This window comes from Muntiacus reevesi, chromosome 11 (genome assembly GCF_963930625.1).
Source record: "Muntiacus reevesi chromosome 11, mMunRee1.1, whole genome shotgun sequence".
Taxonomy (NCBI): Eukaryota; Metazoa; Chordata; class Mammalia; order Artiodactyla; family Cervidae; genus Muntiacus; species Muntiacus reevesi.
The window spans coordinates 12,839,346-12,983,524 of NC_089259.1; the positions used below are offsets into that span (position 1 = coordinate 12,839,346).

The following is a 144,179-nucleotide window of genomic DNA, read 5'->3' on the forward strand; positions in this document are numbered from 1 at the left end:
GAGGTTCTGCTTCTGGCATCTGAGGATGGGGCACCTGCAACTGGGTGATGTGTGCAAGCTCGGGGACATCGTGATCGAAGATGACTCGAAGGCTTTCTCCTTGCTCCAATTCCCAGCTCTCTGTGCTCAACTGGGGACCCCCTGGAGAAGGGACAGAGCTGCCCCTGTGGCCAACGATGGGCCCCAGGGAAGCCACCACCGAGACGCGCCCTCCAGCGGGGGAGGGGCCTGGGCACAGTCCTTACCGCAGAGCGCGAGGCGGCCGTGCCAGCTGGCTGCCAGCGGGGCTTCCTCTGCTGCGGCTTCTAAATTAGCTTTATACTGGAAGATGCCACTTGAGTCCTACCTCCTTCTTCCCAAAGCATCCTTAATAACGTTCTTACCAATGGTCTGTTACAAACCACATACGCTTCCATAGATGAGGGGGTCAGACATTTTGAAAGCATGTCAGTGCGGGAAAGCGAAGTGCCCGCAAACCCAGGATTGCTGTTGGTTAGTCTGTAGGGCGTGTCCGACTCTTTTGTGATGCCATAGACTGTAGCCCGCCAGGCTCCTCTGTCCATGGGATTTCCCGGGCAAGAATACTGGAGTGGGCTGCCATTTCCTTCTCCAGGGGATCTTCCTGACCCAGGCATGGAACCTGGGTCTCCTGCATTGGCAGGCAGATTGTTTACCACTGAGCCCCCAGGGAAGTCCAGTAGAGGTACAACTGTAAACCAAAGTACATTCAGGAGTGAGTCACGAGACCAACACACTAATACAGGCTATAAGGATATAACACACAAGAGATGAAGCCAGCAAGAAAAACCACTTGCAGAAAATAAGGCAGGGATGGTTAGACAAAGAGGAGCTCAAGGACAGATTACAAGGACACCAGGGGAGGTTGCCAAAATGCAGAATATATTTGACAAAGAGAAATTAGCGCTTCGGAAACCAGAGCCTAGAAGATGAATAGTCACTAAAAGGAAGGAAACGCCTGGTGGGAGGTGGTGACATTAAAAATGCAGGTACTTTCTGCCAGGACTGGAGCTGGCCAGATTCTTGCAGTGCAAGAAGCCAGAAAGAGGAAAATCTCATCAGATGTTTATCATTCCCATGCTTTGAGGACTTGGGGACTGTCTAACTAAGAAAACAGGAATCTCTACAAGTATATTTCACAGAGGAAATTTATGAGCTTGAATCGGTTACTCAGGTGATGGGAGGAGCAGAGAGCCTACACCAGGATAGTTAGGTAATCCAGAGATTAGCTCAAAGCAGGAAGCTGCCGCCTCCCCTGGGCTGACAGGAGACAACAGACAGTGGGAGGAGGTAGGGCTGCAGGCGTCCAAGGTCACTTGTGAGCAGCTGGAATCACAGAAGGTCCGTCAGGCATGAGTGGTGCTACCAGGGAGGGACTCCCACTGCCAGGGATGCCCCAGGAAGCTGGAGGAAAGAGAAAAAATACCCTCCCTGGCTGGGCCCTTCTGCCTGCTGCCTCCTACGTGCCTCCCAGGGCTGAGGACAGCTAAAGCCCGCAGACTCAGAAACCTGGGCGAGGGGCCTGCAGGGGTGAGCCCCCAGGACCCAGAGGGTAACGGGAGACCAGGGGTGCGGGACGCGGACCAGGAGGGCGGGCAGCGCGCTGGACAGACAAGCTTCCCTCCCAACAGGCGCACTTTTAAAAAAGAGCCCCTTACTGGGGCCTCCCCGGTGGCGCGGTGGTAGAGAATCCGCCTGCCAGTGCAGGAGACACTGGTTCAAACTCTGCAACCACTGGAGACATGGGTTCAAGCTCTGCAACCACTGAAACCCGCGCCCTAGAGCCCGCGGTCCGCAACCAGAGGAGCCCCGCAACGAGAGAGCAGACCCCGCTCGCCGTGACTAGAGAAAGGCCGGCGCAGCGACAAAGACCGAGCGCAAGCCAGAAATAAATAAAAACTAAACTTGTTTTTTAAAAAAGCTTTGCTTCCTGCCACAGAATGGTCACACAGGAATGAAATAAGTGGAAGTTACGCCTGCAGAATGGCCTACTGACCTTCCTGCCACGTACAGCGGGCCCTGACCTGGTCTGCACAGCCCCTGAGTAGCAAGGGGTGGGGAATTTATTCTAACTTTATAATTTATTCTATAATTTATATAATACCCTTTCTTCAGCTACAATTAATCCAGGACTAGTCTTAACAAGCGCATTCCCCCCCCCAAATCCTAGGGGAAAAAAAGCTTTTTGAAAAAATATAGGTATTGAATAGGAGAAAATATACCTGAGCATGGCTGAGCACAAACACGCCCAAATAAGTCCAAGTGAAACTGGGGAAATCTGACGAAGACTGGCCTGCAGCCGACCAGGTTGGTCACCATGCCTCCCTACAGGTCTGTAAGATGTTACCAGGGGCAGGGGGTGGGGTGGGGTGGGAAATGCTACCAGACACAGGCTCTGCCACTTCCCTGGCAGTCTTTGGAAGTCTATTGGAAGTCCACACATCCAACAGAGTTTGAGTTCGATTTCTGGTCAGGAACTAAGATCCTGCATGCCGCGCAGCCAAAAAAATTAAGTGTACAACAAAAGTTGTCAAACTTTCAAAAGTTTCAAACATATTTACACATTTTTAAAAAACTACACAGGTCCTGCATTCTTACAACAGCACAAAAATCTATAATGATCTCCAAATTAAAATTTTAAATAAAAAATATCATAAATGTGTGCATGCATGCTAATTCATTTCGGTCGTGTCCGACTTTTTTGAGATCCCATGGACTGTAGCCCGCCAGCCTCCTCTGTCCATGGAATTCTCCAGGCAAGAATACCAGAGTGGGCGCGTTCCTTTCTCCAGGGGATCTTCCCCAACCCAGGGATTGAACCTCATCTCTTATGTCTCCTGCATTGCAGGCAGGTACGTTACCACTAGTGCCACCTGGGAAGCCGAGACTTAAGTGTAGACTCTTCTCAATTATTAGGCCCTCTTCCTTTCCAGGATGTTTCCTCCGTAAGTGTCTCCAGTGTGTATACTCACAGGCACCGCATCGCTGCTCTCAGGACTCTGACCTCCCTATGCAGCGAGGCCCAGGAAGCTCTGCGCTGGCCCCATCTGCAGCTCCTCCAAAATATGTCTACTCTGCATCATTGGCTCAGGGCTACTTTTGCAGAAATAGGATGGTGTCGCTTACTCGTGTTTGATTCTTCAGCCTTGGCCTTTCTGACTGCAGACAGAGCCAGGACATTAGTATTCACACACAGGACAATTAGGAAGCCGCCTGATCTTAGTACAGATCAGCTAACAAGCCTTAACCTACTCATTTCACGATGAAGGATTCATTTCAAAACCGCTCTCTTTCTGGAATGCATGCTTTCCTTCCCACACCCTCTGGTCTCCTATGAGAGCTGGTGGCCTAAGAACCAGTGGGAGAAGCTGCATGGGGAGAGCCTGGCACTTTGACAGATCAAGAGGCAAGAGCCAGCCCACCCCAGCCACCACTCATCCACTTAGCTAAAATATAGGCTCCAGGAGAAGCAGGGAAAACAATAGATAGAAGTGCATGCTAGGTCTTCCGGAAACTGATGCTGGATGAAAATCCCTTCTTAGCCAAGAGTATTAGGGTGAGGGGGGAAATCACTATTCATCACAAAACGGACACGCACCTCGGACATCTTTCCAACTCTCCTTCTCTACCACTCCACAAATCCTGCCTGTGAAATATAACTTTCTTCCTTTAATGATCTGGTGGTGAATTATTTATATGCTTCAATTTATCTTTCTGTCTTCTTTTATTTATGCCCAGAATTGTACTACTTAACTCTAAGACAGCCTGACCAGGCCTGCAGGCAAGGCAGAGGCGACCCGGCCTTTTAGGGGGTCACTGAGCTGGAGGGACAGAGCAGGCGGAGCCGTGGGGAGAGGCCGAGGTCTCCGTCTAGGGACGCTGCATCAGACTGACTTTTCCAGCCAGCTTTCCATCCAAATCCATCTTGCATCCCCTCCCCACCTCCAGCCCCCCAGCCACTATCTTCACTATTTGTCTGGGCAGCGCCACCTCGGAGCTGCCCCCAACTCTTCCTCTATCAACCCCTCCCCCAACAGCTGTTATCAAGAGGAACAATAATTTTCATCATAATTTTTAAGCAGCTCTCTATCACCTGAAGCCAGAGCTCCCAAATCTTCCTAATCGGTGAAACCAGTGTGGTAGTGATTCAGTCACTAAATCATGTCTGACTCTTGTGACCCCACGGACTGTAGCCCGCCAGGCTCCTCTGTCCATGGGATTTCCCAGGCAATAATACTGGAGTGGGTTGCCATTTCCTTCTCCAAGGGATCTTCCCTCCCAGATCAGGAATCAAACCCAAGTCTCCTGCACTGCAGGCAGCTTCTTCACTGCTGAGCCAAAGGGGGCATTATTTTTAAAATAAATAAATCAAGCAGATTCTTCAGTGTCTTACGTTGGGGTTCTCCTGAAACAGCCCTTGAGACAGAGGTCTCTTAAATGCAAGTTATTCATCTGAGAGAGGACCCTGGGAAGGACTAGTTACTGGGGAGGAAGGCAGCCAAATAAGCCCAGATCCTGCAGGAGATGGCCACAGTGGGCAGCACCGTCAGTCTCACTAGGGGATCCTGCGACATCGCACAGGACAGTCAGTCTCTGCACGGGACGGGTCAGGAGGCCAGGGCACTGCCTCCCCGCTCTCCTCGGCCATCAGCTGAGGCCCACTCCTGGGGTCACTGAGCTTCGCTGCCCCACAAGTCAGAGAGAAAGCCCTCAGGTGGAGAAAATAGATGCTTGCAGAAGGATTTTGCAGAAGTGTACAGGAGTGGTGAGCATCTGGGCGTATGAGTGCGTCTACCTGAGCCGGCCGTGTCCCTGAAGATTCTGATTTTGTGGGACTTAGGAATCAGCAGTGTGGCCAAGCACTTAGTGGGACTCTTGCACAGGCAGACTGTGAAACACTGACCCATATCAGAAAGTGCAAAACCTTCAGTGGCAGCTCCCAGCAGTCACCTGTAAACCACACTTCAGTGGTTTACAGTGCCCTTTCCCCAAGTCTTCCCTTTAGGCAGCACACTCTTCTACAAGCAGGAAACACGCCTTAAAAATGTCCATGATCCCCAGAGCCAAATACCAGTCATATCAGTCAATATGCTCATATTGAGCATAAATGCTCAATAAATGTGTGTTAAAGAAATCACCCTGAAAAGAAACAGTATGGTACTAGATACATCGGTTCCCTAGACAAAACTATCTGCCAAATCCCTCAAAATAATAGTAAAACAAACAAACAAACAAAAAATACCTATTGAGCACCTATCTATGCAAGACAGTCAGGAGTTCCTCCTGAGATGCTCCATAACTGCTGATCTTCGTGCACCTTAACAGAGACTTGCTGCTATAACACAAAACAGTGAATTAATCCCTACCAGGGAGACAAAAGACTGAGGTCATGGTGGGAAGGTGAAGCATGCTTTCTTTCTGAGGAACTGGAAGCCTTCTGGGCTTGACCCTACCTGGTGATTCTGTCGGGACTGTCCCCACAAACCTACCAGTTGCCCTCCACCTACTTCACAGAGATGGAGCAGGATGAAGAGGAAAGTCGTATTTCAGCGGCAGGCGCTGATGTCTCAGGATGAAGGCTTCTTCCAATGACCAGAAATTTGGTACCTGGGGCCTCGATGGGAACTCTGGGCACAACAGTTTCTGTGGTTTTCAAGGAGCTCTCTTGCAAATGATACCAAAGCAGAGGCCTGGGCACTGGGAGGCACTACAGACCTCATCGGTGGCTTTTCTCCCCCTGTCTGAGATGTTAAACCACAGCGTGCTGGCCATGCTCCAGTCTGGATAATCAGGCTGGGGCTAGCAGACTTCCCCCTCCCACTCCAGCTAAATAAAGTATTTCTTCAGACCAGATGCCCTAACCTTTGTTATGTGGCTGTGGGCTATTAAAGAGCTCTTCTGTACTTAGGATGGCTGTATTTGTGAAAAATCAACAACCCAACACTTCTACACCGACAAGAAGTACCTTCCAAAATATCACTGACTACGCTAGTCCTTTTGATATGCTTTTATACAGGGCTGGAAACAATTAGAAAAGTATAGTCATTTCTTCTCCATTTCCCCAGCTTTTGCTATTCATGAAGATACAGACCAAAATATTTGCAACATCACAAAAAGGAGGTGGCAGGTACATATTTCACAAAACATGCTGAGAGTCTACTGCAAGCCAAGCGCTGCTGCAGGTACCGGGTGCTGACGGAAGGGTCATAGGTCATGCGGTCAGCACAAATTTGACATTGTTCCAAGGGGAATAATTCAATTTAATTCTTCCTCTTCTGCTGCATTTCTGAAAATTTGAATCCATCGGCTTTGCTTAAAATCTATCATACACAGGTGGCCCCGTCAAATACTATTTCTGTCCACCCTTAAAATTAAAACCACCAAAAGAATACGTAAGACCTTAAACTCAGTGTGTATGTGGGTGTGTGTAGAAGTGTGTATGTGTCGAAGAATGAGAAAATATGCTTTCTTGCCCAGGCTGTAGGGCAGCAAATGGGATGCAGCTTAGGTAAATATTTATTTGTTTGCTTGTTTTCAGCAATCATCCTATTTGTGTGGGCGAGAGTTTACAGCTTATAATAGCAGAAGCTGACATAAGGAAGTGGAAAACATAAATATCTCTTGCTTAAAGATTCTCTTTACTGTATGAAAAAAAAATACAAATCAGGCCCTTTGGCATTCTATTGTTAGCATGAAAACAACGAAAAGGAAAACAAATGCCAACACATATGTATGCATACACACACATTATCTTGAACATGAAGATAGAAGAAGGAAGTTAATTAAATTTCAAGATTCCAGTGGAATAAATTAAATGTATGAACTACAGAATATTTAACATCATGCCACAAAAAGAGAGACAGTTCTGATTTTTCTAAGTAATAATAACTTTAAAATTTAGATTACTCCTAGAAGACCCAAAGCAAGTGCTTGTCCTGAACTACAGATTGTGAAAAATAATTTTGAAAATCAGTGAAGTTCGCTTGAAATCTGCCAAATTATTATCCTGCTTGGAAATCCTTCTAGCTAGAACAAGTTAATAGCAGGCTTCTAACACTAGGTGAAACATGCTGTAAATCAATTTATTCCCCCCGACAAATCTGCTAAAGTGCATGCTTTTCTGGTGAAAATGGTTCTTCAATGATACTTAATACTGTCACTACATTGTTTCTCCAGCCAGTCCAATCCAAGTTTTTCTTCCAGTTAAATGCCTACCTTTGTAATAAATAATAAACGACAGAACACAGATTCTTCAAAGTATTTATGGCAGAATGAAACTCAAAATGTATCGCCATGCAGTACATTTCCTAAGCTTAAAAAGAAGGCTTAATAAAGCACATGTGATTCAAGTTCACCATCCAATACTCCATTCATTAGCATCTCAGGGTTCAGAAACAATCTATGCCATTGTCATCTCTCACAGATAGATGACTGTCCTCCACAAGCAGGCTTCAGGTGACACCTTTGGCAAAACAGTTTTGAAAAGGACCAAAAGTAGGATTATACAGCAACACAGGCTGTCCTGTGTACTTTTGTTTTTAATTTTTATTCTGTACTAGAGCAGAGCTGATTAACAACGTTGCATTAGAGTCAGGTGTCCAGCAAAGGGACTCAGTTATACATATACCTGCATCTATTCTTTTCCAAATCATCTTCCCATTTAGCTTATTAGAGAATATCGAGCAGCGTTCCCTGTGCTACACAGTAGGTCCTTGCTGGCTAGCTGTTTTAAATACAGCAGGTATACATGCCAATCCCAATCCCCAATCTTGCCTCTCACCAACTCATCCCCCGGGGAACCATACATTCAGTTCTCGAAGTCTGTGTGTCTGTTTTCTAAATAAGTTCAATTTTTGTTTGTTTGTTTTTGAGCTCCGATCATTAGACGAACAACGTGTCTATCCCTTGCAGACAGAAGCCCACAACAAGTGATTAATCAGCAGTAATGGTTAAACTCTCACAGGTAGACCCGCGGACCAACACAATCCTCAATCTCATCCCCAGTTTAAATTCTTATAGAGAAAAGGGGAACATTAAAGACTGTCCAAAGATGTAAACAATTACCAAAACAAGGGAAAGGGCATCCCCCGTTTGAGGAAAGAGGTGGGAGGCCCAGGACTGTCTCAGACTGAAGGCTGAACAAGGTACACAAGCTATCTAAAACCAAAACGGAGCCTGGTGTCAACACTGAATTTTGACTCCCAAATACTACTGTGTTTTTCTAATGATCTTCATCAGGGTAAAAATCGTGATTACAAATTATGTGTAAATAAAGAACAAAGAAAGAATGATTTGGGGGAGGAAATGGGGTGGGGGTGATTCTCGTGTGACCCAAGGCAAGACCTCCTGGAGAGCCCTTGGCCAGCAGGTCTGAGTCACAACAGCGGACCACAGCGCCCCTTAAAACTAAAGGCTTAGGTCAGAGCATCCGTTTCTAACTCCCTCCTGGCAGTAAAACCCAGTCACCTATTTAGGTATCAGAGAGAACTCAAGTTTTTGTAAAACCCTAAGAGCATCTGAGAGCGGCAGAAAACGTGCTTATGGTGTTTAACGACTACAAAGGGGAGAATGAGGAGGGTCTAAACAATCCTCCCAGCCTTACATTTTCCGGTTTCTACCGGGCTTAAGAGGGCAATTGAAATTAGATGCTTCATTTCATCCCACAATAACAATGCAATTCTGATTATAATAAAATGTTGGAATGTTCTCTTTAAAAACATCCCCTTCCAAAGGAAACAACTTCACCTTCCTCAGATGTAGCCTGGTAGATCTGCCTCCGGAGGTTGTAATGCCCGAGCTACGGTGTGAGTATCAGGGTAGATCTGCCTCCGGAGGTTGCAATGCCGGAGCTACAGTGTGAGTATCAGGATGTGGAAGCAGCTGTCACCGCTTTGTTGTTCTGTCACAGTAGGTGGTTGCCAAGCAACAAAATACTATTGTCTGTTTCCATGATCTATTGGCCAATTCTACTGGTGATAATGCTTTCCACAGTTTAAAATAGGGCCACCTTTTGGACAAGGAGAAATGCGAAAAAATTCTAAGAACAATAAACATACATATAAACAAACACACTGAACATATCCCTAAATTATGTTTATAAATATCCAGCTGTGTGCTGATACACATACATACATTTTGCATGTGTATGTATGTGTGTGGGTGACTATTTATTACCCATTCTCCTCCTACCTACCTCCAAACTCATCTAAATTGAATAGGCCAAAAACTAGATCTAAATCCCAGAGGGCAAATTAAAGCATGACCTGGAGATAGGAAAACAAGTCAGAATTATTTTCTCAACAACAACAATAATTTCCAACTTGCCAGATGTATCAAATTCTGTCCCTTGAATACAAAGTTCTCCAGTCAGGAAAGCAATTCTACTGATATAAAAATAATAAATGGAATGCCTTTACTATCTACTTTGCAATCACTGATCATTTGTTGTTTTACTTCATGTCATCATCTGCTACCCCTGTGTACAAAGATAATAATTCAAATGGGAAAATTCTGTTTTTCTTTACACCCAAGAATATTAACATATATTCACTTTGAAAATAATTGAATTGTTCTCTATGGAATAGCCTCATGTGATTCCCCACTTTGTTCTGATACTGGTCCCTCAGGAATAGCAGTCATGCTATGTTACTCTTGCATATTTCACTAGCTTACAAATAAAATAACGCAGTGTACTCAATATAAAGTTGTCAACATTCGCTTGCATCAGCTGCTGTTTGTTTTCCATTGACAAGGCTTCTAAAGATAAGAATTACAATATTCTTAGATGTACAGACACAACATCAAAACAGCCTAAAGGAATTAAAGTTGGAAACTGCTAGAGGCAATCATGCTTTGAAATGAAGAGAAATCAGTATCACTTATGCACACATATATTTCTGCAAAGACCCTAAATAATGCCAGAACAGTCTTTGCATTTTATGCAACGTTCATCCATCTTCCCTCACAATATTTCCAAAGCACTTTAACTATTTAGTTCATTCCTCTAAACAAGCCTTTGAAATTCACCTTTTGAAATTCACCACCACTTGTAAATCTACACGTTGTAAGAAACTGGTAATAAGAAAAACTCATTACGTGGATTGACGTTACTACTATAAAATCTGCTATCAAAAGGGCAACTTTAGCAAAACAGAAACAGAGTATGTTAAATAATGAACTGAATACTAGTCAAATGATCACTTTTCCGGACAGAGCCATCCTCAGCAGACTGCTCCTGGGAAGAAGCGCCCAATCCAGGTTTCTCCTTCAGGTCTCACCCCACACACGACCCACTTCCTTCTCCCACAGCTTCTCAAGCTTGTCCACCCGTATCCCGACCTCACTAAGAAACATTTTCTCCCCACTTTCTCCACCCTTGTCTATTCCTTAGACACTCATTACTTTCTGAAAACCACCGGACTCAAACCTGCAGTTTGCCACGAACCTCCCCATAAACACTTGTCTTCCCGATTCTTCAAGATCTGATTTAAAAATCTCCGACACCGAACAAATACAATATTAATAAAAGAAAGGCTACAAGCCAGTTGATTTTTTAATGTCATAGCAGCAAAACGTTGGGGGAAAAAAGAAAAGGAGACATGCAGGAGGAAGGCGGGTGGAAGTGTAGCTCCGCACAGTGGGTCGCGGGGACCCAAGGGGCCTCGCTTCCCCCACTTGTCAACCCCACTTCCCCCATGTGCGCACCGCAGCTGACAACCACAACACTCCCGGACCACCCCCTCCGGAAAGGGGGCGGGGTTACGCCTTCGGCCAATCAGAACCCGCAAGCCCCGGGTGTCCAACCTATGGGGTGGCCCTGGCCGTGCAGGGGGAGGACGCGGGGTGGTCGGGGAGGGGCCGCGTCCGTGGGAGGCGCGCACGTGTCGGGTCCGGGAAGGCGGCGGGCGTCCGGGTCCCGAGGCGTGGGCTCTGCACCCCGGCAGCCCCTGAGTCCCGCTGCCCAGTCCCTCCTTTGCCTCGGCCCGATTCGGGCAGGACATGCTCCCGCCGAAAAAAAATAAAGACCGGTCCACGACGTCTGACTTCCCCCCGAGTAAGGGGACAGTCACAGATACGACAGTAGTACCCGACTCAGACAAGACCGGGAGGAAAGTTTCAGGCCCGCACCCGACGGAGTCCTCCAGGGCTGGGAGGAGGAGCAGGAGGCGGACGGAGGCTGGGCGGGAGGGTGACGACCTGGAAAGCAGAGGGCGGCGGGAGGGCTGCGCGAGCCGGGCGCGGACCGGGGCGCGGTGCTGGGGGACGCTAGCGGCGGGGTGCGCTGTCCAAGGTGCACGGGAGGTGGTGGGCGCGCGGCGGGCGCGGAGCCCGGAGCCCGGAGCCAACACTGGCCGGCGGTGGCGGCGGCGGCGGGGGAGAGAGCTCGGAACGGCTGTCCGGGGAAGCCAGGCACCACCCCCCCACCACCATCCAGGCTTGTAAAAGTGAGCCTAGTGGAGCTGAGACAGGAAGGGGAAGGGCGCGGGAGGCTGCGCCGAAGCCCCTCACGCTCCCCTGCACCCCTCCCTCCCGGCCGCACCTCGAGCTCCTTTCCTTTTTCCCCTTCCCCCGCCCCGAGCCCACTCCCCTCCGGGCCTCGATCCCGGTACCGCGGCGGGGGCGGGACCGCGGAACCCCCGCTCCGAGCCCGGACGCCCCAGGGATGCTGCGGGCCCCCCGGAGCTGCTTACCTGTGGCCGCGGCACAGGAGCGGGCGCGGCGCGGCTCCTTCTCGCCTCCGCGCTCTCCTTCCCCGCTTCTCCCCCGGACTCTGTCCTGTGCGCCGAGCTCTGAGACCGGGCCGGGCTGCAGCCGCCTTCCCCGCCGCCGCCTCGGCCGCCGCTGCCGCAGACAGAGGACGCCCAGTGGCGGCTGGAAGCCCGTGTGAGTAGCGGCGCCGGAGATTCCGCGGCTCCGGGCGCGCGGCCGTGCGCACGCGCGCCGGCGAGTGTGAGTGTGTGTGTGAGTGTGCGCGCGCGCGCCCACGGGGAGGGGGGGAGAGGCCGAGAGATGCTCGTAGGGACCGAGGCAAAATTCTCCTGCCTCGGGAATCCGTAAGCCGGGGAAGGAGGCTCGAACGCGCGTCTCGCCGCGGGGAGGAGCTGCCCACCGGTCCACGCCGAGGAGGAGGGGGCGGCCGCGCGGGACGCGCGGGTTCCGGATCCGAGCGGGGCCGAACCGAGCGGGACGCGCAGCCACAGACGCAGCGGAGGCGGCGTCCGCAGCCCACGGTCTCGCTGCCCGCTCTAGGGAGGGGCCGGGCCGCTCGCTCCCGCCGCCGCCGCCGCCGCCGCCGTCCGGACTTCTCTGCTGGGCGCCGAGGACAGGGATCGAGACCCTCACCGCTGCCACCTCGACCGTGAAGGCGCCTGGGGCCGAGCCGGGGAAGCCGGGCGCACGTGGCCGATTACCGGCGGCAGCCGGCGTGCGCGAAGGCTGCAGGCGTGCGGTGGGCGGTGGACCCGGGGCGGCGCGGCCCGCCGCCTCCGCTGGGTGGAGGAAGCCGGGCGGGGGAGCGGGGGTGAGGTCGGTCCAGGGTGCGGTCGGCAGGCAGAGTCGAGGGTTGTGGGGGGCTTCCGCTCTGGGCGGAACGTTGCCTGCTTTCCCCTTCGGAGGGCACTTTTCCTCAAAGTTAGACACTGCCCAGGTAAAAGTGCTGGCTTCCTCTTTGTTCGGAGCCAGCTCACTGTGCAAGGCATCTGAACACTGTGCTGCTTTGAAGTCCGGCTTCTCCGAGAACCAGCCAGCCTGGCGCCTCTTAAACCTTTTAAACCGCTACTCTCACTCATCCAGGCTACACTTTTATCACAGAAATAAAATGTTCAAGCACATTTACATGCCTTTTCTCCTAAAAGATTTGTCGTCCTAGCGGTATTCTTTTCCCTGCTTATTTTAAATTCGGAATGCACTTTTATTCACTCAAGAATTTCTTAAAAGGTCATTAAGGTCTGTTTGATACTTGAAATAACCCGTCCGAGTCCGCGGGCAGGGGTTGTGTTCTGCGTACTTTTGCATGCCCTCCAGTCCTGAGCCCAGCACCTTGGACTCTGTGTGTTCTCTATAAATGTTAAATGAATGACATTGTTTTCGAGCTTCACATATCCTGAAGGCAAAGGTTTGGATGCTGGGAAAGTCATTACCACCCCACCAGGCTTGCTTGATTTTAACTTAGGCCATTACCCTGTGTGTGTGTGACTATTTTCCCCTCTGGCGGCCAGAGCCCCAGTGCAAAGAAAGACAGCAGAGAATACTGGCCCTTAGTGCGGTGTCGCCAAGGTGCAGGCAGAGAGCACTCTGCAGGGAGCCCCAGAGGACACGGGTGTGAGAAGGCTAAAGAGTGCTTCATTTCAGTCCTGGTGGAATCCAGTCTCTCAACACGAAAGTCACATTTCATTAGCAGTTTATAATGTCTTTTTTTTTTGTGCAGGACAGGAAGAGAGTTTTAAGAGAAATGCATACTTCTAATAGCTTGTCAGGTACAGGCTTTTCTCTTGTAAAAAGCATTACTTCATGGCTACTTGCCAATCTATGCGGGGTCATCTCAGATTACTAATTCTCCTGTGCACTGAGCCCACAGGATTCCACGCTGGTATTTCCACAATCATCCTCTGAGAAGCAGAAGTCCTGGATTTTACATTGCATACTAAATTTCAGTGCGTTTGAACTCGGGCTGTTCTATGAGCTGCTTCTCTCTCCACTCATGATATCACAGCTTTGAAGCAGAACGGAAATGAAGTGAAAATTAAAATGGATTTATTTGGGCGCTGCCTTGTGTTCTGTAGTGGGAGTCCCTTTAAATGACTTCTCTTCTGTCACTCAATTTACAATCATTGTAGAAGCCATTTGTTGTGCTATGGAATTCATGTGCTTTTTTGTTGTTAAAAGCGTGGATATTTAAATTTTTTTACTTGAAGCTCTAGAACTTGCAGGAGCAGAAAAGAAATCTCTGACACTCCAAATGGACTATTGACAGCCAACCTTTAAAATGGGTATGAGTCAAAGTCTTCCAATGTAATTGTAAAGCTTTGTTTTGCTTAGAAAGATGCCTTTAGGGTTTCATTCAACAGCTTCCCAAGAGCTTGCTCACTTGGTAGGATGGAAGAATGGAACAAAGCCATAACTTCTCTGATGAGCACCAGAGGGAGCAGACTTGGCCTTGTAAAAACAAAAACATTTACAAGAAGCCAAAATTTAAAAACAAGAATGTAGACTTGCAGCAGTCCTAATAAATGTTAATTTAAAAGATAAACAATAGAAAGAAAAAAATCACAACATAAGAGTTAAAAGTGCTTCTGACCCACTTAAAGTTTGGAGGAGGAGCTAGGATTAAAATGCTATAAACCATGGCTCTTCATGCTAGCTAAACACTAAATAATAAAATGTTCTACTGAGAGATTCATTTTCATATGTTGTTATCAGTTAAACTGAGAATTAATAGCATAATTATAAAGGTTTGATTTTTCTTCCTTAAAAGGGAATGCTCCTTAACATAAAATTCGCAGCAGTGCAATAAACCGAGTTAAACGTTAACTTCCTTAGAAATACAGGACTGGGAAAGGGTAGGATGTGTAGAGAAACACTTTAAACTGATTTGACCACAACTAAGTAATCTGTTCTGTCCATCTACAGAAACGACAAAAGCTTTCTAATTCTGAAGACTGGTAAATTTAGGCTGTGAGATGTACCATGAATTTGAAAATCAACTCCTCATGCTGGGAGCCGATTGCCCCAAATTCTTTCAAGTGAGAAGACAAGGACCGTTAGCTGAAATGTCGCTGTTGAGTTTAGTGGTGTGAGCACGCATAAGGATACAGTTAATTTCCCCCATAATTAGGTCACAGATCACTTCGTGCATTAGAGTTTTAAATGATAAAAAATACCTTGACCTACACATGGACCCAAATGCCAGCTCAGTAAAGAGTGCAGCCTGGGAACAAGAAGTTTCAATTATCCTGTTTGCCTTCATGCTTTATACACTGGTTTATTCCAGATATTATTAAATGCTTAGGGCAACTTAAGTCTAACCGGAGATCAGGCATGTTTAGGAAAGTAAAAAATCAGAAAAAAGGTTATAGTGTATTCCAAGCAAATGTAGATGGGCTTCCAGAGTTATCAGTGCTGATATTTGAGATGCAGGGAAAAATATTAAATACCACTTGTTCTTAATAGTTTATGGAGTGATGGATTTTCTGGAAGTGAAGAACATTCTAGATCCTCTCCCCAGCAAAGTGAACATATGAAGACACACAAAAAAACTGAATAAAATTTCAAAGAGTTAAGGGAACACCTTCTGAAGGTCAGGGTAAGAATCCCCATATAACATAGATCCTTTGCACATTGACATTTATGGCTAACGGGAAATGAATTGGTCAATACACTACTATCCTTACATCTGTTTTTAATCTAATAAGTTATTTAACTCCCAAAGCCAAGAAGGTGCAGAAGCAAATCAGTAAACCCCACAAGTAACTACTGAGTACCTGCTTCATCAGTTCAGTTCAGTTCAGTCGCTCAGTCGTGTCCGACTCTTTGCAACCCCATGGATGGCAGCACGCCAGGTTTCCCTGTCCATCACCATCTCCTGGAGCTTGCCCAAACTCATGCCTATCGAGTCAGTGATGCCATCCAACCATCTCATCCTCTGTGGTCCTCTTCTCCTATCTTCAGTCCTTCCTAGCATCAGGGTCTTAACCTACTTCATAATCAGTACTATTCCTCACGCCATGATTGTTACCAATAAAGTATAAAATGCAATCTATCTCTGCCTCTAAGGAGCCTACATTACAGCTATCCTTATTCTTGGAAACAAAAAAGTGAACATAAGCATACTTTATCACTTGACAAGGTACAACAAACTTAAATGTGAATTACCAGTGTGATTTAGTGAGCCACTGGTTAAGTGAATAAACCAACTGAAAATTGATTAGTGGCCAAGGTATATATGCATATTTCATATTCATATTTCCTGATAATAATCCCTTAGATTACCACATGATGTATAAGCTGAAAAGCTCATCTGATGCTGAATTCTGAATTTTAAATTGGGGACAAGAAGAAAATTATGGACAAGAAAAAATCAACCATATTGGCAACAGCAGCTGTGAATTGCCTATCATTGGGGATTCTTGGGCAGAATGGAATTGATTAGAATATGCTAATCAATTTTATAGACTTTATATTTCAACTGATTCATAAGTTAGTAGGGCTACCCATGTATTTTGAAGTTTATCTATCTACAAAGACCCTTTAGTCTATTCTTGGATAATGTTAGTATAATACTTTATTATTCCTCTCCTTAAAATTTCTTTGTTTGCCCTCTGTTCCTTTCATTTATTAACATGATTTTTTAAATGTATTTAATTTTAATTGGAGGATAACTGCTTTACAATATTGTGTTGGTTTCTGCCATACATCAACATGAATCAGTCATAAGTATACCTAGGTCCCCTCCAACATGACTTAGTTTTGGCTAATAGAGCTTTTGAAACTACAACTCCTTCACTCAATTCATGAAAAACTTATAAACAGGAAAAGCAATAATCCAAGGATACAAGAAGCTTTCAGGTGAAGGCAGTGTTAAGGGGAAGTCCCCTGCCACTTACAGGGTGGCAGAAACATAAAGTCAGACACGTGATTCAGTTCAGGTCAGTCACTCAGTCGTGTCCAGGTCTTTGTGACCCCATGGACCGCAGCACACCAGGCTTCCCTGTCCATCACCAACTCCCAGAGCTTGCTCAAACTCATGTCCATCAAGTAGGTGATGCCATCTAACTATCTCATCCTCTGTCGTCCCCTTCTCTTCCTGCCTTCAATCTTTCCCAGCATCAGGGTCTTTTCCAAGGAGTCAGTTCTTAGCATCAGGTGGCCAAAGTATTGGACAGCTTCAGCATCAGTCCTTCCAATGACTATTCAGGACTGATTTCCTTTAGGATTGACTGGTTGGATCTCCTTGCAGTCCAAGGCATTCTCAAGAGTCTTCTCTAATACCACAGTTCTGGACGTGATTAGAGCTGTGGAAAGCTCACCCGTCCATGTGTTGACTATTTACATAACCTGCCTCGCCAAGTGCCAGGACTACCAGTCACATCTTTTTACTTCTCCAGCAGCAGTCTTGATGTCATATAAAAATGGCACTGAGCACCAAGTTGTATGATCCAAGGTCAATCCCAGCCTGGTTTTAACCTTTTTAAAGGTGCTAGAAGACCTTGGCAACTCACTTTCTGAACTTCAGTTGACCTTGCTGTGTAATCCGGACAATAATAACTACCTTATTGGTTAAGAACATTACAATGTGAGAAAGGGTTTCTCATGTAGGAGCTTAGTAACTCTTGCACAGCCTTGGATCTAAATCAAGTGTGTGGCAGAAAATTGGAACATGTACATGAATGGGCAGCTCCCGTAGAAATGCTGGAGCCTTTGTTAGACTATAACTTAGAGAACGTTGAACTGATTTGATGATTTCTTGGAGTCCCTTCCAAGGATATTTTAAGAAAACCACAGACAACCAGAAGTTGGCAGAAACAGACACATTGCAGGAAATTGTGGGTTCCATAATTCTAGAGGTGCTGTAATTCTATAAATTCTGCTGCTGTTGCAAAACCCAAGCTTTTGTGTTCATTTGTTTTTAATTAGTCTCTGTTTTTCCTGCCACACAGATCCTGCTTCCCCAGTGGTGCTCTGAGTTGCTAACTTAGCTATAGGAACATTTATTTTACAGATTAAGACCAACCATAAAATTTCTTTTGTTTTTAAACAAAAATAATTCACTGTTTATCCCTCCTTAATTGTGAAAGCAGTGTGTGTACTCACTAGGGGAAAAGAGCCAATACAGAAATGTATAAAGAAGAAAAATATTGTTGTTTAACGTGCCTTCTTAGGGAACAACCAACATTGCTACTTTGGTGTGAACCCTTCCAGACATTTTCTTTGCATCATTTTACTCTTTTAAAATGAGTATCAGCCACTTAAATATATGCTACCAGCATTTTAGCAAAAATAATTAGACTCTTTCACAAAAAAATTCAAAAGTGTTTTCATTTTTTTTTCCCTTTCATACTCTTTGTTATCAGGATGGATTCTTTGCTCAGCAAGTCCTTTAAATGGGATTTTACCAAGTCATCCTTGAAAACTTTCCTTGTATTTCACCACTTGCAACACATCTAACAATGAGCACTTTTTAATGACCCTTTAAAAACTTCATCTCACCTTGAGTTGACGTATTCTGGAGTCACAAGCCCTGCTCCTTGGCCTCTAGCCATTCTGTGGATGCTTTGCATTACTTAACCTCCACCCTCAAGACATGGTCCAGCACTAACCTTGGATCTGGTACTGAATTCCCTGATGGAGCAGGAAAGATTCTTGATTTCAATAAGTAACCAGAATGTTCACTGGAGTGACCATCTATTGGTTATACAGAAGGTTGGCCAGGAGGTAAATTATTTGAGTTCATGTTTTGCCTCAACTGCTGCAGGCAAAATCTGGGAAGCATGTTTTGTTTTAGAGTCCATAAACAGTCCTTCAAGACACAAATGCTGCCTGTAATTCCAAAAGAATCTCCTGCTTTTGCAACTGAGCATACTCATTATTTTACCTAGGAAGCTATCATTGTTAATGAAACACATGACAATGCTTCTAATTTTGCTGATTCGCTAATTGTACAGAGCACACGTTCCCAAAGTAAAACAACTCCAACTCAGCCTAGCCCACTCCGTCAATCCAAGAAACCAGGACATCTGGCATCACTCTTAAAATGAAATCTAAAGAACTGACAATAAGAAGGAAGGAAAGAAAACAAGGTGAGATTAATTATCTATAGGAGCTTTCTAAAGAATATACACTCTACACTGTGAATTATGAAAATTTTAAGTAAATAAGTTACCACCCTCTATGTGCAACTCATATAAGAAAATAATGAGATAATAAAATGCAACATATGAGACAAGCTATGATCTTAGAAATTGCATACATGGCATAGCAAAAATGCATTAAAAAGTTTTAGAGAATTGATAACATGTCTCTAGCATTCATCAAAGGAGAGAGCCACCATGTTTGGAAAATCAGAGAATTTCAGCAACTAGAAAGGTATGCTTGTGATGTGCAGGATCATTTACCCTGGCTCTTTCCTGTCCTAGATGCTGCAAGTTTATGTCTGTAGGTCCACCTTGGGTCGAGACATTGTCTGAGGCAGGAAAAGGTACCATATGTACAGCACTGAGTCTGAAAGGTGCGGTGAGAAAAGAAACAGCAAGTCTGGCACGTGGAGACAGGACTAGGCCGCTGCTATGAACCAAGCCCCTGACAGCTGAGCAGCCATGGAATGCGTCTCGTACGTGGGACTTGGCTTGGTTAAAGGGCGAAGGGGTGAATGTGCTCCAGTTTTATTTCTTTTGACCCCAGTTCTCAAAAGTCAGCCTTTATTTCAACTAATATAATAAGGCCATATTTGACCAGAATAATTAAGAAAAGTTAAGCACCAAAATATTTTTACATTTAATTATTAAATACTTTATGGAATTATGCTAAAATATAGTATGTTGTATATGCTCTAATCTTTACAAATTAAAATCAGTAGTATAAATATAATATTTAATAGTACGATAAAGAGCATAGAACAGTAAAAATATTACAGGATTTAAGATCAGATTGGGCTAGATTTAAATCATAGTTCTGTTACTATCTGAGTGAATATGGGTGACTTTTTCAGGTTTTTTTATCAAGATCAATAAAATGAACTTCTTAAAAAATTGGAGTATAATCAACTGATTTACAATGTGTGAGTTTCAAGTGTACAGCAAAGTGATTCAGATATATATATATATATATCTATACATATATACCTACATATGCATATGTGTGTGTATATGTGTGTGTGTGTGAATATCTATATATATAAATGTTCAGTCCCTGAGTCACGAAGATCCCCTGGAGGAGGGCATGGCAGCCCACTCCAGCATTTTGCCTGGAGATCCACATGGACAGAGGAGCCTGGCGGCTACAGTCCATAGAGTCGCAAAGAGTCGGACATGACTGAGGGACTAAGCACACATACACAGCTCTCTGGAGAACTCTGGCTAATACACCCTCTTCTACACCAAACAGACCTTTGAGTTCACATGTCTGCTTTCTCTCTATTCTTTCAAGGTGCCAGCCATTTCTTCTTAAACACTTCTTCAGTGTGACTGACTGTAGATTCTTCTCTGCTCAAAACAGAACTCCATTACACAGACTTGAGGACATCAAGTTTTCACTACAAATAGTCTCTTTATTTATTTCCCATGTCCAAGCTATATTCAGAATACATAATGTATTGATATCTTAAAATACAACAAAAAAAGTCCAACAGAAAAGGCATACATCTGTCCTGCCTCCTCCATGTTCAGCTCCGTACCCCTCATGTCATACCACATATTCACCCTTGTAAACAAGTTTCTTGTGATTTCAGCTAGCATGAATCATTTGCTCAGGCCCAGACCACTCCTCCGGAGAAGGCAATGGCAAATCACTCCGGTACTCTTGCCTGGAAAATCCCATGGACAGAGGAGCCTGGTAGGCTGCAGTCCACGGGGTCGTGAAGAGTCGGACACGACTGAGCGACTTCACTTTCACTTTTCACTTTCATGCATTGGAGAAGAAAATGGCAACCCACTCCAGTGTTCTTGCCTGGAGAATCCTAGGGACGGCGGAGCCTGGTGGGCTGCCATCTATGGGGTCGCACAGAGTCGGACACGACTGAAGCAACTTAGCAGCAGCAGCAGCAGACCACTCCTCAATTTATTGAAACTGTAAAACTGCTGACCAAGGCCCAGACCGTGAAAATTTCATTAAGGGTCACAACATGCATGATACAGTCTGAAACATTCAGTGATTTTCATATCATAAAAATCACAAGTTTTGGGAAGTAAATTAAGTTCTTTTCTATATTTAAAATAGTCCAAGAGTCAAATTTTCAAATGCAGATATTCAGTCTATATTTCTTAATCTGTGGTAAGGGATTTTATCAGTATAAAGAAGAGTTTTGAGACAAAGAAAGTGATTGCATTCTAATTCAATTAAGAAAGATGATGGGATAGTCCTCTCTGAAACTTCATAAATAGGTCTAAATGAAAGTATTTATACACAGTACTTCCTAAAGGCAGACACTGACAATCAACCAAGTACTCTTCTAGTCATGATTCTCTGATACTATAGAAAATTCAGAGTAGGATGATATGTTTTGATAGTTTTCTTACATGACAATTATAGAAGGAAAAATGAAAAGAAAGGGAAATTGGCCTTCAGCATGTGTTTTAGTAAGACAATCTTTATTTCAGATTTCTGAAATGGAGACAACAGTCTAGGAGAGAAGAAACAAAGATTTTGTTTTTATTGTGATAAAAGATCTTTAGTTAAAGATTTTGTTTTTATTGTATGTGTGTTTGTGGGAGAGAGAGAGATCTAAGCTACCTGCTTTGGACTGAATGTTTGTGTCCCCCCCCCCAGAGTTCATATGTGGAAGATTAATCCCCAAAGTGATAGTATTGGTATTAGGAGATGGGGTCTTTGAGAGGTAATTAGGTCATGAGGATGGAGCCCTCATGAATGGGATTAGCACCCTTACAAGAAGAGACAAGAGAACTTGTTCTTTGCCATGTGAGGCTAAGACAAGAAGATAGCCATCTGCAAGCCATGAAGGGTCTTCAAAAGAAGAACCCAGGGTCTTCACAAGACCCTGGATCTACCAACACCTTGATCTTGGACCTCCTAGCCTTCAAAACTGTGAAAATAAATGTTTTTGTTTAAGTCACCAAGTCTGTAGTATTCTGTTATATGAACCTTAACTATAGCACTACCTCCGGAGTTATTGTAGTGGTTGTTGTCTTTTACCCCAACTTTGGCAAAGGGGCGATGCTATAATCTGTTCTTGGACTAGAAGACGATTAGAATTTCCAGGAAATCATTAAAGTTTTGCTACAACCATGCATAATTATGTGATTGTGTATGTGTTTTATTCATACAGCCTCCTCATTAATTAGACATTTAACTAGAATCTTATTTCATTCTTTAGAAAAGAGATGTCAATTATGACTTTGTATTTGGGTTATGTTTCTCTAAAGCTATTTTCACTCTCTTTTTAGACTTCATGTTACATATGACTACCTGTAACTAATGAAAATAAACTAAATCCTTTATGCTTTAAACTTTTTTAGTGAATCTCACATCAGGGTTCTTTTTCTTTTTTTGGAGAATTCTAACCATGTTATAAAAGAAAATGTCATAAAACTATGCAGAACCACAATCCACAATTAAATCTTCACAGTGACATTCCTTAAGAAGGCAGAGTTTGCCCCAAACAACCATTTCATGAAATTCTACTAATAACTGCGTTACTCTGGAAACCAATGGAATGGACTTGTAAATCCTACAGATGGAATAAGATGAGTGTAAAAGGCACAAGGCTTCCAAGTTCAAGCCATGCTTTGAGTTTCCTTTTAAATTTATTTACCAGGTTTCTTTCTTTTTCCAGTACATTTTAACAGCAATTTATTTTAGAATGTTGACTTATTTTTATGTGACATGAAGATGGAAAACACATCTAAGAGTCAGAAAATCTGGATTCAAGCCACGAGTCTCTCACTTACTGTCTTACTTCCAGTAAATTATTTTAACAACTCCTGCCCAGCTTTTTCATCTGTAAATTAGAGATAATGGTGATGCCCATCTCATGAAGTTATTATGAAGATTAAATGTAATTGTTCATGTAAAATATTTGTAAAACCTAAGGCATCATATAGATACTAAAATACCTGGGGGAGTAGTATTACAATTGTTACTACTTAAAAATATTAATATTTTCAAAGTTAACTGTAGGATCACAGTCAACTATGAGTTAAACTACTTAGTATAGTTTCTAGAGCAAAATAAAGAATCTGCTTGATGTTCATCTCATACCAACATCAATGTTTCCCCCATTGAGGGCTCAATGTAGTATAAAGCATACAGCATCTTGTTGGACTCAACTTTCCCATGTTATTTATTCCTTTCTTTTTTTTTTAATTGACATATAATCTCTTTTTAATTGACATATAGTTGATTTACAAAATTTCAGGTGTATAGCAAGGTGATTCACTTATATATGAATATATGTGTCTTTTTCACATTCTTTTCCATTGTAGGTCATTACAAGATATTGAAAATAACTACTTGTACTGTACAGTAGGTCCTTGTTGTTGATCTATTTTATATATAGTAGTGTGTATCTGTTAATCCCAAATTCCTAATTTATCCTTCCTCCTACTCTTTCCACTGTAGTAACTAAGTTGGAATTTTTTTTTCTCTATGAGTCTATTTTTGTTCTATAAATAAGTTCATTTGTTTCATAGTTTTAGACTCCACATATATATGTGATATCATATGATGTTTGTCTTTGTCTGACTTAGTCCCTTCTTTTTACTCAATTTCATTTCTTTTCAGTCCTTCTATAGCTTTCTTTTTATTTTGCATTATGCAGATTATTTTTTCACAAGAAACAAATATCCTAAGGGCTATGAAAAAATGCCCATAGCACTTGCCATCTAAGAAATTCACAGGCCTTTTAAAATACATTAATGATCATCACACAATACTGTCTACCTTGAATGGTTTGTCATCATTTTGGCACGCATGTCTGCCTAGTTTAAAATCACAGGGCAGGAACTCTAATTCTGTCTGTAAATCAGGGAGCGAGCATTGTTGTTCGATAAATGCCACAAAGCAACAGCATGCATGTGAGGTGAATAGGTGGAAATTATTATTTCTGTCTATTGCAAGGTGAAAATAAAATGGGCACTTTACAATTTTTAAAGCATTCTCCTATCGATTATCTGGTTTGTCCATCATACCAACACTGCAAGGAAGCTGGATGGGGCAGTTTGACTGTTGGCCTCCATGTATGAAAGCAGAGGGTGAGACTAAAAGGTAAAGTGCCCTCTCTTAGGCTCCTTGGCAACTCAGCAACACAGCCAGAGCAGAACCTCTGCCCATCTCCTCTTAACTGATACCCCAGGAACTTCACAGCCATCACTGGGGCTGCCTGTGAACACATCAGGAAGCATATCTATCCTCTTTCCTTTGAAACTCAGCACTGAACTCTAACCAGGGCCCACAGCAAGTGCTCAGTAAACAGTTGTTTGATTAATTAATTAATACTATGGATGTCCTGTCGGCAAGATTCAAGAAATAATTATTGAATCCATAGTGAGGCCTGTATCTCTGCCATCTTGCTCAGCCCACGGAAAATCATGATATGTTTCTAATTTTCTGTTTCATTTAGGGAAACTTGTGAGGCCAGTTTTCCATCCCACTTTCCAATCACACCATTCTCTCAACAAGTTGATACCCCTGTTCAGTAGCCCAGTCATATAGCCATCATTCTGATAGACTCAACTATAACCTATAAAACACATTAGAAGAGCCCTTAAAAGTTTAACTTCTCATCTCATTAAGAAAATGTGTGGCTTGTTACTGCCAGAATCTTCTGTGTTGTCCAGAAGTCAGACACTGATACCAGGACACATGTGACTGAGTGTCTGCTATGAAGGTCCTCTGTTTGTGCTAATGGCATACAGGAGTTCTGAGACATTGGTGTGCTTAGACAGAGCTTTGGAAAGTGTTGGGCATGCAAGCTGGGTTGTGCAATAAGGGAGCTGGGGACTGTACAGAGTGAGGAAGGGAAGGCTATGAGAATGGCTGTCCATTTCTCAGCAATGCTTTTCTTAGACATGCCAGAAACAGTGAGGAATCTTCTCACCTAGATGAGATTGAGCTGAAGGAGCTGCCTGCTCACATATGAGTCGCTAGAGTGATCTTCAACCCTTGATGGTACCAGAATCAAATGACAAGGCAAGTGTTTGAATGTGCACTAATGTAGGGACAAAGTCGACATCCTCCACCCACTTTCTATGTATGCTTTCATTTTGCAGATGCACTTTAGTGTTTTAGTAGCATTTTGCCTAATCATCTTTTCAAAATGGTTCAAGGAAGTCAGTGGTTGAACTTAGTCTTATTTCTCTTAATCAATTCTGATTACAATCCAAGAGACTACCAACACTTTCTCACCCACACAGCCTCTGTTAGACAGACATATTGGTGAATCCAACTAACTCTGCATCCTCAGTTCAGTTTTTCAATTTCTAGTAAACTGACAAAACATCCATCAAACTATTTCTCTTGGAAGAAAATCTTATTTAAAATGAAGACCTTATGATAAAATGTTCTAATAACATTTTGAGAAATTGTAGAATACACAACCCTGGATTCATGAGTGCCAATATCAACATATGGTAGTTCAATTTTAATATCCCTTCAATAAAACCATCTGAGATTTTAAGTACTTTTTCAACTTTTAATATCAAATGAGAGATCTGAGAGACACATAGAGAAAGGGACAGAGGAGAGTGGGTTCAAACTCTATCTCTTGATCCTTAAGTCTTCTTTATGTTCATTTTGCTTAACCTTTTCACATCCTGACTAGGCACATATTAACTAATCTCTCTGAATATCACAAAACAACACACACACACACACACACACACACACACACACACACACAGAGAGAAAATATCTAAGTTAACAACCCTAAACACCTAAATATCAACCAGTCCTATTTAAAGTGGGCCATAGACAAGTACTTGTTAGGTGCTTCCCTACTCCTCAAGTAGGGAAGCTAATTTTCATTAATAGGAGGCAACAAGTGAATGACTTAGAAACAACAATGTCTTCTTTTGGTGTCCTGTTGTTCCACAATTTCACTGTACTTGATAACATTTTTTACAGTGTCATTTTTGTTAAAGTTTAAGTAAACTAATAGATGCTTTTTAAGGTAATTCTATTATTATTTCTTTTAAAATTATGTTTAAAAATAATTATTAACAAACTAATTTTTTGTAGTTGCAAATCCAGGTTTTCATATATCCAGTTGTTTAAGGGTCCACCTATGCTCTGAGTTAATTTTTAAGCAAATATTGAGCCACTCCTATATTTCAAGCACAGTGATAAAATACTGCAATCACTTCTTATGGGGCATGTATTATTATCCTCTTTTTTTATAGATGACAAAGTTCTGCTTCAGAAAGGTTAAATAAGTTCTCAAGGTAAGAAAATAAATAAATGCTAATGTCTATCTATGAATCCAGATCTGTCTTTCTCCAAGGCCTGTGCTCTTTTCAGTATATCATATGGTTTCTCAAATTTCAGAACCACCAAGGTTTATATAGATATAACACACAAAAATACACACAAGCAGAGTAGGAGTCTCTCTTTTTTAAAAATAACCTTGGCATCCAAAAAACAACTGCACTGAAAAGACATGAGTATCAGTAGTGAACTTCTGACATCTTGGTATAGACCTGCCTTGGCTTTAACCTGGACAAAATCTTCTTTTTATTTATTTATTTTTTAATTGAAGGATAATTGCTTTACAGAATCTTTTTGTTTTCTGTCAAACTGCAACATGAATCAGCCATAGGTATGGTACATATGTCTCCTCCCTTTTGAACCTCCTTCCCATCTCCCTCCCCACCCCACCCCTCTAGGTTGATAGAGCCCCTGTTTGAGTTCCCGGAGCCATACAGCAGATTCCAGATGGCTATCTAGTTTACATATGGTAATATAAGTTTCCATGTTACTCCCTCCATACATCTCACCTCTCCTCCCCTCTCCCTATGTCCAAAGTCTTAATTAACTTTGGATCAACCTTGATGAATCAACCTTGCTCTTAGGAAATATGGTTTGTGAAGGAGATACCTTGCCATTTTCTGTACTTCTAAACAGTTGTTTCACCAGGCATAAAGACTAATGGCAGATTTAATAAGCTATTTATTTCTATAAAGAGAGAGACTCTTATTATTCACCAAGAATAGACTGCATTTGGGGATACTATAATAGATGGCTGAAATAACAACTGAAATTCTGAATACATTGGAACCCCCAGCATGTTGCCAACCAATTAAAATTGACAACCAAGTAAAGCAAATACACACGGATAAACAGAAAATTTGAAATATTTCAAAGGTGACCCCCTCTTATCTCTTTACTAGTTGGTATTTTTCTTCCCTCTGAACATTCCAGTCTCAATTTGTTAATATTTTTCTGCTTGGCTTCTGAATTTTAATCAAATTGAATGCCGACAGACATCAAATTTTAATTCGCAGGAGAATACCTTGGCACTTTGATGTACTTAGTGCTGTGATGTTGGGAAACTATCACTAACTAGAAATACTAGCTTTTCTAGACAATGTATAATTTTCATAATCTTAAACCAGAATGGGAAAAAATAGATACTGTACTAAACATTTCAGCCATGTGTTCACCTCTCTGTATTAAATTAGTATTGGCAGCTGAGTAGGAGATTACAGGGTACAGCGGCTTTAACCTTCAACAGTAAATGATGCTTGCTGAATTGCCTCTGTGTGCCTGCCTCTAAAGCCCAAGAAGCTTAAAAACATAGGCTTGATGCTAATGATGAGAAAACACAGTAAATTAGCATCCTGTAGGTTGGGAGAGAGTTACAACTAAATATACTACTGATAGAAATTGTGGAATTTATTTTTCCGAAGTTTTTAGGAAGTTTTGTATCAAGCTTGGCTGATTCTGGGAGATTAAGTTTGATATACCAACATAAACAACAGATACTACTACTTGATTATCTGTTGTGGATGATGCACTATACTGGATGTTTATACTATCTGGTTTCATTTTCATCATATCCTTATGGAATAGGCATTGCTATCACAATTATACACACGGTAAAAATGATGCTCAGACAAGTTAAATACTGGACCCAGGGTCCTATGATTAGAGCTGGGGCTCATAGCAGAGCTCCATCTGATCTCAGTGACCTACCCACAAGGATTACACCTTGTTTCTCTCATCAAGAGGCACAATGAGAGGTATGTTCATAAATGTATTATAGCATTTAAAAAAACATGATGTTCGAGAACAGCTAGGTATAATCCCAATACAAACATAATTTCATTTTAGCACAAGTGCAGTTCTGGCCTGAAATTGATTTTGAGCCTACATCTTTTTTGAAGAAGGAGCATCTGTACAGTGGATGGGGGTGGGTGGCGGAGGAGAAATACAGCTGTCTCAGCAGCACTGAAGGAAAAGGGACAAGCTAAATGCATTCTTCACTCAAACAAGATTAATAATCCTTAAGTACTTCTCTATTTAATAAATTGTGACAGAGTTACTCAGCGTAGGTCCAGAGGAGGACATAATGATTGGGCTTCTTGTAAGGAACGCTTTTTTAAAACGGAGGTTGGATTTATATTATTGTAAAAACAAATAGATTTGGGGGCCAGGGGAATGTTTCCTTGCTGAATTAACTTGCAAAAGGTAGCAGACAGTGCCATCTACTGGGCTTTAATTTTCTCTTTGTTAGAAGTTTTTCTAATAGCTGTGTACATGTATATTCAATATACATACACAAGATAAATAAAACAATAAAATAAGAAAAAATGTGTTACCTGTCATGAAGATTTCAAGATATTTTAAAGTGGCTGTTTCTTTATGAATACATTCTAGGTCACTTTCTAATGGTATTAACAGAAATATTCAATAAAAACAGAAATCTATTTTGATAATAGGGATTCCCAGGTGGTACAGTGGTAAAGAATTCACCTGCCAATGTAGGAAATGCAAGAGATATGGGTTTGATCCCTGAGTTGGGAAGACCCCCTGGAGGAGGAAGTGGCAACCTGCTCCAGTATCCTTACCTGGGAAACCCCATGGACAGGGCAGCCTGGTGGGCTACAGTCCGTGGGGTCATGAAGAGTCAGACACGACTGAGCATCTGAGCACACAACACTGTGATATTTAAAAAGACTTTCTAGAAAGAAAGAGTACTCTACATGAAAGCATCGTCAGGGAAAAGTTGAGTGAAACCTCCATAGGTTATGAGATAACCCATCTCCTCTGCTCAGCTGACAACTCTCCAACCTCAGTCTGATCCATCTCAGAGGCTAACATATTACCTTCTCTACAGAGAAGAGGAGGAATAAAATAACTTATCCTAGGAAGGAGACCAGGGCCTATGTGGTGTGTACGATGCTGGTTCTATGCTGCCCATATGGTGGGGAAAAATGGCTGGAAGTGTTGGTCCTAACTCTTCCCAGGAGGACTCAGGGCACTGGGTCACCTGGCGTCCACACCAGTGAGTGTGCAAGGCTGTTCGTGATCCACCTCCTGGCAACATCCTACACAGTGTTTCTCAAACTGAGGTCCTCAAACCACCCACATAGGAATCACCTGGGGAGCTTGCAAAAGACTGAGGTTCCCAGTCTGAACCTAAGATGTGCTCAATCATAAACCTCTGGTTCTGGCACCCAGACATCTTCATTTAACAAGAGGTTCTTATGCATGTGGAGGTTTGCTGACCACAGTCCAGCACCCTGGGATTCTTGACTCTGCAGCCTCTGTGGTGCCTGAGACCACACTGCAGGTGGGCAGGCCTCCAACCGTCCATCTAGGCCTTTCCCGGCAGGGCTGTTCAGGACACTGTGTATCTGCACATTAGCACCATCTGTGGCATTTTAAAAGCTGTGCATCACTCACCCATAAAAAAGAATGAAATTATACCATCTGCAGCAACATGGATGGACCTACGGTTTATGAGACTAAATGAAGTAAGCAGGAGCAAGACAAATATCATATATCACTTATATGTGGAATTAAAAAAATTTTACAAATGAACTTATCCACAAAACAGAAAGACTCACAGACAAAAAACAATCTTATGGTTACGAAAGGAAGCAGGGGGGAGGATGAATTGGGAATTTGGGATTAACAGATGCTCTCCTTAAAAATAATGGATAAACAACAAAGACCTACTGTATAGTACAGGGAACTATATTCAATATCTTGTAATAACTTACAATGAAAAAGGATATACATATATATACATAACTGAAACACTTTGCTGTATGCCTGAAATCTTGTAAATCAAGTATATTTCAATAAAAAAAAAAACTGCTGAAGGCATACAAAAAAAAGTCTTCCACAACATAGATTTACTTGAAATACATTAAAAAAAATTTTCCATTCCTGGGTCCTAGCTCAGTGATCTCGATTAACTGGGTGTCTCCCCAGGTCACACCAATGTACAGCCAGTCTTGGTAAGGTGCAGCTCTGGGGAGACTCCAGGCCTACCCCAACAAAGGAGTCTTCAGGGAAACTATGGAGCAGCCGGGAAGCATCTGCTGGCCATCTCCTGCTGCTTTTTGAATGTCCCCTCCTTCCTCTTGGCACCTGTCTCTCCCTGTGGGCTGCTCCTCTCTTACTCCGAACACTCAGATTCCTTTCATTTATCCCATTCTTGATCAGTCTCATTAATGGTAATTTACCTCTCCCAGAACATTAACTTTTAATGAACTTCAGTGCTCACCAGGTGGCCTATAAACATAAAATATTATTTTGTCATACACTGTAACAGGATACCAATAAATCATTTATTCTTTTTCCAACTATGTCCTCAGATTGGTGCTCCTTCAGATCTGGTGTCAAATACTTTGGCCTGGTAAAGGCTCTCAGATGTGAGGGTGATGCGTGTGTGGGTCACCGAGCGTGTGAAGGGTGTGGCAGTGTGGACAGGGGTTCAGTTACCCGGCCTTTTGTGGAAGTCGGCTCGTGTGTGGTGTCACCTCTCCTGGACAGGCTGGTGCAGTGAGGCCACCTGACTGTCAGTAAATCCGACCTCTCTCACTCTCCCTAAGGACAACAGTTACACCAGGGAAATGCAACCCCAGGACTGACAACACCCTCCTGTCAGTTAACTACAGCCAATTCAGCCATCAGACCCAGCTCGGGTTCGAGCCCCCTGTGAAGTCTTCTCCTAGGTCAGCCCTGTCCGCAGTGATCTCTTCTTGTCTAAAGCCACAGCACTTACAGTTCGACACTCTCCATGACAACTAGTCACTGTTTCAAAATACTTCAGTTGTGTTGAAGAAGGTCTTGAAGAAAAATGATTTGAAAGTGAATATTTGCAATAATGTCGAACATGAGTGTTGGTGTTACATTTCTTGGAAATATTCTGCTAAGAGGCAGGGCCCATATATTTATTATCTCCAATATCACGCTCATAGTATCTCCTATCTCATTAAATAGTGGCTCATTTAATGCAACTTTTTCTTTCCTACCTGTCCTAGGGGCTAAGATGCAAATAGCAATTTTTGAAGTGTTCAAAATCTCCTTTAATGCAGGACTTGCTGACTATTCTGCAGATTGGAGGTTACAGTCAACAGAGTAGGATTATGTCTGAGGTTGAGACCCTCTGAACATCACTGTCATGAAAGTTTGCTTCAGTCTCTTCCATACCAAGTCCTTCTTCACGTGGTGACCTTAGAAGTCTACTTATTTCATTTCATCCAGCTCTAATGGGTTCTACAGCTTGTCTCTTCATGCAGAACTCCTCCCAGGGCAATTCCACTATGCTGTAAGCACAGCTTTTGCCCTGTTTCCCCAGACACTTCCACAGCCATAAAACACTTCCTCTTCTTACTGGTTGTTGGTTATCCTTTTCCAGAGGATCTTAACTTCGGCAACATATCAGAAACATTTGAAAAACTTTGTAGAACGCTGATGCCCAGGTCTCTTAAGCAAGTCTGATTTCATTGGTTTGGAGTGGACTCAAGGGGTCGGTATTTTAAAAAATCTCTCGGGTGATTTTTAGGCAACTTTCCTGGTTGCTCTGACGGTAAAGAATCTGTCTGCAATGTAGGAGACCTGGGTTCAACCCCTGGGTAGGGAAGATCCGCTGCAGAAGGGAATGGCAACCCATTCCAGTATTCTTGCCTGGAGAATTCCATGATAGAGAAGCCTGGCGGGCTATAGTCCATGGGTTGCAGAGTCAGACACTACTGACCGACTAACATTTTCACTTTCAGGTGATTTTAATATGAGAATTGAGAACACTACTTTTCTTATGCTCAGCTAAGAAGCTCCTATTTTGTCTTTCTCACCAAATTTAAGTCAAAATTCCTGACTTAAGATGTAACTATTAAAAATTAATATATGAAAATATTGACATTTACAGAAAGTAGGCAGACAGTGGTATAGACTGTATAAATCTGAATATGATTATATAAACACAATGTATTTGAAGTGTTATACTCTACCTTATTTCCATCAGCTTATGTAGCTAACTAAAATCCTCAGCTATTTTAAAGGTTTTAAGGCTAGGGATTCTCCCTAATGTGTTTAAGAACCACCAAGTTAATATATTAATTATCAATGGGTGTGAAATGGAAAGCTCTGGTAAAACAAGACCTTGGAAATCTTCACCAGTGTTCTCTCCTCCCAAGCATTTCTCTTTAGTGCTGGAGAAATTAAAGGGTTGGGAGGTGTGTTTGCTTTAAGGACTGCCTTGAATGGAATTTAGAAACACGACTCCCACTCAGATGTGCTGCCCAGTAGATGATGTTGCCAGCCACTGTATCTAATCCGGTTTACTGCCCACTCAGTGCACTGTTTCCAGGATTTATTTGTTAATTGCCTTTGAGGACAATAGCACTGGATACTTCTCAACCCATCTCTATGTTTTGCATGGCACATCAGTGTCTAGGGGATATGTGAATGGCTAATAAATATATGTTTTTAATAGGTTTCACTAAAATAGAATGATTCACATTAGGACAAAATGCCCTCTTCCATCCATTTGAAATTGTTTTATTTAACTGCATTCCATATTATTGGATCCCTACTCTTTCTGTCAGTAACCAATTGAGATGACGATGGTATAAAATCTGCATGTCTAACTATCTATTTTATCAGCAAATATTAGCTGATCTGAAATACATAATTAGTTTATAAAGTGTGTTTTTGAACACATTTAAAGAATGAGAGTAGTTTTAATCTGCCCATTTTGCTGAATGGGTATTTATGGGTATATGAGAACTCCAAGGACAATCATGAAAGAACTCACAACAAATTGAGGGATGAGCCTTAGAAGGGTACTGAGATTGTTATGAAACCATGCCATCCTTCCAAAAACATTCTGTGAGCTGAAAACAGCCATTTCTGTTTCTTTTTAAAGAACTTTAACAGATTTTTCTAGGTTTGGATTTTGTTACCTTTCTAAAGATTCAGAGATGTGTAATTGAAAAATCAAAAGACCTGACAAGTCAGAAAGCCAGACTGAGAAGAAGCCGAACACATAGGCGTGCAATTCTTGACAGACCCCAGCCAGGCTGCCTCCCTTTTTTTAACTGCAGACCCATCATGTAGGCTTATTTTCTTTGTTCTGTTTTACTCGTTAATTAAGCATGTCAAAGTTGACCCAGCAGCATCTAAAAACTTTGTAGAAATAAAGTGGAATCTAGTGACACAGTAGCATCACATATTTTTAAGTATGAAATATGCCCTTTTAGAATGGTTATTAACATTGGATAAATGCCCAGGTAATAAGTATTTTTGCTATCTTAGAAATTAACAGAGAAGATCAATAGAATAGCAAATTGCCAGAACATGATGGTCGCCTGCTGCCACAACAAGGACAAGCTAAAATCTAGAAAGGAGAGAGTGAAAAGAAGCCAACTTTGTGACAATTAGCAATTAGCAGTGACTTGTGGCTTTTGGTTACTATTGATCAACTGACAAAAGAAGAAAGAGGGAGGGTGAAGGGGAAGAGAGGAGGGAAAGGCATCTCTTTCTTCACATTGTTCTACTAAAGAAAACTATCCTTGTTTGTAAAATTTTGAATGAGAAACCAGAAGTCACTCCTCAATGGACACCATGATTTACATGGGTACACACTGAATACAGAGGAAATCATTCCTTCAGCCTCCCATAAGACAATGGCAGTTGACTTCACCTCCTCTTCAACCATTCCAAGAAGATTTGTTTCCATGAGCAAAAACCTGGCCTACATTAGTAGATCATTGCTTCCCTGATAGTTCAGCTGGTAAAGAATCCACCTGCAGTGCAGATCACGGTTAGATTCCTGAGTCAGAAGATCCCCTGGAGAAGGGATAGGCTTCCACTCCAGTGTTCTTGGGCTTCCCTGATGGCTCAGCTGGTAAAGAATCCGTCTGCAATGCAGGAGACCTGGATTCGATCCCTGGGTTGGGAAGATCCCCTGGAGGAGGGCATGGCCACCCACTCCTATTTTTCCCTGGAGAACCCCATGGACAGAGGAGCCTGGCGGGCTGCAGTCCATGGGGTCACAGAGTTGGACACAGCTGAGCAACTAATCACAGCACAGGGCCATGTGACACATAAATCCAGGGACCACATTCTAAAGGACATTTACTCATTTAGCAGGTATGACTCTCAAACCACAAACACAACTGTGCGAAAAATATCCATTTACTTTCTAAAATGTACCTTAATTTCTGACTCCAAATTTCCCATCACTCCTGCCTGGAGGAAATCTTAATTTCCTGCTTCTCTTGGAAGCCTCCTCAGCCCCCCAAACATCTCATCGTTCCTAGACTTTGCACATCACAAGCAGTGGACACCAGAGAGGAGCCAGATTTGAGCCAGCTCACGAGGCTGCCCGTTGAAGTGAAAGGACCCCAGCATAAGGAGACTGTGGGTGCACGACAGAGGCTGGGAGCTGCAGGGGATGGTAGGAGGCCATATAGGAGGTATTCTACTAGAGAACGGTGCAGACTAGAGTTCCCTAACTGGGAGGGATTTAACTCATCAGCACACACACCTAGACAGAGAGTCTACATCTGACAGAAGACAAACAGCAAAGCTAAGTACTTAGGCTTTTGCTCTTTCCTCTCAGCCCTCCTCCTTGACTTTTGGGGCATGGAGAGGAGGTCATGGTGTTGCTAGCTGGAGTTTGGAAGAAGACGGCAGTAGAAGTAGCCTGCACCTCTTAATCCTGGCACCCAAACAAATGCAGGAGTCAGACCTCAGCTGAGAGAAGAGAAGTCTTATTTTAAGCAGGGAATTAGAGTTACATTTATGCCTGCCTGAAGACAAGATTGTCTTTTAATTTTAATTTCAAAAGACAGTCTTGTCTCCATGGAAGGAAAGTTATGACCAACCCAGATGGCATATTAAAAAGCAGAGACATTACTTTGCCAACAAAGGTCCATCTAGTCAAGGCTATGGTTTTTCCAGTAGTCATGTATGGATGTGAGAGTTGGACTAAAAAGAAAGCTGAGCACCAAAGATTTGATGCTTTTGAACTGTGGTGTTGGAAAAGATTCTTGAGAGTCCCTTGGACTGCAAGGAGATCAAACCAGTCCATCCTAAAGAAAATCAGTCCTGAATATTCATTGGAAGGACTGATGTTGAAGCTGAAACTCCAATACTTTGGCCACCTGATGCGAAGAACTGACTCATTGGAAAAGACCTGATGCTCGGAGAGATTGAGGCAGGAGGAGAAGGGGATGACAGAGGAAGAGATGGTTGGATGGCATCACCAACTCAATGGACATGAGTTTGAGTAAACTCTGGGAATTGGTGATGGACAGAGAGGTCTGGTGTGCTGCAGTTCATGGGGTTGCAAAGAGTTGGACACGACTGAGCAGTTGAACTGAACTTCCCTGCTAGTTATGAGTTCTGTAGGTAAGTTGACTCCTGAGATACCTTACAATTCATGCAACTGCCTGGGGCTTTCTGATTCAGAGTCAGCCTGGTGTTATATATGATCTGCTATAGGATTGGGGGTTATAGGATATATTACAGCAAGTTTTGTTCAAGCATTTGTTAAAATAAAAATTTACTTTCTTTTAAAAATGGAAGTATAGTCGATTTATAATGTTGTGTTAGTTTCAGGTGTATAGCAAAGTAATTCAGTTACACATATTTTTTTCCAATTCTTTCCATTATAGATTTTTACAATATTTTGAATGTAGTTCCCTGTTCAGTTCAGTTCAGTTCAATCACTTAGTTGTGTCCGACTCTTTGCGACCCCAGGAACTGCAGCACGCCAGGCCTCCCTGTCCATCACCAACTCCCAGAGTCCACCCAAACCCATGTCCATCGAGTCGATGATGCCATCCAACCATCTCTTCCTCTGTCATCCCCTTCTCCTCCTGCCCTCAATCTTTCCCAGCACCAGGGTCTTTTCCAATGAGTCAACTCTGCATGAGGTGGCCAAAGTACTGGAGTTTCAACTTTAACATCAGTCCTTCCAACAAACACCCAGGACTGATCTCCTTTAGGATGGACTGGTTTGATCTCCTTGCAGTCCAAGGGACTCTCAAGAGTATTCTCCAACACCACAGTTCAAAAGCATCAATTTTTTGGCGCTCAGCTTTCTTTATAGTCCAACTCTCACATCCATACGTGACCATTGGAAAAACTATAGACTTGACTAGACGGACCTTTGTTGGCAAAGTAATGTCTCTGCTTTTTAATATGCTGTCTAGGTTAGTCATAACTTTCCTTCCAAGGAGTAAGTGTCTTTTAATTTCATGGCTACAATCACCATCTGCAGTGATTTTGGAGCCCAGAAAAATAAAGTCAGCCACTCTTTCCCTATCTATCTACCATGAAGTGACAGGACTGGATGCCATGGTCTTAGTTTTCTGAATGTTGAACTTTAAGCCAACTTTTTCACTCTCCTCTTTCACTTTCATCAAGAGGCTTTTTAGTTCCTCTTTGCTTTCTGCCGTAAGGGTGGTGTCATCTGCCTATCTGAGGTGATTGATATTTCTCCCAGCAATCTTGATTCCAGCTTGTGCTTCATCCAGCCCAGCGTTTCTCATGATGTACTCTGAATATAAGTTAAAGAAGCAGGGTGACAATCTACAGCCTTGACATACTCCTTTTCCTATTTGGAACCAGTCTGTTGGTCATGAACAGTAGTTTCCTGTGCTATACAAGAAATCCTTGTTGTTTACCTAGATTATATATAGTGTTGTTTACCTGTTAATCCTACACTTCAAGTTCATCCCTCCTCTGTCTTTTACCCTTTTGCTAACCATAAGTTTGTTTTCTAACATCTGTGAGTCTGTTTCTGTTTTGTAAATAAGTTTATTTGTATTATTTTTAGATTCCACATATAAGTGATATCATATAAACAATTTACTTTCCAGACATAGGATAAAATGGCATCAACCTACTAGCTGGTTTTAGAGCTATAACGAAGAAAAACATCTGGGCTTAGTTTTTTACTTTAAAGGAGAAATCAGAAAATTTAAATTGCTACCTCTTTGTACTTATTTGGTATATTTTGAGACCTTAAAAAGAAAAAAGTATAGGTTGCTTAAAGGCCTTGTGGCTTGCTCCACAATTGTTAGTTTCCAATTTAACTTAAGACTACTGAGTTGGTTGGCTGAGGACTGCTTGCAGGAGAGGGACTTACTTAATGATGACAGAGAACACTAACATATATATAAACTTCATGTTTTGAAAATCATTATGCAGGATTTATGATAAGTTATAATATTCATAGAACACTATGTGGATAACATACCATAGTAATGACTCCACAGTCAAAACAACCTAGAGACTTAGATCCAGCAGAGAAGTCAGTGATGTAAACAGATGCTCAGAGATGTGGTTCTCTTCTCTCCCTCCATGAAGCAGCCCTCCCAACCCTACCCAGCCTCAAGGTCAGTATATCTGATTCAAATATGCTCTTTCACTCTCTCCCCCATAGTAACTAGACCTGTGTGCTGTGGGTATCCCAGCACACAATGGCTGTAGTTTGAAATATCCAATTTTTTTTTCCTTTCCTTTTCATCCAAATCCTATCCATCATCCCAAAGATAGTTCATACTGTTCATTCCTCTGAAAATTTGTAAAATATGTTGGTAGTTCATTATAATTACTCTTCCAGTGTTGCTGAACTGATTCATCTGTTTCATATCTTACTGGAAGGCACACCTGGGTATAAGATAAAGGAGAAAAAGGATTATGTATTGAACTTTATATTACATTGCAGAGAGATGCAGTTAGTAGATGTACAAGTCTTGAATAAATGATCCAGAACCTTGGAATGCTTAATTAAATCAAGTTACCTATTTGTGTGGTGCCCTAGCAAATATTGAGCATTTCTTAGGTATCCCATAAATATCAGCACTCCACTTGTAATCTGAGATGTCAAATTTAATTTTAAAATAAACCAACAAGTCACACAAACTACTTTCCAGGTATGAGTTCAACCTTCTTTTTTACAACTTTTATATTTACCACTATACTAGCAAATGGAGAGAACAGACATTTAAGATGACTTCCCTCTGGTAAAAGTCCGTAATTGTTTAAGAAAATTAAAAAGTGTTTGACACACTGAATTTATTTAATCCAATTTCCATCCCATCTTTCACTATGCCTGCCGACCCTGGACAAGAGAACTTTGCTGAATAAACACTGCAAAGTTGAAATTAGTAGGTTCACCACAGATTTACACTAACCATGGATTTACTCTAATCAGCACCATTTAGATCATTAAAGCCCATCCCTTTTTTCCCTAGCTTTATGGCAGCTCACATAATTTCCCTTTTCCTCTAATGTGCTAACACTACACTGTCACCCTTAGCTGTTTTCCTTACCCTCTGTCTAATAAGAACTCCTTTGATTTCCCATTTTCTTTCAATTGTCCTATTTGTTTATTCAGTCTTTGTTTTTCCATCCTGATTCAGGAGTGCTCTTTCTTCTCAAGGCTACTCCCTTCCTTTCTACCCTGGAACCTGTCCCCTCCTGGCTTCCAGGATTAGCATCCATGAATCAGTTTTCACTCTCTTATATCTTCAACGCTGCCCTTTTCAAGAGCCCGGCAAGCCTGGTCACCCTTTCAGTTACCCTGTAAGTCAACTTGCATTTCTATAGAACAGTCAATATATGCTATCTCAATTTATCCACTTCTTGAGTTGGATGTATGGCATCCCTCTGGTCTGCATACCTAGGGCCACAAGTCCCAGTCCTGCAGGGTAGTAAGCTTGTGCTTAGATTCTGTGACAAAACTAGTGACAAGGGAGCAACTACCACCCTTCAGATTTAGTTTTGAATCTCTAGGTCAGGTGCTCCTACTAGAACTCGAGGCTGCCTGCGTGCGTGCATGCTGTCGCCTCACTCAGTCATGTCTGACTCTGCAACCCTATGGACTGTAGCCCTCTAGGCTCCTCTGTGCAAGGGGTGCTCCAGGCAAGAATACTGGAGTGGGCTGCCATGCCTTCCTCCAAAGGATTGTCCTGATCGATCCAGGAATTGAGTCCATGTCTCCTGTGGTTCCTGCTTTGCAGGCGGATTCTTTACCACTGAGCCTCCTGGGAAGCCTAGATGCTGCCTGTGTCACTGCTACTTTAGAACTTACGGAAGCTAGCCACCTACTGGCTTCAATTTCTGCCTACTGCTAACCCCAATGCACTCCTTTCTTCCCCCTTCACATTTGGACAGGCCTCAGAACGTTGACTTTACTATTGATAAAGCTAGTTGGTAAATGTGTCTTTAGATATTTAGGCTAATAGTTTTGTTAAATTGAATTTTCTCCTGTAATGGCAGCCTAGAATGCACCCTCTCTGCACTTGCTTTGCAGTCTGGCTTACAAGAAAAAGGATCAGGGGCTAAGCATGATTCCAAATCAACAAAAGGTAAGTCACTCATCTACTGGGACACATGGAAGATCAGAGATTAGCTGAAAACATTCCTACCATAATTTTCCATTCCTGGAGAGTAGATTGGACATTCTCTTCCCTTTATGGAAATATGAGTCATGGGGAATAAATGTTCTACACTATCCGTCCTCTGCCTCCTTGCTAAGGCTTCTCCTCACTGCTCCTCTGTGCCAGAAAGCCTCTAATCTCAGCCAGCATGGGAGCCCTGCGGCTGCTGGAATACACTCACTCCCTAACCCTATATGCTCTTTTCTGGCTCAAAGACCAACTGTAAGATTGCAACTACTCAATCCAGTGACACCTTCCCAGTCTCAAATTCTCAGCTCTAAAATTCTGATCACTTCCCATCCGACTGTGGAAAAAGTCATGGGGTCATGCAGTGCGGTATTGTATACTGTTTCTTATATGATCACTACTGTTTCCAATCAGAAGAGATTTCTCTTAATAACTACGGTCCTCTAAAATTAACATTCCTACTGATGTAGTGAGGAATGGGAGCTCTGGAGTAAAGTCAGATCACAGGTTACATTTGAGTCCAAAATCTAACACATACTAGTTAAATGACTTCATCTAATTTTCCACTGCTTCAGTAATTTCATTCATAAATTGAGAATTTTATTAAGTAATAGTAATACTAATTATATTAACAGTAGTTAGTATATACTGAATATTTCATTCTAATCACTAAGGACTTTATATGCATTATCTTATGTAATCAACAACAACTTCATGAAGCAAATAGTATTATTATTCCCATTCTACAGATTTTAAAACTGAGACTTAATGAATGTAAGAAACTTGCCCCTAATCACACCACAAAGGGGTAATAGCCTGGACTAGTAAAATCTGGTAAAACAGGTATCAGAACTCAAGTTTATGTAACTGTAAAGTTAAAGCTCTTAACAACTTTATTTTTCCACTTTCCCTGTACTTAACTGTACGTAAAGATCTCCGACAGGGCCCTGAACAGAATATGAAGCCACTAGCTAGTCAGCTGGCATCATCATGATGATGGTGTTGTCATCGTTATTACTGAACAAAGGATTACATTCTAACTTGGACAACAGTCTTTGTGTATAGCCTTTTCTCAACTTGGTTTTTTATCATTTGAGGAAAGGAGTCAATCTTTTTCTCTGAAAATGTTATAGTGTTATTCATGTACTAGAAGAAAACATAGGTATGTTCCTTTATAAGTTAGGTACAGTGAAAACTGTCCTGTGACACAAAATATAGAAGTAATTAAAAAAACTGATAAATTTGACTACATAAAAATAAAATGGTGTTTGCATGGGAAAAAGTACTATAAGCAAAGTAAAAAGACAAGCTCAGGGCTGGTGCACTGGGATGACCCTGAGGGATGGGATGGGGAGGGAGGTGGGAGGGGTTTCTGGATGGGGAACATATATGCACCCGTGGCTGATTCATGTCGATGTTTGGCAAAAACCACTACAGTATTGTAAAGTAATTAGCCTCCAATTAAAATAAATTAATTAATTTTAAAAAAAGGACAAGCAACAAACTGGAATAAATATTTGCTACTTATATCACAGATAAAAGATTCTTCTGTCATCGAGGTAGATGTGTTGACCAATGAAATAGAATACAGAGCCCAGAAATAAACCCTCCTGTGTGTGGTCAAATGATTTTTGACAAGGGTGCCAAGACCATCCAATGGGGAGAGGACACAAATAGAGCTGGAATTCCAGATATCCACACATGGAAGAATGATGTTGGACCCCTACCTTCTGTTACGCACAAAATTAACTCAAAACAGATGAAAGACCTAAATGTAAGAATCCAAGCAATAAAACTCTTAGAAAAAAACAAAAAGAAAAAGCTTCATGACACTGGATTTGGCAAGAATTTTAGGGGTATGATACAAAAGCACAATCAAAAAGAAAAACTAAACAAAAGGCTTTCATCAAAGTTTTCTGCACATCAAAGGATGCACTCAACAGAGCAGAAAGGAAATTCATGGAGTGGGAAAATATTTGTAAATACATATCTGATAAACAATTAGTATCTAGAATATATAAATGACAAAAATAAAAACCCACTTAAAAATGGAGAAAGGGTTTGAGTACACATTTCTTCAAAGAAGATATACAAATGGCCAATAATCAAACTCTACCTCACTAATTATTAGGGAAGCACATCTCAAAACCAAAGTGAGATAACAACTTATATCTATCATTTTATATCCATCACTTTATATCTATTATGAAAACAGAATGTGAGTTGGTAACATGTTGAGAAATTGGAATAAGGGTGCATTGCGGGTATGCCGACATAGTTTCCCAGGTTTGGGAATGAGTTCAACATACATGATCAGTATAATATATGGCTACCACAAAAGCCTCTGTAAACTTAAGTTGCATTAATAGGAAACTGAGCCCCAAGAATGTGATGAAATAGGTCTCTTCTACAAGGACTGATTAGACTACACCTTAAGTGTCATTTTCTGTTTTGTATCTTTCATGGGATAATGTCAGGTCAGAGTACATCCAGAGGGATATGACTAAGATGGTGGAGGAGCATGTAGTAAAGTCACATGAGTTGCTACAAAAGAACTGGGAATATTTAGCTCAGAGAAAACAGTTCTTGGGTTAGACATGAGCTACATGTTCCCAGCTCTTTGAAACCAAGTTCATAGCCACTTTAAAAACTACATAATTAGAATATATATCTCCTAATTTTTACAATCTACTTTTCCTCTTAATTCATTCAACAAATTTATATTCAGTAATATTCATATTAATAAGGTCTTTTTATCATTATTTTAAGTAAGATATATTTGGCTTTTCATTTTTTTTTATTCACTCCATTCCAGGGTCCATCATATTAAATAGTGCTGCAATTTTTATTCAGATTCAAAGAATGCTTACAATTTCAAGGACTTTGGTTTTCTTTGAACTTATTTGCCTAAATTGTGATGTATTAGCAATTACAATAGTTAGTATCACAGAATATACACTGTCCTTTGGTGTATGGGATGTTAAACCATGTTACCATGGTCATTTATTTATCAGCTACTCAGTGCCGTTCTCAAACAGCCCAGGTAAAGCAGCCATAATTATACTAAACTATAGCTGAAATGAAAGTTATCTGGGAAACATCCTAATGAAAGCTCAAAACCCCTTTCTACAAGAAGATTAGCCCTCTTGAAGGCCTAATCAGCATGGTTAAGGGCACTTCTGATGCCCAAACTGAAAGCACTCAAAATTTCCATGCCATCAGCTTGTGGAAGATTGCCATTCAAGGGGCAAAATGCAAAGAGTATTTGAAAATGATTAAAAGAGAGGCTATTTTGATATAAAGAATAACATAACAGACATGGAAAGCTGGTTTTCTGAAAATGACTGTGCTACAGATGTCATTAGGAAAGCTGTAAAGTGTGTCATTGAAAAATACATTAGAAATACAGTTAAACTCCGTAATTATGCATAACCCATACAGAAACAATAAAGCGAAGTGAAATTGCCCCAAATCATCCTGAATAGGCATTATATTTAGGAGTAATGTATGATATTCCATTCAGAGAAATGTTATGGTTTCCATTTTTAAGAGAGATTTTCTTTCTGTTTCCATACAGGTCCCTTGTTTATATTTTCATGAAACTTTTACAGATTTCTTCTTTAAAATATAGAGTATTTTATACAACTTTTCAATACATAAAACTCTTTTTAAAAGCATGGTTCAAACTGTTTATAACTGAAGAACACAAAAGTATATTTCTTGTGACTTGTTAAACATGTTTATTTTCATTAGGGTTACCTAAAAGTTTCATTCCATTTTCTAGAAAACTGTTTAAAGAAAAGTTTTGGTCTTTACAAATATTCACATATTTTGGCTTAAAACCATAAAAGTAAATTTTGGACATAATCTTCATGTTCTTTTATAAATTATAAATGAATTATCTGTTATTTGGAATTGTTTGATGTCAATCAAATGATTCCATGCTGGACTCTCCATAATTAAGCCCAACATTTAAAAGCTTAAAGTTATTTTAACCTATTTTAAACAAGGAACTCTATATAAGTTCTCTAAATTGTAAACCAATATCTATTTTGAGTCAGAAATCATGATGTAGATTTCTTAGTACTTCTAAGCTATTGTAGAGAAATACTTCTAGGTTCATTGCAAAGAAACTGAGGCATTTTATTTTATTTTTATTTTTTAATTTATTGTAATTGGAGGTTAATTACTTTACAATATTGTGGTGGTTTTTGCCATACATTCACATGAATCAGCCATGGGTGTATATGTGTTTTAAATGTAGTTCAAGCTTTATAGTAGCTGAACCTGGTTCTGAGGCTATGTTAGAATTGACTCGTAGGTGACAGAACTTGAGGCAAAGGGAATGTGAAAATATGTGCCTACGGAAGAGTTAGAATTTTGCTTTCGCTGGAATATGGGTTCATTGTTAAACAGAGCAGAAAACAAAAATTGACAAGTGGATTAATAGACAGGTTGGAACAGTAAGACAGTAAGACAGTGCTTATATTTAGTCCTAAAATGGATTTTGTGTTTTGGAAAGTTTTTCTCCTTCTTTTCAGAAGAAGCGTTCCATGCTCAGTTTTTACTCTAAGACGGTAACTCAAGCACTAATATTAACAACAAGATTAGAGGTGGGAGCGACTGAAAGTAGGGGTATTGGGAGACACTGATCACAAGAGAAACGGTCGATCATTTTATTCACTAATTCATTCAGTGTAAAGCTGAGCATCTACTATGCAGGCCAGATATTTGCTCGCTAATGGAAATGCAGAAACGAAATAAAATAGCAACTTTCAAAAAAAAAAAAAAAGAAATAAAATAGCAACTTTCAGAGTGTGATGAGTGAAAACAACCATGAGAACTTAATAGCTGCTTCAGAGTCCATCTCGAACGCCACCTCTTTTTTTAAACTCTCCCACCCTCGTCTGGAAATAATTGCACCTTATTTTGTGTTTCCACAGGGCTTGGTTTATGCTTCCATCACGGATGTTTTATGTTGTATTTGAGTTTTATATATATATACATATATATATGTGTGTATATATATATACGTCTCTCTTGCCAACTAAATTGATCTAGATAGAAAGAACCATGTCATATTTGCTGAACAGAGAAGGTAGAACATGAAATTTGTTTCTTTGTCATCATCAGCTGGTTCTAACTCATACCAGTCTGCTTCTTTCTAATATTATGTTACAAAATGAAAGTCATTTATTCAAATTTTGTTCATACCACTGGGCCCTACTTCCATAAATATCTGACATTTTGCAGAGTTTTAAATTACTTAAAGTTTTAAGGACTTAAGTTTAAGGACTAGCAATATTAATGTTTGTGTTTGGAGGCCCAGAGCAAAAAGTCTAAAATTTACTTTAGCCTAGGTTAAAACCATTTTCATAACAGTAATAATTGTTTTTTTGTAATTGTTACTAATTTTACATTGAAATTTCAGTGTTGCTAAAGTAAAAAAAAAAATCACAAAGATATTATAAAATGCCCTTAGCAATAAATACTTTTACAATGACTGTAAATTTTCTGAAGTCATGATGACAGGTACTATGACTCTGACTATAATGTTCTGTCTTCTAGACCCATATTTCTTTGTAATATTCTGAGTTAATTACTCTTGATCTGCAGCAGGCTGTTAGTACAGTGTTTTGAGCTGTAGGTGAAATAATGAATGATTAAAAGGGAGAACAGCTAATTTTCAAAAATGGGTAAGATTAGAAAGGATCATTGAAAGAAACAGGATGGCTGTACAAAACAGTAACTGATTGAGTATACTTGGAGGCTCATAGTATTTTTACTGTTGTACCAAATATCTGGAGTAAAGTTTATGCCTTTTGGCTTGTCTTTTTAAATACAAATATCAAAATTATACTAAATGGAAACATGATTAGATTTCAAAGGTGCTAAGTTTCTTGCTTTTTTTAAACTTATCATTATTCTCTGTTGCCGCTGCGGCTGGAAGCAGAACTGACCCTCAATGAGGAACAGGAGTAAAGTAACACTCATCTCCTGAAAACAGAGATTTCAGTGTGTAGCTATTTTTGCAAGGTGACTTAGTTTGGGATCCCCAGAAGCAGACTCTGAGCAACTAATTTATTAGTGAAGTTTTCCCAGGAGAAACTGGTAAGGGATGCAAGATGGAAGAAAGAAGCCAAGTGGGGCTGTTGTACTGGGCAAAGTCCTTTTGAGGGTAGCAAACCTGCCACAGACAGTATTAGGTGAAAGCTAGTGGAGGTAAAATCACAGCTCACTTGGGAGAGGGGTGCTCCTCAAGGATTTTTAAAAAGATCTGAGAGGATCTGGGCAGAGCACTGACTGTCTACTATACAGTGTTTCGCAGAAAATTTATCTTTGTGACCCATTTCGAAGTAAAGATGGAGCCTCCTGCGTAAGATAGTCGAAAATTAAAGATTATCTTCAATGTTCAGGATCTGTATTTTGGCCAGTGAATTAAACTTTGAGTTACAACAAAAATGGGAATTGGAGCTTAAAAGAGGATACAACTGGAGCTGTGCAGGGAGTGAGCAAAGGAAAGCTCTGAAGGTGGAAGTGGTATTTTTTGATGGAAAGAAAAAGAAAAGTGAGAGCATTAGACTAATTATTAGGAAACTGTGCATGAGTAATTACATTGACAGATTAATTGAAATTGAAAGACACAGAGGATGAATAATCTAACTTGGTGAAAGATTAGAAAAAGAATGGACTCTTTTGAGAATCGAGTGCTTTATATAAACTTGTATGAACCACAAATAAAATAGCAACATTTTCTAACTTCCCAGTCAAGTCAACATTACATCCAATGGATGGAGGCATCCTCAAAGCAGTATCCCTCCAAGGAACAACAGACACTTGATAATGGCTGTACACAGTCCCCCTGTGGAAAAGACTGCTGAGGAGAAAACTGTGTAATGTTTTCAGCCCAATAGATACATTTGGCTGACTGACTGGGCGTGAATTAGTTAACACTAGTCCTTGAAGACAAAACAACTCAGTTCTGCAGGATTGTTACATTTCTCCCATATCACATACACAATGAGGCACTATGGAATCAAGGAAAAATAAGTCTTGAAAGCACGTTGAGGAAGTTTCTCCGATATGAGCACAGGGATTACAAATTTCTATTCTACATAAAACAATGTCACAGAGAGTAGTAAGTAGATGAGGTGGATGGTATGTCTTGACGTAAATGTTTTGGACAAGAGAAATTTGAAAATGCATCTTAGATGGGCAGTGCATTATCATTGCCTCTACGTTACCTTGTGCTATGTGACTGAGCAATACTGGCAAACATCTGCAATTTAAGTGTTTTATTCTGATTCTTACATGATTGTTATGCCAGAGAGCTTTTTAAAACTATTTATCACGTTAACTCTGGTTTTGCTTTTGGAATGCATCATCTAATTAATTAAGAGATTGAAGTTTCATTATTTCATGTCTGTCTTTACTGGGTTATGTCAGCAGCAACTCTTTCATTAGTAAATCATATGCTATTTTTATGTTACTCAAGATCTAGACCTCACAGTCATCATTTAAATAGAACATTACAGGGGAGAAAAAGCAATTTGAAGCATCCTATTCTTAGCTATGTATTGAATAAATCTATTCTGCTATTAGTATCTATTTCTGTTTATTTTTCCTTATTTCGGTCATAGTAACATTCAGGAGAAAGTGCTATATGGTAAGCTAATGTGATATAGAAGACCCATTACTTACCTGCCAAATTATCAGAAAAGTAAAAGAAAAAATCGTTCCCTTAGAAATACATTATAAATTTAAGTAAGCAAATACAGGATAGGTTACTTATGACAGGCATATAACTTTTAGCTTTTGATCATTAGTTTTACTAATCATTAGTTTATGAAAAATAAAATATTTATCATACTGAAAACATGAGCAACTAATAAATCAGATAGTGTTCAGTTGAAAAACCATAAGTTTTTCTTAATCTACTGACTCTCCCCAACAAAAAATAGTCCTAAATTTCCACAGTATTGATGGAGGCCTTAATTATTTTTATGGATGAACAAAGGATTCCAAGTTCAATCAATGAAGATGATATAGGAACTTTGAGTGTTAACTGCAATACCCTACATGGCTCACACAGTAAACAATCTCTCTGCAATGCAGGAGACTTGGGTTCGATCCCTGGGTTGGGAAGACACCCTGGAGAAGGAAACGGCTACCCACTCCAGTACTCTTGCCTGGAGAGTTCCAGGGACAGAGAAGCCTGGGGGGCAACACGACTGAGCAGCTAACACTTTCATGTGAACTTTACAGGGTTCCAAAACAACCTTTATAAGTAGAATTTCACTTTCCTTGCAAAATGCTTTATAATACTGACTCGCATGCACTGTTATCAATGGATCTGAGTGCTTTAAAAAAAAAAGACATTTTTATAACAGTTGTAAGAGAAAGAGGTTTCCCATATACTTCCTGTTCCCACACATGTGTAGCCTCCCCATTTATTAACATTACTCACCAGAATGGCACATTTTTTTAAACTGAAGATAAACCTACCTCAAAATCACCCAGAGGGCACAGTTTACCTTAGGATTCACCCTTGGTATTGTACATTCTGTGCATTTGGACAAATGTATAATGACATATATCCATCATTATGGTATCATACAAAATGTTTTCAATGCCCCCCCCAAAAATACTCTGTGTTCTGCCTAATCATCTCTCCTCTAACCCCTCCCCACCGAGTGACCCTGGCAACCCCTGATCTTTTTACAGTCTCCATAGTTTTGCCTTTTCCAGAATGTCATATAGTTGAACTTAGGTAACCTTTTCAGATTGGCTTCTTTCACTTAGTAATATATATTGACATTTTCTCATATCTTTTCATGGCTTGATAGTATTTCTTTCTTTAGCACTGAATAATATTCCATTATTTGGCTGTACCACAGCTTATTTACTCATTCACCTACTGAAGGTCATCTTGGCTGCTTCCAAGTTTTGGCAATTATGAAAAAAGCTGCCATAATCATCTGTGTTTTGGTGTGGATATTGGTTTTCTATACTCCTTTGGATAAATACCAAAGAGTGTGACTGCAGGACCATATCTTAATAGTATGTTTAGTTTTGTAAGAAACCGCCAAACAGTCTTCTAAAATGACTTGCCTCCCCAGCAGCAATAAATGAGAAGGTCTCTGTTGCTCCACATTCTCATCAACATTTGGTGGTGTTGGTGTTCTAGATTTTGATCATTCTGATAGGTATATGGTAGCACCTCGCTGATTTATTTCTCATTTTCCTGATGACATTTCATGTGGAGCATCTTTTCATGTGCTTATTTGCCATCTGTACATCTTCTTTGGTGAGGCATCTGTTAAGGTCTCTGGCCCATTTTTTAATCTGGCTATTTGTTTTCTTATTGTTGAGTTTTTAAGAATTTACTTTATATTTTAAATAATGCTTCTTTACCAGGTTTGTCTTTTGCAAATATTTTCTTTCAGTCTATGGCTTGTCTTATCACTCTCTTGACAGTGTCTATCACAGAGCAGACATTTTTAATTTTAATGATGTCTAGCTCTTCAATTATTTCTTTCATGAGTTGTACCTTTGGTGTTGTATCTAAAAAGAACATCCCTATGCTGATGGTCATCTAGGTTTTTTCCTATGTATCTTCTATCAGTTTAATAATCTTGCATTTTGAAGTTATGTCTGTGATCTACTAACCTTAACCCCAGTCCTAAAAAAGTAGCAAGAAAAAAAAACAAACAAAACCTAGCTCTGAGTCATGGACCAAAGCTGGCTGTGTTACAGCATAAGTCACTTGAAGTGTTAGTGATTAGCCATGCAAATTCCTAATAGGACTACGATTATTAGGCATAATAAGATCATTAATATCAGGTTTTAAATCAGCTATAATCCAGCTGAGTCTTTGCACATACATAGGTGAGGACAAAATGGACCTGAGATATGTTTTTGATGTTATTGCTTTGACCTCATTAAATCCTAAAAGTGAATATTTTAAAACTGTATCTTAAATAATTAATAATTTATTTCTGCTTCTAAAAATTTGATTCAATGGAGCCACAAGAAGGAACACTTTTACTCTAAAAATGACAAATTAAGTATTGATTTGTTGCTGTGGACATAGTATATTACTTTCAATGAGAAAAAATACATGCTAGTCTACACTGGCTAACATTCATTTTTCAAGAGCTGGTATGTTTGTCTTACATGATGCTATAACTTCAATTTAGTTATAAAATAGTAAGAATGTATAGACAGAAAAGTGAACACAAGATTGTATACATTGCAAAGCTCTAAAATACATTTATCCAACATCAAAGAAAAAATGATTGTTACCTTCTGGATAAAAGAGAAAACTAAGTAAATATCAAAAGCCTTGAATACATAACAAGATTATAATAAATGTCAATATTTATGGACTTCTTTGAAGCCAAGGTAAAAAAGCAGGTTGTCTCAAACAGACAACCATTTAAAATATCTTAAAAATTCAAACCATTGAAAATTCAAGTGCTTCTTTTCTTCTAAATGTTTGCTTCATATAATAGTGAAGGCAACATGTTTATAAAGAGGCACTGATGAGTTCAGGATATCTTATACAATCAAAATAATTATACAGAGTCTTTCACTATTCTGTGAGCCTTCCTAGTGTGTCTCTATTGCTATCAATTATAGAGTTGGAAGGAACTTTAACAAAAAGACGACTGGCTCAAAAGAGGAGAAAATGTATCTGCCATTAAGACAACCCCTTGATAGTGGATGCTGCTGTTAAGACGCAAAGGGTTTTCTCACCTTTCTATCCCATAATTTTTGTGGCATAGTCTGTGCTTTACAACACCCTATAGCCATGCTAATCTTTCATTCCAACACGTTTTCTCAGTTCAGCAGCGGTTTTCTCCAGCTGTTGGATGTTCCATTGCCATTGTCTTCTATTTGAGTGAAGCTTGTTTACCTGACAGTGCAAACGCTTGAGAATTGCACCGTATCTTTTATGTTGTACCTATTAGAAGAAGAGCACATATCAACAGGGCTTGAGAAAGAAAAGCAGTAAAGAGCCATAAAGGATATTTTGACCACGCTAAATAAGAAAGCACTCAATTAAAAAGTACTTAATAAATAATAATGATAATAAAAATAAACAGTAATTATAACTATTTACTCAATGCTTACTACATGTTAGATACTGTGTTGAGAGCTTTTTACATGTAATTAAATCCTCGTAACTCCTTATGCTATAAAGATTGTTATTCTCATTGTTGTATAAACTGAAGATCAAAGAGTTTAAGTCACACACTCAAGGTTTCACAGCTGGGAAATGATGGTGTTTGGGATTTGAACCCAAGGCAAGCATTTGTGATGGAAGGTCTTCTACTTATCAAAGCAGTTTCCAGTTAAATGTTTTTTTTTTTTCCTGTATCAAGTGGTTCACTTGAAACATAGACCCAACTGATTTAAAAGATCTGGGAAATAATGTAGGCCATTTTCCTGCCAGTAGGTCAGTGTTTATGCATGACACAGTACAACACAATTAACAACATTTTGTTTATCTGCTCCTTCATCTAAGGACATTTGGGTTGTTCCTCTTTCTGGCTATTGTGACTAATGCTGCGATGAATGTGGATGTATGAATATACCTCTGAGAGATGGTTTTCAATTTTGGGGAGCATATGGCCTGAAGTAGAACTGTTGGATCATTTAATAATTCTATTTGGAGGAATTGCCATGCTGTTTTCTACTTTGGTTGTACTAGTTTAAGTTCTCACCAGCATGGAGGAGGGTTCCAATTCTGCACATACTGAAATTACTTTATACTATCTGCCTTTCTGGTCATAATCAGAGCCCTCTTGGATTATGGTATGGTGGATATGACATGGTACTTCCTTTGAGTGTGACAGTGTTGTTGTGGTAAAATGTCCTTTTTAAATGAACAGATAGAATAATATTAATAGAATAACGGGACTGTGAAAGTTACCTCTTCATTCTCATATCTGTTTAAGAGAGAGCTCTAGTCAATTAGGAAGGTGATTCTAGGTCAATACAAAAAAGAATCAATTTGTCAAAACACTACGCCACATTTATCAGAGTAACCAATTTGCCAAAATAAGCTTATAGCTTAAGATGACTGTAGGGGGACAAGACTCTGGGTTTCTGGGACCTTAAGACTCTGCCCCAAGCTGTTTTCCCTCCTCTCTGTAACTCAGCTTTCCTTTCTACTGGGACCCTTCTTCCCGGGACCCTCAGGGGAGCGCCCCTCTCTCTCTCTCTCCAGAGCTCCTCCCTTAGTGAGATCAGAGCTTCTTTACCTTTATTATGCCATGGCTCATTGTGATAGTATAACAAGGACCACGGACTCCTTAGAATGTTTTTAAATGTATAAAATATAATACATGGGATTACAAAAGAAATCAATTCTATGGAAACACAGTTCTGCAGAGCATCAGGGGAACTGGGACAGAGACACTCTAGGCATTCCAAAATACTGATATAAAAACTCATCAAGACTTCACATAAATAACTAAAAACTTTATATATCTTTTTAAGTTTTCAGTTTTTTCTTTTTTTACTTTTGTTTTCAGTTTTTTTAATTCTGCAAATTCAGATAGTTCATTCAAACTGGTGAACTAGGCCTCCTGATATGTTGGCAAAACAGAAACTGACTTTAAAAGAATTATAAATAAATTAGTAAACAGAAACATTATCATATTAGGCAATGAAACTATATTCAAAAGAAGATTTTAATATATCAAATATACTCAAAGGGATATAGATCAAGTTGGGCTTCCCAGGTGGTGCTAGCAGTAAAGAATCTGCCTGCCAGTGCAGGAGACTTAAGGGATGCGAGTTTGATTCCCTGGGTTGGGAAGATCTCCTGGAGTAGGAAATGGCACCTCACTCCAATATTCTTGCCTGGAAAATTCCATGGGCAGAGGAGCATGGTGGGTTATAGTTCACGGGTGCATAAAGAGTCAGACGTGACTGAGCAACTAAGAACATGGCATCAAGTTATATCTATGTATATAATGTATATCACTGTTTATAATATATATTAATATGTAATAAATGCATCCATTGATATATCCAATAGACTACATTAATAAGAAGAATAGTCACAAAATATGCTTATATTCATGTTCATAAAATATATTAATAGAATCAAATAACTATAACAATATTTTGGTTAATCCATAAATCATACTAGCCGGCTTCTAAAATTATTCTTCAGGAGTGAAGCTGTGAAACTCCTTGGATAAAACCACCATGGATCAGAGTAGAGATGTGCAGAGTCCCCTTAGTAGGACTGTAGATTACCAGCCGTGGCTAGATATCACAGAAGGTATTAATATAAACTAAAGAAAGAATAATCCATCAGAAGGGATTATGTGAAGAACACAGCATAAAAATAGGCAAGCGAAAATAGTTCCCACTCAATGACTCTCTGATAAGAATGACGCTGTTATGGAAATTGGCTCCTTGAGTGTCCAGAGCCAGAGGTCAAGAACACTCAAACTCAAGTGATGGACTTGATTTCCATGTTCAGTAACCAGCTTTGTGATAATCTGGCTTCCAGTGTCAGTTCCTTACAAGGAGAATAAGCACTAATGACCGATACAAATTTTCTGATTTCCTTGAGAGTTTTGTGCATTCTTGTAAATTCATAAACTGGCATTCGAGTTTTATATAGTTGCTGTTTGTGAACTCTACTAACACTTCTCTGTATCTACCCAATCCTGGGATACTTACAAGGTCAAGTTTCTAAGCTCATAAGGCTAAAAGGCAGTTTTGGCCAAGAAGTGACTTCGTAAAGGTGAAGGTCACATTGGGAGCCTTCTTGGAGGCCAGTCAATTGTTCAGCCTCTATTGGTATAATTCTGACTTTGGTAAGTGTCAATACTTAAACCTGAATACCACTATACACATAAGGATGTAGTGGTTCTGTAGAAAATATAGCTTTCTTTTGCCTCTAGGAAATGGATACATTTCTATTCTTATCTAGTTATTGTTACCCCTGAGGCAGAAATGAGAATAATAATGACTTCCCTGGTGTCTCAGACGGTAAAGCGGTAAAGCGTCTGCCTACAATGCTGGAGACCCGGGTTCAACCCCTGGGTCAGGAAAATCTCCTGGAGAAGAAAATGGCAACCCACTTCAGTACTCTTGCCAGGAAAATCAGATGGACAGAGAAGCCTGGTAGGCTACAGTCCATGGGGTCACGAAGAGTTGGACATGATTGAGAGACTTCACTTTCACTTCACTTTCACCCTGCAGCAGAAATGAGAAGAACGAAGCAGGGGTGGTGCCCACAGAATCCTCTTCATTCCCTTCGCTCTAGACATACTTCACTTCTAGCATCTGAGTCCAGGTATGTTCTCATCTTAAGACCTCTGCACCTGTTTTTTCCTTTGCCTGAAAAACTATTCCTCAGACTTTCATGACTAGCTCCTTCACTTCTTTATACTTTGTTTTGAAAGCTGAATGGACTTTGATTCCTGAGATAAACTTTGCTTGGTCATGAGGTATTAACTTTTTTATATATAACAGCTATAGTCAATTGAAAATATTTTGCATCTATGTTCTTGAGGAACACTGGCCTGGAATTACTTTTCTGATAATGTTCCTGTTCATCTTGTGTGTCAGCGTTAGGCTGGCCTCCCAAAATAAGCTTGGAAGAGTTCCCGCCTCAATTTTCTGAAAGAATTTGTACAATCTAGATATTATTTCTTCCTTAAATATGTGACAGAATTTACCAGTGAGGTTGTCAGTCTGAAGCTTTCCTTATGGGAAGAGTTTTAATTATGAGTTCAATTTCATTGATTTCTAATTCATACCATTTATATAGCCTAATTTGAAATGGATCATAGAGCTAAACATAAAAGTAATTTCTTCCTGTGTTAATGATGATATGTGTATTTTTCAAGGAATTTGCCCATATTTAAGTTGTCAAATTTATTGACATGAAGTTGTTTAAAAGAGGCTTTTGTCACCCTTTTAAGTCTGTAGAACCTAAAGTAGTATCCCCACTATCCTCCTTTTTCTGATCAGTATTGTTACACTTTATCAATTTTATCAGTCTTTTCAACTTTTGGCTTTGTCCATTTTTCTGTTTTTCCATTTTCTATTTCTTTCAATTCTACTATTTATTATGTCATTTCTCCCTATTTGCTATTGGCTTATTTTTCTATTCCCCTATGATAGAAGCTTAGATAATTGTTTCTAAACCTTTTTCCTCTCTAATATACACACATTTAAAGCTGTAGGTTTTCCTCTAAATACTGCTTTAATTGTACCTCACAATATTTACATGCCATTTTCATTATCGTTCAACTTCAGATATTTTCTAATGATTCTTGTGATTTCTTCTTTGGCTCACTGATTATTTATAATGGTGATGCTTAATTTCAAAATGTTGACGTATTTTCTAGCTTTGCTACTGTTACTGACTTCTAACTGAATTCTGCTGTGATTAAAGAATACAAAATTCTTTGAAATTTATCATCCAGTATACTCTCTATCTTGGTTGAAAGTTTCATGTACATTTGAAAACAAAGTATACTCAATAGTTGCTAGGTAGAGTATTTTATAAGTGGTAATTAAGTTTAGTTGGTAGATTAGTTGTTCAAATTTTCTATATGCTTGCTTATTGATTTTCTATATTGTTCTATCAATTACTCAAAAAAGTTAAGCTCTCTAGTATGACTGCAGATTTGTGTCTTTTTCTTTTTAATTTTTGTCCGTTTCTTCTTCTGTATTTTGAAGCACTGTGGTTAGGTAAATTTACATTCATTATTATTATTCGTTTCTGACAAATTGACTGGCTCTCTTCAACTTTGGGGGTAGTAGATACCTTAGAATCTACTTGATATTAATATAGTCATGACCAGCTTTCTTAAGATTGATGTCTTCACAGTTTATCTTTTTCCATCTTTCAAATCATGTGTCTATATTCAAAATCTATCTCTTGTGAAAAAGTTATGTTCCAAAGTGTTTTTTCAATCCAATCTGAAAATGTTTCCCTTTTAATTGGATTGTTTAGTCCATTTACATTTGGTATAACTCATGGTATGCTTGGGTTTAAGTCTACCATTTCAATATCTGTGTTCTATTAGTCTCTTTTGCCTTTTTTATTTCTTACTTATTTTCTGTCTTCAGAGTGGATCACAGGCCTAAATATAGAATGCAAAACCATAGAACTCCTAGGGTTAGAGTTAGGGTTAGGACAGGAGAAACCTAAATGACGCTGGGTTTGGTGACGTCTTTTTACACACAACACTGAAGGCACAATTCATGAAAGAAATAATTGATAAGCTGGACCTCATTAAGCCTCTGCTCTATAAAAGATACTGTCAAGAGAATAAAACAAGACACAGACTGGGAGGAAATATTTCCAAAAGATGCATCTGATAACTGCTATTCAAAATATACAACAAATTCTTAAAACACAACAAGAAAAAAATAACCAGATTAAAAAATAGGCCAGACAAACACATAGTAAATAAATATATGAAAATATGCCCAACATGAAATGTCACCAGGGAAATGAAAATCAAAACAACAAGATATCACTATACATCTATTAGAAAGGCCAAAATCTGGAACACCGACAACACCAAATGCTAGTGAGGATGTGGAGCAATGGGAACTCTCTCATTCATTGACAGCGGGAATGCAAAATGGTCCAGCCACTTTGGAAGACAATTTGGCAATTTCTTACAAAACTAACCATACTCTACCACATGATCCAGCAATCATAATCTTTGGCATTTACCCAAAGTGCTTCCCTGGTGGCTCGGTGGTAAAGAATCTGCCTGCAATGTAGGAGACTGCCTGCGATACAGGAGACCAGTTTGATCCCTGGGTCAGGAAGTTCCTCTGGAGAAGGAAATGGCAACCCACTACAGTATTCTTGCCTGGAAAATCCCATGGACAGAGGAGCCTAGTAGTACAATCCATAGGGTCACAAAGACCCGGATATGAGTGACTGATTAAACCAATTCAATTCAAGCGAGTTGAAAACTGATGTTTACACAAAAACAGATGTTTATAGCAGCTTTATTCATAATTTCTCAAGCTTGGAAGCAACCAAGATGCCCTTCAGTAGGTGAAAAATAAACTATTGTATATCCAGACAGGCTGGTTCCAAACTGGGAAAGGAGAACGTAAAGGCTGTATATTGTCACCCTGCTTATTTAACTTATATGCAGAGTACATCATGCATAAGCACAAGATGAAGCACAAGCTGGAATCAAGCCTGCCAGGAGAGATATCAATAACCTCAGATACACAGGTGACACCACCTTTATGGCAGAAAGTAAAGGGTAACTATAGAGCCTCTTGATGAAAGTGAAAGAGGAGAGTGAAAAAGTTGGCTTAAAGCTAAACATTCAGAAAACTAAGATCTTGGCATCTGGCCCCATCACTTCATGGCAAATAGATGGGGAAACAATAGAAACAGTGACAGACTTTATTTGGGCTCCAAAATCGCTGCAGATGGTGACTGCAGCCATGAAATCAAAAGACGCTTGCTCCTTGGAAGAAAAGCTATGACCAACCTAGACAGCATATTAAAAAGCAGAGACATTGCTTTGCCAACAAAGGTCCATCTAGTCAAAGCTATGGTTTTTCCAGTAGTCATGTATGGATCTAAGAGTTGGACCCTAAAGAAAGCTGAGCACTGAAGAATTGATGCTTTTAAACTGTGGTACTGGATAAGACTCGTGAGAGTCCCTTGAACTGCAAGGAGATCAAACCAGTCAATCCTAAAAGAAGTCAGTCCTGAATATTCATTGGAAGGACTGATGCTGAAGCTGAAATTCCAATACTTTAGCCACCTGATGCGAAGAACTAACTCATTGGAAAAGACCCTGATGCTGGGAAAGACTGAAGGCAGGAGGAGAAGGGGATGACAGAGGCTGAGATGGTTGGATGGCATCACCAACTCAATGGACATGAGTTTGAGCAAGCTCTGGGAGTTGGTGATGGACAGGGAAGTATGCTGCAGTCCATGGGGCCACAAAGAGTGGGACACGACTGAGCAACTGAAATGAACTGAATTGATATCCAGACAATGGAATATTATTTAGCAATAAAAAGATAAATAAATAAAAGAAAAAAATGAGCTATCAAGCCATGAAATGACACAAGGAAACTTAAGGGCAATTAAAGCCAATCTGAAAAGGCCACAAAGTATATGATTTGAAATATATGACAGTCTGGAAAAGGTAAAACCATGGGGACAATAGAAAATATTTAGATAATCTTTAGAAATTTTTAGAAAATTTAGACAGTAGACATTTTTAGAAAAGATTGGACTTTCCAGGTGGCTCAGATGCAAAGAATCTGCCTGCAATGCAGAAGACCCAGGTTCAAACCCTGGGTTGGGAAGATTCCCTCGAGAAGGGACTGGCAGCCCACTCCAGTATTCTTGCCTGGGAAATCTCATGTACAGATAACCCTGGCGGGCTACAGTCCATGGGATCACAAAGAGTTGGACACAACTGAGAGACTTTCAGGACTTTCCTGGTTGCTCAGAAGGTGAAAAGATTGGGAGAAAAGTCCAAAAGACATAGACTCATATTCTATTCTGTCTCTTATCACTAGCTATATAAAATTACACAAGTTATTTAAATTTTCTGAAATTCTATAAAATATGTCACTATGAGAATTTAAATGGGATAGCTTATAAAAAGTGCTTGAAAAATACCAGGCAATCAATAAACAACAACAGATTTAATAATATTGAACATTTCTCCTTGTATTTTTGTTACCATGTTATCTAGCTATTTGAATCATTCTTATCTTGCCTTTAGTTTACCTTTCTACCTTTGATTCTTTGGGTTTTTCACCTAGGACAGGCTTTCTAGTTGTGTGGTCATTTCTGTGGCTGATCTCAATAATTCAATGGATTAGCTAATTGTGTAAGCTGTAAGCTGTACTGTAACAAGTTAAATGTGTTTTGTTCCTGCTCCCTAGTAGCTCTGAAAGCACTCTTAAATTTTTCCTGTTTTAAATTTGGAGCCCAAATTGAACAAAATTTAGACAAGAGTAACCAGCAATGAATCTTAAGATGCTTTCAGTTCAATTCAGTTCAGTTGCTCAGCTGTGTCCGACTCTTTGCAACCCCATGAACCGCAGCACACCAGGCCTCCCTGTCCATCACCAACTCCCGTAGTCCACCCAAACCCATGTCCATCTAGTCGGTGATGCCATCCAACCATCTCATCCTCTGTTGTCCCCTTCTCCTCCTGCCCTCAATCTTTCCCAGCATCAGGGTCTTTTCCAATGAGTCAGCTCTTCTCATCAGGTAGCCAAAGTATTGGAGTTTCAGCTTCAGCATCAGTCCTTCCAGTGAACACCCAGGATTGATCTCCTTTAGGATGGACTGGTTGGATCTCCTTGCAGTCCAAGGGACCCTCAAGAGTCTTCTCCAACACCACAGTTCAAAAGCATCAATTCTTTGGTGCTCAGCTTTCTTCACAGTCCAACTCTCACATCCATACATGACCACTGGAAAAACCATAGCCTTGACCAGACGGACCTTTGTTGGCAAAGTAATGTCTCTGCTTTTTAATATGCTGTCTAGGTTGGTCATAGCTTTCCTTCCAAGGAGTAGGCATCTTTTAATTTTATGGCCGCAATCACCATCTGCAGTGATTTTGGAGCCCAGAAAAATAAAGTCTGACATTGTTTCCGCTGTTTCCCCATCTATTTGCCATGAAGTGATGGGACCAGATGCCGTGATCTTAGTTTTCTGAATGTTGAGCTTTAAGCCAACTTTTTCACTCTCCTCTTTCACTTTCACCAAGAGGCTTTTTAGTTCCTCTTCACTTTCTGCCATAAGGGTGGTGTCATCTGCATATTTGAGGTTATTGATATTTCTCCTGGAAACCTTGATTCTAGCTTGTGCTTCCTCCAAAACCAATTATCACAAAATGTTACTTGCAGCACTCATCATTTGCTAAAAACTTCTTAAATGCTCTAGTTTCCCCTTCCTGAAAATGCTTAGATTTGGCAAATAACAAGTTTTAAACCTTGAACTAAAAATTACTGATCATTGCTTAATGTTTTGTATTTGAAGCTTTGTGTTTGTATGCTTTGTATTTTGCGTCCCAATTTTTTTGTGAGTGACTCACAACTTATCTTTGTTTTCCTCTCTCTTATCTTTAGCTCCTTTCTTCTACAATGTATATATAAAGACAGAGAGTAGACAGGGGAAAAAAGGCATTTGGGGGTAAGTATTTCAAACACTTCTTTCACTCAGACATGGCCTAAAACAACCAAACACATTTATTTTATTAAAAAAAAATGTAAAATCCAAAAACCATTTTCATTTTTTCTTAACCCAAAATGTAAACAATAGCATTAATATGAAGATTAAACATGCAAAGCACAAAATGTTTGAAAGAGTTAAACATTAGAACAAAAGAATGCTATAACCTAGGTAAAAGATGATCAAGAACTGCACCAAGGCCACAACTGAAAACATCCAGAAAGGGAAGGAAAAAAAAAAAAGACTTGAAAAAGAAATAAGTAATAAAAATCTGTTTAAATGTATCCTCTCAAAAGACTGGTTGTTTTGAGAAAGAAATTACTTGTATCAATGATAAATTCTCATCAAGCAATAACAGAAATTGTTGGGAAAAAAAAATGCAGTGTTCTCAAGGCAATGCTGTGGCATTTGTCCTTGAATGTTATGCTTTATTATAGATAATCCCTATAATTTCTTAGATTTTCATTTTTTCATTTCATTTTTCAACCATAATATAGTAATAGAAATGAGGACTATTTTTAATACATTAGAGTTAATAAAACTAAGATCAAAAAGTCTAAAAGAAACTTTAGTAACCCTATTATGAACGCTTAAAAAGAGTTTATTGAATTTCAGGATAAGAAGTATAATGATGAAAACATTAAAAACTGAATATCAAGCTCAGTGACATTCCCTCTAAATCTAACATTAGTAGTCACTTACATCACCCTTTACCACTAAATATACCCAGGTACACTTCTGCTTCTGTCAAAATAAAGTATATGTATTTCATATAACTACTCCTCATGCTAAGTACAACTAAAAACCCTGGACAATGGATATAATATTAACATAACAAGTTCTGAAAAGTAGAGAGCGGAAAGCAAACTGACTGGAGGCCTTAGGAGTCAAGGAACGACTTGGTGATAGCTCCCTGGGTTTTCACTTGGCCTCACATATCACAGATATGAGGAAGGAAGAAAGAAAGCTCGAAATGCCAACAAATGCAGACAACAACAAAACAAAACAAAACAACTCCAGGAAAAGCCTGCTCTCTAATCAGAGGACCAGGAAAAGGGCAGCCTTAAGGCTGAAAATGTTGAGGTAGTAGCTACTCTACTGAAGTCAAACACCACAGAAAAACAACAATGGCTCTACCACCACCCACACCAGCAAACTCTGAGTGGAAAGCCTAAACTTTCACCATTGCTGGGCTATAGCAGGACCCAGGTCCTCCAGCTGGGCTGGTGTCAGAGAAGGCTGAGTGGGGAGACAGGACTCTTCATTCCCTCTGTAAAGTAACACACTACATCCTCTGGTGTGAGGGGAGCCCCTCTGGGGAGGCTAGACTTCTCCATCTAGTGGCTAACAAGGCACTCTCCCCTTTCCCACTGGGAGAGTGTCAGAGGAGGCCTAGTGGAGAGTGGAGGTTTTTTACCATCACTCAGTAGTAGCAAGGCCGCATCTATGTGGGAGCAGCAATGAGGTGCTCCTGCCCCGCCCAGCCAGGGGCTTATCAGCAGAAGCCTAGTGGTCAGCCAGCACTCCCACTTCTGACCAGCAGTAACAGGAAGCCCTTATTCCCTCCACAAGTGACTATGGAGTCTCTGAACTTTCACTACTACGTGGAAGTAACAATGATACAGAGTCTTACAACATAAAACCCAACATGTCCATATTTCAACAGAAAATCACTCACCAAAGCAAGAACCAGGAAGCTCTCAAACTAAATAAGAAATAACAATCAACATGTGCCAACACCAAGAAAATGCAGAGGTTAGAATTATGTGGTGGGCATTTTAAAGCCATCATCATAAAAATGTTTTGATGAGTAATTAAGGGATGTGCCTAAAACAAATAAAAATATTAAAAGTCTCAGAAAAGGAATAAAAGATATAAAAAACCAAATGGAAAAGACACAATAACTGAAATAAAAAATTTAGTGGGATGGTTCAATAGCAGAATGGAGGGGATAAAGGACAGAATCAGTGAATGTAAGGCAGAATACTAAGGCATATGCAGTATGGCCAACAGAGAGACAAAAGACTGGAAAAAAGAAATGAAGAGAGTCTCAGGGACCCGTGGGACTCTATCAAAAAAGACCTATAGTTTCTTCCATGAGAGTTCTGGAAGAATAGGAGAAAGAGGGCAGACTTACAAAAGTTTCAATAAATTAGAATGGAAAATTTCCAAAATTTAGCAAAAGACATAAGCCTACAGAACTGAGAAGTTAAGAAATTAATTCCAGAAAAAAACCCACTCCAGTACTCTTGCCTGGAAAATCCCATGGACGGAGAAGCCTGGTAGTTACAGTTCATGGGGTCGCAAAGAGTCAGACACGACTGAGCAACTTCACTCAAAGACAGCAAAGCTTGAAAGCAGCAAGAAACAAATGTCTGAGAGGAAAACAATTCAATTCAATGACAGTGAATTTCCCATTAGAAATTATGGAGACCAGGAAGAAGTGGCACAGCATTTTTCAACTGAAAAGAACAGTTAACCCAGAAATCTATATCCAGTAAAAGCATCTTTCAGAGATGAAAGGAAAACGAAGACATTTTCAGATGGAAAAAAAAAAGAAAAAAAAAAACCCCAAAGACTGCCACCAGCTGACCTCTCCTAAAAGAATGAATTTAGAAGCTTAAAAGAGGAATAAAACAATAAAAGAGGAAATCTTAGAACATCAGGGAGGAAGAAAGAATATGGTGGAGCAAAAATACAGATAAATACAATAGACAGTGGAGAAGGCAATGGCAACCCACTCCAGTGTTCTTGCCTGGAGAATCCCAGGGACGGAGGAGCCTGGTAGGCTGCTGTCTATGGGGTCGCACAGAGTCAGACACGACTGAAGTGACTTAGCACGCACAGCACAATAGACAGATCGAAAGGGCTTAGCTAAAGGGTATCAGGTTTATTTTGAGGTGATGAAAATTTTAAAACTTGACTATGGTAATGGTTACAAGGGCTTCCTTGATGGCTCTGAGTCCGCCTGCAATGCAGGTGGCGGTAAAGAGTCCGCCTGCAATGCAGGAGATGCAAGAGACGTGAGTTCAATACCTGTATTCATATTAAAAACCATTTAACTATGCATTTTAAATGAGTGAATTGTATGTTATGTGAATTATATCTCAATAAAGCTGTTTTAAAAATCAGAATCATGGTAGCCTGAGAAAAAGGGACAAGAGAACTTTCTAGATATGATGCAAAAGTTTTATATCTTGTTCAAGGTCATGGTAACACAGGTATATATATAAATTGTCAAAATTAAGCAAGCTAAAGCCTTACAAATAATGTACCTACTCTTATGACAGCTATACTTTAATAAAAATTATTAAGAATCTCAAATTTCTTTCCAAAATGCTTTTACCAGTTTATACTCATACCAATAGTATTTTAGAATTCAGGTGGTCTACATCTCACAAATTGTAATATTGATAATTGACAGGCCAAATTTTGGGCCTTATTGTGGTCTGATTTATCAATCCCTTACTGTTAATGAGGTTGGTCATCATTTCCATTGGACTTTATCTTTTTTAATATATATTTATGTTTTAAAAGGTAAGACTTTTCAAACCATATTCCCAAGGTTCTATGGCTTGTTCAAAATTTTCTTATCGCTTAGTCACTTATGTATGTTACAAATACACCCTCTCAAAACGAGTCTAGTCTTCTTTATTGTTATGCTGCATCTCTTAATCTAAAAATTTATGATATAGCCAAAGTAGTATTTAATCATGCAGTTTGGATATATGTCTGTGTCTTTTAAAATAAATACTTCTGTAATGCAAATACAAAGTAATTTTGTCTCCTACATTATCTTTAATCCTTGTGGAAGTCTATGTATGTATGTGTTCAGAGGTAGGAATCTAATTTTACTGCAAAATTGTAATTTTTTCACATGACTAAAAGTTTGTTTATTCCATTTATGATGGATTATTTCTGGATTCCTTTTTTACTGCTTCATTAATCATTTTTTCTATTTCTATGCCACATATATAGATTTATAATAAATCTTGATATCTAGAAGGGTAAAAATACCCATTTATTTACATTGCTAGTAAAATAGAAGACAAAATTATGGTGTTTCTTAAAGAGAATGTTTTGTAAAGTTGAGGGCTTTCGTCTTCCTGGTGCTTTTTCATTGTGCCAAATTAGTCACAAGCAAGTTGAAAATATGCATCTTTTCATTTTCCAAAGTAATTTTAAAGGGTGAAAATTATTTGTCCTTAACAACATACATTTTCCCCTTTTTGTTCTCCACTCATCTAAACAATAACTATAAGGTATACCAGTGGCATCTCAAATTTAGTCTCACTTTTAATTTATCATTCAGTTTGTTTTCTAATTGGACTGTTGAAAATTACAGATAGGAAGTCAGAGGTTTAGAATACCAACACTTCCATTGTCTTTACTTTGAAGAGTCTTTAATTTCTGTCTAAGAGTGGTCCTTTTTGACTGGATAGCCTCTGCTATCTATCCATATTAATTGGTTACAAAGGTGATGGAATGTGGAGAAGGAAACGGCAACCCATTCCAGTATTCTTGTCTGGGGAATCCCGTGGACAGAGGAGCCTGGTGGACTACAGTCCACGGGGTTGCAAGAGTTGAACGTGACTTAGTGACACCCACCACCACTACCTGATGGAATGAGACCTGGAAGAACTCTAGGCCGGACTGAAATAAGACTCAGTACTTGCTTTTCTTAAATACATTCAAATATTTGAATATTTTGGGAGTTATCTACACTTATCTATAAATAGTTTGGATGTATCAACTGTTTTTCATAGTTCTTTTCAGTTCTCTAACTGTTTTGGAAACTGACAGTAAACTACACAAATTATGACTACAGTATTAATAAAAGTTTAAAAAATGATCCCATAAAACATTGAAATCCAGATATTTAAGACTTACCTCTATTTCTTTTCTTAATTTTTCATGTGTCTTTATTTCTTCCTCAAGAAAACAAGTTTGTTCACTGATGGATTCTTCTACAGTTGTAATTTCATCCTTCAGTTTTGTAATATCTTCCTGTATGTTTATAACATTTAAAATATACATGTCAAACAATGAATCGCCAATATAAATCCAAGATTTTCAGTGTTTCTATAATTTAAGATTAACCATCACATTTAATTTTGATTAATATGATTAGAATGTTACTTCTATAGATATAAGGAACGAGAAAGCATTATTCAAACAAACAAACCTTAGATTTGAAGATACAGAAGTAAAAACCAAATGAAAATAAGACATAAAGGAAAGTAGAAGTCATAGCGGCAATTGTTTGGCAATGTTGTATAGGATATTTGTTTACTTATTAGCAAGAAATAATAGATATTTTAAGTTTTCACCTCCCAAAATCTTCAAAAAATATTAAGAGAAAGATGTTTAGGGTGCAATTATTAATTCACATTGTTTGTGTAACAGCATTAAGCACACTAAATAGATTTTAACTGGTCTGGATCCACTAGACTGGAAGCTAGTTAACAATTTTGTGAATCACACTTTCTGTAACAAATGAATTAACTGTTCATCTGATTTTGTGGGACTATATATTTTTATTAATCCACAAGGGATTTGGGGATGTTTCCTTTATGCATTTGTACTTCTGGCATAGTTGTTATATAACTCATGTACTTACACAAGTTTTTAAAAGCTGTGAATCCAGTTAGAGCACTCATGGATATTTTACTAAGTTAACGATTTATCACTGAGTAAGAATACTCACGAAAAAAGGAATACTAGGAAATGTTTTATTAAGTGATATTTCAAACCTGTGCTTGTCTCATCAGGTTTCCTTCTGGATTTTGGAGATCCAGCTCAAGTTCCTCTTTCATTGTCTTTAGTTTTTTAACAAGGTCTCGTTTCTCATTGAGTTCAGTCATGAATGACCATTTGTTCTCTACCTCTCTCAAACTATCTTTATGTGCTTTTATCTTGGCATAGTATTCATTATATTTTATCATTTGTTCCTCAAAATTTTCTTGGGCTGTTTCTATGTCAGATTTAAGCTTCACATTTTCTGCGTGTAAGGATTTGATTTGATTTTCCAGGTCTCCACAGTGAAGTTTGGTATTCTGTATGGCAGCATCTTGCTGATAAATTTGCCTTTCTGTTTCTTTAGTTTCTGCAGAGACAGATGCTATTTGTGTTTGAAGCTCATGAAGTTCATTCTGTAAGATATTTCAACATTATTATTATTAATTCATGATATTCAAAATAAAAAAGCCATTGTTTTGATCCACAGTGTGTGTAGAAAAATCACTTAACATAAAAAATATTTTTTATCAAATATACAAAAATTGATGCATAATAGAAGAAGAAATGTAATAAAGTAATGAAATTATTTTATAATCAGAGGGAGCCCAGGGTTACATATTTCTTATTTTTTATTGTTCTCACTATTAAAATTTTATCATTTGTCTTGACATTTTATATATAAAAAATACTTTACAATAATTTTAACAATATATTTATGGGCATGAGAAGTACACACTAAAGAAAAAGTTATGATAAAAATGATAAAACTCTGAGTTAAAAGAACAAAAGATCTAAGTTCTAGTGCCCTTAATGCTGTTTACTAGTTGGGGTGATTATACATGCTGTGCTCAGTCGTTCAGCCATGTCTGACTCTTTGTGATCCCGTAGACTGTAGCCCACCAGGCTCCTCTGTCCATGGGATTCTCCAGGCAAGAATACTGGAGTGGGTTGCCATGCCCTCCTCCAGGGGATCTTCCTGACCCAGGGATCAAACCCAGGTCTCCTGCATTTCAGGCAGGTTCTTTACCTTCTGAGTCACCAGGGAAACCCATGATCAAATAGCAAACTTAATTATCCTATTCAAGTCTCACTTTCTTCACTTGTAAGATAAGTATGAAGGTATATTTATTTTTGCCTCCCATGTGGTGCGGTGGTAAAGAATCTGTCTGCCAATGTAGGCAGTTCAGGAAACGCGGGTTCGATTACTGGGTCAGGAAGATCTCCTGAAGAGGGAAATGGCAACCCGCTTCCAGGATCTTGTCTGGAAAATCCCATGAACAGAGTAGCCTGATGGGCTAGAGTCCACAGCGTTGCAAAGAGTTGGACATGACAGAGCACGGATAACTCTTACCTCTCTGGGGCATTTGGCAATTCTAACCAGCACCTGTTTTTTAAAACCTACCCAACACTTCTCTGCTTCTCCTCAGATACCTCTGAGCATTCCTTCTCTGTCTCATTGGTTCCTTCAAATATAGGTTTTCCTCAGGGTACAGTCATCATAATTTTCTTCTCTCATTCTATCTATACTCCTTGGATAATCTTACACATACTTAGATCTTGAAAAACATAGAAACTGATGATTCACAGAATGTAGGTGGCTATTAAGTCCTATGTCCAGCTACCACTGTGCATCTCAAATTCATCGTCCAAAAATCAGACAACGCCTCCCCTCCTGTGGCCCATCCTGTTCTGCCTTGTATCAGTTGCCAATTGTCAGGACCACAAAAACTCTGTAACACACTAGTGTTTATTACAGAGTGCCTGATGAACTATGGATGGAGGTTCGTGACATTGTACAGGAGACAGGAATCAAGACCATCCCTGAGAAAAAGAAATGCAAAAAAGCAAAATGATTCTCTGAGGAGGCCTTACAAATACCTGTGAAAAGAAGAGAAGCAAAAGGCAAAGGAGAAAAGGAAAGATATTCCCATTTGAATGCAGAGTTCCAAAGAATGGTAAGGAGAGATAAGAAAGCCTTCCTCAGGAATCAATGCAAAGAAATAGAGGAAAACAATAGAATGGAAAAGACTAGAGATCTCTTCAAGAAAAGAGATACCAAGGGAACATTTCATGCAAAGATAGGCTCAATAAAGGACAGAAATGGAAAGGGCCTAACAGAAGCAGAAGATATTAAGAAGAGGTGGCAAGAATACACAGAAGAACTGTACAAAAAAGATCTTTACGACCCAGATAATCACAATGGTGTGATCACTCACCTAGAGTCAGACATCCTGGAATGTGAAGTCAAGTGGGCCTAAGGAAGCATCACTACGAACAAAGCTAGTGCAGGTAATATAATCCCAGTTGAGCTATTTCAAATCCTGAAAGATGCTGCTGCTAAAGTGCTACACTCAATATGCCAGCAAAGTTGGAAAACTCAGCAGTGGCCACAGGACTGGATAAGGTCAGTTTTCATTCCAGTCCCAAAGAAAGGCAATCCCAAAGAATGTTCAAACTATCAAATTGCCAACATCCACTGGATCATTGAAAAAGCAAGAGAGTTCCAGAAAAACATCTACTTCTGCTTTATTGACTCTGCCAAAGCCTTTGAGTGTGTGGATCACAATAAACTGTGGAAAATTCTGAAAGGGATGGGAATACCAGAGCACCTGACCTGCCTCTTGAGAAATCTGTATGCAGGTTAGGAAGCAACAGCTAGACCTGGACATGGAACAGCAGACTGGTTCCAAATAGGAAAAGGAGTACATCAAGGCTGTATATTGTCACCCTGCTTATTTAACTTATATGCAGAGTACATCATGAGAAATGCTGGGCTGGAGGAAGCACAGCTGGAATCAAGATTGCCAGGAGAAATATCAATAACCTCAGATATGCAGATGACACCACGCTTATGGCAGAAAGTGAAAAAGAACTAAAGAACCTCTTGATGAAAGTGAAAGAGGAGAGTGAAAAAGTTGGCTTAAAGCTCAACATTCAGACAACTAAGATCATGGCATCTGGTCCCATCACTTCATGACAAATAGATGGGGAAACAGTGTCTGACTTTATTTTTCTGGGCTCCAAAATCACTGCAGATGGTGATTGCAGCCATAAAATTAAAAGATGCTTACTCCTTGGAAGGAAAGTTATGACCTACCTAGACAGCATATTAAAAGCAGAGACATTACTTTGTCAACAAAAGTCCATCTAGTCAAGGCTATGGTTTTTCCAGTGGTCATGTATGGACGTGAGAGTTGGACTGTGAAGAAAGCTGAGCGCCGAAGAATTGATGCTTTTGAGCTGTGGTGTTGGAGAAGACTCTTGAGAGTCCCTTGGACTGCAAGGAGATCCAACCTGTCCATCCTAAAGATGAGTCCTGGGTGTTTATTGAAAGGACTGATGTTGAAGCTGAAACTCCAATACTTTGGCCACCTGATGCAAAGAGCTGACTCATTGGAAAAGACCCTGATGCTGGGAAAGATTGAGGGCAGGAGGAGAAGGGCACGACAGAGGATGAGATGGTTGAATGGCATCACCGACTCAATGAACTTGGGTTTGTGTGGACTCCGGGAGTTGGTGATGGACAGGGAAGCCTGGTGTGCTGCGGTTCATGGGGTCGTAAAGAGTTGGACAGAACCGACTGAACTGAACTAAACTGAACTGAACTATAGCCCACCAGGCTCCTCTGTCCATGGGATTCTCCAGGCCAGAATACTGGAGTGGGTAGCTGTTCCCTTCTCCAGGGGATCTTCCTGACCCAGGGATCAAACCTGAGTCTCCCGCATTGCAGGCAGATTCTTCACTGTCTGAGCCATCACAGAAGCCCTCTTTATATTTAACTATTCATCAAATTCTGTAGATTTCCCCACCAGTATAACTATAGGCCTTTATTCTTTTTCTTCTTTAAATAAATGTATAATTATGGGAGGGAAGCACTCACTAAGAAGGCAGACCCAGCCCATCCTTTTCTCGACAGAGACAGGAGCGAGAAGGACACTGAAGATACAACATGCTGATGAGCTTCAATCTTTATCTCCAGTTTTGATATTTAAAATGCCCCTTTGACATTCTAGTTGGATATCTAACAGCCATCTCAATATACATGTTCAGAAAAGAGCTTTTAATTTGCAAGTCCAATATGCTCCTCTTTCAGCCTTTTTGATTTCAATAAACTTTCCACCTTGGATACAAAAAAACCTAGAAGCCATTCTTGATTCATCCCTTTATTTTATCCCTACAACCTATTTAACAGCAAATCTTGATGCCTGGGCCTCAAAAATAAAATCCCAACTCACTTGTGACCAGTCGTTGTAGCATGGCCCAGCTCTTAACTGGTCTCCCTGTTTCCATGCTTCCTCCTCTCCCTCAACTAGAACTTCCAACACTGTTCTTCAAAGTTGTTCTGGTTGTACAGGTTCTTTGCATTTCCATAGGTCTTTTAGAATCAGTCTGCCAAGTTCTCTAAAAAAGCCTGCAGGAATTTTGAGTAGAACTGCTTTTAAACAATAGATGAAAGAGAAAGACCTGACGTGTTAACAATATTGAATCTTATGGTTCATGAAAATGGTATATCTCTCTATTTTGGTCTTTAATTTCTCTCAACAGTGTGTTGCAGTTTTCAGTACACAGGTCTTACATCTTGTCTTAGTTTGCTACAGCACAGCCATAACAAAATGTCATAGATTTAGTGGCTAGAACAACACAAATTTATCTCTCACAGTTCTGTAGGCTGGACAGAGTGTTAGCATAGTCAGGTTCCGGTGAGAACTCTTCCCGGCTTACAGAGGGTCAACTTCTCACTGTGTCGTCACATGACAAAGAGCATGCTCTTTGGTATCTTTTCTTCTAAGGGCACTAACCCTACCACCAAGATCCCACCCTCATAACATCACCTAAACCTAATTACCTGACAAAAACTTCATCTCCAACCACAACCACATGGGTTTTTAAGGCTTCAGCATATAAATTTTGGGGGTGATACAAACATTCAGTCTATAATACAGTATTTTTGTTAAATTTACCCCTATTTCATAATTTTGATGCCACTGTAAATGATAATGCTTTTTAAATTTCAGTTTCTGATTGTTTCTTTTAAAATGTAGAAATATAACTGGTTTTTAAAATTAATCTTATCTTGCAACCTTTCTAAACTCCCTTATTAGTCCTGAAAAAGTGAAAGTGAAAGTCGCTCAGTCATGTCTGACTCTTTGTGACCCCATGGACTATACAATCCGTGGAATTCTCCAGGCCAGAATAATGGAGTGGGTAGCCTTTCCCTTCTCCAGGGGATCTTCCCAACCCAGGGATTGAACCCAGGTCTCCCGCATTCCAGGTGGATTCTTATTAGTCCTAATAGACTTTAAAATAATAGATTCCTTAGGATTTACCAAAAAAAAATTATGCTATATGTGAATAAAAACAGTTTTACTCCCTCCTTTCCAATCGGGATACCTTTTATTTCTTTATCTGTGAAGGAGTGGCTTGAATTATTGGTACCACAGAATGAGAAGAAGTGATAAGAAGACATATGCTTGCCTTATCCCTGATGTTAGGAGAAAAATATTCAGTCTTCCACTATTACATATGTTGCTTTTAGGATTTATGTAGATGCCCCTTTTAGTTGGCTAGAACTTTTTTCTGTTCCTAATTTGCTGTTAGTTTTTATCTTAAATTGATGTTGGATTATAAGAAGTATCTTTCATGCATCTAGAATTCTCTTTCTAAAAATAAGTTTATTCATTCACTCTTTTGAAGTCTATCAAAACCCTCTCATCAACTTTAAAATAAAGTTTAAGTTTCTTTTCATGCTACACATCTCTTATTGCTTCTCAGAATACACTCTATGTTATTCCACTACCAAACTACTTACAGCTCTATGAATGTACCAATGCTATTTCAGACCTCTTAAGTTTCTCAGTTTTTTTGGGCTTTTTTTTTTTGGCCTAGAATATCACATCCTTGTTTCCCTTTAACCCTCAAACCAATCCCATACCCCAATCATTCTAGGGAACTCCAGCTATTCTTTAAAACTCAACTTATCACTCCTTTTTCAATGTTAAATCTGTGTTTATGTCTCTATTGTTGACAATACGTCCCTGCATGTAGTTATTTGTTTAGTTATTTGTCTCCCTCTTCAATACATGGTGAGGACTTCTCTGGTGGCTCAGATGGTAAAAGAAAACATTTGCAATGCAGGAGACCCAGGTTCCATCTCTGGGTCAGGAAGATCCCCTGGAGAAGGGAATGGCAACTGACTCCAGTATTCTTGCCTGGAGAATTCCATGGACAGAGGAGCCTCATGGGCTAAAGTTCATGGGGTCACAAAGAGTCCAATATGGACTAACACTTTCAGTTTCATTTTCAACAGATGGTGAGTAGCTTAAGAGTGAGGACAATGTTCAGCAAAATGCTTAACAGAAATTAGGTCCTCAATATAAATGAAATAACATCTCTAAAACTCTTTGAAGATTGACAAGTATTACGGAATGACTCTTTATAGAAATCTAAGACATTACTATTTTTATATTATATCCTACTGTCAAAATGTATTCTTTTCTAAAGTGACTCAGTTCAGTTCAGTTCAGTTGCTCAGTCGTGTCTGACTCTTTGCGACCCCACGAACTGCAGCATGCCAGGCCCCCCTGTTCATCTCCAACTCCTGGAGCTTGCTCAAACTCATGTCCATTGAGTCAGTGATACCATCCAAACATTTCATCCTCTGTCGTCCCCTTCTCCTCCTGCCTTCAATCTTTCCCAGCATCAAGGTCTTTTCCAATGAGTCAGTTCTTTGCATCAGGTTGCCAAAGGACTGGAGTTTCAGCTTTAGCATCTGTCCTTCCAGTGAATATTCAGGACTGATTTCCTTTAGGATGGACTGGTTGGATCTCCTTGCAGTCCAAGGGACTCTCAAGAGTCTCCTCCAACACCACAGTTCAAAAGCATCAATTCTTCTGCACTCAGCTTTCTTTATAGTCCAAGTCTCACATCCATACATGACTACTGGAAAAACCATAGCTTTCACTAGACAGACCTTTGTCAGCAAAGCAATGACTCTGCTTTTTAATATGCTGTCGAGATTGGTCATCACTTTTCTTCCAAGGAGCAAGCATCTTTTAATTTCACGCAATGCAAATATTTACAAGAAATCTATACTACCATATAGTGTAAGTATTATCATATCTGCTGATGCATTAATGCCTAAAACCATATTCAAAATCTGGTCCTACACTGCCAACCAGGGCCCCGGCAAGGATACCTTAAGTAATGTTTACAAGTATCCTTTCATTTAATTATCATGAAAATCTTACAGATAGGTCCTATTATTATCTCCATTTTACAAATGAGAAAACAGAAGCATGGAAAGATTAAATCAAGGAGTTGGAAGTAGCAAATCATCTCCTGGCAATTCAGATCTAGAGTATATTCTTTTCATATTCTTCTCATATCAATGATAGTTAATAAAAAAACTTTTAAAAGTAAAAATACTGTTTTCATTTTCCCTTCTTCAGCTTTATTAACAGAATAATTGTGTCTATGCTGAATACAAAAACAAGTATGGCTTTCAGATTCCTGTGATGGATTTATGAACATATTTTGAAATCTAAGTGTTAGTTGCTCAGTCGTGTCTGACTCTTTGTGACCCTGTGGACCATAGCACCCCAGATCGTCTGTCCATGCGATTCTCCAGGCAAGAATACTGAAGTGGGTTACCATTTCCTTCTCCAGGGAAAATTTAAGGAACACAGAAATGTTCCTTATCTACCTGAAACGTTCCTTATCTACCTGAAATGTTCACTAGCAACTAGTAATTTCTAAGCCACATCTTTAAAAACACTGACTTAAAAACGTCAAACTAGTACAGCCACTATGGAGAACAGTGTGGAGATTTCTTAAAAAACTGGAATTAGAACTGCCATATGACCCAGCAATCCCACTCCTGGGCATACACACCGAGGAAACCAGATCTGAAAGAGACACGTGCACCCCAATGTTCATCACAGCACTATTTATAATAGCCAGGACATGGAAGCAACCTGGATGCCCATAGCAGATGAATGGATAAGGAAGCTGTGGTACATATACACCATGGAATATTACTCAACCATTAAAAAGAATTCATTTGAATCAGTTCTAATGAGATGGATGAAACTGGAGCCCATCATACAGAGTGAAGTAAGCCAGAAAGATAAAGACCAATACAGTATACTAATGCATATATATGGAGTTTAGAAAGCTGGTAACGATAACCCTATATGCAAAACAGAAAAAGAGACACAGATGTACAGAACAGAATTTTGGACTCTGTGGGAGAAGGCGAGGGTGGGATGTTTCAAAAGAACAACATCAAAACATGTATATTATCTAGGGTGAAACAGATCACCAGCCCAGGCTGGATGCATGAGACAAGTGCTTGGCCCTGGTGCACTGGGAAGACCCAGAGGAATCGGGTGGAGAGGGAGGTGGAAGGGGGGATCGGGATGGGGAATACATATAAATCCATGGCTGATTCATGTCAATGTATGACAAAAACCACTACAATTCTGTAAAGTAATTAGCCTCCACTAATAAAAAATAAATGGAAAAAAATAAAAAATAAATAAAATAAACAATAAATATAACTAAAAAAAAAACTTAACCTTCCTTCAATTCAGCATTTTAGGAAAAACTATCAAATAAATTTAAAATAATTCTATGTGATCACTGTGTTTTACATGCTTATCTATAGTACGATGACACTGTCGAATCTCTGCACAATGAGTATGTAAAATGTTCCACAAAACTGTAATATTCATATAGATTTTACTTAAGGATGTTATGTGTGCTTAGTCATTCAGTCATGTCCGACTCTTTGTGACCCCATGGACTATAGCCCACCAGGCTCCTCTGTCCATGGGAATTCTCCAGTGAAGAATACTGGAGTGGGTTGCCATGCCCTGCTCCAGGGGACCTTCCCAACTCAGGGATCGAACCCAGGTCTCCTGCATTGCAGGTGGATTATTTACCATCTAAGACACCAGTGAAGCCCTTACTTAAGGACACCTGAATAATTTAGAAGGTATAAATATGAACATTAGAAATGTTATATCGCTTCCTCAGAAGTTATTAAATTTGCTTAATAACTTCCCTCTTACTAATTTAATATAGTTTTGAAGAACATAAAAACTCATTTGCAAGACTTTGTGAAATAGGTTACCTGCAAACGGAACAGAACTTTCCTGTTTCTTTCTATTTCTGATGTTTGTGATTGCTGTTGCTTTGCAACTTGTTCTACAACATCGGTTAATGAAGATGTGTCTTGTTTAGCCAGAGCTAGACAAAAAGAATAAAGTACATAATTAAAATCTAAACGCAAAAATTCTAAGAAACTTATGTTTCATCACACAAAATCATGAAAATTGTGATGCTTTCTCATTAATAAACTAAATTTAGGGTTGATATTCTTCCCTTTCTGACTATAAACAAAACTAAAATCAAAGGCCATAATAAAAGACAATTAAAAGTCACCTACTGCAACACTACACCTGTTCCTTTATGAAACATTATAAATATTTTGACTGTCCTAAAATTTTTTATCCAGACCATCTGCACATATACTATAATTATAGTGCTACCATAACAACTATTTCTCAATTACAGTTGATGAATTTTCATTATAGGCCTGCATTTTCAGGTTGTTATGCCTTTTCTAAACACTCTAGAAGCCTCCTCCTGGCAGGTTTCCTCTATTGTAATTTGCTACTAATTTTAACCCAATTTTCCTATCACACTACTTTTTTTGTTACTCCTCATCTTTCAGCTCTGTATTTATGAAAAGTGCTTCATTACCTTCTTTGGGAACTCCTTGACTCTTCCTTTCGTTTTCTGACATTCTTGTGTCTCTTTCCACCTTTTCAGTTTACCTTTTCTCATACAAAATAATCAGTGCTGATAATATTTCACTTTTCTTTCTTTTTTCATCTGCTATGTATTAGTGATCCTGAAAGTAAATTAACTGTCAAATGTCACAGGGATGGCAATGACATTCATCATCAGTTCCAAGAATTAAAATACAGTGATTGAGTGAGAGATCAGGGAAGAAAGCAGAACTCTCTGTGGATCTTGCTTGTCCTGCTTTTTAACTGTTATAACCCTGAGAAGTTTCTTAATTTATGTGATCATCAATGTCCTCGTCTGTAAAACTTCATAGGGCTAGTGTAATAATGAATGTGGTCTTCCCCAGGTGGCGCTAGTGCTAAAGAATTCACCTGCCAATGCAGGAACCACAAGAGACGGAGGTTCCTAGAGACTCAGGAACATGGGTTCTCAGACAGGGGTTGGGAAGATCCCTTGGAGTAGTAAATGGCAACCCACTCCAGTATTCTTGTTTGGAAGATTTCCTGGTCAGAAGAGCCTGGTGACCTACTGTCCATGGGGCCACAATGAATTGGATATGACTGATCACACAATAATGAATGTATGTAACATACTCAGCACAATATCTGACATATATTTTAAGTAAATAATTATTATGGATTAGTAGCTGGTACCTCCGGTACTACTGTGAAGTGTATTCTAAAACACAGTAACAAGATGGATTAGCAACTTCTGCCATGGGTACAGGATGCAGGGAATATGGCATTCCTGTCCAGTGCCAGCTAGGGTAAGTCTTACACAGGTTTAAAATCACCAATCTCCTCTATACTTAAGAGAAACTGATGAGATGAAGGGGGAGATATTTTTCTATCTTGAAAGGTGAAAAGAGTTCTTTCCTCTACCAGTGCATGAATGCAATGAATGAATGATGAGTTGGCAGAATTAAAGACATTACCAGTTTTTGGAAAAAGCGTATCTGATTTTGCTTGTCCATTCCTGTACAGAAGAAATCACACAATTCTGCATGATTAATAAAAGGAATGTAATATTTTTGCTTAACATTTGAACATATGGATTTTTCTTTTTAGATGACATCTTTTAAAAAAAATCTTAGTTGATTTTTTATAGAACTTGTGAATCTTTCCAAATCATACTAAAGTCATGATAAACTTTGCCAGCCAAAAGAAGTAAAATATTATCATAACAGTAAGGCAAGTATATAAGGAAGCTTCCACAAGGAAATATGCAAAATCACTAAATATCTTCCCTAAAGATTGGTTAAATATTGATACAGAGTACTTGTATACTAGTTACAAGTGTTTTTAAAAAACAAAATTCTTAAAGATTGCAATCTGATAAAAACAAGAACAAAGTTAAATTGCTTCATAAGTCAGGAAACTCAAATCTATCCAGAAATATCTTATCAAGCTAAAGAAGTCCTGAGAGGAATACTCAACTGTGTCCTAATTACCTCTGAGAATCTATGATTCTTTCGTGTTTATTCACATGACTTCCTTCCTTCAAACCTCACCTCCGATCTGCCTCTCCAGGAAGTCTTCCCTGATACTGAGTCCATTCACTCTGTTCATGCCATTACTCTGTCTTTTCTACCTCCAGATCAATGCCAATGAATCCAAACTCTCTAGATCTTTTGTAGGTTTCATGGTTACAGATGTTATTCTTAGTGTTACCTATGTTGAAAATGCACACACCGTTTACATTTTTACTTTCAGTTAGTTCTCTCAATTGATTATAAACAACTAAATAGTGCCTTAGAGTTTTTGTCCCACTGTTCTAAATGTTTTAGATTAAAAAAAAAATAACATTATATAGTGCTGATTCTGTGCCATGTGTGGGAACTCTATAAATATTCAATTTATAAATATTAACTCATTCAGCCCTATGAGATAGATACTACTAGGTCTTGGGATAAGACAGGGCTAATCTTGAACCAAGGTTGAGCAACTGCTAGTTTATTAGGTAAATTCTTTCCAACCTGAGACTCAGATTCCCTATCGATAATAGTAGCAGCCTCATTAGATTACTGTGAGGATGAAGTGAAATAATGATTGTATTTAGCAAATTTCTGCCTCTCAACTATTTCTATTCCTATTACTGAATTTACATTATTTTATACTGTATTTCCTTATTAGACTATAAGCTCCAGGAAGGCAAATACAGTGTCTTATTCATTTTCATATTCTCTACAAAGTATTTGATGAAGAAACCAAAAAAAAAAAAAATTAGATTTTTACAGTAAAAATAAAGTAATTGGTACTTTTGATTTCTACTCTTAAAGCAGCATACACTGAAGAACTATTGGGTGATATTTCTTTAAACAAGCTATTCATGAAAGGATATCTGGTTTAAAATTGAGAAAGTAATCATTTTTTTCGGATCTTCCTAAAATGGACAAAAAATAAAAATGAAAATAAACCACTGCCATCTACTGATAATTCCTTATAATTGCATAAATCAATGAAAACAAGAGTTTAGAGATTAGACAATATCAGTTATTCTTTCATTCAAGCTACATATATATACAAAACATTGTGGGAAATATAAATATGAATTAAGTGACTCTGATTTAAAAAATAAAAATCTTATAATATGTACAGTATTTTATAACAAATATTACATGTAAAAAATCATTTAGGAAAAACACTTTCAACTAAATAACTAGCTTTACAGAAAACAATGCAGTGGAAATACTATAATAAACCACATGTCCTATATTAACTACTGTTGTTTAGTCGTTAAGTCATGTCTGACTCTTTGAAACCCCATGTACTGCAGCATGCCAGGCTTCCCTGTCCTTCACTATCTCCCAGAGTTTGCTCAAATTCACATCCATTGAGTCAGTGATGCCACCTTACCATCTCACCCTCTTCCTCCCTCTTCTCATTTCGCCTTCAAATATTAACTATAGCCAACATTTATTAATTACCTATAAGTATTTTCACATAGTGGGGTCATTCCTGGTGACTCAGAGGTAAAGAATCCATGGGTTTGATTCCTGGGTTGGGAAGATCCCCTGGAGGAAGAAACGGCAACCTGCTCCATTCTTGCCTGGGAAATTCCATGGATGGAGGAGCCTGGCAGGCTATAGTCCATGGGGTTGCAAAGAGTCAGACATGACTTAGTGACTAAGCAACAACTTTCACATAGATTATCTGTTTTATCCTTCAGAGCAGTCCTACAGTCTAGACATTATTTTTACGTATATTTTGAAAATGAGGAAACTAAAATTTGGAGAAATTAGGAAATTTGCCAAAGGTCATACATCCAAGTAGGAAGGATGAAATCTGAAGCAATTAGGATCCAAATTAACATTTAGTAGGTATTTATTATGTACTTAGGCATTGTAATAAACAACATTTGTGCACTATCTTATTTGAATTCAAGAGGCAAGTGCCTATAATTGGCCCTTGGGAGGAGATTTTTAAAAGGCCATGTTTCCAGCTTTTGGAAATTCATCATCCGTACCTCCCTCTAAGTTAATGAGCAAAATAAAGCAAGGCTGTCAAATCCTTCCCCCCACCCTGCCAGCCCCAGGATTTTGAGAGCTTCCGGCTTAAAAGAATTAAGAGGCAACCATCCATGTGCACCTATGTCACATAAACATCATTTTTCATCCATAATGGAAAAAACTGCTATGTGGACCTGCCAGGTAGTTTTAATTAAGTTTACAATTTCCTCCCACCTCTTTTAGAACAAATATTTCATGAGAAAACAAGGAGAGAAAAATTGTGTAGATAATTTTCAAACGGGTATGAAATTCCCTTTGTTGTTGTTTGTTTTTGTTTTCCAAGTGGGAGGGGAAGTTTAACATCTCAAGTTGACTTCGACTGGGGAAGCTAAAAAACTAACCTGGGGAAAGATAAAGTTTTCCTGAAACTGAGACTTAAAAAAATATGATGGAATCAGTTCTGGATGGCTCAATTCCAACAAAAAACTAAAAAGGCATCATGGGAAAAATATAACATACTGCACATATTAGTAAGAGTCAATAATACACAATCCAGGTAAAAAAGACTATTTCTACTGCATGTTTTCAAGAGAAGCTAAAACATCAGAGTCATCCCAAAAGAATAAATTAATTGAATTATTAAAATTAAAAAATTATAATAATATCATACCTATTATATGGCAGAGTCTTAGAATCTGCTGAAACTAGGGATTATTCTCTTCTCTGGCTAGGCAATGAGATTAAAATTTCAGGTTGCTGAAAATAGAAAGTAGCCAGAGGATTGGTACTGTTCCTTAACTTCCTTTCAGAGAGAATGTAGAGAATATTTATATATTATTCATTGTTTATAGCTTTAAGTCAAAGGTGGGATTTCTGTGAATGTGAGTTTGATGTATGAAGCAGGGCACCGAAAGCCAGTGCTCTGTGATAACCTGGAGGAATAGGGTGGAGAGGGAGGTGGGTGGGGGCTTCAGCATGGAGAAGTCCTATGGATTCATACTGATATATGGCAAAAACCACCACAATACTGTAAAGTAATTATCCTCCAATTAAAATACAGAAATAAATATTTTTTAAAAAAGACTTCTGCCTCCATAATTACAAGAGAACATGTTTTGTTGTTTTAAGCCATCCAGTTTTGGTCATTTGTTATGGAAACTAACGTAAGTTTTTCACAAGGAAATTTGCATGTTTTATGTCCATTTCTGGAAGGACTCATAAACTCTAGTGTAAATGGCTTAAAGACAACTGTTACCAATTTTAAAATCATCAAGATAAGGAGTTATATGGTGATGTAACAATTCCTGGTGATTTTCCCAACGGTTCCCCTTAACAGCCAGGCACTCTCTCTGTCCCCTAAAGACTTTTTAAGTCTCTATGGGTGAAGTAGATGCAAAGTCAAACAATGAAAATGTAGAGATACAGTGTGTGTTTTCTAAGTCTACCTACACTTAACCTCTCACCAATTAACTTATTCTATTTCCTTTTAAATCATAAGCTGCAAATCCCCACATCACACTGAACGTGCATGCTGAATGCTGAAGGGTTAGAAAGCCACTCTCCAATGAGTCTGCCCACTTCTGCTCCTACCAGTGAAAACTGTACATGTGACAATGTCACTTGTGTTTGTTCTCAAACCTGTTTATGCCAGTTGAACCTGTCACTGTGCTTTCACAATTTAATTAAATATTAAGTAAACCAATGTAATAGTGTGGGAAAAAAAGTTTGCTACTTTTTTTCTTCCCAATTATTTTTATTAGTTGGAAGCTAATTACTTTACAATATTGTAGTGGTTTTTGCCATACATTGACATGAATCAGCCATGGATTTACATGTGTTCCCCATCCGGAATCCCCCTCCCACCTCCCTCCCCATCCCATCCCTCTGGGTCATCCCAGCACACCAGCTCTGAGCACTTGTCTCATGCATCCAACCTGGACTGGTGATCTGTTTCACACTTGATAATATACATGTTTCGATGCTGTTCTCTCAGATCATCCCACCCTCACCTTCACCCAGAGTCCAAAAGTCTGTTCTATACATCTGTGTCTCTTTTTGTCTTGCACATAGGGTTATTGTTACCACCTGCGTTAGTATACTGTATTGGTGTTTATCTTTCTGGGAAAGTTTGTTCTTTAAAAGCTACATTTATATTTTTCAAGACCCTATTAAGGTGAGTTGTTTGAATGCGTGAGATAACTATAAAAAGATTATGAAGAAGTAATTTGCACTCAGATAGCTTCACAAGTGTCTCTTGCATGCATGCTAAGTCGCATCAGTTGTGTCCAACTCCTTGTGATCCTATGGACTGTAGCCCGCCAGACTCCTCTGTCCATGGGATTCTCCAGGCAAGAATACTGGAGTGGGCTGCCATTCCTTTTTCCAGGGGATCTTCCTGGCCCAAGGATTCATAGAACCTATGTCTCTCCTGCATTGGCAGGTAGGTTTTCTACCGCTAGCACCACCTGGGAAGCCTCATTTTCCTCTAAAAGAATGACATTTTGAGAAAGCTTAGCTGATAGTTAGGAAGTGTACTTTATCGTAGTACTATGATGCAGAACTCTAATCTGGAGGCCACGTACAAAGGAAAGGCTGTGGCAAAAGGCTGTGCCACTCAACAGACTAGCAAACAAGCACATAGTTGTTTCAGGTTAATAAAAGAAACTTTAAGGTATTATGGTATATACATTTTATACTTTTTCATGACTGGTTTAACTTTCCTTTGAAACAGTTTTATTTAGATATAATTTACATACTACCATGTTTGTATTTATGAAGCATACAATTTAATGTTTAATAGACTTTTTCAACATATTGCTTGGTTATGGATCCAGATTGCATCTATGAATGAGCTTCTCCTGTAAAAACAAAATGCTATAAGAAGTAGTTGATTGTGCTTGGTGAGGGGATGGGGCTTCAAGGAAGGTTATATTTGAGCTTGGAGGGTCTTGAACAAGTAGCTGTTTTAAAAAAAAAAGTATATATAGAGAACAGTGTTCTAAGTAGAAGAAATAGTTTATGTAAAGGATGAAATCATATGGTGTTCCAAGGAACAGCCTTTAGTTTCAGTAGTTTGGTAATAGGGAAGTCATTTTTTCAAATCTAATTATGCATCTGAATCATCTGTAGAGATTAAAGCAAAACAAAAAGCAAAGCAAAACAGGCTGAGACTTGACTCCTTGAGTTTCTGATTCAAATGTGTATCTGGAGGTGGTAGAGAGGGGTGGTCCCTGCATTTCTGCTTTTTAAAGTTCTACTTGTAGTTCTGATGTGCAGCCAGCATTGAGAGCCACTGGAGTGGGGAAATGGGGTTGAGATGAGTTGTCAGATCAGGTCAAAGTCCAGGACCAGACGGTGAAAGGAAATGGTTTGTAAATACAATATAATGACAAACTTTCTCTTCCCTGATGGCTTCTCTATTTTAAAATATTTCTTTTTTAACTTGTTTACTGTTGCATGACAGGAAATAAATGCTCATCATCTATAAAAACAGACATAAATGTTTTAACCCAGTGTTGTAACTAAAGGCCTCCATTTTGTTTACAGTAATATTCAACATAAAACAAGCTTGGGGCAGAGTGTGGATCAGGTGTAACGCCTACCACTCAGTGCTCTTAATAAATGTTCAGAAAAATAATGAAAATACAGTTTTTGGGGGAAAAAAGTCTGCCAGATACTGAAGAGTGGGTTCACTGATGGGTGGATTGGTGACCTCATTCTCTACTCAAACATAATAGCAGTAGTCTCAGTTCCCAGTGCTCTTCTAAACTCCCAGATTGCTGAGAATCTTTCTTTCAGGGAAACATTCTTCAGAACTTATCATGTGAGCAACTGTCAGAAAAAAGGGACCCCTCCTTCCATCATAAACAGTGCCATAGGAAGCACCTTGTCTCCTACGCTTTGAAGGTTGGAGATATTTTCCCTTTGGCCATAGAACCTGCCATCTACATAGGTAGGAGATGTTCAGTATTTTAAAATAAATAAATGTTACGCTCTTTGAGGGGAGAAAGGGGATGCTAATTTACATTTTTATCACAACTCTTAAGGTCAGTGCCTTCTAATTTTCTATGCTTGGCTCATGTTTTTATAAGGACATCGGTTTATCCACACATGTGAAGGAGCTATGAAGTCTAGTCAGCAAGTTAGGCGGGATCAGCAAAAAAGGCAAAGGAGGAGGGTTCAGTCAACTTGTTTCTGGAAACAAAGCCAAACAGTAAAGAAGAAAAAAAAAAATCTGCCTGAGGAGGCGCAGTATGTGAACTTGGACGCGACACAGTGCCAAGTACTAACGTAAAGAGGGTCTCGGGCCAGGGCTCTGAGGAGGAAACTGGGGGTCCCGACCGCGCCGAGCGCGGAAGCAGGAGAGGGCGTCGTCGCCCGGGGGAGGGAGGCGGCCGCCGACCCCGGCCGCTCCGCCGCGCGCCCCGTCGGGAGGCCCGCCCGCTCCCTCACGGCCCGCCCGCCCCTCACCCGCCCCGTCTCCGGCCCGGCCTCCCGCCCGCGGACCTGCCTATAGCTCCGCTCGGCCCGGCCGCTGCTCGGTTCCCGTTCCTCTTCCAGGGGCCGCGCGGCGGGTGCAGGCTGGCGGCCGCCGGACCCGGAACTGCTGACGATTCCCCGCGCTCGGGCGCGTCCGCCCCCCGGGTCGCTCCGGCTCCCCGCCCCCCGGCCCCCCGACCCGGCCTCCGCAGCCGTCGGGTGGATGCGGGGCGGGTGCTCAGTCCGCAGTCAAGCGGGTGCAGCGGCTGAGGCGGGACGGGCGCCGCCCTCACAGCGGCGGGGACTCGGCTGAGGACTGCGGGGGCGCACGCTCACGGCCTCTGGGTCTCGTTCAGGCTCAGGACCGGGGCCGGCAGACGCCTCAGAGCTCGAGCTCGCCGCCGAGCGTGCAACCGAAAGTGACGGAGGACGGCCTCGGGTGTGCGCCCGACCGTCAGAAAAGCCCGCAGGGGCGGCAGGAGTCGGGGCGAGGGCCCGGCGTGTGGGCAGCGGCCGGCCCGCGGGGCCGAGCGTCGACCGGGCGGTGGCCGAGGCGTCCGTCGTGCGGCGTTACTCGGTGCGGAGGGCGCGGGTTAGGAGGGGCGGAGGCTGACACCGGAGGGGTCCCCAGAGAGAGCGCGGCAGCCGGGACGGGCGGGCAGGGGCCGGGGTGAGAAAGCGTGTGAGTGTAGTGGGGGGTGAGGAGAGCGGGGCGGGGGTGCGCACGTGATCCAAATGGCAGTTGCTTGCGTGATCGTTGGACTTGGGAAGGGACCGAGTGCTAATGTAACGAGGTGCTGCCATACCTGTGACTCCTGGAGGCAAACCTGTCGGTCATCTCTGCTCTTAACCTTCAAAACGGACTTTTTTTTTTAATTGTAGTACAGTTAGTTTACAATATTAATGTTGGGTTCAACATGGTGAGTCAACATTTTTATAAATTATGCCATTTAAGGTTATTCTCATACTGGCTGTATTCTCTGTGGTGTACAATATATCCGTGTAGCTTATTTATTTTATACATAATAGTTTGTATCTTAATCCCCTTATCCCTATCTTGCCCCTCCCCGCCTTCCCTCAACCTGCTGGTAACAGCTCGTATCTTTGAGTCTGTTTCGGGGGGGGTGGGGCGGGGGGGAATACAATTTTTCTTGAAAAAAAAAAGAAATTAAAAAAAATTTTACATTTTAAATGCAACTCCAATTAATCTTATTGAATCTAAGGCCCAGGTATTTCGTAGGAAGGGATGTGACCTAACAAGCCTGTCATGTCAGGATTAATGATGTATCAATGATAGGTTAACACCCTGTAATTAAAAAACAGTACTTCCTCTAAGTCAATAAGTAATTCCCTACTTAAAATTTACTATCTGAAAACAAAACTAAACCTGTTGTTCCACTGGAAAGATGTAAAGTACAAAATGAATTAAGAGCTGGCTTTGCTTTCATTGTCATGGTTCTCTTCTGATAAATAGTGGATTAGCTTTTCTGGGAGGAGTCCAGGTTCACTATTCTGGTTACATTTTTAAATCAATGCAATTCTTCTGTTTACCCATCCATAAGTTTCTGTTGTAACTGTAACTATGTTGATATAATTTTGCATTCTTACTTATGCTAATTTTTCTTTACAGGTGAATTTTGGGGTACACAAAAACTGCATTGAAGAACTTTGTACAGAATTGAAGGATGGCAGAAGCAGTGTTGATTGATCTCTTTGGTTTGAAACTGAACTCTCAGAAAAACTGTCATCAGACATTATTAAAGACATTGAATGCGGTCAGATACCACCATGGTGCCAAGGCCAAGTTCTTTTGCATAATGTGTTGTAGTAACATCAGCTGTGACCATGATAATTGTGAATTAGAAACAGGCAATGGATTATCAGCTCTCTTGAGAGAATTTGAGACTGTTAGCAATCCCAGCATGGCTGCCTCTTTGTATATAATTAAACAAAAAGTTGATGAAAAAAATTTGAGTAGCATTAAGGTAATTGTGCCTGTGCACCGGAAGACATTAATGAAGGCTTTCATTGACCGACTCTTTACTGATGTTTACAATTTTGAGTTTGAAGATTTACAGATGACTTTGAAGGGAGGTCTCTTGAAACAGTCTACTGAAGTAAACATAATCACAGCTCAAGAACTAGAAGCAATCCAGAATGAAATAGAAACATATTTGAGAAGTTTGCCAGCATTGAAGGGAGAATTAACCATTATCACATCTCCTTTGATCCCAGGTATGTTAAACACTATCAGTTGTTTTACTTGAATATGAAAAGCCAGTCTTTCTTTACAGGTTGTTCACCTCTTTTTCTTGTGTCTTTTGTAGATTGGTGTGAGATTATGTGTTCCTTAGCATCAGTGACAACATGGGAGTGTAATGCACAGCCTTATAGAGTCACATGTGTGAAGGAATAGTGCCTTCAAAGTCACTCTAAATAAATTCGATTTATGCAAATTCAGCTTTAAGACAAATCCCCCAGCCTTGGTTTTAAATGAGATTTATGACCCTGAGCATTTCCTACTTAGAAATTCTGAAACCTTAACTCTGTGGTGCCTTCCCAGAAGAGTGAAATTTAAATCAGTCAATCTCACTTGTTAGTAAAAGGATATTTACTGTGAGCTGTATGCTATTGGCATAACAAAAACTAACGGGAAAAAGATACCATTTGAAGAGCAGTAATCCCACAGAGAAGGTAAAACAAACTCAAAACATTGTGTCATAGAACAGATGAAGCTATAAAGAACTGTAGAAATTCTAAGCTGGATAAACTAATGCAGGGTGAGGTTATTAGGGAAAGTCCTAATGAGAGACTGGGTTTGTAAGGCTTTACAGTCTTTTGTACAGCCTAGTTTTAATCTTCACTGTTTATCCTCAACAGATACTTTCATACATGGATTTACTACAAGAACAGGTGGGATATCTTACATACCAACTCTTAGCTCATTCAATCTCTTCAGTAGTTCCAAACGGAGAGATCCCAAGGCTGTTGTTCAAGAAAATCTGCGTAGGTTGGGGAAGGCTGCAGGATTTAATGCGAATAAATTTTACCAAATAAAGGTACACTTTTGTTTCATATTTTGGAAGATTTAAAGTATATTCTTGACTCTGCCAATGACTATATGGACTTTAAATAAGCTATTTAATGTTTACATCTAATGTTTTATCTAAAACTTAGGATAATGTTTGTGGTTATTTTTCTTAGAGATATATATCATATTCTATAGATCAATTGTATGATATATACACACACACATAAACATCTGGAACTCCTCACATCTAAAACTACAGTTGTTTTTTAGTCACTAAGTTGTGTCCGATTCTTGTGACCCCATGGACTGTAGCCTACCAGGCTCCTCTGTCTATAGGATTTCCCAGGCAAGAATACCAGAGTGGGTTACCATTTCCTTCTCCAGGGATCTTCCTGACCCAGGGATCAAACCTGAGTCTCCTGCATTGGTAGGTGAGTTTTTTTTTGTTTGTTTCTTTTTTTACCACTGAACCATGAGGGAAGCCCCAGAGTATAGTACCACTGCCTTTTTGATTTAGAGGTAAGTTTCCTGAATGGTGAGAGAGAAAAGCCATTGTTTTCTATATTAACACTAGGAGGAACTAGGGTACAACTGATAAGATAATTGGCTCTTACAGAATTCTAGATTTCTTGACTCCAGGAAAAGTAAAAATATTATTGGTTTGGAAATTTAATTTCTTTCAGTCAATTAGTACTTTGTGGAAAGTACTGCTATTAGGTTTAGACCCCAATGCTGAGAAAGACTGAGGGCAGGAGGAGAAGAAGGTGACAGAGGATGAGATGGTTGGATGGCATCATCAATTCAATGGACATGAGTTTGGGCAAATTCTGGGAGATAATGAAGGACAGAGAAGCCTGGTGTGCTGTCATCCGTGAAATCGAAGAGAGTCAGACACAACTGAGCAACTGAACAGCTACTGCAATTAGAGATTTACCCATCTCTAGTGAGGGGTTTTCATGATGGATGGACTATTTTAAATTTTTTTAAAATTTATTTTTAATTGGGGGATAATTGCTTTACAATGTTGTTGGTTTCTGCCATACAACAATGTGAATCAGCCATAAGTATATATATATCTCCTTCCTTTTTTTTTTATCTCCTCTCTTTTGAACCTCCCATTGGCTATCTGTTTTACACATGGAAATATATATATGTCAATAGTACTCTCTCAATTGATCCCACCTTCTCTTCCCCGCCCTCCTCCTGTGTCCACAAGTCTGTTCACTCTGCTGCATCTCTATTCCTGCCCTGCAAATAGGTTCATCGGTACTATTTTGATTTTTTTTTAAATGTTGAAGTCTGCTTTCCTTTGAGGAAAATACATAGAGATTATCATATCATAGAGCCAAGTAAATTTGTTATTATATTATACACATATGGACCTGATGTATTTAAGGAATGCTATGGCACCCCACTCCAGTACTCTTGCCTAGAAAACCCCATGGATGGAGGAGCCTGGTAGGCTGCAGTCCATGGGGTCACTAAGAGTCAGACACGACTGAGCGACTTCATTTTCACTTTTCTCTTTCATGCATTAGAGAAGGAAATGGCAACCCACTCCAGTGTTCTTGCCTGGAGAATCCCAGGGATGGAGGAGCCTGGTGGGCTGCCGTCTATGGGGTCGCACAGAGTTGGACACAACTGAAGTGACTTAGCAGCAGCAGCAGCAGTAATCTTAAACCGGTTATATTATTTTGTACAAAATACTTTCAGAAAAGCTTATGGTATGAGAAATTCTATTTTCAAAACATTTTTATTTCACATCTTTGGTATTAGACTGATCATGCCAATGATGTCTGGATTATGGGAAGGAAGGAGCCTGAATCTTATGATGGAATCACCACAAATCAAAAAGGAGTCACGATAGCAGCTCTTGGTGCTGACTGTATTCCGATAGTTTTTGCAGATCCTGTCAAAAAAGCATGTGGGGTTGCTCACTCTGGTAAGTGTACTTAGTTAATCACCTGGATTTTTACCAATTTGGGGGGAAAGTTATAATTTTCCCCAAAATTATAAAGGTTATAATTTCTTTCTGATAGACATTGTTTTTGTTCATTCTCTAAGTAATGGTCTGACTGTCTGTGACTTCACGGGCTGCAGTACTCCAGGCTTCCCTGTCCTTCACCATCTCCCAGAGCCTGCTCAAACTCATGGTCATTAAGTGGATGATGCCATCCAACCATCTCATCCTCTGTCATCCCCTTCTCCTCCTGCCCTCAGTCTTTCCCAGCATTAATAGTTAATTACTACCCATGGTGATAAGTGTAAAGATAGAAGAGAGCTAGTAGACTCTTAGGTCAGGAGGAGATACAAGGAATACTTATGTCAAATTATATGACTCAGAGTATAATCCCTAAAGAAGGCAGTTACCTAGATGGTGTGATCACTCACCTAGAGCCAGACATCCTGGAACGTGAAGTCAAGTGGGGGCCTTAGAAAGTATCACTATGAACAAAGCTAGTGGAGGTGATGGAATTCCAGTTGAGCTATTTTAAATCCTGAAAGATGATGCTGTGAAAGTGCTGCACTCAATATGCCAGCAAATCTGGAAAACTCAGCAGTGGCCACAGGACTGGAAAAGGTCAGTTTTCATTCTAGTCCCAAAGAAAGGCAATTCCAAAGAATGCTCAAACTACTGCACAATTGCACTCATCTCACACGCTAGTAAAGTAATGCTCAAAATTCTCCAAGCCAGGCTTTAGCAATACATGAACCGTGAACTTCCAGATGTTCAAGCTGGTTTTAGAAAAGGCAGAGGAACCAGAGATCAAATTGCCAACATCCGCTGGATCATCGAAAAAGCAAGAGAATTCCAGACAAACACCTATTTCTGCTTTATTGACAATGCCAAACCCTTTGATTGTGTGGATCACAATAAACTGTGGGAAATTCTGAAAGAGATGGGAATACCAGACCACCTGACCTGCCTCTTGAGAAACCTGTATGCAGGTCAAGGAAGCAACAGTTAGAACTGGACATGGAACAACAGACTGTTTCCAAATTGGAAAAGGAGTACATCAAGGCTGTATATTGTCACCCTGCTTATTTAACTTATATGCAGAGTACATCATGAGAAACGCTGGGCTGGAAGAAGCACAAGCTGGAATCAAGATTGCTGGGAGAAATATCAGTAACCTCAGATATGCAGATGACACCACCCTTATGGCAGAAAGTGAAGAGGAATAAAAAGCTTCTTGATGAAAGTGAAAGACGAGAGTGAAAAAGTTGGCTTAAAGCTCAACATTCAAAAAACTAAGATCATGACATGTGGTCCCATCACTTCATGAGAAATAGATGGGGAAACAGTGGCTGACTTTATTTTTTGGGGCTCCAAAATCACTGCAGATGGTGATTGCAGCCACAAAATTAAAAGACGCTTACTCCTTGGAAGGAAAGTTATGACCAATATAGATAGCATATTAAAAAGCAGAGACATTAGTTTGCCAACAAAGTTCCGTCTAGTCAAGGCTATGGTTTTTCCAGTGGTCGTGTGTGGATGTGAGAGTTGGACTGTGAAGAAAGCTGAGTGCCGAAGAATTGATACTTTTGAACTGTGGTGCTGGAGAAGACTCTTGAGAGTCCCTTGAACTGCAAGGAGATCCAACCAGTCCATTGTAAAGGAGATGAGTCCTGGGCGTTCATGGGAAGGACTGATGCTAAAGCTGAAACTCCAATACTTTGACCACCTCATGGGAAGAGTTGACTCATTGGAGAAGACCCTGATGGTGGGAGGGATTGAGGGCAGGAGGAGAAGGGGACGACAGGATAAGATGGCTGGATGGCATCACCGACTCGATGGACATGAGTTTGAGTAAACTCAGGGAGTTGGTGATGGATAGGGAGGCCTGGCGTGCTGTAATTCATGGGGTCGCAAAGAGTCGGACACGACTGGAGGGACTGAACTGAACTGAACTGACTGAGGCTGATTCCTGGGAGATTTGTAGGATTTGGCTAGGTACCAGTGTTTCTCAGCAGGAATGTTATTAACATTTGGCGCAAGATAGTCACATTGCAGACTAAGTGTGCTTGGCTTTCAAAATTCTTAATGCCAGTTGTACTTATGTAATAACCAAAAAGAAAAACCTCTGTGCTTTTCAAAACACTCCCAGGGAGTTGTACTGAGTTGTAATGTCTCTGGTTTGAGAAGTCTACCCTTGAAGTCTGGGTAGTAGGGAATAGGAAGGTTAGACTTGTTGCAGAAGGTATTTTTGAAAATGCAGCAGCAAGTGTAAAGATAAGAAAAAACAAGATATGTTTGGAAAATTGCATTTAGTTTAATATGTTATAGTTGATTAGCTTTAACTAGTCTCTGAATATAAGAACAAAGAATTTTTAGGTGCTATGTTTGTTAAGGTTTTGGAATTTTGTTTGCTGAGAGTTTTTTAAAAATACTATTATTAGATTATCCAGAGGTAATGAGTCTGTGTAAAATGAGGAGTGATCTTTTGGATTATCTTCTGCTGACTAGAAGTCAGGTTTACTATTTAACATTGTCAAAGTTATTTAAAATTTCAGTCTTAGTTCCGGGATATAAAATGTGAATAATATTTATTACTTCCTGGGTTTTGAAACATTAAATTTAAAATTATCAAAGATACATGAAACAGTCTTGAAAAGGGACAAAGTTAGATGTCTCATACTTCTTGATTTCAAAACTTATTATAAAGCTACAAAACTTATTATAAAGCTACAAAACAGTATGTATGGTACTGTCATAAAGACAATAGAGCAGTGGAATAGAATAGACATTCCAGAAACAAGCCCTTGCATTAGGGTCAAATTATTTTTGAAAAGGTACCTAGACTATACAATGGGGAAAGGACAATTTCTTTAACAAATGATACTGGCAAAACTGGATAGGCATATGCAAAAGAACAATGTTGGACCCTTATGTCATGTATAAAAACTAACTCAAAGTGGATCAAAGATCTAAATGTAAGAGCTAAAACTCTAAAAATTATAGAAGAAAGTATAAGTATAAATCCTTGTGATCTTGGATTAGGCAGTGGTTCCTTTGATACGATACCAAAAGCACAACAACAGAAGTAAAAATAGATAAGTTGGATTTTATCAAAAACAAAGATTTCTGTGCCTCAAAGAACACAGTCAACAAAGTAAAAAGTCAGCCCAACAGATAAAGAATAAATATTTGCAGTTCATACATCTAATAAGTTAATATTCAGAATACAAAAAGAATACCTACAATTCAACAACAACAACAAAAACTAAAAGATTTGATTGAAAAATGGGTAAAGGACTTTAGTAGGTCTTTCTCCAAAGATGATATGTAAATGGTCAATAAACATGTGAAAAGATTCCCAACATCACTAACATCACTAATATGGAAAAGCAAACCAAAACCACAGGATATCACCTCACATTCTGATATCACACAGGGTATCAGCCTCACATTAGAATGGCTTATATTTTTAAGAAATGAAAATAAGTTTTGGTGAAGAGAAATGGAAACCATGATGCGCTATTGGTGGGAGTATAACATGATGCAGCTGCCATGAAAAACAGTATGATGTTTCCTCGAAAGGTTTTAAATAGAATTATCATATTATCCAACAGTTCCACTTCTGAACATATATCCAAAGAGTTAAAAGCAGAATGTCAATAGGATATTTACATACCCATGCTCAAGACAGAAATTATTCACAATAACTAAGAGGTGAAAGCACCCTTAGGAAAAATACATAAGCCGACCCTGCTCACTTTTAACTTAGACATAAATTAAGATGACATTTTGTTATGTTTGACTTTGCTTATCTTTCTTCCTATTTACTAGGTTGGAAAGGTACCTTGTTAGGTGTCGCTATGGCTACAGTGAACGCTATGAGAGCAGAATACGGCTGCAGTTTGGAAGACATTATTGTTGTACTAGGGCCTTCAGTTGGACCGTGCTGTTTTACTCTTCCAAGGGAATCAGCAAAGGCGTTTCATAATCTTGATCCCGGATGTGTACGGCTGTTTGACTCACCAAATCCCTGTGTTGACATCCGTAAAGCCACTAGGTATGTTTGATCTGAGGCTTCCCTGGTGGTTTAGTGGTAAAGAACTCGCCTGCGCATGCAGGAGAGGTGGGTTTGATCTCTGGGTTGGGAAGATTCCCTGGAGAAGGAAATGGCAACCCACTCCAGTTTTTTTGCCTGGGAAATCTCATGGACAAAGGAGCCTGCAGGCTGTAGTCCATGGAATCACAAAAGACAGGACTTAGCAATTAAACAACAATGATGATTGATTTCAGTCCAGAACTGTAATGATGAAATCTACCATTTCCTGTTGTGGCCCTGTTCTGTAACTGAATGACAACTTGCATTGTTCCAAGCAGATCTTTCCCAGAGTTCTTTTATACTAATATCAATGTTTTTTCCATATTGCTTTGTCTGTTGGTAAAGTAAACTTTCTGTCTTTGGAAAAATCTTTATCCTAAGGATTCTTCTTGAACGGGGAGGAATTCTACCACAGAATATTCAGGACCAAAACCAGGATCTCAACCTCTGTACGTCTTGTCATCCTGACAAGTTTTTCTCCCATGTCCGAGATGGTCCTAACTTTGGTACACAGATTGGCTTCATCTCAGTTAGAGAATGAGGTACAGTAGCTTCTCTCTCCCTGCTCCCCCTCCCTTCTCCTCCCTGCTTCCACCTTTCCCTCCCCTCATTTTGAAAAATAATTATACTTAACTTCACTCCTTTATTCCTGCAGGAAGAATTAATTTTTTACTTTTCAGTGAAACATTAATGGTAGACCAGTTCATTTTCAGTGATGTACTCTAATATAAAAGGGCAGTATAAGTACATAAGAGTATAAAAGTAACACAATTTTTCATTAAAAAATCCTTTTTGTATGCCATTTAACTCTCCTATATACTTGACATCTATTTCTATCATAACATCTTTATAATTTTTAAGAAGAAATCCTTGCATAGAAAAACTAAATTCTAGAGTAATGATACTTACAACAGCCCAGCCTAGTTTTACAACCAAACTTCCAACTGATTATCTGTAGCAGGAGTTGGTCAAATTTTTTAAAGGTCTAGATAGTACACATTTTAGGTGTTGTGGGACACATCATCTCTGTCTCAGCTATACAACAGCTTTTGTAGAGCTAACAGCTTTTGTCGAGCAAAAGCAGACAGAAGCAGAAATGAATGAAATGTCTGTATTTCAGTAAAATTCTGTTGACCAAAAAAACAGGTGAGGGGCCAGATTTGGTCCACATGGTATAGTTTGCTGACACTTGAGCTATAATCATAGAACAGGACTGAGTGTAATTTCATTAAATTAGTATTTCTTAGAGATGGATTTTTTTTTTGTTACACAAAATTTTGTGACAGTGATGTGGCACTGACTCTTTAGCATATATCTGATTTTCCTTAAGGTTATTTTAACTGAATATTGTTTTTAGTCTTTACAATGTCTTTTACTCTTTAATATACAAAAAACTTTAATAAATTTAGTGATTCTTTTTTTTTTAGTGATTCTTTTAATAGTACTACTAATGGCCTCTTGATTTCTATGTATTTTTACAGATACTTGACTGGATTTTTGCATAACTATTTCCTGCTTCCTTCCAAACCAACTGTAAGAGAGAAATGTAGTTGTTGATATACTTAAAATCAAAAGGATTACAGTGAATAATTCATCTTTCAGATATACTTTCATTATTATCCAAAGCCAAATGATTTATTGATTTTAACAATAACTGACAAAATCAATATGATATAGTTTGTATGTTATACAGATAAGAATTATTCTTAAAGTTTGTCCTCTGTATTTGTTACAAACATCAGGAATAAGTGTTCAGTTTAGTATTTATTGGGTAGCCTCTATTTGTCAAGCATTCTGTGAATCATAGATGAAATCAAGATGAGTAATACTTTTTCCCTTTGAGTCTAATGCAGTGGAAGAGATAAACATTTCTTACACTTAAGTTTAATTTTAATAGCAGAAGAGTACAGGAGAAGAAGGATTAATTCTATCTGGAACACAGACTGGAGAAGGTATTGCAGAGAAAATGACTTGTCACATGGATCTGAAAGACGTATAGACTTTTGACAAATAAAGAACAACCGTTAACAGGTTAAGGGAATACCATAAACTAGGGCGTGAAACTGAAAGTGTTCTAGAAAGAAGAGGGTGTGGATAGGAGTTACTGGGAAAACAGGTTAGAAACAAATTAGGGTCTTGAATGCTATGTCAAAGAGTTTGGAGTTTATTTTCCAGGCAAAGAGTAAGCATAGAAAGTAGGGGAGTGTTTTTATGTCTTTGGCATTATATTTAACAGGATGGATTTGTGAGAGACTAAAGCAGAGAGGTTAGTTAAAAGGCAATCAGAATACTTTAAAAAGAAATAATGAAGCCCGAATGCAGTGGGAATTTAAATTGAGATGAAAGTAAGTGAAATAGTATGATATTTCAGAGACGGAATCTGCAGATCCTGTTCTTAGAGCGTGGAGGTGACAGGTGAGGACCAGTGGAGAAAATCCCTGTTTACTCCACAGTCTCTGCTTGATGACTGTCTGGAGTGGCAGCAGAGGTGGGGAGGAGGTTTGGGACACGGGAAGAATAATGAATTAGACGCGTAGACCGAAGTGCTTCCAGATGGAAATATGTGGTCAATAATTAGATATAGAGACCTGGAACCTGGGAAGGAGCCATGAAGAAAGAGAGATTTGGGAGTTGGCTGCACAGAGATAGTGCCTGGGTCTACTGGAATAGGCTGGGTCATCTTCACAGAAACAGAGTGAGAAAAAAGGAGGTCCAAGGATGAAACCTTATACTCCTGCGTTTGAAGAGCCAGAAACTGAACCAGTAAAAAAGATTAATCTAGAAAAAAAAAATAGTCATTTTGCGACCCCATGGACTGTAGCCCACCAGGCTCCTCTGTCCATGGGATTCTCCAGGCAAGAATACTGGAGTGGGTTGCCATTTCCTTCTCCAGGGGATCTTCCCGACCCAGGGATCAAACCCAGGTCTCCTGCATTACAGGCAGATGCTTTAACCTCTGAGCCACGAGGGAAGCCATAAATATGAGAGGTACTCAAAGAGAAATCTACAGGGAGTTCCCTGGTGGCATAGTGGTTAGGATTTGGTGTTTCCATTGCGGAGGCCTGGATTTGATCCCTGGCCGGGGGTGGGAGGGATCATCCTGCATGCCGCTGGTTGCCGCCAAAACACAAAAATAAATGAGAAGAAACCAGTAGATTAATAACTGTTGAGGCTGTTCTGTGGGTCATTATGGTGATGGATTTCAGTGCTTTGAGGAAGAGGATGCACCAGTGTCAACTCTGCTAGTATTTATTGAAGTAAGTGAAGTCACTTAGTCGTGTCCGATTCTTTGTGACCCCATGGACTGTAGCCCACCAGGCTCCTCTGTCCATGAGATTTGCTGGGCAAGAATATTGGAGTGACTTGCCATTTCCTTCTCCAGAAGATTTTCCTGACCCAGGGATTGAACCTGGGTCTCCCGCATTGTAGGCAGACACTTTACTGTCTGAGCCACCAGGGAAGTCCAGAGACCATACAACACAGGGGGCTGTATTTTGATACAAGGGGTGTGTGTGTGTATATATATATATATTTTGTGTGGGTGGGTAATGAGTAGTTTTAAGTGTATGTGTAGACTGAAGAGAAAAGGTGTTTTTACTTGGGAAAAATGGCATGGTAACTATTTTTAACATGAATTTTGTCACAATGAACCTTAAAAGGTTTTCTTATTTCATATATTTCTTAGCTGAATATGCAGAAAATTACCTTTGTTTGGTACTTCTCACCCATTACCTCATTTTACCTTTACAGGTACTCTGAAGTACATAGGTCAGGTGCTATTCCTTTTATTCAGATGACCCTCGATGAGTTAGAGACTGAAATCACATAAATTGTGATAAAGTAAGATTTGAACCTATGTCTTGTGACCCCAAATCTCATTTCAGATTTTACAGTTAATCAAAGCTATCTAAATTAAAATTTTATTTTGTTAATATCAGTATTCTTATAGACAGTCAAAATTTTGTTGAAGTGCTCAGGTAAGTTAAAAAATACGTTTTTTTAATATCCAGTGAAAGGTGACAATCAATACAACAACAATTTCAATACTGTGATATGTGTTGTATGGTTGTGACAACCTGATACCTTGTTTAATTCTTTTATGAAACTCATGAGAAATTTATATAAAATACCTCATTTCAAAGTAAGAAAGACAAGATAAATATCGGGTACTAAGCATATATGTGGAATCTAGAGAGATGGTACTGATGAATTTATTTGCGGGGCAATAGTGGAGAAACAGACATAGAGAACAGACTTAATGGACACAGGTGGGGGGAGGAGAGGGTGAGATGTGTGGAGAGAGTAACATTGAAACTTACATTACCATACGTAAAATAGCCAATGGGAATTTTCTGTGTGTCTCAGGAAACTCAAAAAGGGGCTCTGTAACAACCTAGAGGGGTGGGATAGGGAGGGAGATGGGAAGAAGGTTCAAGAGGGAGGGGAGATATGTATACCTATGGTTAATTTATGTTGATACTTGGCAGAAAACATTTTGTAAAGCAATTATACTTTAATTAAAAAATAAATACATTTTAAAAAATACCTCATGTCTTCCAATTCAGGGAAGGCATTAAATACAAATTATAAGACAGCAATTTCAAACTCATGCAAAATACTCTTTTGTTTCATGATAACAATAAGATTAAAGAATAATTCCACTGAGAAAGATGAATAATTTTCCAATTTGTGTCACTCTATATTAATCTGTTGAATGTAGAGTATTAGGCAGTCATGTTTTACTTTATGTACCAAAATATTATATGCCAAAGCCAAATAAAAAATTACTTTTGAAAAAAAATTATGTTTGATTATTTATGACTTTGGATTATCTGTGTCAAAGCATATAAAGAGAAGTTGTCTCCTTGCAGTTTTACTGAGTGAGAAGTATTGATTCAATAACACAGAAACAGACTGGTACTGTTAAATAGTCATATATTATTGCCTCTACAAGATTCTTATGTTTAAGCATTTGTACATAGGTTTCTGGGACTTTCAGGGTGTAACTACAATGATGACTTTGAGTAAGTTTTGTTCTGTTTTCAATCTCAGTACTGCTGCTAACTGTACATGGAAAATACAAGTTGTCATTTAAAATCAGAGTTCAGGACATCATTTTTTAGAGGTACTAGTTATCAAACTAAAATTTATCTAATTGTAATTTGAAATTCTGAGGGGTAGCATAGTGACTAAATATGCTATACTCCATTGCTTTACAAAGCAATGCAAAAAAAAAAAAAAAAAAAAAAATGGTCTTTCCGTGACGAGGTATTAGCTCTGCTACTTTCTACAAGTAGCTCTGCTTTGTTTCTTGGTATAAAGTTGAACCAATCTTAAGCCTATGTGTACAAAATACATATAAAGCTCTTTAGATACAATTTCTTTACACTTTCAAGTAGATAAAAACATTTAGGAATCCTCATCTGCCTGGGTCTCACTTCCATAGAATCTCCAGTAACTGCTTTTCTGTAAGTAGATTTGGGGGGAGGAAATTCAGAGAAGCTTACTCTGTGTCACGTGGCAAACACATAAATAATACCCATGGATTCAGAAGCTGGAAATAAGAGGACAATGACATGTGAATTACATCATTTTATATCTCAAAGTAGGATTTTATATTTGTTTTCACCTGTTTTTCCTGAAGTTATCCTTCCAATGTATCCATCCTACTTCTTTATGTGAACTTTTAGAGAATGCCATCAATCTCTACCAGTCCACTCAGTTATCTGTGTATTTGTATGTGTAGACATGGATCTGTCTGTGTGCTAAATAGTAAATGAGAAATATCTACGTGCCATGTAAGATACATAGCCTCTTTGCCCTAGCTAGTGTAAATTCATACAAAATACATTGGATGCAGTGGAATTATAGATTTCTCTGTATAAAAATTTTGTGAATTGTGCAGTAAAGAATGGAAGCATGGTCCCTGTGCTCACTGTAGTGTTTGTGGGAACTCTGGCCTAGAGCATGCCTGTTTCCATTGTAGGCAACGTTTTAAACTTTACTTGTGATGGGGCAGCTACTGTAAGTAATGCACTGTTGCGTGCTAGGTCATCATGTAACTAAGGAAGAGGAAATCGGCCAGTACTGTTTTTTTTGGATTTAATAACATTTAGTTTGGACTCACAGTGATCACATGTCAGTTATGTGGAGACAAACTTCTCATACTCTCCCCACAGATGCATTTTCTTTGTAGAAAAATGTATGTCACACCCCACTGTGTTTGTGTCAGGGGTCTGAGGTGAACTATGTCCTTTCTGTATCTGGAGCAAGCTTTTTTATTTAATTCTCAGAAGGCTGGGGTGTCCAGTTACTGTATCTTGTTAAGCAATTAAAATTTCTAACCGATTCAGTAGCTCAACCTACTACAATCCTTTCTAACAATCAACAATAAAAAGGGTACTCATTTCATGAGAAACATTTGAGTGTAAATTAGGTTTACTTATGGTGACAATTGACTTTTGAATTTTCATCCTTTATTATTTTTTTATTATTATTTTTTATTTTCTTATTTTTGCATCACTCATTACTACATTTACATCTTACCAGTGCTTCCCTATGCCTTCACTTTCCTTAAGCACGTGTTTTAGTCTCGTCTATTAGTGCTCTCAAGCTAATTATCGATGTATAAGAAATATGTGGAAGAGAGGATTAAGTTAATACCTCAAATTTGAAGAGGTAAAAAAGTAATCCACAGTTTCCAACTGGTCAAGAACTTTAAAAAGGATAGGTGAATAACTGAAACCAAGATGTCAACTACACTTCAATAAAATTTTTAAAAAACTAAATTGGCTATACCATTTTACGAAAAAAAGGAGGCAGACTTTTCTAGATAAAAGTATGTTTATTAGACCTAACAATCCCATGTAATGAGCGGTCTTTGTTTGATTCCAGTGAGAAGAAATAAACTATAAAATGTATTTTGAGACAATTGGGAAAAATTTAAATATGGTCAAGGTATTAAATGATGCCAGGAATTATCATTAATTTTTCTAGGGGTTAATGATATTGTAGTTTTGTTAAAAATGTCTATGTTGACCCTTATTGAACTATGTGGGAGTAAACTGATATATGCCAGTTACTATGAAATATTTTAATAATAAAATGGATATGATGCAAATGTGGCAATATCTTGATAATTGTTGGACCTGAGTGATGGTTATCTGGGGGTGCATTGTATTATTTTCTCTACTTTCCTGAATGTTTTAAATTGAGCCATAATTTCTTGCCCTGCTAGTAATATTTAAAGTAACATTTCTGTTTCGAAAAAATATGTACATGTTTCAGTTTTCTTTTTTTTAAAGCAGAAGATGAATAATGTCAACTCATTCTTATACATATATGGTGTGGACAGTGGAGAGAAGATAGCAAAAATCTGTTGAACTCTTGTTTATTTATTTTGAACTCTTGTTTAAAAGAAGAGTTTGAGGGTTGTATGTTATTTATATTAACACTTCTCTTATATAGAGGAGGAATAATTCACAAAATATCAGGCAACAGGGTACTGTCTTTTCTGCTAAACAACAACTATCTTAAAATAATAAGCTTACTTTCACCTTTTATATGAAATGGAATCTGGTTGATACAATGATTAATGAAAAACTACATGAAGAGTCCATCCTCTGGCATAAAAATAGCCTAGGACAGAATAAAAATGTATGACTTGCTTAATAGCAGTTTATGATAGAAATCAGTGTTTTCCAATAAGAATAAATGGGACTGCCAAAAAACCTCATGGGATCCCAGGTTGCAATGTAGAAGCATACTTCTAGAATAGGCAAAACAGTGTCTCTTTCTTCTAATAAATTGATTAGACAATATTTGGAGCATTATATTTTGGGAAATAATCCTTGTATAAGGTCAAAGAAAAGCAATACTAATGGTGAGAGTAAAAAGCAAGAAAGTTCCAGAGAAACATCTGCTTTATTGACTACGCCAAAGCCTTTGTGTGGATCACAACAAACTGTGGAAACTTCAAGGGATGGGAATACCATAATACCTTACCTGCCTTCTGAGAAATCTGTATGCAGGTCAAGAAGCAACAGTTAGAACCAGACATGAATAATGGACTGGCTCCAAATTGAGGAAGGAGTACGTCAAGGCTGTATATTGTCCTCCTGCTTATTTAAACTATGTTCAGAATACATCATGAGAAATGCCAGGCAGGATGAAGGATAGGCTGGAATCATGATTGCCAGGAGAAATATCAATAACCTCAAGATATGCAGATGACACCACCCTTATGGCAAAGAGCAAAGAGGAACTAAAGAGCCTCTTGATGAGGGTGAAAGAGGAGAGTGAAAAAGCTGGCTTAAAACTCAACATTCAAAAAATGAAGATAATGGCATCCAGTTCCATCACTTCATAGAAAATAGATGGGGAAACAATGGAAACAGTAACAGACTGTTTTCTTGTTTTCCAAAATCACTGCAGATGGTGACTATAGCCATGAAATTAAAAGACACTTGCTCCTTGGAAGAAAAGTTATGACCAACCTAGACAGCATATTAAAAAGCAGAGACATTACTTTGCTGACAAAGTTCTGTCTAGTCAAAGCTATGGTTTCTCCAGTAGTCATGTATGGATGTGTAGTTGGACCATAAAGAAGGCTGAGCGCCAAAGAATTGATGCTTTTGAACTGTGGTGTTGGAGAAGACTCTTGAGAGGCCCTTGGACTGCAAGGAGATCAAACTAGTCAATGCTAAAAGAAATCAGTCCTGAATGTTCATTGGGAGGACTGATGTTGAAGCTGAAGCTCCAATACTTTGGCCACCTGATGTGAAGAACTGACTCATTAGAAAAGACCCTGATGTTGGAAAAGATTGAAGGCGGGAGGAGAAGGGACGACAGGATGAGATGGTTGGATGGCATCACCGACTCAATGGACATGAGTTTGAGCAAGCTCCAGGAGTTGGAGACAGACAAGGAAGCCTGGTGTGCTGTAGTCCATGGGGTCACAAAGAGTCAGACACGACTGAGCAACTGAACTGACTGGTGAGGGGACCCAAAGCCAGATTATGGGAGGCGTGGTCAAAGGGACTAGAAATGATTAGTTTGGAGAAAAGAAGTCTAAATGGAATTTAAACACACTACAGGTATCTGATGTACAAAATGCTGAAGGGATAGAAAGAAAAAAGAACAAATTAGTGGAAATTATAGAAAGGTAATCTGCCATAATCCTTAAGTACCTCAGCAAGGCCCCATCTGCTGTTTCCTCCCCGCCATCCTCCCCCCACCAGGCCATTTATCAGGGTAGTTTGAAGCAAGCAACCTTGAGGGATAAGTTAGAGCTCCCACTTTGGAGAAAAGACAGACTTGTTTACTACTTATTATAAAAGCAGTGAATTTCCCAAGTTCAGTGTTCTTAACCTAGGACAAAACCCTACTGTGTGCATAGAATATCCCTGGGCCCCTCCTTGGTGCCCTCATTGACCTTGGAACATAAGGGAAACTAACTCAAATGTGATGTTTATCCTACTTGTTAACTATGAATAATGGCATCTTTTGTCTCTGACTCAGACATCTCACATCTTCTGCCAACACTGGTGAAACAGTGATAGACTAATTTATTAGTTCATAAGTAGGATTAGATAAACAAATCCCAGACCCAACAAAGGAAAAACACACTAGTTAGTGGGTTCCCTGTTGAGAGGTATTCTAAAGTGGATGCACAAACCTTTATGTTCGAATACTGCATAGACATAGCAAAAACTAAAGCCCCACACTAATTTTCCTTAGACTTTTAATGTCATTCCAATTGAGTAAATTTTCTTTTTAGGGAACACAGTATATAGGTTTAGACTTGTCTGTAGAATACCAGAAGACTTTTATTGAGTTATCCCAAGAGAATATTGCTGTATTGCTGTATCCCTCCAAGATGAACCATTAGGAAATCCCTATATAAACATGATTCAATGCATATTTCACCCAACTTCCACCCACTGTCCCTACATATCCCTAATCTCATAAATCTTTATTTGCTAGCAGATGAAGGAAAACTCAAAAAGTATTGTGCCAAAAATTTAATTCATCCCTGACTTCTCATAAAAGCTTTTAGCACCCTGGGGAGTCAAGACTTGAATCTTGAATCTCTGCCTTGGCAGCTCTCTTTCTGCCATGTAAGAAGTTAAATATCTCTTATTTGTCTTATTGGAAATTCATGAACTTAAGTTTTATTAGCCTTAGTGAAACTCTAGTATGTAATAATGGTAAGCACACTCATAATATTTTTCTTTCACTGCTAAAAGCTTCTCATAATATTTATCAGAATCCTTTGAAAAATACATATTAAAATTTAGTCTGGCTTTTGCATGAGTGGTGTGATTCAGGTTCACATCACATATGATGTCACTGAACACAAAGTTTTAACACAAGCTTCCTGTGATATGCTCTCACATTCTTTGTCTTTTTCTTTGCATATGATTTGTGCGTCACACACATTCATCCACTGGGTGGCGATGTGTACTCAGGAATATTTCTAGTTTCCTCACTAACTGAATTTGACATCAGAGGTTTTTATTTAGAAAACTGGCATTATATCAAACCTTATGAAACAATATTACTTGAATTCAAGCTTCTACCTACAGAGATTTTAATAATTTTAATACTTCCTACCAGCGACTGAACTGAACTGACCATTTGTTCTCAACCACATTCTCCTCCCAGTATGTTCAGACCACACATTTGCAAAACAGATGATCCCTCGTGCTCTTCTCAGTCCATGCCATTCTATAATTATTCATACCTCACTCCTTAAACGCACATATGCCCTTTCTGTATTCCCCTAAACTGTTTTCCAATCCCAACTCTCTTAGTTCCCTACTTCTCATTTCTGTGGCTCGTGCCTGACAATGGATTTTCCTCTTTTCCAATTTGTTTCTTAAATATCACATCTCCTTCATAGTGAAATCAAGAGACACATCATTAAGCTCCTATATAACTTGATAGATATCCACTCTGGTTCTTTACTACATCCTAGATAAGGAGAGCAGATTCAGGATATTTAGTCTTGGGAAGTCATGTAGTTGCACTTAACTGTCCAAAACGCAGAATGAGACTAATGTAAGATTCCAGGCTTGCCTGGTGACTCAGCAGTAAAGAATTTGCCTGCCAAGGCAGGAGATGCAGGTTCAGTTCCTGAGTCAGGAAGATCCCCTGGACAAGGAAATGGCAACCAACTCCAGTATTCTTGCCTGGGAAATACCATGGAAAGAGAAGCCTGGCAGGCTACAGTCCAGGGGGTCACAAAAAGAGTAGGACACAACTCAGTGACTAAACAACAATATTCCATTATACATGTACATGTACATACATGTACATACATGTACATCTTCTTTATGCATTCATCTATTGATGGGCACTTGGCCTAGTATGTGATCTATCCTGGACAATGTTCCATGTGTATTTGAAAAGATTGTGTATTCTGTTGCTTTTGGATAGAGTGTTCTATTAATATTAAGCCATTTTATTTTAATGTGTCATTTAAGGCCTGTGTTTATTGTCTTTCTGTCTGGATGACCTGTCCACTGATGTAAGTGGGGTGTTAAAGTCAATTTCTGTAAGTTACTGTCAATTTTGCCCTTTATGTCTGTTAATATTTGCCTCATGGATTTAGATACTAGTGCTCAGAGATGAAAGAATCCGCCTGCAAAGGAGGAGACCTGAGTTTGATCCCTGGGTCAGAAAGATCCTCTAGAGAAGGAAAAGGCAACCCTCTCCAGTATTGTTGCCTGGAGAATCCCATGAACAGAGGAACCTTGTGGGCTATATAGTTCATGGGGCTGCAAAAGAGTCAGACATGACTTAGTGACTAAACAACAACATGTAAGATTTATTTTTAATTTAAGAAAGGGAAAAACTTCCAAGGAATTAAATTCTATGTCGTCTGATTACAATATGAGAAAACCCACAAAAATTTATATATATGTATATATATAATTGAAAATAAAATAATAGTAATAGTTGCATTAGATGGTGAAATTATGGAAACTTTCATTTCTCCTTTCTGCTTTTCTGTATCTTTTTAATATTTTCTATTTATTTTAATGAACTATACTTTTTTCCTGGAGGAGGAAATGGCAACCCACTCCAGTATTGCCTGGAGAATCCCTGTGGAAAGAGACGCCTGGCGAGCTACAGTCCATGGGGTCACAAACAGTCAGACACTACTGAGCAACTAAGCTCAGACTTTTTTCAAAAGAAAAAAATTATATGTAACTGTGTCTAAAACATATTTATTTCTCTTCCCTGGATTGAAAACTTTTTTCTTTCATATATCCTTCTCCCATCTAATTTTCCAAAAGGTACTTAATAATATTTTGACATTTGGGAGGGTTGGCTCATGCTTTTTTTTTTTTTTTTCTGTTAAAGATTTATTGTAGAATAGCTTTTAGACTTACAGAGAATTGTAAAAATAAGACAAAGCAAAACACAACTACTTTTCCCTATTACTAACATCTTACATTAGTTTTGTACACTTATTGCAGTTACTGAACCAATACTGATACATTATTTTTAACTAAAGTTCAAACCTTATTCAGATGTTCTTTGTTTTCATGTCCTTTTTCTGTTCCAGGATCCCATCTGAGACACCACATTACATTTAGTTGTCATATCTCCTTAGGCTCCTCTTGGCTACAGAAATTTCTCAGGCTTTCCTTATTTTTCATGACCTTGGCAGCTTTGAGGAATACTGGTCGGGTATTTTGTAGAATGCCCCACAACTGGTATTTCTCTGCTGTTTTTCTATTAATTAGACTTAGATTGTGGATTTGGGGGAAGAAGACCACAGAGGTGAGTCATTTCATGGGTAAGTGCCGTCCTCATGACTCAGCACCGTTGGTCACCGGGTTGAGGCAGTGTTTGTTAGATTTCTCCGTTGTAAAGTCACTCTTTCCAGTCCGTGCTGTACTCTTTGGTGGTCTGAGTTATGCTTACTGCGTAGGGGGCTATGTTCCACCTCTGTGAAGGCAGAGAATCTACATAAATTATTTCAAGTTTTTATGCAGAGGAGATTTGTCTACTCTTCTCCTTTTATTATCTCTTCAATTATTTATATTAAAAGAAAAGAGAAACACTAATTTGAAAAGAAACACACACCCCAGTGTTCACAGTAGCACTATTTACAAGGCCAAAATATGGAAGCAACCTAAATGTCCATTGACAGATGAATGGATAAACAAGATGTGGTACATATATGCAATGGAATACTACTCAGTCATAAACAAGAATGAAATAATTGCCATTTGCAGCAACATGAAAGGACTCAGATTATTATACCAAGTGAAGTTAAGTCAAGCAGATAAAGACAAATATATGATATTACTCACATGTGAAACTTAAAAATTAAAATGAATGAATGAGTATAACAATAGATAAACACAGTTAAACAGAACAAACTAGTGGTTACCAGTGGGGAGAGGGAGGGGAGGAGGGGCAAGAAATATATAGGGGACTAAGAAATAAACTACTATGTGTAAAGCAAATAGGCTACAGGATATATCGTACAACACAGGGAATATAGCCAATATTTTATAATAACTTTATTTTTTTATTTTTTCATTTATTTTTATTCGTTGGAGGCTAATTACTATAATAACTTTAAATGGGAGTAAAAACTATAGAAATTTTGAATTACTATGTTGTACACTTGAAACAAATATCATATTATAAATCATACTTCGATTAAAAACAAAATTCAGTCATCCCAATGAATCTTGTTGTATTTTCAGGACTGATATGTAGCTGCTCTTCTGACCCTATTAGCAATTCTACACATGCCAACACTGAGGCCCAGAGATCCGGCGACTTCCTTAGGTCGCCCCCCAGTCAGCAGTATGGAACTGGATGCCTCCTCTCTTGACCTTCAGATCAGAGCTCTTTTCACCACAGAGCTTTGCCTCATTTAATAACTGACTTATGCATTCAACTCATTCATTTGTTCAACAACAACAACAACAAAATGCCTGAGTAATGGCTCCATACTTGTCTCTCTGCTAGGATTTGCAGGTACTTAAATTTTTGGAGAGTTTATACCACTTTAAAAGAACTGAATCTAAAAGTGGATAAACTGCCGCCAGGTGGCATAAACCCTCAGACTGGCAAGAATGTAAGTATTTTATAGGTAGCCATTCAGCTTTTCCTTTTAGACTTTTTTTTTTTCAAATTCAGACAGTGAGAATTGGTCTGAATGTGTTATCCAGACTTATCATTTTCTGTGACCCATCTTCCAGCCTTCCAGCAAAATCTTTGAGTTACTTGTCTGTTTCACTTCACATTTTACTTATTGAGTCACTGCTTGTTCAAACTAGCTCCTTCCCTCACCTATAGGTAGCTCATAAAAGCCTCCAATTTGGCAGTGTCAGGCGAAAACCCCCTGGGCTGGTCTCAGCCTACTGCAAGTTCGCTGCCATTTCTGGGCCTTGCTTCTGCTCTTCTCTTTCCCTGAAATTCCTCCTTTAAACTCTTTCATTATTGACTCACCAGTGTTGAGCAAACATTTAAGTAATCATTATGGTGATGCTAATATAAAAAAAGTCCTAAACTATATACTCTCTCCTCACACTGCTATGTTCCTCCCTACCCTTCTAAGGGTAGAGAATATCTTGTTGATAAAATGGTTTTATGAACAAATATATCAAAAGCATTTGCCAGAAACTGTGGTGGCCAAATTACTGGCCTTGTAGAGATGGTCAAGAAAGAACCTGGTCCTTGGGTTAGGAATGAAGTTAAACAGTGTAAATAGGTACAGAGTTAAATATGGTTTTACACAGATGAAAGGGCATGGTATTTCAAAGTCTGACAATGGATAGAAGGTAGGAGGTATATAGGCAAATGGCCAAAGTTGGTGTGAAGAAGAAAGACAGGGATGAGATTTTGAGGGCCTTTTAATGACATGCAAAGCAATGTTATGACTTACATATTGGGGCACTCCTATGTTGGGAGAATGTTATGCTTTAGACACTTGGAGTCACTGAAATATTTAGAAAGGGGGATGACACAGACTTGCATTTTAGAAAGGTCATCTGCAACTGTGTGTGGCATAGATTGGAGAGAGGTGAGATCAGATACAAGGCAACCAGCTAGGAAAAGGGCATAGAGCCTGGGTGGGGAAGTGAAGGCCTGAACCAGGGTGGAAGCCAGAAGATGTCTGAAGGAGATCAGGGATGAATCTGAGAGATTCAACAGAATTTGATGAGGAATCAAACTTGAGAGTAAAGAGGGTGCTGCGTGACCACAGTTTCCTGATTTAGGTCACTGGGTGAGTGGGGATGTCATTAATCATGGTAGAGGATACAGGAGGCTGAGCAGTTTCTAGGAGGTGGTGGTGATGAATGTCTTGAGTCTACTTTAGGACATATTATCCAATTATTTGCACTAATCAGCTTCATACATTATTAATACACAGGTTAGAATGAAAGATTCCACAGAGAAAAATCTCCTGCAGCCATTCATCAATCAATCAATATGCAATCAAAAATATTTTAGGGGTTAAGTGGAATGGGCATTGTGGCCCATGCATCCCAAACTTTCCAAGACAGTTTTACTTCCTACAGTTTTATTCTTTTTAATAAATACAGGTCATTAAATGTGTAATTAATATGATTTAACTTTTTATCTCTTGTAAAGACTGTTCTCATAAGTAAGTTCATAAATTATTAAAAGATTTAAGATCTGAGACCCGTTAGTTAGGAATCTGCAGCCTAATCCAGAGGAAGAATTCGACACCCAGTGGGAAGCCATTTAGTGATAAACTGTGGTGTACAGAAAGCAGCTGTCATTTTGGGCAGAGAGGGCTGCACTGAGGAGAAGCTAGAACTGCAGCAAAGCTCTGAAGGATGAACAGTATCCGAAAGTCTGACGCTGAGTGAGGCAAGTCGCCTTAGGAGAGGAACCAAATTGGAAACAACCTCGCGTGTCCGAGGGAGATGGAGGACCACGGCCTTTCTTGATTTGTCTTTTGACTCAGCCACAGGGAGAGGTTGCTGGGTGCTGTGACTCCTACTTCTGCCTTGCTATATCCATCTCCTCAGCAGGATTTACTATGTGATCATTTTTCTATGATAGAATGAAAATTTCTAGCTGTGTGGATTCCAGGGTTTCTTTTTTTCATCCCCTTTCTGGCTTTTTCTCATTTGCATCTCGTTCTGAATTTTAGCTTTTCTGACCTGAGTCCTAAAAGCTTTTGCTAAACTGTAGGATTCCCTAGTCACCTTAGTCTCTATTTTGGGTAAGATTCCTGTTATCCTGTGAGGTATACACAGTCTTTTGAGGCAGTGTTATTGGAATTCCCATTAGAGTTAACTGTGTAACAGTGAGGGAGTCTTCTATCATATTTTCAAGAGCTTTGGATAGATACATGTGTGGTACTGAAAAACGCATAATGTAAGGAAGATACATAATAGTGACTCCTGCACAGAGGCATCTGATAAGTTTTTGTAAATGAGTGAATTTTATGTAATAACTTATTTAAAAAAGGATAACATCTTTTCTGTTCTACACTTTTGAAAAAATTTGCCTATTTCATTGCAGCGCACAGGGTCTCTGTGGTTGCCAAACACAGCATAATTGCCCCATGGCATGAGCGATCTTAGTTCCCCAACCAGGGATCAAACCCACATCCTCTGCATTGGAAGGGGGAACCACTGGAGAACCAGGGAAGTCCCATGTTATGTACTTTTCAAGAGCACTTTTTTTACCATCAGAGCAACAAATACAGTAGAGGCTCCAGAGATACATAGTGAGGTCATGCCTCTTCTGAGACAATTCCTCTGGCTTCTCCTTAAGTCAAGCTCCGACTCCGGAGGCTGTGAGAGCAGGTGTGGGTCAGGGGCCTTGTGTGCCAACCACCTCTTCCCCAGGGTCCCTAGCTCAGGGATCTGTAAGAAGTGTATCAAAACATTAGTCTAAGTGGCTGGCTCCACTTCAGCTATGGTGTTCTAATGGGAGTTCTGAACACCCTGAAAACAGTCCATTCTTTAAGGTTGATGAACATTCCTTTTGTAATTTGCTGACACTGTGTGTTGGACAAGCTACTAATATATCTGATAGAGCAAAATTAAAATTTAGCTAGCCGCACTCTGATGGTTGATCATAAATCCAAAATTGGCAAAGTCCAATTAATGAGGTTTTATTATCCACATAAACATGTGTATGTATATAGGGTTACATATATGTGAATCAATAAGGATAGCAATTTAGAACTGAAGGGACACAGAAAATGAATTCTACTTAAAGCCTACAATTTTGCAGATGAAGAGATTTGTGACTGGTAAATTGTTCTTGTACCCAAGAGACTAGCTCTATATTTAAACACAATCCAGAAATAGCCTCCTTTACAGATGTAATTTGCTATGACTCCATGGCTCCACTGAGCACATACATGTTATGTAATACTCTTAGTCCTATTAGCTGTGTCTTATCTTCCTGTAAGTCTCCAGCCACTTTGAAGATAGAGAGATTTTATCTTTTCACAATCTCCATTTATCTTTGCCCAGTCCATCCCCATGTCTGGTACTGGACCGAGCATCAGTCAAGCCAATAGGCAGCCATGATCCTGCACTGAAATCAAGGAAATAGGTGGTAGATTTCTTGGGAGCCTGCAAATCTGCTCCAGTCCATCTGACAGTTTCCCCAGTGAACCTTGTCTGCTAAGTGAAGTGCTGTGGTCTTTACTCTTCTCCTGATAGTGGGAAGCTCTGACCTTACCCTAGGGCTATCCCATCCCATTGCTTCCCCACCCTAACACCAACAATTCCAGGGGACTGCACTGGGTTTGCCTTCTCTGGTTTGGATACAATTTAGAATTGTTGCCACTCACCAGTCCTCTTTTCCTGGTGCCCCTCAGCTCAATCTCCTCCATTCAGGCAACCTGAGTGGTAAATAACAGCAGCCTATGTAATCCCACTCTGAGATCTAAAGCTATTGCTTGCCTGGCACTGTTACATAAAATAAATGGGTGTTGATTAATTTGAAAGAGTGAATGTGGATATTATTCATTCAACCAGTATTTACTGAGTACCTAGTATACTGTACAGTGTATTAAATAGCAGAGACATCATTTTGCTGACAAAGGTCCATACAGTCAAAACTATGGTTTTTCCAGTAGTCATGTATGGATGTGAGTGGAGGACCATAAAGAAGGCTGAGCACTGAAGAATTGATGTTTTCAAATTGTGGTGTTGGAAAAGATTCTTGAGAGTCCCTTGGAATGTAAGATCAAACCAGTCAATCCTAAAGGAAATCAACCCTAAATATTCATTGGAAGGACTGTTGCTAAAGCTCTAATACTCTGGCTACCTGGGGCGAAGAGCTGACTTATTGGAAAAGACCCTGATGCAGGGAAAGATTGAAGGCAAAAGGAGAAGCGGGTGGCAGAGGATGAGGTGGTTAGATAGCATCACCAACTCAGTGGACATGAATTTGAGCAAACTCCGGGAGACAGTGGAGGCCAGAGGCGTGCAACCGTCCATGAGGTCACAAAGAGCTGGACACAACTTAGCAATGACAACCACCTAATATATACGAAACCAGATCCTTTTCTAGGTGCTGGAGACACAGCAGAAAACAAGATCAAATTTCTGCCCTCGTGGAGTTTACATCCTAGCAGGAAGGGCACTATAAACAAACAAATTAACAGATATATAATATAAAGTCACTGCTTAAGAGTTAAGTGCTGTGAAAAAACAAGAAGCAGGAGAAGGGAATGGAAAATGACATCACTAATCAACACCTCTAATCATCAGGGAAATACAAATCAAAACCTCGATGAGTTATAACCCACATTGTCAGAATGACTATTATCAAAAAGACAAGATATAACAGGTATTGGCGACAATGTGGAAAGAGGGAACTCTTGTGAAATTGTAAATTGGTGCAGGCACTTTGTAAAACAGTGTGCATGTTTCTCAAGTTAAAAATGAAAAAAAGAAAGAAGCATTGCCCCTGAACAGGAAGTCACTATTATTATTGTGACAAATGTTACTGAGAGATCACAGGTCATTTATTGAGTGTCTTCCATTTGTTGGGTATTTATTGGGCATTCAGAATTTAGAGATGGATAAAACACAGGCCTTGACTTCAAGAAGCTCCAGGGCAGAACTGTGAACAAATCAAAATGTCAGGGAATGAATGCAACAAAAGTATTTACAACTCTCTAAGGTTTCTGCTCTTGTTCCCACTTTATACATGAGAAACCAAGACTCAGGATTAAATGATTTGTTCAGTGTTATACAACAGACAAAACTGAAATCCAGCATGGAGATAGGGAGTTAAAACCTAAACCCTTCCTGTCATTCCATACAACCTTCAGAAAGCGAGAGCAGAGGGGATCCAATGCCTTGCTGGATGCTGGAATCCTTGCATCCTTCAGCAGAAAGCCAACATCTTGATGAATTTGGTCATAGATGATGAATGTAAAATGGAGGATTACATATACTTTGTCTTGGTTTATAAGTCTATTCTTTTTACCCATTGACTTAGGTTGTCCATCAAACTAGCATTTGTAATATTAAGTAGTAAGCTAGATTTGCATGCCTATCCTGGGCTAGTAGAAATATGAGATGTCCCCTGGAGGGTACATTGGTCAGTTTTCAAAATATTGAGTCATAGGTCATAGCCTTTTAGTGAACTGAATTTTTGTTAATATAATGATGAAAGTATTTTGATGATAAAGGGAAAACTGAAAGGATCATTAGGTCTTCCATTCCTGAGAAGTAAGAAGTATTGTGGACAGTCATATGGTATCCTGAGAGGTAGAGTGTATGTACAATTACAACTTTCAGCTCCGTTAGCCACTATGGAGCTATTACCATAATGTTCTATATCAGTATTTATTAAGTGTGCCTAACAGTTTAATATGAAATGGCTCTTCATATTCACTCAGAAAAATATCTATGAGCTAAGTGTTTGCAGAACATTTACCATAACTCTGTTAAGGTAAATTATAGGTACCATACTATTGTTCCTGTGTTAAGACAGAGAAATTCAACTAGAGCACAAAATAAAAATACACATTTCATTTGGGTACTGTAATAAATCACTGGAAAAGTCCAAGGTAGGATAGAATTCTAGTGACTACTAGCCTGAGTTAATAGAGCTTTAGTTTTTAAAACAAAACTTTTGGGGAATATAAAGGGCACAAAAATAAACCTGACCACTAAGACTTAATTTTGTGTGGCCTATCAGAGAGAAATTTAATGAGCACGAAAACTAGAAAGGATTAGAAAGCTTGAAGGATCAGGGCAATGTTTCTATGCCATCATTTTACATTGGAGATGTTTGCATTTTGTTCATTTCTTATAGTGAGCTTCGTATTGTCTATTTGAGGTCTGGATTTTGATTTACTTCAGTTCTAGTTAGCATAATGCTGAATGCCAATATTCTGTTACTTCAATTCTCCCCTCCTTTCCCAATTCCTAAGCCCTTCCATGGAAACTCAGTATTGCAAGTCTGTCTCAGGAGTGTGTTGCCATGCCCTTCTCCAGGGGATTTTCCTGACCCAGGGATCGAATCTACGTCTCTTGTATTTCCTGCAGTGGCAGTCGGGTTCTTCACCACTAGAACCACCTTCGAGGTCCCTTTACTAACAAAGGCCCTGGAAAATCTGCAGGTGTCCCTTCCCCACCTTAATGACGGAGCATTGGAACCAAGTTGAGCCTGTTATTCAGGTAGCCTTAACTCTTGAATCTGCTGGAACACACTTTCAATAGACCTCTGGTGGAATCTGGAAAATTATGACAAGGAAAAAAAAATCACCCAGTGCAGGTCTAGACACTCAGAGTATTTTATTTACAGTGGGCAAATATCCTTACAGTTATAGGAGCTCTTCCCATGTGTGTGTTTGATATAGAAACAGGATCTCAGATGTTTCTTTCTCTGGAGAGGATATTTATTTACACAAAAGACAAAGCTAGAATGGTTTGTCTATGAACCTGTGTGAGCAAGCCTCTGGTATAAGGACCTAGATCTATTAGGATCTATTTATTATTACTATCTAGCAATTAGGGTCTGTTCTATTATTTTCTTTTTATTGCTTTTTTTTTGCTTTTTTTCTTTTGTCTTATTTTTTAAAAGAGAAGTAGATGGAAAAACATATGGCCCTCTTCCATTGGATCAGAAGGTAAACATTCTCTCATCATGGAGCAAATTATTTGGGAAAGAGTAAATTAAAAAGTTAGAACAATTTGAGATGGGAACACTCAGTCTATTTCTTTGCCAATAATGGTTATTACCTCATGACTATGTTTGAAATTTTCCTCAGCCTGTTTTTAAGGGCTGGAATTGATCAGTTTAAGCATTTCCATGACACTAACTTGATTTTTCTCCATCTGAATTTTGTATAGTTGCTTCTAGCTAGAAGGTAATTTGTTTGGCTCATTATAAAAAATGTTGAAATGGCCAAGGTTTCCAAGATAATTTCTATTTTTTTTTCTTTCTTTTGGTAAAACCAAACTGCTTAGCCAATTGTCTGATTAAAATTAATTTCCTATGAGGGAAACTTGTTCTTATGGTGAAGGTCCCTAATTTACTTGGACATCTTTAGATATATTGGGTTGGTCAAAAGGCTAATTTTCCATAGTCTTATGGAAAAACCTGATGAACTTTTTGGCAAACCCAATAATTTGATTATTCTATGATGGTTCGACTTTTCTTTCCTTTGGACCAACATCTATTCTGTGGCTTTTCCTTTCTGTACTTTTTTCTACTTACTATTCAGACAGTTTTGCTCTTCTAGTATCATACTATTTTAATCACTGTAGCTTTGTAATATATTTTGAAATTAGGATACCTCCACTTTATTCTTCTTTCTCAAGATCTCGGGATCAAAATAGCTTTGGTTATTCAAGATCTTTTGTGACTTCATATGAATTTTAGGATTTTTTTCTACAAAAAGATACCATTGGGATTTTGATAGAAATAGTATTTAACCTGTAGATTGCTTTGGATAGTATGGATATCTCAACAAGATTGAGTCTGAACATGAGGTGTTTTCCATTTATTTGTACTTTTACTTTCTTCTTTCTTTCTTCAATGTAGTTCAGTTTTCAGTGTACGAGTTATTCCAACCATTTGGTTAAGTTTATTTCTAAGTATTTTGTGCTTTTGATGTTACTGCAGATGGGATTGCTTTCTTGATTTTCTTTTGGATATTTCATAGTTAATATATAGAAATGGAACTTGTTTTTTTTTAATTAATTTACTTATTTTAATTGGAGGCTAATTACTTTACAATATTGTAGTGGTTTTTGCCATATGGAATTTGTTTTTGTCTGTTGATTTTCAATCCTGCAGTTTTACTGAATTCATAATTAGTTCTAATTTTTTTTTTTTTTTTTGGTGAAATCTTTAGAATTTGCTGTTTATAGGAACAAATTATCTGTAAACAGAGATCCTTTTACTTTTTCCTTTCTGATTTGGATGCCTTTTATTTTTCCTTGCTTAACTGCTTTAAGACTTTCCACGCTATGTTGAACAGAAGCTTCACCACTATATTTCAATCAAACACCAGTAAAAGTGACTGAATCTCTCATATATTTTTCCTTTTTCTCTTTCATTCCAACCCTGCTGCCACTTTGGTTTTCATCACTTCTCTCTCTGCAACAGCCTAACCGATTTCTTCCTGATCCTATGTTGCTCTTTTTGATTTTTCCACCACTCAGTGGAGTGACATTTCAGTAATAAAAATGCTCCCTTTCTTAAATACGTGTTATGTATTCCTTTAACTTTTAGGACAAAAATAACATTTTCTTTTTTTGCTTAGCATGTAAGGCCCTTCATGATCTGATTTTCACACATCTCTTTAGCTTTCATCTTTTACTGGCCCTTCATACAAAGCATTTATCAAATAGAACTCCTATCATCATCTAAATATTGTGAACTTTCCTACCCCTGGTCTGTGGTGCAAGCTTTGAACATTATAAGATCTTTTTCAGATTATCTTCTCTGGATCTGCCTCTTATCCTTCGACTCATTCATCATCAGTCAGCTCAGTATCATTGTCACCCAATTTCATTCTGATGTCCCTCTTTTATGCTCTTATAGTGACCATATCTTTTTAACCAGACCACACGCTTTTAGAGTTGTTACTCTATGCTTTTTTAGTATATTTTCTACTATAGAAAGTGAATTAAGTGAAAGTGTTAGTCACTCAGTCATGTCTGACTCTTTGCAACTCCATGGACTGTAGCCCACGAGGCTTTTCTATCCATGGGATTCTCCAGGAAAGAATACTGGAGTGGGTAGCCATTCCCTTCTCCAGGGATCTTCCCAACCCAGGGATCAAACCCAGGTCTCCCTCACTGCAGGCAGATTCTTTAACATCTGAGCCACCAGGGAAACCCATTTTCTACTACAGTCACTGATTATTTTTACATTCTGACAAAATAAAATAATTGAGGGGATACCTATTGAGGGAATTGATAGTATTGGGCTGCAGAAGAGAATGGTGTGGAGGGGTGAGGTGGGCAATAGAGAGGTGATGGATCATGATACCTGTTTCCACATCTAAGAGCTTTCCTAATGGAGGGTTTATAAAGCCATCTGGGGGATATTGCAGGGGAGCAGACTTTCTCTTGATATAAGAAAAATGAGCAGTGTTGTCTGAATAGACTACTAGGTCATGAGGAAGTGAATAAATCACTTATAGATCTGTTTAGAGAAATGTTGCTGCTGTGTCTTTTGATTAAGTTTTCTGGTGAAGAAATTCAGCCTTTCCTGGAGGGCTAGGTCAGATGGCCTATGAGGTTACTTCCAAATGTTTAAAAAAATATTTATTCATTCATTTATTTTTGGTTGTGTGGGGTCTTAGTTATAGCATGTAGGAACTTTCCATTGCAGTGTGAGGGCTCTTTGTTGAGGTAAGGAACATAGGGGAAATCTCTGTACCTTCCTTTCAAAGTTTGTTGTAAACCTAAAGCTGCTCTAAAAGGTAATGTATTGAAGAAAAGTAAATAACAGCCTTGTCACACTTATACCCTGAAAACAGACTGACCTACCTAGTACCACTCAGAAACTACCAGTTTAGGCGAAGGATTTATTGCACGAGTGTTTCCTGATTCCTGTGTTTCACTCTTTTCCTCATCAGTAGTATCCCATTCCTCATGGCCAGTGTTTCACAGTACAATGGTCAAGGAACAATGTTTCATGCCTCCTAAGACACCTCTCTCATTCTACCTTGTGTTATTAACACATTGCTTTTTTGTGCTTGAACATCTACCCAATTAGATAGTGAATGATGTCTTCAATTTTCATCTACCCTCTGTAGCTTTTGTATCTGTCCTTAGCAAGGATTCCATAAGTAACTGTCAAGCTGCATTGAATTTAGGTGACAGGACAAAACAGATTCAGCTAATCCATTGTAAAATAATGTAGTATGTACTAGAGGGATAAAAATAGGGGGAAAAAAAAAAACCCTGAACATGGGACCTCAGGATACTCTGGCATTTCAGTTCCTGAAATGTGGCAAGTTGATAGTACTGGCCGGTTGGGAAGGGAGAAATGCCAATTACAGACAGGGTGAGGAGGTGAACAGTACAGCTGAGAGTCAATAGCAGGCACATGGGGCTGAGCACCTATGTACTGACTTAGCCTTAAGCGATCCTCAGTAGCATCTGACAGGCAGACCCCCCCTGGGGTTCCAGGAAATATTGCAAACACAGGGAATTCAGTCTATTGTTAATGTTGGCTAGATTACACACAGTATGAGTTAAAATACCAGAATTCACAAAGCAAGAATGTTTCTGTCTTTTTCATACGCATCTAAAGATGGCATTAGCTACCAAAGAGAAAGAAAGAAACCACTCGATTTTTCAAGAGGAGGAGAAAAGATTTTGATTCTTCTTCTTTTTTTTTTCTTACAGATTTTTTTTTTTATGGCTCACAAAGCTATGCTCTTCAATCCTTTGGTGTTGACAGCAAGGTATCCCACGGTATCTACCAGGTAGCTGTTGATCTGTAAATCAGCCACCTTCTCTCCCAGACTTATTGCCTCTGGGGAGCCCCTGCATGGCAGCATCCTGCTTGGAGCTGAAAATAATTGCTGATCTTTATAAAGGCACAGAGAGGCCTGAGGGAAGGAATACTGGACCAAGAGAATAGTGGCAGTGACACAAAAGGAGCTGACCAGTCTGTATAGTAAGCTTTTTCTCAAAAATTCAACTGAAAGCCTTCCCAAGTCTGCACGTTCAGTTCTGTTGGCTGGTTATCTGCTGCAGCAGAGATCAGATATTATGACAAAGCTATGTGAACCCTGGGTGGAGAGATATTCCCGTGATGTGCCCTGTGGGACTTTTTCCTTCCAGCTGACAGCATCGTCTGTTTAAAAAAAAAAAAATTATGCTTCTAATCAAGACTGAAGCTGAGAAATTGTCCCGACAGGGATGGAAGCTGTAGCATGCATGGCCTGTTAGATTTGCATTCTTTGTTCAGTGGGACATAAAGGCACTACCAACAAATTGAAATACCAAGGCTATTCTCTATGACTTTCCTATACACAATCATTCCAACCGCCACATGCATGCCTGCAGACACACACATCCACCTTCCTACTGTAGAGTCAAGTCTTTTTTTCTTTTTAGTTTCAGGTGGAATCAATCAATTTCTCTCTGTGTATCTGTCTCTCTCCAATATTTCCCTGACTCATGGCTGACTTTCCTTCCAGATTTGGTTGTCTTAAATTCAGGACAATGTTGTTAAAATAAAGACACTCTACCACTAAGGAGGTTTGGGGGAAAGAAAAAAAGCCTCTGTCCTTAAAGGAAATACCAAGAGTTAAGCAAAAAAAAATTTTTTGAGTGGGCATTAATTGCTGAAATAAGTGATCATTTCCCCATAATGGCTAATTTGAAAGGGAAAGAGTTACCTAGAAGTAAACAGTTTGATGCATTTGGTAGGGGAAAAAAACAGCCTCCTTACTTTATAATGACAGCTTGTGTTTTAGGTCTGTTCCTAACGTGGGGATGTTGCCAAGGCAATAGCTTGGCAATCTTCTACATGGCTGCTTTTTACATTAATCCACACAGGCTTCACGGATGTTAATCTTTATAACACACCTATGTAGTAAAGAAAGGCAGAATCTATTTTTTTTAGTCTGTTTTTCATGAAGAATAATAGAAAACAAATGTTTCTGGTCTCCTTTCTCTTTTCCAGGACACACTGTCAGTGACCCAACCGAGGATTGTGACATGGCCTTAGGACCTCAGGCCAGGACTGTGGAGAAAAGAGAGCAGGAGACCTAAAGGGAACGAATGCAACAAGCCAGAGCAAGGACACAGCTGACGGTCAGAGCCGCAAGGTCTGCTACTAAGAAAACGTGGAGGCCAGTGGGCAGAAGCCCAAAAGGAACCAGAGCCAAAAGTCACAGTTAGCAAAGCTCAGAGCCAAAGCACAAGGCAGGAACCAAAGAAGCAACCAACACTGAGAAAGAATGTCCAGTGTCAGCATTCAGCAAGTGCCCTCGTGACCTCCCTTGGTGCGACGGCGCTTCCTTACCCCCAGTGTGGGCAGCTCCTTTGGAAAGCAGCCACTACAGCTGGGCTTGGGGGTGCAGTTAACCTTGGAATCAGGGCAAGCTGTTTACATTTTTACTAGCTTTCCACTATGAGGAGACAGAGTAGAGACAAGATCTTTATACCCAAGATGTCTCTGGAGTCATAAAATTCATCAAAGTGAACTTTATGGAGGCAGGGCTTAGACTCAGGTGGGTGAGTGAGGTGCCAAGGGTGTCAAACTTAAGGGGGCATTCACTCTTAGGGTCAGACAGATGCAGGCCCCTGGGACTTGGAGAGGGGAAGGCGCCTCCCTACCCAAGACTGAGCAGACTGGCCCTGACACCTGACGGCCTCTGTTCTTTCTTAGGAGTAGCTGCTTCAAGCAGACCAGAGAGGGACTTCCCTCGTGGTCCAGCAGTTAAGAACCTGCCTTCCAATGCAGGGGACACGCGTTCGACCCCTGGTCTGGGAACGAAGACCCCACATGGCTTGGGACAACTAGGCCACCAGCACCACAACGAGAGAGAAGCCCCCACACTGCAACGGGGACCCCTTCGCGGCGACTGAGACCCAGCGTGGCCAAGTGTTAAAAGGAACAGAGAGGAAGTTACTGAAGAGACTTCAGCAGGTACTCACTGAATGATTAGATCATGAATTAAAACTGACAACAGGGAGAACAGGACTCACAGGAACCCCAGGAAAATACTCGGTGTTCTTCATTTTAGCTCCATCTGGTGATAAACAGACTTGTTTTATTTTACACACTAACTTTTTGGAATCCATATCTATGTTAAGTGCCCACAAGCTTTACCTCTGAAACATCATTTAAATCACTTTGATTGATTCTGATCCCAACCAAGTAAGATGTTAAGGAAAGAAGTACAAGAGAAATAGCATAAAACTTTATCCAAGAAGACTTATTCATCAGTTTTGATTTGGGTTGGTTGTGAAGAGCTCCCTCACACCCATATTCTAAACCGAAACAGGATTTTCTTCAATTTTCCATTCAAGAGTGATCTTCTTTCTCCCTTTTCCCCCCTACGGGGCTGCACAGATTGGGCTGTCTTCTCTCAGCTTCTGGGGCTGTCATCTGCCTCCGGGGTTTATAGTTGCTGACAACGAGCTTCAATAATTCACGAGGAACAGGAACTATTTTCTCAGTTGGCTCAGTGATGCAAAGCAGATTAAAAACATGATTTTTGTCAGTGAAATAAGTCGAGAGGAATCAGAGACACCCTACGAGGAGTTATATTGACAGAGTTACTGCTGTGAAATGTTTTCCCACCAAAGCACAACCGGATAAAACCAGAAACACACTGGGGTCTCACCAGTATCCTTGAATCTTGCTCGCCTGGTGACTGTACTCAAGACTCCCCTGTCCCACCTGTGGAGTTGATTTATTCTGGCTCTCAAGGTTTGAGAAAGGGAAATCTAAGGACAAAATGAAATTCTAAATTCACTCACTCAATTTGTAACCTTTTGCTTGCATTTGTTTGCTAATTATGTTAGTAAGATGTTTCAGTTCAATTCAGTCGCTCAGTCCTGTCCTACTCTTTGCGACCCCATGAACCACAGCACACCAGGCCTCCCTGTCCATCACCAACTTCTGGAGCTAAGTAGCAACTATTATGCATTGTTTCCTTAACTCTCTTCAAAAGAAGATGCCTTTTATATCTGCGTGGTCTTAGACAATAGGTCAGGAAATAGAAGGCCACACAGCCTTGACGCTGACTCTTCAGAGAAAGAGCCTCCTGGGGATGTGCTGTTGCTCGGGTGTCTTTAATATTAGGTGTAAAAGTTCTGTGTCAGGCTCAAGTCCCCAAACTGGTCTCATCCCAGAGGAGGCTGGAGCCTGCTGGGGCTTCCCATGTCCCGATGCTGTTGATCGAGTCTGCTCATTGAAATGCAGCAGCAGAAGCAGCTCCCTGATCCCTGCAGCCAGCTCCTCTCCCTGTGCAAACAGGACTATGGCTCATGGGCGTCCTAAACCACGGTTCTCGTGGCCAAGTTCAATAGTCTGGTTCCTCTCTGAAGCCAGTAACCAGACCCACACCAGAAGGTGGACGCACCCCTCCAGAGGAAGAATGTATTTACTTAGGTTCATGCAGAAACCAAAGTAGAAAGAAGGATGGGTGAGAAAATCCTATCCTGGTCTTTGCAGTTGAGCTGACAGCTTCGTGGAGCCTGGCTGACCACATCAGCGGACAGGTACACACAGCATGCCCTTTGCATGACCTCGGCAGGTCCTTGCATTTTCAGTTCGATTTCGGCATTAGTGGTTTTCCTAGATTTTTCTTCCTTGTCTTTCCCACATATCTCATATTCTTATCAAAAGTGTATTTTGGAGAGATTGGTCCTAGTCATTAAGTGAAAAATTATGCTTTTGAAGAGTGTATTTGTAATGAAATATTGCAAGGTTCACTATCTGGAAATCAGGTGACATCTGATATGTCCTTATATATATCAGTACATATAAATGTACACAGATATACAGATAGATGGGTTTCCCTGTTGGTTCAGTGGTAAAGAATCCACCTGCCAATGCAAGAGAAACAAGAGATGTGGGTTTGATCCCTGAGTCAGGCAGATACCCTGGAGTAGGAAATGGCAACCCATTCCAGTATTCTTATCTGGAAAATTCCATGGACAGAGGAGCCTGGTGGGCTACAGTCCATATGGCAGCAAAGAGTCAGACATGACTGAGCAACTGAGCACACATATAGATAGATAGTTCTAGATGTAAAATATTAACTATATTTATATGAAGTTTTCTTTGGGTAAGTATATAACTTAACCTCAGTTCTACTTGGCTTTTGGCAAGAGGTTGGCATCTTGTTTTTCATCCAATTGGCAAATGCACATAATTAATAAATGAGTTTAAAGGATACGATTTCTCCTTTTGTTTTCTTTAACTTGTAATTTGAGATTGGAATAAAACAGAATGAATATCAATGGAGGCCCAAAACCTTCCATAAACTTTAATAGGATAAGCCTGTGGTATCTGGAACCCTAGCCCTGGAGGTCTACACTGATCCAGAAATTCCAGTCATTAAAATCTGACTTTTTTTTTTTGGCTTCTCTATAATATTCTGAAGTTTGTGGTAGTCCTGAAAGGGTTGCCCCTTCACGCTTACAACTCTACCCCAGGCTAAAGGAAGAACTGACTTCGAAATGTGTCCTGAAAGCGACTTAGTCCCAGCTCTCACCTCACAAAGGTGAGTCTTCTAGGTGTTAAAACTATCATGGCTCCAGATACAGGGGAAGTGCTCACGGGCTTCACTGCAGGGATGCTGGGAGCAACTTGCTCCCACAGGTGAATATCACATGGATGCACCAAAATGCAGAAGTGGGCACAAGACTGTGAGATGCTCTGATCCTACCATGTACTGCACCAGCAGAGCCTGGCTCAGCACACAGCACAACGCCACACTCACAACAGCAGAGCCCGGCTCCCCACATGCCACAGCGTCACGCTCACAACACAGCAGAGCCCGGCTCCACACACGCCGCAGCGCCACACTCACAACACAGCAGAGACCAGCTCCACACACGCCGCAGCGCCACACTCACAACACAGCAGAGACCAGTTCCGCACACGCCGCAGCGCCACGCTCACAACACAGCAGAGCCCGGCTCCACACACGCCGCAGCGCCACGCTCACAACACAGCAGAGACCAGCTCCGCACATGCCGCAGCGCCACACTCACAACACAGCAGAGACCAGTTCCGCACACGCCGCAGCGCCACGCTCACAACACAGCAGAGCCCGGCTCCACACACGCCGCAGCGCCACACTCACAGCACAGCTGAGGCAGCAGTTTGAGACCATACCTCAAAAGAGGTGCAGGTCCCTATCCAGGGTGCAGTGTCTTTGGTATTAATGGATGTTATACAGTGTGGCATCCTCAGTGGGCAGAATACAGAATTCTGGGAATTAGGAGTGGAGGCAAGACTGGCCCTGCTTACCATCACCCCCGGTTACCTGCTTGGAGAATCTCTCTTCCTCTCCTTGCATGTCTAAGTTCTATAGGTTTAATGGCCCTGATTCCCTCTGGTCCTTCCACCAGAGGACACGGCTTGAGTCCTGCAACCATAGTTGACAGCTGGGCCCTCTGGGTTCCTTGTGCCAAGGGACCGACAGACCAGAAGGGGATATCCCCTGGCATCAGGAGGAGACTGGGAGACTGTCATACATGCAGGTAGGGAAGAATCTATTTGACACCCATATTTTTTAGGTGCCTCTTGGTGCTACTTTGCATGAAATGTTCCCTTGGTATCTTGAATTTTCTTGAAGAGATCTCTAGTCTTTCCCATTCTGTTGTTTTCCTCCATTTCTTTGCATTAATCACTGAGGAAGGCTTTATCTCTCCTGGCTATTCTTTGGAACTCTGCATTTAAATAGGAATATCATTCCCTTTCTCCATTGCTTTTTGCTTCTCTTCTTTTCAGAGCTATTTGTAAGGCCTCCTCAGACAACCATTTTGCCTTTTTGCATTTCTTTTCCATGGGGATAGTCTTGATCCCTGTCTCCTGTACAATGTCGCGAAACTCCATCCATAGTTCATCAGGCTCTCTGCCTATCAGATCTAGTCCCTTAAATCTGTTTCTCACTTCCACTGTATAGTCATAAGGGATTTGATTTAGGTCATACCTGAATGGTCTAGTGGTTTTCACTTATTTCTTCAATTTAAGTCTGAATTTAACAATAAGGAGTTCATGATCTGAGCCACAGTCAGCTCAGATCTTGTTTTTACTGACTGTATAGAGCCTCTCCATCTTTGTCTGCACAGAATATAATCAATCTGATTTTGGTGTTGACCAATCTGGTGATGTCCATGTGTAGAGTCTTCTCTTGTGTTGTTGGAAGAGGGTGTTTGCTATGACCAGTGCGTTCTCTTGGCAAAATTCTATTAGCCTTTGCCCCACTTCATTCCATACTCCAAGGCCACATTTGCCTGTTACTCCAGGTGTTTCTTGACTTCCTACTTTTGCATTCCAGTCCCCTATAATGAAAAGGACATCTCTTTTGGGTGTTAGTTCTAAAAGGTCTTGTAGGTCTTCATAGAACCGTTCAGCTTCTTCAGCGTTATGGGTTGGGGCATAGGCTTGGATTACCATGATATTGAATGGTTTGCCTTGGAAACAAACAGAGATCATTCTGTCATTTTTGAGACTGCATCCAAGTACTGCATTTTGGACTCTTTTGTTGACCATGATGGTGACTCCATTTCTTCTAAGGTATTCCTGCCCATAGTAGTAGATATAATGGTCATCTGAGTTAAATTCACCCATTTCAGTTCATTTTAGTTCGCTGATTCCTAGAATGTCGACATTCACTCTTGCCATCTCCTGTTTGACCACTTCCAATTTGCCTTGATTCATGAACCTGACATTCCAGGTTCCTATGCAATATTGCTCATTATAGCATCGGACCTTGCTTCTATCACCAGTCACATCCACAACTGGGTATTGGTTTTGCTTTGGCTCCATCCCTTCATTCTTTCTGGAGTTATTTCTCCACTGATCTCCAGTAGCATATTGGGCACCTACCGACCTGGGGAGTTCCTCTTTCAGTATTCTATCATTTTGCTTTTTCATACTGTTCATGGGGTTCTCAAGGCAAGAATGCTGAAGTGGTTTGCCATTCCCTTCTCCAGTGGACCACATTCTGTCAGACCTCTCCACCATGACCCATCTGTCTTGGGTGGCCCCACACAGCATGGCTTAGTTTCATTGAGTTAGACAAGACTGTGGTCCTGTGATCAGATTGGCTAGTTTTCTGTGATTACAGTTTTAGTGTGTCGGTTCTCTGATGTCCTCTCGCAATATCTACCATCTTACTTGGGTTTCTCTTACCTTGGACATGGGGTATCTCTTTACAGCTGCTCCAGCACAGCACAGCCGCTACTCCTTACCTTGGATGAGGGGTATCTCCTCATGGCCACCCCTCCTGACCTTGAACGTGGAGTAGTCTGTTGTTCCATGTACAGTTCTAACTGTTGCTTCCTGACCTGCATATAGGTTTCTCAAGAGGCAGGTCAGATGCTCTGGTATTCCCATCTCTTTCAGAATTTCCTACAGTCTATTGTGATCCACACAGTCAAAGGCTTTGGCATAAACAATAAAGCAGAAATAGATGTTTTTCTGGAACTCTCTTGCTTTTTCGATGATCCAGTGGATGTTGGCAATTTGATCCCTGGTTCCTCTGCCTTTTCAAAAACCAGCTTAAACATCTGGAAGTTCTCGGTTCATGTATTGCTGAAGCCTGGCTTGGAGAATTTTGAGCATTACTTTACTAGCATGTGAGATGAGTGCAATTGTTCAGTAGTTTGAGCATTCTTTGGCATTGCCTTTCTTTGGGATTGAAATGAAAACTGACCTTTTCCAGTCCTGTGGCCACTGCTGAGTTTTCCAAATTTGCTGGCATATTGAGTGCAGCACTCTCACAGCATCATCTTTCAGGATTTGAAATAGCTTAACTGGAATTCCATCACCTCCACTAGCTTTGTTAATAGTGATGCTTTCTAAGGCCCACTTGACTTCACATTCCAGGATGTCTGGCTCTAGGTGAGTGATCACACCATCGTGATTATCTGGGTCATGAAGATCTTTTTTGTTCAGTTCTTCTGTGTATTCTTGCCAGCTCTTCTTAATATCTTCTGCTTCTGTTAGGTCCATACCATTTCTGTCCTTTATCGAACTCATCTTTGCATGAAATGTTCCCTTGGTTCCAAATAGGAAAAGGAGTATGTCTAGGCTGTATATTATCACCCTGCTTATTTAACTTATATGCAGAGTACCTCATGAGAAACGTTGGGCTGGAAGAAGCACAAGCTAGAATCAAGACTGCCGGGAGAAATATCAATAACCTCAGATATGCCCGATGACACCACCCTTATGGCAGAAAGTGAAGAGGAACTAAAAATCCTCTTGATGAAAGTGAAAGAGGAGAGTGAAAAAGTTGGCTTAAAGCTCAACATTCAGAGAACTAAGATCATGGCATCTGGTCCGATCACTTCATGGGAAATAGATGGGGAAACAGTGTCAGACTTTATCTTCTCGGGCTCCAAAATCACTGCAGATGGTGACTGCAGCCATGAAATTAAAAGACGCTTACTCCTTCGAAGGAAAGTTATGACCAACTTAGACAGCATATTAAAAAGCAGAGACATTACTTTGCCAACAAAGGTCCATCTGGTCAAGGCTATGGTTTTTCCAGTGGCCATGTATGGGTGTGAGAGTTGGACTGTGAAGAAAGCTGAGTGCTGAAGAATCGATGCTTTTGAACTGTGGTTTTGGAGAAGACTCTTGAGAGTCCCTTGGACTGCAAGGAGATCCAACCAGTCCATCCTAAAGGAAATCAGTCCTGGGTGTTCATTGGAAGGACTGATGCTGAAGCTGAAACTCCAGTACATTGGCCACCTCATGCAAAGAGTTGACTCATTGGAGAAGAACCTGATGCTGGGAGGGATTGGGGGCAGGAGGAGAAGGGGCCCACAGAGGATGAGATGGCTGGATGGCATCACCGACTCGATGGACATGAGTCTGAGTAAACTCCGGGAGTTGGTGATGGACAGGGAGGCCTGGCGTGCTGTGATTCACGGGGTCACAAAGAGTCGGACACAACTGAGTGACTGAACTGAACTGAATTGGTGCTACTTTGCCCAATTTTAACCATAAGAGACAAGTTCAGAAGCCTTAGTCAGAGAAGAACATGGTGACTGGAAGCTTGGACTCTGCTAGCAGCTTTTTGCCAGCAGGTAAGACACCCAGCCCTGCAGAGGTACTAGGTGAGATTGAGGAGAATATAGAATGGATGATGGAGGAGCAGACAGTGAGTTTCCCTTGTGACTCCAAGATTGGCTGCTCAGCTGAGGCTGTTACCTAATGCCGCCAAACATCAGTAAGTTTTACTTGAGAAAGGATACACCCATCTTAATCTTAACAAAACTGCTTCCAGAATGTCTACAAAGAAGAGTATTCAAAGGGTGGACTTGTGAAGTCTGTGAAGCGCAGCCTAGATCCTCATTCAGTACCAAAAAGCGTATTCCCCAAGCTGCTGCGAGTGCTGCAAATGGATAGCTTTGGCTGTTGACTTTCTTTGGAATATTCTGAACTGAAGAGAGCCACTGGCATCCAGGAACAGGTTGACCTGAGGATGTCAGACTTGTTGCCTCTTGCTGAAACAGTTCATCTCTATACTTTGCAGCTTCAGAACTCAGCTGTGGGGTTTGTTGAGGTTTTTGTTAAGACTGTAGTTGTAGCACAATATCTCCCTTTGTCTACTGCTTTTATCTTTGTCTTCCTTCCCTTCCTCGGGTGTTGATCAAGACAACCAATAATAAACTTCCTCCGTGCAAACTACTCCTCAGTTTCTGGTTCCAGAGAAACCTAACTTGCAGCAGTGCTATGGAAAAAACGAAACAGGCTTGTTGTTGTTCAGTCACTAAGCTGTTTCTGACTCAGAGGATGAGATGGTTGGATGGCATCATTGACTCAATGGATTATGAATTTGAGCAAACCCCTGGAGATAGTGAAGGACAGAGAAGCCTGGCATGCTACAGTCCATGGCATCACAAAGACCTGAAACAGGGTAACGGAATAAATACCAGGAGGGGCTGGGCTTCCCAGGTGGCTCAGTGGTGAAGAAGCCAATGCAGGAGATGCAGGGCATGTGGGTTCGATCCTTGGGTTGGGAAGATCCCCTGGAGGAGGAAATGGCAACCTGCTCCAGTATTCTTGTCAAAGAAAATCCTATGGACAGAGGAGCCTGATGGGCTGAAGTCCATGGGGTTGCAAAATAATCGGACACGGATGAGCACAGATCAGGAGGGGCTGCTCTAGTTAAGATAGGCAGGTAGGACTCCTCCAAGGAGCTGATATTTGAGCTGATATGTGAATGATGAAAAAGGGCATGGAAAGATCTGGGGGAGAGCCTTCCAGACAGAGATATGTATGAAGACCCTAAGGGGAGAATGAATCGGATTTGTTCCCCAAAAAGGCCAGCATTAACTCAAGTGTGATAAACAAAAAAATGGGCTGGTAGAAAAAACTGCTGAATCATGGAGTCTGAACTTTATTCTAAATACAGTAAAGAATTATTAGTGATAATTTAAAGTATTACTTTGACTTCTACTTTGCAAGTGTAGTGAATGACTCGCCGATGTTCAAGAGAATTGGGAAGGACGGTGAGATATAAGACCACCCAGGAAAGAAATGCAATGTTTGGGGCAAGGGTGGTGATAGTGGTGTGTGACTGATTTTGCTATTTATTTCGGAGGCGAATCTAAAAGAAGTTGTGATAAGTTACGTGCAGAAGAGTAAAAAAAGAATAATTAACAATGACCCCTAGGATAGGCCATGAGCATATAGGGCCACCTCACTAACTGGGATCTGAAAGACTAGCAATACTACAGAGGAGAATGTTTGAGAGGAAATCTAAAGCAGTCTGAGGGTAGGGTATAAGGTTCTAGAGAAAAAAATAGATTCAAAGTTTAATGACCTAATTAAGTAGTGAATTCAACTTTGCTGATCTTTGCCATCCTTCTCTGCCTCAGTTTCTAGTTTTCCCTTCCTTCCTAGGCATTTTGACATTTGTCAGCCCTCCATCTATAATTGTCTATAAACTGGTAGCAGTTTCTCAGAGATTTTGCATTTTCAGCCACCTCCCAGGTGACACTGATGCCGTGGTCAGAGCATCAAGGTTTCAGTCAGACAGACCCCATTTTGAATTATTTCCTGGCCAATTATTAGTTGTATAAAGCTGGTAAAATTTAAATCTCAGAGCTTTCATTCCTTTAAGATGGGAACAATACAATTACTTCATAAAGTTACTGTGAGAATTAAACGATGTCATGTCTCTCGAGCATAAAGCAAGCTGCCTGACTCCTGACTCACAGTGGGGCTTACTCATTTAGTCTCCCTCTCATTTGGACTCAAACAAGCTGTATATTCACAAATTATACTAAGATTAAAAAAATCACTATAAGACCACTGGCGTTTAGAGAATTGTACAGTTTCAACTACAGCTAAGTAACTCCAACGGTCCACAGAACATAGTCATTTGAACTTTCCTGAGCTATGCTTTTGAGTTCTGCACACGGAGGTGAGGGTCGCTGACAGGAGTGAGTCATGTTCCTGGGGTGAGACCTACCCAAGGCCCAGGATCCTCATCTCAGCCTAACTTCAGGGTCCTTGGTTCACTGTCTAATCCATGAAGCTTTTGTGAAGCAAGAGAACCTCTATATTTTATGGAAAATGCTCCTGCTAAACAAAGGCACAAACAGAAAAACAACAAAAAATAACTCAAACCAACCAATGCAGAGTGTTGACATGAAAGTGAAGCAAAAACTAAGAAATCTAAGAAATAATGATGATTAAACAGCAAAATAGGAGTTTAGAATAATTTGTGGAGTGGGAATGCCACGTTGGCGGTGGCTTGGAGCCATGATATGAATGCTTTTACCATTTGCCCCATAAGGAAATAAGGAAAGGCAATTCAAAAACTATTTCAATAAATTTTCCAGACAGAATTCATATTAGTTGCTTTATAAATGAGTCTACTCCTCTATTTATAGAATTATAAAGGTCTTCAGGGGTCAATTAAGAGTTTTAAATGATATCTGACTGAACCTTATGGAAAAAATTCTGTGCTATAATGGTATCTGTGGTCTGGGGAATTTGTAAATTGTGAAGTGGAAATTGTTAACCATTGGGTTGCTAATTTACACTGTAAAGAGAGAATTGGCATCTTTCATTTTCTGATTTACACTAAGACCATGGTGTTTGTCAATAGATATTCAGCATCATGTATACAAAATACAGGGATAAATTAGATATGCCCTCTTTTGAGGAAGGGAAAACACTGGGTCCATGATACAAATATAACATAACCCTGAAAATCAGGAGGATAAATTGTCCTCGGGAAATAATATTGGGGTTTATAACTGGTATATGCTCATAATATAGGTGCATTTAAACAATGGCTAATCCCTTGGTAACCATTCAGAGAGACAAAGGGGAGATATAATTTCTTATGATGCTAAAGCATTTGTGGCTCAGCTGGTAAAGAATCCGCCTGCAATGTGGGAGACCTGGGTTCTATCCCTGGGTTGAGAAGATCCCCTGGAGAAGGGGAAGGCTACCCACTCCAGTATTCTGGCCTGGAGAATTCCAGGGACTATACAGTCCATGGGGTCCCAAAGAGTGGGACATGACTGGGCAACTTTCACTTTCACTTTCAAAGCACTGAGCTAGCTCTAAGAGATACGACACATCCTAAAAGTGATCAGCAGATCTCAGCACTTTCTATCTCTGTGAAGTTACTTAACTTTGGATCCTTCCTGTACTAGCTAGGTCTAAAACATGCCTAAAGATAAATCTACTTCCAAAAAAAATAATTTTTATACCTACATCCACAAACAAAATGAAACAAGACAGCAGTCACATTTTCACAAGGCTCTGATCAGTCTCAACACTGGTGTTCCTTTCATTTGAGCCTTGAAATCCTTGTGGGACTTGCCATGGTTGTTTGAAGAGTCTGAGTTGAATTCTGTAGACATGCTAGGCTATGTTGCAGAAAGACTGGTATTTCCTAGGGCAGGTTGAAGTGAGTAAACTACAAGATTGATTAAAATTCAATTGGATACTAATTCCTCTGCATTATCTTTTGGAACCCTCACTTAAAATGCAGATACTCTAGGGAAGGTAATGCATTAAAGATCCTTAAGAGAAACACTATCAAGAGAGCTGAGGCCAAGGTCAATTTCCATCTGAATAACTTCCTCAGAATGTCACTCATTCTTAGAAAGCTTTTCAAGACTTTTTCAAGAATTCACTTAAAAGTCTTATCAGTGATTTCCTGGTCTCCTGAGTGGAGATAGGCTAACCACTGGCATCACCAATGAAATGAAATGCGGAGAAAAAAATGTAGTATGGCATTCAAGTAGTCTTAATCGAAACGGGGAAATAAACTTTTGTTGAGTCTCCTAAGTCCCTGACTCTGTCCTATGAGCTTTGCACATGGTGTCTCATCAAATCCCTTCTCCAATCCCATTATGCTCTTACTTCTATCACTGTTTTATGGACAGGAAGCTGAGGCTATGGGAGGCTAAGTAGCTGCCATTAGGAGCTGATAAATAGCAGATTTTGGAGTCAAAGTTGACCTATCTCCTTTCAAATCTCACTAACCCCAGAAAAAGATCTTACCTAGAAAATTTTATCCAGGGCATGCTGGTTCTCTCTGTCAGCATCCAGGTCTATAAGGCTCTGGTACAGAGGATCTTCAAGAGAAGACACTTAGAAGATAAAAGGTTAACGTGTTAAGTATTACGAGACCTACTATTGAGCAGGACTGGAGCAACAATGGAAGAAAGGCTATTTTCCGTGTCAGAAGAAGTGCCTCATTTCTTTACTTTAAAAATATTTAAAAAGTGAGTCTGTGTCAAAGCTAAACATAATCTTACCATATGATCCAGCAATCATGCTCCCAAATGAGCCAAAACTCAGGTCCACTTAAAACACTGCACACATTTTTGTAGCCGCTTTACTTAAACCTGTCCAAATTGGATGCAACCAAGATGTAATTCAATAGATGAATGGATAAGCAAACTGTGGTACATTCAGACAATGGAAAATTACTTAGTTATGGGAAGAAGTGAGCTAGTGAAAAAGTCATGGAGGAAACAGTGCATATTGCAAATGCAAGAAGCCAGACTGAAAGGCTGCATACAGTATGATTCTCACTATGACATTCTGGAAAACAACTACAGACAGAGTAGAAATATCAGAGGTTGCCAGGGGGTTAGTAGGGTTGGTGGGGTGGGGGAAGGAGATGAACAGCTGGCACACAGAGCATTTTTAGGACAGAAAACTATTCTGTATAATACTATAACAGTGGGTATATGACTATGCATTTATCAAAACCACAGAACTGTACAACACAAAGAATGAACCCTGGTGTAAAACTGTGAACTTTAGTTAATAATAACGTGTCAATATTGGTCCTGATTGTACCACACCAATGCAAGATGTTAATAATAGGAAAACTGTGGGCAGAAGGTGGGATGTCTTAGACTATGTGGGAACTCCGTACTTTCTGTTCAATTTTTCTATAAACCTAAAACTGCTCTAAGAAGTACATTAATTTAAAAAATCATTCTAAATCTAGACAATACTATTGTCCTATAATTATGTAATGTGATAAACATCACTACAATGGTAATCATATTACAATACGTGAGGTGATGTGAAAGTTGCTCAGTCGTGTCCGACTCTTTGCGACCCCACAGACTAGCCCGCCAGGCTCCTCTGTCCATGGGATTCTCCAGGCAAGAGTACCGGAGTGGGCTGCCACTTCCTGCTCCATATTACAATGCAGAAGTGTATCAAAGAACATCTTGTACATCTTAAGTTTACACAATGTTGTCATTCAGTCACTGTCGGGTCCAACTCTAGGACTCCATGGATTGCAGCCTGCCAGGTTCCTCTGTCCTCTACTGTTCCCCAGAGTTCGCTCATATTCATGTCCATTGCGTAAGTGATGCTATCTTACAATCTTATCCTCTGCCGCCCCCTTCTCCTTTTGCCTTCAGTCTTTCCCAGCATCAGGGTCTTCTCCAATGAGTCGACTCTTTGCATCAGGTGACCAAAGTATTGGAGCTTCAGCTTCAATGTTACGTACCACATATACTAAATTAAAAAAAAAAAAATCATTCCCTGGCAGTCCAGTGCTTAAAACTCTAGGTTTCCACTGCAGGGAACATGGGTTTGACCCCTGGTCAGGGAACTAAGATCCCTCATGCTGTGTGGCATGGCCAAAAACTTAAAAAAAAAAAAAAAAAAAAAATTCAAATACTTAAAGACAAAACTTCAGGTGGATACAGTCTATGGGCCACCACTTTGTGATCTCTGCTAAATTGGTTTCCAGCACTCAGTAAACGCTAGTGTTCAACAAATTTAAAAAAAATAAAAATAAAAAATTTTAAATGTCAATCATTCCAAAATGATTTAATTTTTCTAATATCTTGTTAAACTATAGCAGGTATAGGTAGAGAAAAAAGAAGTAATAAGAATAGTGGAAAGGAAAGGAAGAGGCAGAAAAAAAATGAGAACTATAATAAGGTAAAATAAAATTTGCGCCAGCAGGGGAAAGAAAGATTAGAAATTTACAGAGCCACCTTCTGCTTAATCTTTTTTCTTCTTTTCTTCCTTTGTTCTTTTCTGGGCCATGATGTAGGAAAGAGGACTTCAGCAAGCTTAGAATGTGGAGTAAGATGACAGTGTGGAATCGTAAAAATAGTCTATGCACTTTCCCCAAGGCGGACATTTTACTTAGGGCTGACGGAAGCCCGAGATGTCTGGAATAGTATATATTTATGAGATGGTTAAGCCTGAGATGGTTAAACTCTAATTTCTAGGTGGTTGGGGGAAGAGAATGTACAATGTGCTGCCACTGGAAGAATCAAGGGGCTGAACAATTGGGAACCAGCTTTCCGTTTGGACATCAAGTGTAAATAGGACACACAGGGGCTGTGGGTGGGAGAGTGCTGGAAATCATCTATAGCTGTGATATAGAGACTTAAGAGTGAGGGAGGTAAAAAAAAAAAAAAAAAGAGTGAGGGAGGTGAAGGAGCTTGAAGGATGGGAGAGGATCTCTTCCAGTTTTTCTTTTCTGTTGAGGAATAACATCACTACAATGGCATTCTCTGTGTACTTGTGGATTTATATGTTTTACTGCCTTTACTGCCTCCCTACTGAGGTTTCTAGAGGAAAAATGGTGCATGTTTGTGCTCAATCTACATTTTAACTGAAAGCCAGTTAGTCAATATGCAGGAATTTAAAATCATCTCTGGATGTCTCTGAAACATAAATAAGAATTGCTACTTTTTCACTGATGTTCTAAGAGTAAATTGATAAATAAAAGCACCCACACTCGGTATGCCTCTTGGGGAATGTTTTAGAATGAAATGAGAATCAAGAAATAGATCATTGCCAAGGGGACATTTTGGGACTAACTTTTCTGGTCATATTTAGGATCAAATCCCCACAGAGAGGTGGCAACATTATAATATAAAACAGTTGTTCTGGACTTGTTGGCTTGATTATTACAGGAAAAGAACAAAAGAAATGAGAATGTAACAATTATCAAACATGTAATAATTATCAAACATTGATAATCAAAATAATTATCAATCATTAGGAATGATTATTTTACTCATTTGATGCAAAGACTAGAAACCTAATGTGAGATTTCAATGGAATATTCAAACTTTATTTATCAGAAATCCTCCAAGTACATGAGCATTTTAAATACATTCTACTTATGCTTTTCGGTCTTCATGGAATTACTTCCATATTTTACAGATAAACATCCCTCCTGTTGCTAGTCACTGGTGGTATTTCTGGATATCAAAAAAAAAAACAACACACCATCACAAAAAAACACACGTTTGTTAAGAAGCTTGACACCAATTTGTGATAGTGGTTTCTTTTTTCCATTTTGCTTTGTGTAACTGGAAAATCAGGCTACATTTTTTTTTTTTAAAGAATGAAGTAAATCCTTGTAATTGAGGGAGTTAGTGACATTCTCCTCACACGCCATTATTAGTGACTGCCAGAGTCTGATCTTAGATAACTGCTTTATTAGCCTCCATCATTATGGAGATTTATTTAGCATCAAGAGTTGATAGTCTGCCAGACTTAGATGCTGCTATAATATTATATGGCCAGAAAAAGTAGGAGATGGGAGGAAAGCAAGGAAAGTATGTTTGAGTCTAGCAAAGTAATAGGGTAGATATAAAACTCCTTTTAAAAGACTTGAGAAGTTTTGAGATTTTTCAGACCATCTAAATACATGGAGCATTTAAAGGAGAGGAATGTGGAGCTAGCTGAATGGGAATTATTTCAGACATGTGTGGCTGTAGGCAGGAGTTGGGGGTGAGAAAATGGAATGAAGGGAACTAGGATTAAGTAGAGGAAGGAGACCTGTGAGGTGCACTGAGGTGGGTGGGATAAGCCTAGACACTGAGAGCATCTTGCATGTTGTGTATGAACTGTGAGCTCTTAGTGAATGGCAGCCGATGTAGCAGAAAAACTGAGAAAGTGCTGTAGAATCGAGAGTCTGAAGCTGACCTATTAGTTAGAAACGGTGACGCATGTGATCCAATGCCTAATTTGTGTCACTTTACGAAAGCACTTTATAAAAGTAGAATAGGCAATCCAAGCTTTAATACGGTTCTCAAAATATTAAGGAAGCCCAGGTATGTGACTCAAAGCATATTTAACTAAAGTCTTTTTCAACCTGCAGCCCCCAGTTACTAGCATGTTACATACACAGGGCTGTTGACTCACCTATCATTATTTAGCAAATTGCCTAATAAATGAGAATAGTTTCCAATATTATCAGTAGGTTTTCACAAAAGGCATTGGTATAAATATTGTTCAGTAGATTCTGGATTACAGGTTTTCTGCTGACTATCCTTTTTTTTGCACCTAATGAAGGGGAAAATGATCCACCTATGTTTCTTGGCCCTCCCACAAATAGTCAGAATTCCATTGGTTGCCATGGCATAGCCTGTGTTTTTGTGATAGGAGCTTTACTGGAGTGATGACTTGTTACTGAGAAAACTGTGATGCTCCAAGTTTTTCTCCTTGAGTTATTATCTGTTCAGGAAAGATGCTGGCTTAAAGAAGAAAAATGTGTTTTTTTTAAGGAGCCCCAAATCTCTGTTGTGTTTGCCCATGTGAGCACCAATCCAATGGGAAAAAAAATTACCATGTTGCCCATCTTAGCAACAAAGTACCTACTAGCGCTAATTAAATGGTTAAAATATGTACTAAAACTTATAATCAGAAAAATTTCTGTAAAAATCAGTACATCTGAAACAAACCAATTGATTTATTAATTCAGCCTAAGGAAATTTTATCCTTGATAAGTTATAATTGAGAGAAAAATCCAAATTTGTTTATCACAGCAGACTAGTGGGCAGATCCATTTCATTTTTATATTAAGGAATACTTTCCCAAACCCAATCCATTAAGTCATGTTTAATTAAAACGTAAAATATGGTTCAAAATTCTACATAAAAAAATTATCCTTTAGTTTTTCACCCTAGAGAAATCCTAGAGTAGATTTGTAACTTTTTATAAAATCAGAAGAATATCCAGTAAACACATATGATGGGTCAGGCCTTGCCTTAAGTCCTACGGGAGGAACAAAATTCCTATCTTAAAATCTAGTAGAAGAACATAGTTAAGAATTGGATGTTTAAATAGTATCATAAGATATAAATAATAAAGACGACAATGGAAAAACACATACAAGGCCAATTGTGAATATATGTTAGACATTAAAATTCCTTTGGGAATCAGTAGTTCAGCTATTTGGCTAAAGAGCAGAATTTCTGAAGATAGTATACTTCCCTAGTGGCTCAGATGGTAAAGAACCTGCCTGCAATGCAGGAAACCCGAGTTCCATCCCTGGATCAGAAAGATCCCTTGAAAAAGGGAATGGCAACCCACTCCAGTATTCTTCTCTGGAGAATCCCACGGACAGAGACGCCTGGTGGGCTACAGTCCATGGGGTTGCAAAGAGTTGGATACAACTGAGCAACTAACACACTTTTTGAGTAAAGGAGATAGGCCTAAGAAAGAAAAACTGTGGTAAAATTACAGGCCTTAGATGCCAGGCTAAGGTTTTAGAGCTTGATTTTATGGGGAAACCACTGAAAGATTTTAATTCTAACCTTCAGTGGAGAAGTGAAAAATCAGAGCAGCATGTTGGAAAGGTGAATCTTTCAGCTGTGTGCAGACTGCACAGAGAAAACTTCAGACACTGAAATGGCTTAGAAGATATGGCCATTTCCCAGGTTATTTAGGTCCCTCCGTGAAAATGGGATGGACTTGCCACCATCCCAAATTCAATTCAGGGGTCTAGAATGATGATGCCACACACAAATAGAGCCCAAGAAGCTTTATTACTCACATAATGGAGATTTTAAGGGAGTACAGGACAAATTCCCAAACAGGTCTAAAGATCTGAGAGAGCAGGAAGGTCTGATTGGCATGACTTTTTAGGATGGTTAGAGCATAGGGATAAAGTGAATGTCCTCTCACATGTGCTGAGGCTTGTGTGACCTGAATTTCCTGCTATACCAAACGAGGGACCACCCAGGCCATTTATTAGCTGGTTCAGATGTGGGGCAGAAGGAGAAGGGGAATAATAATGTGACTGGAAAGTTGTCAGCAGACATCAAAAGTGGAATCTGATTCATTGTAATGCACACATAGGGTGGAAAGTGCCAAATGAGTGCTGTCAATATTTTATACACGAGCTATAATCCTCAACCTGATAGAACCTGCATTGTAGGAGGCAAGTATCTGGAAGAATGGATTTTCGTAAGCATGCAGTTATATAACATTCAATTTACAGGCCTATCGAGGGCCTTTGGAATGTCAAAGAGGAGGTCTCCAGGGCTCTGAAATAAATATCCCAGGAACTCTTGACCTTTTGTTCACTGCATTTCTTTTTTTAAAAAATCTAATATATTGCTTATGTTTGGAAAAAAATATTTTTTGAAAAATTCAAAGCTAAATGGAATTTGTTTGCATCTGGGATCACAGCTGTAGATTCTATCCTTCAATAAATCAGTTGGTTTTGGTTTGAGGACCAGTTCCATGCTGCCAACCTATATGTACAGTAACAATTATCTAGAAAACTTGTTTACAATGTCCATTTCAGCTCTCAACCCCTGGGATTCTGGGTGAGAGGTTTTGTGTGGGTCTGAGGAATGTACCACATGACAAGTGTTCCTGATACAGGGCTCTACAGGCCTCACTTGAGAAGCATCACCCCACAGTGTACCAAGGACTGCACTTGGTGTTGCAAAGCTTCATGTAAAGTTTAACATGATCATAATGAACAGGACAGGTATGGATGTGAGAGCTGGACTATAAAGAAAACTGAGTCCTGAAGAATTGATGCTTTTGAACTGTGGTGTTGGAGAAGACTCTTGAGAGTCCCTTGGACGGCAAGGAGATCCAACCAGTCCAGCCCAAAGAAAATCAGTCCTGAATATTCATTGAAAGGACTGATGCTGAAGCTGAAACTCCAATACTTTGGCCACCTGATGTGAAGAACTGACTGATTTGAAAAGACCCTAATGCTGGGAAAGATTGAAGGCGGGAGGAGAAGGGGACGTCAGAGGATGAGATGGTTGGATGGCATCACTGACTCAATGGACATGAGTTTGAGTAAACTCAGGGAGTTGGTGACGGACAGGGAGGCCTGGCCTGCTGCAGTCCATGGGGTCACAAAGAGTCGGATACGACTGAGCAACTGAACTGAGCTGAATGAACAAGAAGTTGACTGCTTTACTGGTCCTTTCTCTGCTTAACCAACCTCTAACTTCTGCACCTGTGAAGTTTGTAAAAGCAAACTTAAAAACCAGGACTATGATTCTGTTTAGTTATTGTTCAGGAGTTGGCAGTGCTTGAGTGCTCACTATGAGAAAGGGCTGTATGTGCTTTTTTCTTGTTTGGTTTTCACAAAGTCAAATAATTATCACATTATAATGTATAAAAATTGAGGCTCAGTAAGAATAAGTGACTTGCCTAAGTCACACAACCACTAAGTGGTAAATTCAGACTCAAGTTTAATGCTGTCTAAATCAAACTCCTGTTATTAACCATGACACTGTACTGTCAGGAGCCTGCTTCTAGCTTTGCTGTCTCACTTGAGTGATGACAGGGGTCCCATGGCACTCAGAGCAAGGGGAAAATTAGGCAGTTGCCTGCTTAGTTTTCTCATATATTGACAGTAGAATAATGGAGGTTGGTTTGATACCATATGTGTCTCTGTCTTCCAGGGTAGAACCTTCCTTACTGGCTGGCACATCAGCCCTGCTGAGAGCTTCTGGAAGACTTGGACTTTGTAGGTTGCTTCCCTGTAAGCACAGTTTGTCTAGTTTAGAACAGCACTTTTTGGACCAGTCACTTTTAAGAGGCTGAGAGGAACTAGGGTGGCTATGAGACAGTGAGGGAAAGGGTGATTAGACTTGGGGGCTAGGGAGTGTGCAGGGCACAGATCAGACAAGGTTTGGATGTCACGTCAGAAATTTGACTTTTGGTCTAAGTATGGTGAGAAACAAGCGCAGTGTTTCAGATAGGGGATTTGGTGCTCTGATTTTGTCTTAAAATAGCCTTTTGGTTGCTATGTGAAGAATGGATGAGAGGAAACAAGAGTTGAATGGGAAGATGGATAAGGATGTTATTTGACTCTAACTATGTTAAATGTGGAAAAGTTCCTCGTGAAGGAAAAGCTGACAAAGGAAGAACACTGATAGTTTTAGCCCTGAAGAACACTGATAGTTTTAACCCTGAAGCAGGGTGGGACACAGAAAAAAACAATTTTTTTTAGAGGCTTCTACACCTCTTCCTCAAACTAATTCTGGAGAGAAGATAAGAAGAGAAAGAGAAAATCAGAACATGAGCATTTCAGATTTCATTTTTGTTGTTGCTGTCCCTTTTTAACCTTCTAAAACCCAGGCACCCCTCCCCCCCAATATTTTTCTCAATTTTAGCAGTGTTGACTCTGAAAGCCTACCTACCAGGCAGGTGTCTGAGATAATGGTAATTGCGGTAGGAAATTACACATGTAAATATTCTTTCCGTGGAGAGTTGAAGAAAAATATGTTTCTTGATGGTGGATAAGAACCTAGTTCTGGAGTTGTTCTCCATCATATAATGTACTCTTGGAGTGGCTTGAAAGTGGCATACCTGGTGTGATAAGGCAAGCATTCCTTGTCTGAGAAATGCGACTCAAACTGCCATGAGATCTAAATGGGGAGCAGGTTTCATAGACACTGTGCCTTTTCCACGTAGAACTCCTCTGATGGCAAGCGACAGAAACCCAACTTGAATTACTGCAGTGGAAAAGGGTATTTACTATAAGCATAGATGCATGTCTCCTGGAAATCAAGGTCAGAAAGATGGCTTGGCTTCTGGAACAACTGGGTGACGTTTTTGAAAACCCTGACTCCCCACATTCTTTTTTTAAAAACAGTTCTATCTACCTGACAGAAAAGACAGCTGCTGAAAGCCCTCAGAACTTCAGTCACTTATATGAAGATATAGCTGTGAAAAGAAGAGAAGCAAAAAGCAAAGTAGAAAAGTAAAGATATTCCCATTTGAATGCAGAGTTCCAAAGAATAGCAAGGAGAGATAAGAAAGCCTTCCTCAGCGATTAATGCAAAGAAATAGAGGAAAACAACAGAATGGGAAAGACTAGAGATCTCTTCAAGAAAATTAGAGATACCAAGGGAACATTTCAGGCAAAGATGGGCTCAATAAAGGACAGAAATGGTATGGACCTAACAGAAGCAGAAGATATTAAGAAGAGGTGGCAAGAATATACAGAAGAATTGTACATAAAAGATCTTCACGACCCAGATAATCACAATGGTGTGAACACTCACCTAGAGCCAGACATCCTGGAATGTGAAGTCAAGTAGGCCTTAGAAAGCATCACTATGAACAAAGCTAGTGGAGGTGATGGAATTCCAGTTGAGCTATTTTAAATCCTGAAAGATGATGCTGTGAAAGTGCTGCACTCAATATGCCAGCAAATTTGGAAAACTCAGCAGTGGCCACAGGACTGGATAAGGTCAGTTTTCATTCCAATCCCTAAGAAAGGCAATCCGAAAGAATGCTCAAACTACTGCACAATTGTACTCATCTCACACGCTAGTAAAGTAATGCTCAAAATTCTTCAAGCCAGGCTTCAGCAATACGTGAACCGTGAACTTCCAGATGTTCAAGCTGGTTTTAGAAAAGGCAGAGGAACCAGAGATCAAATTGCCAACATCCACTGGATCATTGAAAAAGCAAGAGAGTTCCAGAAAAACATCTATTTCTGCTTTATTGACTAAGCCTTTGACTGTGCGGATCACAATAAACTGTGGAAAATTCTGAAAGAGATGGGAATACCAGACCACCTGACCTGCCTCTTGAGAAACCTATATGCAGGTCAGGAAGCAACAGTTAGAACTGGACATGGAACAACAGACTGGTTCCAAATAGGAAAAGGAGTACATCAAGGCTGTATATTGTCACCCTGCTTATCTAACTTATATGCAGAGTACATCATGAGAAACGCTGGGCTGAAGAAGCACAAGCTGGAATCAAGATTTCTGGGAGAAATATCAATAACCTCAGATATGCAGATGACACCACCCTTATGGAAGAGAGTAAAGAGGAACTAAAAAGCCTCCTGATGAAAGTGAAAGAGGAGAGTGAAAAAGTTGGCTTAAAGCTTAACATTCAGAAAACTAAGATCATGGCATCTGGTCCCATCACCTCATGGCATGGGGAGACAGTGGAAACAGTGTCAGACTTCATTTTTTGGGACTCCAAAATCACTGTAGATCGTGACTGCAGCCATGAAATTAAAAGACGCTTACTCCTTGGAAGGAAAGTTATGACCAACATAGATAGCATATTAAAAAGCAGAGACATTACTTTGCCAACAAAGGTCTGTCTGGTCAAGGCTATGGTTTTTCCAGTGGTCATGTATGGATGTGAGAGTTGGACTGTGAAGTAAGCTGAGCACCAAAAAATTGATGCTTTTGAACTGTGGTGCTGGAGAAGACTCTTGAGAGTCCCTTGGACTGCAAGGAGATCCAACCAGTCCATTGTAAAGGAGATGAGTCCTGGGTGTTCATTGGAAGGACTGATGCTGAAGCTGAAACTCCAGTACTTTGGCCACCTCATGTGAAGAGTTGACTCGTTGGAAAAGACCCTGATGCTGGGAGGGGTTGGGGCCAGGAGGAGAAGGGGCCCACAGAGGATGAGATGGCTGGATGGCATCACTGACTCGACGGTCATGAGTCTGAGTAAACTCCAGGAACTGGTGATGGCCAGGGAGGCCTGGTGTGCTGCGATTCATGGGGTCGCAAAGAGTCGGACACGATGAGTGAGTGAACTGAACTGAACTGAACGGAGATAATGTGATGCTCTCAGTCACAAGTGTAAAACTTCTGAAGAAAAAGCTTGTTGGCTCTGCTTGTGTTAGGTCTTACTTCTGTGAATAACTATGTCAGAGGAGGGTAGTACTGGGCTAACAGAGTGGACTCTATAGCATCCATGGAGGTGGATAGGAGAGGGCAAATCTTTGAGGAGAGTTGAAAAATCACAAGTTTCTTCAGAAGTTTCCAATGATAGAAAGGTACTAGATAAAAAGCCCTACAGATATCCACTGCATAAGAGAGTTTGTGTATGTGAATGTTGGTGGAACTAGTTCTCTTAAATTAGTGACCAACTTAAAGCATCAAAAAGCAGGAGAACACTCAATCCAAAGAGACATCTAAACATTGAGAAAACAGAATTAGTAACAAAGGTGGACTCTGTATTTTTCTGTTAACTGTTATTTGGGTAAGCCAATTCAGAAGGATTGACTTCTTTGCCTTCTATATTTAAATGGTATGTTAATTTCCATTAGCTGGATTTTCCTATAATGAGGGAAAATGCTTATTTATAAAGTTTATAAGAGAACAAAATCCCTCTTAGCTTCTCCCCTATCTTCCCAATCTGCTGGATGAAGACATTTACCCCCGTTAACATATAAATATATGGATAATCTACAGAGATAAATAATAGACATATTTTGCATTTCAATATACATAAATCCTATGAGTTTTAAAAATACTTTATCTAGATACAATTTCAAACTTAAAGAACACCATATCCCCCCATCCAGATTCTCCCTTACTGGCATTTTACCACATTTCCTCCTTCATTTTCTGTCTTTATAGATACAGACATGGATATAGATATACCCATCATTGTTAAGTTTTTTCTGAATCATATGAGGGAAAGTTGCAAATATGATGCTCTATCATATCTGGATCCTTCAGTGTATATTTTTCAACATCCTTTCCCCAAACAAGGACACTTTTCTACATTCTACCATACACATTTGCCAATCAGGAAGCTGGCACTGATACTACTGATAACACTACTCTCTGATCCACAATCCACAAATGCTATTGACGTTCTTTCAACTGTCCCCGAAATGTCTATTCCTCTATCTCATTCAAGATCATGTGTTATATTTAGTTCCCTTTTTTCTAGAGCAGCTCTCATTCTTCCCCTGTTTACCATGGCCTTGACGTTTCAAATTTTGTATCTGTGTTTAGTTCTATCTTCATTCTATATGATGCCCTTCAACCTGTGTCTGTGCAATGATTCCTCATGCTCAAAAAATAATGCCCATGCTTTCTTGAAAGCAATACCCCCAGAAACAATGCTACCCATGCTCTTCTCAGGGAACCACACAGGAGACAATATAATGTTGACCCATTCCACCATGGTGATGTAAACACTGATCACCTTCTGTGGTAGGCAAACTACTGGCCTTCAAAGATGTCCTAGCTCTAAACCTAGGAACCTGCATTATGTCACCTTAGGTGGCAGAAAAGACTTGGCAGATGTATTTAATGTTAAAGATTTTGAGTTGTTAAAGTTATCTTGGATTTTCGAAATGGGTCCAATCTAATCACATGAGTCCTTTATAGAGAAATAACTAAAAGTCGCTCAGTTGTGTCCGACTCTTTGCAAGCCCACGGACTGTAGTCTGCCAGGTTCCAGGCAAGAATACTGGAGTGAGTAACTGTTCCCTTCTCCAGGACACCTTCCCAACTCAGGAACTGAACCCAGGTCTCCCAAATTGCAGGGAGATTTTTCAACATCTGAGCCACAAGGGAGAAGAGACTTTATTAAGTCAATAGAGAATCAGAGAGATGGTGGTGTGAGATGGCAATCCACCATGGCTGGCTATGGAAATAAAGGCAAGGGGCCAGGAACTGAGGAATGCAGACAGTCTCATGATGACGGAAAAGGCAAAGAAATGGATTCTCCCAGGAAGTCTCCAGAAAGCAACAGAGTCCAATTTTAGGCCAGTGAGAATCCTATCAGTCTTCTCACCTACAGAACTATAAAGAAAATATCAATAAATGAGTGTTCTTTAAGCCCCCAAGTTTTTGATAATTCATTGCAGCAGCAATTGTAAATAGATATACTTGGTCAAAATGATATGTTTGGTTGAAAACTATTGCCTGGGCTTATCTGAACATAGTGAAGTGAAGTCACTCAGTCGTGTCCGACTCTTTGCGACCCCGTGGAAGGTAGCCTACCAGGCTCCGCTGTCCATGGGATTTTCCAGGCAAGAATACTAGAGTGGGCTGCCATTTCCTTCTCCAGGGGATCTTCCCAACCCATGGATCAAACCCGGGTCTCCTGCATTGCAGAGAGACACTGTACCATCTGAACCACCAGATCTCAG

The 144,179-nt window shown here is 39.8% G+C and overlaps 2 protein-coding genes across 2 annotated transcripts; one reads left to right on the plus strand and one right to left on the minus strand.

The window, feature by feature from the left end:
* Positions 1 to 49,992: 49,992 nt before the first annotated feature.
* Positions 49,993 to 76,930, minus strand: CCDC122 (coiled-coil domain containing 122). The gene is made up of 6 exons (XM_065902284.1): positions 76,853 to 76,930; positions 75,295 to 75,445; positions 74,663 to 74,778; positions 65,544 to 65,942; positions 64,681 to 64,797; positions 49,993 to 50,526 (listed from the first exon to the last, which is right to left on the minus strand). The coding sequence occupies exons 2-6, from the start codon at positions 75,335 to 75,337 to the stop codon at positions 50,377 to 50,379; spliced, it is 825 nt and encodes a 274-aa protein (XP_065758356.1). The 5' UTR covers positions 75,338 to 75,445; positions 76,853 to 76,930; the 3' UTR covers positions 49,993 to 50,376.
* A 6,448-nt stretch (positions 76,931 to 83,378) lies between these two features.
* On the plus strand, positions 83,379 to 97,157 carry LACC1 (laccase domain containing 1). Its single transcript, XM_065902152.1, has 7 exons — positions 83,379 to 83,846; positions 84,900 to 85,504; positions 86,150 to 86,328; positions 88,077 to 88,242; positions 92,092 to 92,317; positions 92,738 to 92,898; positions 93,838 to 97,157. Exons 2-6 carry the CDS (start codon positions 84,955 to 84,957, stop codon positions 92,895 to 92,897), a joined length of 1,281 nt encoding a protein of 426 aa, XP_065758224.1. The 5' UTR covers positions 83,379 to 83,846; positions 84,900 to 84,954; the 3' UTR covers position 92,898; positions 93,838 to 97,157.
* The last annotated feature ends 47,022 nt before the right edge of the window (positions 97,158 to 144,179 follow it).

What these genes read in the sequence shown, in the direction of transcription:
- LACC1 (XM_065902152.1), top strand. Translation starts at nt 84,955, where the DNA reads ATGGCAGAAGCAGTGTTGATTGATCTCTTTGGTTTGAAACTGAACTCT. An exon ending in CACATCTCCTTTGATCCCAG is followed by an intron (nt 85,505 to 86,149) that starts GTATGTTAAACA and finishes TATCCTCAACAG; the next exon opens with ATACTTTCATACATGGATTT. An exon ending in ATGTGGGGTTGCTCACTCTG is followed by an intron (nt 88,243 to 92,091) that starts GTAAGTGTACTT and finishes CCTATTTACTAG; the next exon opens with GTTGGAAAGGTACCTTGTTA.
- CCDC122 (XM_065902284.1), bottom strand. Translation starts at nt 75,337, where the DNA reads ATGTCAGAAAACGAAAGGAAGAGTCAAGGAGTTCCCAAAGAAG. An exon ending in TCAAGGAGTTCCCAAAGAAG is followed by an intron (nt 74,779 to 75,294) that starts GTAATGAAGCAC and finishes CTTTTTGTCTAG; the next exon opens with CTCTGGCTAAACAAGACACA. An exon ending in ACCTGATGAGACAAGCACAG is followed by an intron (nt 64,798 to 65,543) that starts GTTTGAAATATC and finishes ATAAACATACAG; the next exon opens with GAAGATATTACAAAACTGAA.